The sequence below is a fragment of the Trachurus japonicus genome, chromosome 21 (assembly GCF_045865225.1).
Source record: "Trachurus japonicus isolate A0001 chromosome 21, Traja_1.0".
Classification (NCBI taxonomy): Eukaryota; Metazoa; Chordata; class Actinopteri; order Carangiformes; family Carangidae; genus Trachurus; species Trachurus japonicus.
The window spans coordinates 17,550,797-17,657,584 of NC_140927.1; the positions used below are offsets into that span (position 1 = coordinate 17,550,797).

The 106,788-nt window shown below is 40.8% G+C and overlaps 7 protein-coding genes and 2 long non-coding RNA genes across 13 annotated transcripts in view; 2 read left to right on the plus strand and 7 right to left on the minus strand.

Annotated features, from left to right (window-relative positions):
- LOC146965020 (uncharacterized) overlaps nucleotides 1-8,223 on the minus strand; it is an 8,448-nt gene extending 225 nt beyond the window's left edge. The window contains exons 1-5 of one of the 2 annotated variants that reach the window (XR_015034599.1): nucleotides 7,993-8,223; nucleotides 7,153-7,242; nucleotides 5,349-5,461; nucleotides 4,399-4,721; nucleotides 4,181-4,268 (exon numbers count right to left, since the gene is read on the minus strand). This is a non-coding gene — a long non-coding RNA (uncharacterized LOC146965020). The remainder of the gene's footprint in view (nucleotides 1-4,180; nucleotides 4,269-4,398; nucleotides 4,722-5,348; nucleotides 5,462-7,152; nucleotides 7,243-7,992) is intronic. The other variant, XR_015034600.1, reaches the window with a different exon arrangement.
- Nucleotides 8,224-8,699: 476 nt separating this feature from the next.
- On the minus strand, nucleotides 8,700-16,734 carry sp3a (sp3a transcription factor). 3 transcript variants are annotated; one of them, XM_085764881.1, is made up of 7 exons: nucleotides 16,538-16,734; nucleotides 16,056-16,159; nucleotides 15,594-15,689; nucleotides 12,993-14,220; nucleotides 11,446-11,632; nucleotides 11,161-11,357; nucleotides 8,700-10,367 (listed from the first exon to the last, which is right to left on the minus strand). In XM_085764881.1, exons 1-7 carry the CDS (start codon nucleotides 16,542-16,544, stop codon nucleotides 10,075-10,077), a joined length of 2,112 nt encoding a protein of 703 aa, XP_085621007.1. In that variant the 5' UTR covers nucleotides 16,545-16,734; the 3' UTR covers nucleotides 8,700-10,074. The 3 variants fall into 3 exon arrangements, with proteins under 3 accessions (XP_085621007.1, XP_085621006.1, XP_085621008.1); XM_085764880.1 differs by having other exon boundaries at nucleotides 15,594-15,698; XM_085764882.1 differs by lacking the exon at nucleotides 15,594-15,689.
- A 4,376-nt stretch (nucleotides 16,735-21,110) lies between these two features.
- LOC146965022 (obg-like ATPase 1) lies at nucleotides 21,111-63,810 on the minus strand. The gene is made up of 11 exons (XM_085766015.1): nucleotides 63,608-63,810; nucleotides 63,386-63,477; nucleotides 57,223-57,366; nucleotides 56,154-56,281; nucleotides 45,029-45,204; nucleotides 41,379-41,459; nucleotides 40,888-40,985; nucleotides 29,339-29,479; nucleotides 28,693-28,789; nucleotides 24,445-24,567; nucleotides 21,111-22,381 (listed from the first exon to the last, which is right to left on the minus strand). Exons 1-11 carry the CDS (start codon nucleotides 63,620-63,622, stop codon nucleotides 22,280-22,282), a joined length of 1,197 nt encoding a protein of 398 aa, XP_085622141.1. The 5' UTR covers nucleotides 63,623-63,810; the 3' UTR covers nucleotides 21,111-22,279.
- Nucleotides 63,811-66,399: 2,589 nt separating this feature from the next.
- Nucleotides 66,400-67,082, minus strand: LOC146965023 (uncharacterized). The gene is made up of 3 exons (XR_015034652.1): nucleotides 66,968-67,082; nucleotides 66,852-66,881; nucleotides 66,400-66,515 (listed from the first exon to the last, which is right to left on the minus strand). It is a non-coding gene; the product is annotated as an uncharacterized LOC146965023 (long non-coding RNA).
- Nucleotides 67,083-67,144: 62 nt separating this feature from the next.
- Nucleotides 67,145-69,882, plus strand: sp9 (sp9 transcription factor). Its single transcript, XM_085766013.1, has 2 exons — nucleotides 67,145-67,318; nucleotides 67,785-69,882. The coding sequence occupies exons 1-2, from the start codon at nucleotides 67,298-67,300 to the stop codon at nucleotides 69,081-69,083; spliced, it is 1,320 nt and encodes a 439-aa protein (XP_085622139.1). The 5' UTR covers nucleotides 67,145-67,297; the 3' UTR covers nucleotides 69,084-69,882.
- Nucleotides 69,883-71,282: 1,400 nt separating this feature from the next.
- Nucleotides 71,283-76,857, minus strand: cirsr (corepressor of RBPJ and splicing regulator). 2 transcript variants are annotated; one of them, XM_085766012.1, is made up of 10 exons: nucleotides 76,684-76,857; nucleotides 75,464-75,558; nucleotides 75,178-75,251; nucleotides 75,039-75,052; nucleotides 74,904-74,956; nucleotides 74,758-74,806; nucleotides 74,177-74,297; nucleotides 73,364-73,470; nucleotides 72,977-73,062; nucleotides 71,283-72,516 (listed from the first exon to the last, which is right to left on the minus strand). In XM_085766012.1, exons 1-10 carry the CDS (start codon nucleotides 76,753-76,755, stop codon nucleotides 71,817-71,819), a joined length of 1,371 nt encoding a protein of 456 aa, XP_085622138.1. In that variant the 5' UTR covers nucleotides 76,756-76,857; the 3' UTR covers nucleotides 71,283-71,816. The 2 variants fall into 2 exon arrangements, with proteins under 2 accessions (XP_085622138.1, XP_085622137.1); XM_085766011.1 differs by lacking the exon at nucleotides 75,039-75,052 and having other exon boundaries at nucleotides 74,904-74,953; nucleotides 75,161-75,251.
- A 779-nt stretch (nucleotides 76,858-77,636) lies between these two features.
- scrn3 (secernin 3) lies at nucleotides 77,637-80,757 on the plus strand. Its single transcript, XM_085764164.1, has 8 exons — nucleotides 77,637-77,706; nucleotides 77,952-78,124; nucleotides 78,254-78,435; nucleotides 78,653-78,852; nucleotides 79,631-79,843; nucleotides 79,944-80,106; nucleotides 80,218-80,398; nucleotides 80,482-80,757. The coding sequence occupies exons 2-8, from the start codon at nucleotides 77,969-77,971 to the stop codon at nucleotides 80,641-80,643; spliced, it is 1,257 nt and encodes a 418-aa protein (XP_085620290.1). The 5' UTR covers nucleotides 77,637-77,706; nucleotides 77,952-77,968; the 3' UTR covers nucleotides 80,644-80,757.
- Nucleotides 80,758-81,262: 505 nt separating this feature from the next.
- Nucleotides 81,263-92,225, minus strand: gpr155a (G protein-coupled receptor 155a). Its single transcript, XM_085764163.1, has 16 exons — nucleotides 92,005-92,225; nucleotides 91,266-91,795; nucleotides 90,367-90,766; nucleotides 89,865-90,033; nucleotides 89,612-89,767; nucleotides 86,316-86,399; nucleotides 86,060-86,180; nucleotides 85,860-85,944; nucleotides 85,461-85,551; nucleotides 85,164-85,362; nucleotides 83,998-84,087; nucleotides 83,733-83,863; nucleotides 83,270-83,365; nucleotides 83,122-83,186; nucleotides 82,849-82,989; nucleotides 81,263-82,676 (listed from the first exon to the last, which is right to left on the minus strand). Exons 2-16 carry the CDS (start codon nucleotides 91,702-91,704, stop codon nucleotides 82,481-82,483), a joined length of 2,463 nt encoding a protein of 820 aa, XP_085620289.1. The 5' UTR covers nucleotides 91,705-91,795; nucleotides 92,005-92,225; the 3' UTR covers nucleotides 81,263-82,480.
- Nucleotides 92,226-94,908: 2,683 nt separating this feature from the next.
- LOC146965028 (acetylcholine receptor subunit alpha-like) lies at nucleotides 94,909-101,885 on the minus strand. The gene is made up of 9 exons (XM_085764383.1): nucleotides 101,595-101,885; nucleotides 100,321-100,463; nucleotides 100,187-100,231; nucleotides 99,485-99,594; nucleotides 98,859-99,054; nucleotides 97,704-97,941; nucleotides 95,943-96,166; nucleotides 95,452-95,688; nucleotides 94,909-95,364 (listed from the first exon to the last, which is right to left on the minus strand). Exons 1-9 carry the CDS (start codon nucleotides 101,635-101,637, stop codon nucleotides 95,236-95,238), a joined length of 1,365 nt encoding a protein of 454 aa, XP_085620509.1. The 5' UTR covers nucleotides 101,638-101,885; the 3' UTR covers nucleotides 94,909-95,235.
- Nucleotides 101,886-106,788: the final 4,903 nt, after the last annotated feature.

Here is a 106,788-nt window from a genome sequence, read left to right on the forward strand (position 1 = left end):
AACAGTGTGTGAAGGATGTTAATACATATTAATGGTGACAGGAATATTTGCAAGTGAATACACTGGCAAAGGGGATTAAACATAACTCTCCATAGAAGGGGAGGTATCATCACTCCCATTCTGGCGTGGGACTCGGCCGTATCAGATTCATCCCCATGCACATTGCCAGCAAACACTAAGCCCTTATCTCTCCACTGGGCCTCTCCGGAGAGTTTACAATTTCTCGCTTCGCTGGAGCCTGAGCTGAGCTTGTTACTGGCACAAAGGCTGAGATGTGGCCTGGTTGAGAGCACAAAGCCGCCCTCACCTCTGGACGGACACATTTCCCTCAGATAACGGACGACTTGTTGGACAGCGGCACCCGACTGTCCCTATACGTTGGTATGACAGCCACACATCCTCCAAAGAGTGGGCACTCACAACAAAGTTAAAGTAAAAAAAACCATAAAACATGGCACACTGACACAGCCCCAGTAAAGGATCCTTATTAATGAATTGTATGCGAGGTGGCAGAGGGACATGAACCCAGCAGATGTGATCTGGCTCCTAGGAGACACTAACCCGTCCCACCGTGGACGCTATTCTCTGAGGGCACGAGCATCAGAGACAACGTCCCATTTGCTACTCCGCTGATCGCATTAACTCCCAAGGGGATTAATGGTGGGAACACAGACATAACACTTAGGGGCAAATGTGCCTTTTACACCACACCAACATCTTTGCTTGGTCATTTTTAGACAGATGAGCCCATTTAGTAGTTAGACTTGTCAGGGTACATTCATATACATTACCCTGCCTTACTGAAACCTGCTCTTTATCCAGCTGCAACATGAAAACAACACAAATAACATGCACCGCTATAAATATCAGTTGGTTTTACAGAAACAAGCGGAAAAAAAACAAGGTAATTATTTTCTGGCCGATCTTCTTGGCAGTTCAAACACTGTGTTTGAAAAATACTTGAAACGAAAAAGGCCAGTTTTGAAGAGTAAATTAATCAACCAACGACTCTGACTGGATTAAAACATAAAGTTGTAAATTACAGTTTCATTACAGGCTGATTTTAGTGATGCAAATTGATGCATCTTAAAGCAAAACATGCTTGCAAGTTTAATCAGGAGATGATTTGTTTTTTTTGTTTTTACAGAAACATTCTGGGATTAAATACGATTTCAGTACCTACACGTGGATCCTTTTACTAAAACATGACTGTATTCTTCCTCTGCATGAGTATTGTTTACATTAACTTCCATGCTAAATGAATTGATGTGAATAGTGCTTTATACATATACGTATAGGTGACCCCGATAACGCTGCCATCTTTTCAAGAAAACTATACAATTTCAAGTTTGTGCCTCATTCAAAAATAATTAACTCTTAATGGAGTTTCAAAAGTTGAAATATATTCTGTATACATGATCAGTCTCCTATTGCTTGAGATGTAATCCAAAGATCAATGACATCACAAGTTTAAATGTCATTTCAGACTTATTATATTTAATGTCCATGCAGCCTCAGAGCACAGAGCAGGTCACTTCTAAGGCTGAGTGATAGTAGATGGATACATGAAGGACAGGACAAACAGAGGCCCATTAAAAACAGGTTGGGTCGTATAACACAACAACGAGCACGTTGATAAAACTCCAAGTGCTTTGTTGAATAAAGATTTGCTGCAGAGAGGACAATGACAGCATGAAAAAAATACAAGTTATTTCGCTCTATTCTATAAAAGAAGTGAATGCCAATATGGTTTCAGTAGGTTTTAAGTTGACAAGTAATATTGGATTGCTGCTTGTCGTACAGTAGGTCTCCCAGTCACGGTAATTTCAGCAGACATGTTGCTGAGACAGCTCTGGCATTGTTTTCTGGGACACAGTGAAATTCTATTTTCAGTTTTACTTGGTGCAGTAATTATCTGCATTGTTGGTGAGAATAAAGAAAATAAAGTGCATGAATATGTGCCGGTCAATTGGATTCTGTCAGTTCAAGCAGAATTGGGTACACAAGCGAGCAGCTTGCCAGCTTGTAATAACGATGGTGTTTGCGTGGAACAATTTCCCCTCTAAAACAGCTCATCAACAGCAGAGAGAGTCTGTCACCCAGGGTACGGAGTGACAAGTCTTCTGCATCTCCGTCTGTTATTAACATGTCTCTTACGACAAGCTCAATTATCTGACACTGCCCGTAATTTCCATTCCTTTTTCTGGCACAATGTAAAGTTCCTCTCCTTCATTTTCAAAGCTGGTCGTTTTGGATCCGGCAAATACTGATATAAGACATGTGTGGGAGGAGGAAGTGAAAACTGAGGGAAAAACATCTGCAAGTCACAGCAAAGTTGCTACAGGCAGGCTTTGCCAAGGCCTTCATCATGTGTGATATTAGTCATTTAAAATGTCTGAATGCTGAACATTGTATCTGCACTAAAGGAAAAATATTCTTAATTAATAAAAAACAATATTGGATTATAATTATGAGAAGCTTTAATTTCAACTACCTGTATAGTTTATAACATAAACTGAGGTCAGACCTGAACGCAAAGTGCTCAAAAAAAGATGAAATCTGGAGATCAAAAAATTAAATGGCAAAACTCTGCTGATGAAACTCATATGATATGATGGAAAATATTAACACAGTTAACAAATGGAGCTGTGTTATGATTATTTTCTCATCAAAATCTGAACTGTGTCAGAAATCAGACGTCTTCTTCTAATTTTTTTTGTGCGTATAATGCTACTGAACGTCACCATTACTTCTGTTAATTCAACTGTTGTAGAACAAAAGACAAAAGATGGTGGATGTTGATTAGACCAGTTCTCAGATGGCTTTGTTATCAGTGAGATGTGTGTGTGTGACCTTCACAGTGCTGACTCCTGACCTGTGTGTAGGTGTGCTCATTGTTAAACAATTTTCTGAGGGAATGTGCTCATGTAAAGGAAAGATAGAAAATAAATATTACATTAAAGGTTCGTCCTAGTGGCACATCCTGATTAACTAACAAGAAGGAGCTTGTCCCTTAAAAAAAAAAATCAATTTTAATGAACCATTCAAACTTCATTTTTACAGAGCTGCATAACAATTATTTTCAGACTGCTCAATCTTGCGACCATTTTGAATAACTCCACTAAAATACAAGATAAATGCTCTTCAAATGACTGAACTCCCATTCTTCATATTTTGACACAGAGAAAATATGGGGAGACACCTTTTTAGGGAGTTTTTATCTGTAGGATTTCGGTCTTTTTGGCGAGCATGGTTCTCAATCTGAAAAGTTCAAGTCAGAATTATAGCTGGTAACTATGGGGCTATTTTAGAAACGTTATGCTTTAGGGCATGTTAGAGGTTACCCCACTGCTTCCAATCTCAGAGCTAGACTGCCTCCACTTGCGTACAGAGGGACGCGCAATAAAAAAAAAAAAGTGAAATGTTCCACCGAAGTGAAATATCGCTGTAAGTGGGAGTGTCTGGGTTGCTGCGGAGGAACGTTAGAGGAAGTGGTAATGATGACAGCTCTAACTCAGTGCAGGTGCAGTAAAGCATGGCAGGTTGGTCAATTGCCCAGAACCCATTACTTCTCCCCCGAGACCAACCTTGTAATGTGCTAGGTACCTTCTGTAAAGGATTGACCTATTGTCAACAGAGAAATCTCTCAGGTTTTACATAAAGACACAAGTGCACCTCACAAGGTTACACAGGCAGGTTAAGAGCACGTTAAATGTCTAACTGCTCTGTTTGTTAACATGACACGCAACGGAAGAAGAACGACAAAAACCTTGAAGGGACGGTTTTCTTGACCATTAAACTGAACACTGTCTTTGTCTTGAGAACAACAGAAAATCACCTGCTGCCTATTCTCTGGCTGTATTTCATGGGTGGTTGTGTTGGACAGGTTTAGTATTGGCCTATTGAGCTGTACTAGACACTTTGCATTTTCTAAGAGAGCACAAAACTGGTGAATGTAAAATTCATGATAGTGTTTCTGTTTCTCTCTTTGTGAGTGCCTTTACAGGAGCGCTAAACATTCGCCACTGTGCGAGAAGATGGGAATAGGACGACCTTGGGTGCCAGATACATCTCTGTTCCTGTGTCATCTTCAGACAGCCACTGTTTGACCACTATCTACCAGATGCATTCTATCCGACACTTGTAACAATAGTGTAAATGGGACGAAAATTGAGCTCACCTTAAAGGCGGACTTCAGTCCTCTTGAAGGCTGAAAGCCCTGGATGAGCCCAGTGCCCAGTGGCAGCTCAGAGTCCTTGTTTTGCTCCCTGAGACGTGTGTAATCAGAGAGAAAGTCCAGCACAGATTACAGTCTTCAATCAGTCAGGGAGGAAAATGATATGTACATCATTGTCTCTGCAGCACATCCCAGGCACTGTCAGCCTGCATGCATATTACCTGTGTCAAAGCTGCCAGCGACATGACGAGAGAAACTGAGAGCCATCACGGAGCCGCCACTCAGGGGGGTGTCGAGTCTCCGAGCGCGGCAGCCAGATTCAGTCTCCATGGGGACTCCAGTCTGACCTCCGGGATGTTGTTGACACCGTTTAATGTACATTTTCAGATACAAAACGTCTTCCTTTCAAATCTGAAATCGTTTTCAATGGGCTGAGTAATACTGGAGGCCAGCTCTTGTCACCAAAAGAAAATATTGTGCGAAGACTCAGTTTTTTTTCTCCCGACTTGAGTCCGAGGAAGTTGGAGCTGTTGTCACGTTTGACCTTGAGGTGCACAGGAAAGACAAAGAGTTATTTTGTACAGTGGGAAAACTACGACTGCTGTGAGGAATGGCTCCGGATGATGCATCCTAATCTTCTCCTACGTGTATATCATCATCTCACGCAATTGTCTCCTCACTTAAAAAGACAAATACATTCCTCGAGAACAAAAGACGACATAATGTGGAAAATTTGACAGCGGTGTCTCATTGTTGGTGATTCAATTTTGGCCTGGAGGGGGAACAGAAAAAAAAAAACTACATACAGACATGGTAAACAGTCTGAGAGAAAGGTTTACAGTAAAGATAGTAAAGATTGATTGCTCTTTAAAGAGTAAAGACCATAATCTCCCTGAAACAAGAGTGTTTAATTTGAAGCTGTGACTTTTGCTTTTGCATATAAAAGGATGATGGAAGACGATTTGCAGCCACATCGACACACATGCACCACACTTTTCTAATCAGGGTACAGCTCAGACTTTAACCACCCACCCTGACACCATCAAAGAACGACCGAAAACGCACGACAAACTAAACCCACAACTAGGCGACTGCCGGCCGTGGCTATCAGGTTTGCATAATAACCCCATCCCACCCCCACTCCCGCTCCCCCCACCAGGTATCTGTTCACCTTGAGAAGTCCAAACCTTAATGCAATGTCAACACAGGCACTTTGCAGCTCGACGATTCTGTTTGTCTCCTCTGGTCCTGCTGTGGCTCCAGAGGGAGGTCACCAAATTGTCTCTGGAATAAAAAAAAAAGGTGCTGACCTTTGCTAAATTGGCCCCATTCAGTAGACAGGGAATATCAGGTTATTGAGTTGATCCATGCTGTGTTTCCTTGCCTGGGGAAAATGATCTGCGCTATTGTCTGCCTTCTGCAGTTGATCAAGGGCAAGAATGTGTCAGGAATGTAGAGACACAGGACACTTTTTTAAATATACTTTCAAATGTCCTCTTGGTTTAAGAGAAAAACACCATTAGTACCCTGCTGTAAACAAAATACTGAGCAGGATGGTAAAGTGCTTCCCGCTTATGAAGAGGCTTGCAGTTTGTATCCAAAAAGAAATTAAATAAAGGCTTTATGCTCTAAATTGTGTGAGATGCCTCACAGAAACGACATATTGTAAATGAATGCAGCTGCAGAGACCCAACAATTCATTGCACTGTACTTTCAAGTTGTTGATTCCTTGAGAAAGGCAAATAATAGTCATTTTGCAAAATTGCAGGCCTATCCTTCAACAACTGAGGAAAACAGTTAAAATTGGGCAGGGATAGGGAAGAAGCAGCCCTCTCGCTGAAGTATTTTGTATATTTGGGAGAGTATAATGAAATAAGTCATTTCTGCCAGCAGTTCACATTACCTCCCAATGGTTAAGAACCATAATCCCAATAGCATTTTGAATTCTATCACACATACAGTCGGAAATGTTATTGCTTGATTATAGTGTTCCTCTCCCTCTGCAAAGTTATTGTATTTATGCATTTTGCACATGAATCGGAAGAGAAGTTGAGCACTATGTACAATTACACTGCTATTCAAACCCAGCTACAAGAACCAAAGCTATTTGCTACAATAAAAACACACAAACAACTCGGAGCACCGTTTGACGCGATACCTGTCTGTCACAAAAAAACACAATACTAAAGCAGCGTAATTGGAAAAGCTTTCCTTTTACTCTCCAAAATAAGACTCAAATAAGTGTCGAATTGTGTCTCGCTGTTCTTTTCCCAAAATTTGCTTCAAATAATCTTTAAACCACAAGTAACAACTCGTATTGAGCCTGTGCTGCAGAGATGTTTTTACCTCAGCAAATCAAAGCCACAAGAAGGCTTACTTTTTTGCATCAGTGTCTGTGTGTTTTTAATTTTCAAACTACAGACTGAAGCAATCTCTCCAGAGATCTCTCACTGAGAGAGCTGTCAAAGGTCCGGCTCTTTCTTCTACCAGCACCACAACAGTTTGTTGACAAAGTCGGCCTCATATCGAGGTGGTCAGTTGAAATGACATTGTGGACAGTGTCATTCATGCTCAGCAGCCACACCACCTCTCTCTCTCTCTCTCTCTCTCTCTCCCTCCTCTAACCTGCTGAGCTGCCGGGAGGATCGCCCACTGATGGCAGCTTTTATCTGCAACGGCCAGAAGATCCATGCCTCTTCCTGTTACGAGGCAATGGCACTTTGTCAAGCAAGACAAAGTTATCCTCCTGGCTCTGACACCAGACAGTCGCCCTCCGTTTCTCAATACATTTCCATCTGTGGTGCGATTTGCATCATAAAGGCTTAAGGCAAGTCATAAGAAAAAGAGAAGAAGAAGAAGAAGAAGAAAAAATCAACCAGGGAATAAATCCAGTAAAAAAAAAAAAAAAGTCCTGGTGCATACACATTCCTGAATCTCCACTAAAAGCTAAAAAAATAATAAATCAAGGAGCTCACATTTCTCAAATCTGCCACACTTCACAACTGGAAAAACCACGATTCTCGATGCAGATTGTCCCAGAGGTCTGTGTATCATAGATTTCATTCCTGCAGGGGAGCAAAGATTATTACAATATTCAGATTACCGAGCAGGGGAAATTAATTGGACTAATTAACATACAAGTAAATGATGATACCGTTAACACATTTCATTAACTCAAACTGTCATTCTATGTTCCTGGTGCACTTGGTATTGCATTACAATGAATTGGATTCATTAAATTATGCAAATGAAAGGAACGACAAAACGGACGAGTCCTTTTTAACGTTATAGGCCACATTTCCTGACTCGTTTTCAGTAAATGGACCAAGAGTCAAAAAGCATGTGCTTTTCACTCTGCCTCACCAGATAAATCTTTTCATAGACCCTCATTTTAATGATGTTCACAGGCTCTACAACCAGGTAGGCTATAATACATTTCAAATGCCTCATGCTGCCTTAAATTGCAGAAAAATAGCAACAATACCTAATTAGTAAAATGTCCCACTTGGCCTAAGAGGTACAGACACTGATTTAGCAAGCGTGTGTTGATAATATCAGCTTCATATATCAGAAATATTAAACAATTACTACTTTTTAACAAATGATAGTGCAAAAATGAAGACAGAGCAGCTTATTTAATAAGTTTCCCTTCTGTTTTACTCAAATATACATCTACCCTGATCATAAAGACAAGGAGCTTCCTCTTAGGTGGGGATTGTTCAAAGTCATGAGACTACTTTGTTCTCCGGCAGCAGCAAAATACGGTCCTGACATTTCTGTGTGACATTAACTTGTGGTTAATTGAGGGTCCACACCTCTTGTTGGCCTCAAGTGATTTCTGTCTTAATCTTAGCAACAGCTATAAGGGGAAGGTCAAGGGGTCAAACATACCTCTCATCCTGCTCCCTTGGCTGTAGTGACATCTACTGGACTACTAACCCAAAGTGTGAGCCCTGTGGGGGGACAGCAAGGCTCCTGGCTGCATGTCACGTCTTCAAATATGAAAGAAAACAAAATGTTTCAAGTGCATGGAAAAATGCAAACTTGTCTTACATTAAGTGGTTTTAGTTTGAAAATCTGGCTGGCTTTAAAAAAGCAGACATGGTTGCAACCAAGATATATTAAAGAAAATAATCTCAAAATAAAAAGAACCAAAAACCAAAGGAAATTCAAGTGTAACAGAAATGTTTATATTGATGTTATATTGACATACTTTTACAGAAGATTTGATTGAGGATAAAACTTCAGTGTTAAGTATATAATAAGAAGACGATGTTTGAGTGTTTGAGAAGCATCTTGTTATCTGACTTGAAGGCCTAAGTGTAATCTCCTGGAGAGGACCACATGGCAGAGGGGGGAAACAATTCTCCGTTCGGTGTGTATCCATGTAACGACTCAACATTTGAGGGGACGGGGGTAAAATAAAAAGGAACAAAACAAAAAATAAAAACAAAAGAAAAAACATAATTGACAAAGAAGAGGCAAATGCAGCATACGGTAAATTAAAAGAATCAACACAAAGACAGAAACAATGTACATTTACTGACAATGCATATAAAGCAGTGTCTCGGGAAGAATACAAAACATTTTTTTATACAAAAGGATCAACAACAAACATGATGAACATGATGAGAACAGTACTGTTAAAAGAGTACCGCTTTTGGTAATAGACACAGATTTTTCAACTGCATGACAGGACTGATGGAGCAAAATACTGGTGAATGATTCTGCAAAGCTGTTTCCACAACAGGGGTTTTCCTTATCTTAAAAAAAAAAAAAGACAAAAAGAAAAAATACAAGGTATGATTTCAACAAGCATAGGTAACATGGTGACAGCTTAATTTACCCCAGCTTTTGGTCCATCAAATTACATTTCTTCACAACACCCCGCCATGGTCCACGAAGCTACAGGGGTGATTCACTTCACTCATATGACACAGTCACAAGTCACCCTGAGTTTGTAGTCAAATTTGGCAATTACCTTCAAAAAAATGGCTTTTTCTCTTCATATTACAAGACAAGTTCGGTTTTGTTTAGGTTTTTTTTTGTTTTGAAGTCCTCCAAAACAGGTTTGACAAAAACACGTTTGAACCACATGTAATGGAGCCTTACGAAATATTTTGGACTTTTAATATCACAAATGCAATTTCTATGTAAAGTCTGATATAAATAGCAGTTCAGTCAAAATATTTAATAAGCAAATAATGTGTATCATATCAACAGTAAATGTCCAAGAGGAATTACAATACAAAAATTTGATTGTTTTTCATTTTCACCTGCAAAATGTAGTCGGTGTGAGCAAAGTTATTCTTAGAAATAAAGGGGAAGCAGGCCTTGCTAATCTGCAAAGTGACTGACTGACTGACTGCAAGTATAACAGTGAAAAATATATATAACATTAAAAAATTTGCATGGATATAAGCAATAACATCACTTCAGCTGGATAAAATGATCTCTGGCGAGAGATTTTGTCTTTGCTGACAGTAAATACGGATCAAACCTTGCTTACCATGGACATCATCAGAGAATACCATCAACAAAAGATGAGGAGAGAATCGCTCAACTTACCAATAATTTTTCCATGAGAAACACATTATTAACAAATAAGTAGATTCAAAACAAAATGGCATCCTACATTTTTCAACTACACAATATTGTACAAAATAAGGCATTTCCTTGTGTGTTTACTGCAATGTCTTTTTCTCCTTTATCTTCTTTCAGTCTCCAGCGCTAGCTGTTCCTCAGTGAAAACTGAGCACGGACATGGACTGACTATTTCTGTGTTAAAATATATATATATATTTATAATTTTAGTTTTTCTTCAAAACTTGAATAAAAATGCAGGTAGGAGTATACAGTATGAGAGAGTTTGCAGAAGTTCATAAGTGGAGTGTAAATCACTCCATGACTTCACTGGCCGCTACCGTGGTGACGAGCTGGAGAGGGATCTCTGCATTGGCCAGGATGTCCTGGGCGGCGCTGGAGCCCTGCTGGATGTTGGTGAGGATGAGGGTGGTCCCGCCTGCCGTGGTGATGATACTGTCTGAGGACCCCGCCGATTCCATCGAGGCCACCACTGAGCCGCCAGAGTTCACACCTTTTTTGTTCTGATGAGTTTTAATGTGCTTCGCCAGGTGGTCGCTCCGCATGAAGCGCTTGGAACATTCTGGGCAGACAAACTTCTTCTCTCCTGCCAGAGAGAAAATACAGTTTGAGAGATAGTTTGACGGTGAATACATCTGGGGCGGGTCAAAAACATGCCATCTATCTGGAGGATATGCTTCACAAGTAGGGAGATACGTTTAAGCCAGTGGCACAAGAGTTCAATGTGCTTGTTTCAAGAATAAAATGAAAGAAAATGAAGATGTAACGTAAAAAAAAAGAGGCAAAACTGTCACTTAAATCCAAGATATATATTTTTCATTTGTATCTGTGCGCTGTTGGTCACTGGTAACTGCTGTATGACCTACAGCCAAAGATGAATGCCGACCTTTCCCCTACAAAAACAATAGATGCGTTTAGAGCGTGTGTGAGCTCATGGTTAAAGACTGTAATTATTGAGGGATATTGTGTAAAATTTAAAACAAATCATGTGAGCTGAGAGATGGCTGTGTCCAGACTCAACAGAGAGCCATCAGATAAAAATAAAAGCAAAAAGCTACAGCTGACTCCAGTGATCTCTTGAAATGTTTTTGTTATATAATCTGATGTTAACAAATCTTGCAAATGACGGTGCAGAACAAACCGTTTTAAACAAACTCAACTGGAAAATTAGCACCAAGTCTGTGAAATCTGGATGTTTTTTGTCTTCAAACGTAACCTGACATTTTACATGGAAATCCAGGAGGGGGGTGGGAGAGAGGGGCAAATGCAGTTACTTCTTACATGACTCACACTTTGCGGGGCACAAATTAACACATTTTACTGATGTTTCCCTGATGTGCAAACACTGAGGGAGCAAAAAAAAAAAAAAAAAAGGGCACCTGTGTGTGTTCTCCTGTGTCTCTGCAGCTCATCGCTGCGTGTGAACCTCTTCCCACAGAACATCCAGCTGCAGACAAAAGGTCGCTCCCCTGAATGCCAGCGCAGGTGTGCTCGCAGGTGCGACGTCTTTCCGTATACTTTCCCACAGCCCGCAATGTGGCAGATGTGCTGCTTCTTTTTCCCCATGCTGGATCCTCTGATGAAGACATGCACCGATAGTTAGAGTTCCTCCGTAGGTACGAGTGAAGATTTTGAAGAGAAAACAATCAATAGCGCTCACTCACCTCCCTCCCGACTCTTTACAGTTGGGGCAAGTACACGCCACTCTGCGCAGCCTCTTGCCCTCCTGACCTAACTGATCGTCCTCGTCCACCAGCCGGACGCGAAGGTGGGACAGGTCGCTCGTGTTCAAGGTGGAGTCGGTGCTGAGCTGCCAGTCCCCTGTGTCTGGCTCTTCCTTTATCTGAATGTCTGAAAATGAAATGTGTACGTTAATAACAACACAAGCTTCAGGTAATTACACACCGAAAAGCCCGAACAGTGAGAGGTGTTTCATAATGGTGCGTGACTGACACATGGCAGCACAATTCACAGGTAAGACTCGTATTAAGCACAGTAATAAAATAATTAGCTGATTGACAGAAAACGTATCAGTGACAATTTTGATAATTAATTAAAAGTACCCTGCGCACCTGTGAGTCCACATGAGTGGCAGAGGGAGATGAATGGACTTTTTTTTTTTTTTATCAAAAACTTCATTATGATGTTTTGATAGGTATAATTACGCAAACATTCAACATGAAGTGGCTTTAAAGATACAAAAACCACAATGACAACTATAGACAAATAAGTCTGTGCTGTTAATAGGTTTTCCACGATCACGGCTTTGTTGTTCTTCTCCTATTCATGCAACTGTATATTCAAAAAACTGTGTTATTTGACGGCTGTACAGGCAAATTAAGCAACTGTTGATTTGCATTTGTCCTTTCTTTCTCGACTAAACTATGTGCCGTTTTCACCACGCTCCGACTTGTCAAAGTAGGAAAAGCACAGGTGTAATTAACAACATTAAGAGTGGCTCTGCTCTGTCCAAGTGTCTCATTAAGCCGTGACAGTGAGACTGTGAGCCGGCATGAACGATACCAGGACCCCCAAACTGAGGCAGATAAATGGAATTCAGGCATCATTTATTTTATTATTTACACTTGTGCTTTTCTCACTGTGACATGTTAAAATGTCATCTGTGAAATGGGTCTATTAGCTGATAAATTGAAAAAGGCTAAATTAATTTGCAATGAGAATAACTAAAAGTTTTAAGAAGACAAATAAATTTGATAGACTGACAGATAGACCTGATCAGGGGCCAGGGACGTCACGATGAAGTGGGCCCCTTTGAGCAGCACAGATTTCAATTCTCTTTCATCATATTAGTGCAATGATTAAGTATGAAAGAACATTTTTAAGATGCTAAACACAGACCCTACTCCAGCATGTCAAATTGGCATGATCTTTAAATGAAAACGTTAGAAAAAAAAGACCTATGTCCAAGTTAAAGATGACATAGAAAAAGCAGAAAAAACAAGGGTACTCGCAACCAATGTACGTCACTACAATAAATTGATACGCTGAGTCCTGCAGAGTTGCGAGTACCCTTGTTTTTTCTATTTTGCCTTTTTTGTACTCTGCACCTGCCCTCGCTGGTGTGATGTGCGTGTCTACTCTGGTTTGTACCAAGTTAAAGATGACCCCACACATTCACCGTGAGTGAAAACACCTGTGTGACTTTCAAGCTGTCTCCTGTGTGTATTCTGATGTTAAAAAACAGAGCTACCTCCAGGGTTGTCCGTGTTTCCTTCCTGCTGGCCCACCGAGTTGACCGTCACTGTCTGCAGGTTGGGGATCTGTCCTGTGGCGATGCTGACCGGATTGGATCCCAGCGACAGGGTCTGGACCGGAGCCAGGGTGATCTGCTGGGGCGGCGTGGTGGGCAGCTGGAGGTTCTGCAGGTTCTGCACTCCCTGCACCTGAAAGGTCTGCCACTGTATCTGCCCCGACGGCGTGACCGTCTGCGCTTGGATGATGAAGGTTCCCGGGTTGATCAGCTGCACGTTCTGCAGGCTCTGCCCCGACTGCATCACTTGGCCGTTGGTGGTTTGAACGGGCACCTGCTGCAGCTGGATGATGGGCTGGGCCGAGGACACCTGGATGCTCTGCTCCTGGTGTTGATGGATGAAGCCCTCGTGGAGACCGGAGCTGGAGTCGGCTTGTTCCGACGACAGCGAAGACTCTTGCGTGAGCAGACCTGATTCGTTTGTTGCAACATGCAGCTGAGAGGAAGACGTCGGCACAAAGATCTCAGGGTTTGCATTCGAGTCGTTGACCGATATTGTCTGTGAGAGGTGGTCGTCTGTCTTCACCTGACTCTCCGAGCCGTCGACTGGCTGACTGGCCATAATTAGCTGGCCGTCAGCGGTGACCCCTGTTGCTATAGTCTGAGCTCCGGAAAGGCCCAGCGAGTCCAAGTCCACACTGTTAATAGGAACAAACGTTATGTTCCCGGGCAAACCCACAGGCACATTAGTAACAACCTGACCCTGGTTGTTGAAGGTGGAGCTGCCGATAGAAACCCCCTGGATCTGCTGGACGTTACCAGTCTGTGACATGAGGTTCTGGTTGTTACTAAGGATGTTTGCAGATGTGACACTGAGACTCTGGCTACCGTCAGGCAAGATCTGAATCTGCCCCGTGGCGTCCTGAGTCAGAGTTGCTCCTTCCACGCCAGATGTGGAGAAGCTCAGCTGTCCATCTGCTGTCTGAATATGAGGGATTACTTGGTACTGAATGTTAGGCACTGTGTTGGCATTGGAGGCGGCCGTTCCCGACGTCACGAAGATCGGTTGACTTTGTAAGCTCTGCAGAGGAAGAACGTATTGTCCATTTGACGTCAATATTCCTTGACTTTGGATCTGTATCATCCCAGATTCATCCTTTGCTGCTGTTGTGGGTGTTAGCACTTCCCATTTATCAGTCCCAGTATAATGAGCAGATGGATCAGATGTCTGGAAAAGAAAATGAGTGACATAATAAAACCCACCTGTTGTTAAGGAAACAGATTAAGCAATCCAAAGCTGTTGCAAAGACATCTAGTTGCTGTAAAACCTGCTTTTTAAATTCACAGAACAGCTCACACAGTCAGCATTAGAAATATTCAGAGGCGAGAAGCAAAATGAGCAAAAGCTACTGGATCAGTAGAAGCTAAAGGGGAGAAGAAATGAAGAATTTAGTTTTATTTCCTGTGAACCTATGGTTACATTGTTTCTGTCTTTTAGTTCTAGTCTGCTTAAGGTTGACACTGATTTATTGTGAATCATAACAAATAAAGAGTTGTAAACCTCAAGTCACAACAGATGTCTGACAGCAACAGCTCAGTCAGCTGGCTGTCATCCGGCAGTGCATCACAAGTGCTACACAGATACACAGGGGAAATGTTATGGCCTGCAGCAGTTTATGTTATACCTAAATGCACATAAAGGTTTTATTTATCTACTTTTCAGGCATTTGCAGTGCATTTGTTTGATTTTGAAAGACAGTTTCTTATCAGTCAAAATTAACCACAGCATCTGGGTGAACACATCCCAGGAATAGCGTTGATAAACAGATGGAAACCTCTGAGTTTCTTCCTTGTAGAGATATTACTGCCATTCTACTACAATGTACAGCTGTAATTAAGTGTCTGTTAACTATCCAACACAAACTCAGCTCCACTATTCAAATTGAAAGCCTTAAAGTGGATCTCCTTGTTTAATTTCCAAAACAAAACACATACTGCAGTCTGAACATATGTGAAGAATACGTGTTGTTTTATTAAGAGCATCCTGTTGACAAAAACATGAATAACAAGATGTTAAAATCCTGATTCTGATTTGAGTTTGAGTTATGTATAAAACAACAACAGTCGGATTTCACCTTGCCCTACATCAACTTAACTTTCATTGTTGCAATTGTGGTTCATATTGTGGTAAATGTTGCAGTTTTATCAACATAACTCTAAGCATTAGAATACCAGCAGGGTAAAATACATCAACTATGGAAAGTCTCGCGCTACCCTGATTTTTTCCAGTGATAAATGTATACATAACATACATTTCATTCATAACCCTTACCCTAATTTAACATTTGATAGAGGCCACTATGTTGAAGGACTCGTCACATGGCCATAAAGGTACAGGCGCCTGAACTGGGTCTGTTTCAACATTTAAAATGTCAATATTATGTTCTGCTGTCGATGCCAAAATGCAGTGGCTGCAATTATACCACGAAAGCAAAAAGCAAGCTTAGCTTCACCCGCCACCACCAGTTTTGCCCAGCTGTGATTGAGGGCGTCACTTTTGCTGCAGCTGTGTGGGATCATCCAGCAGAGGTGCCGACTTACCACAGCAGCAGCAGCAGCAGCAGCACCTCTGTCCACCTCTGGTGCCGGTGACCCAACCTTAGTGCAGGTGGTTGCTAGCAGGTCGAGGGGGGATGGCTGGGTGTCCTACCCACAATGGGCAAATTTAAAAGGAAGAAAGTGGGTGGCCATTAGTCTGGGGCCACATATTGCAAAATAAAACTTAAGTGTTGAAGTGTGTAACTTTCTTGTCCTGTGTTGAACCCCACAGGCAGCACCTTATGATCTCATCCTGGTAGGAGTCTTACAGTCTGTCTGTCACATTAAAAACCCAGCAGAAAGAGGCGGGATTTTGGAAAGCAGCCTGGGAGGAAGTGTTTCCTGAGAGGTTCAAGTCAGGGTACAATACCCCCCCCTGCAAGTTTGAAATGTGTGCACTTCACCGAGCGCCACTCAGTTACTGAAAACGCAACAGCTCCGTTAAATGAGAGAGTGAAACCTCACCTGGCTGCCTCTGCCTTCCTCCTGCTGCTGCTGCAGAAAGTCTCTCTGACTGCTGTCCCCGTCCAAAGCAGCCATATCGTCTGGTTTCATTGGATGTTCTGGTGCTAAGAAGTCAAACAAACAACAAAAAAAAACAAAAAACATAATAGCTTTTACACAGTGTGGTAGGGTGCTGCTGCCGAGGCTAACGTTAGCTAAACAAACCAAGGTGCTCACATAACGTAAATATGTGTAAGTTAACGTCGCTGTAACGCCAGTAAACTTAAAGCTAACGACACAGTCACAACAACCACACGGAGACAAAAGCGACGTAGGCTGGATAATTAGTTAAAGGAGAGCTTTCACTATGGCTGGTGTGTCTTAAACAGGCTAATGCTAAGTTAGCCCGGCGCTAATTAGCATCATCACCGACAAGGCAGCCGTGTTAGCCTGTTAGCTCGTTAGCCTCCGAGAGTGAAGAGTAAAGACAGATGTTACGTTACCGGTCATTGCGTCACTTGTCGTGAAACGGGAGTCCTGATAGTCACAAGCCACCGGACATGATCGGCGGATTATAGTTATTGTATACGCGAAGCAATAAAGGTGATAACTGTCAGATTTCTTTTGTATTTTGATTGACGGGCGGTGGGAAACACAAAGGGTGGGGCCTGCACTGTTGACTAGTGGGAGTGTTTGCGTCACACACAGGAAATCCCGCCGATCGTCCTCGCAGCTGATTGGTCGATCGCTCCGCGCATCGCGTTCTAACTGGTCAGCCGACCTGTCAATCATCCTTTGTTGGACTCTTCCTGTTTATCATTATGCATTTTCAGTTTTTACAGTATTGGCGTTGATGGTTGATGGGGGGTTACCGTCCGTCCCCAGTGAATTTATTAGACCTGTGTAGAGAAAAGGCTGCTTGTTGTGAAGAATATATTGACACACAAAGATGCAGTCACATTAATTGATACCTGAAATACATGGTATTTATCCACAGCATTGAACCCAGGAGCAATGTGACAAACCATTAAATGTCCTCCTGTCAGATGTCACACAATGGTTTTTGTTTTGAGGTACAGTTTAAATGGCTCAGCACATTTTATGAAATTTGATGCTAAACTTGCAACTTCTAGACTGGTAAGTAAATAGGCTAGTTGTTAACGCTAATGTTGGATATATAGCAATACCAAACCATCTTCTCATATTTGGCACCATACACACCAGAAATTTCAAATATATATCTTCAAAATACATTTACCCCTCAGTTTTGCAATATGGATCAAAACAGGATGCTATAGCACCCAGTTTGAAACATTTTTGGATTAGACACATATGTCTAATTTAATTTTTAATTGTTAAATCTAAAATGTGTATATTTCACTATTCAGAAAGTCCTGTGATATATATATATATATATATATATTTTTTTTTTACATGTTATGCAAAGCATGTTGCTGTGGCTTTAAAAACTGAATCGGTGACCTGCTGTGCCTGAATGAAAGTAACCAACCACAGAATCTTATAATAACCAAAGACATTTAGTTTTTAATGTGGACCAGTTGAGTCCTGACTGATATCACTAAATTTGAGTAGATCAGTGTATTCCCTTTAAACAGATTCACTCTGCAATGATCTTTGCTTACATTGTGTTTGAAAACTACCAGCTGCATTGTCTTTTCTTGTGAATTATAAAGTGACCAGCAATTGAGTTTTAAGATGTCTTTTTCCATGATTGCTTGAACAAAAACACACTATCAAGACACAATCTAAGTTTGCATTTGACTGGATTTCTTCCCCTCCATCTGATTGTGCACATTACGACATTGTGAAAGTGCATTGAAATGAGAACCTGCATGCTATTGTACCTGCTCTGTGCCTCTGATGCTATCAGGACCCCACTTCTGAGTATTATTTGTGGTGTGTCAGTTCCTCATAGTGCGCGACCGCAGTGAGGCTATTTCTCTCAACCTTCAATTCAAACTTGGCCCATTACAGCCAGACTACAAAAGCACTTTCCGTGCACTCAGGAGCTCACGGCAGTGAATGGTGGATATTTCCAATCACTCTGCTGTCAATCCAAGTGTCAGGTAAACACAGGCCAATGGAAACAGCTTTAGAAAAACCTTGCAGCTGTGTCTGTCTTACTCCAGGAGTCCTTGGAAACATATCAACAATTTCTACAAAGACCTCCAAGTTAAAGGGAAAAGTCAAATATCCTAAAAGCAACACAAATGCAACACCCTAGAGGACACAGTGGCCTAAACGGCAGATATAAATGCCACGGCGTTTGTCTTCGGACCTGTGAGTGTTGTCTTGAGCAAGAGCTGCAAACAAAGGAAATGAGACTATATTGACAGACCTTGTATTCACCTCATGAGAGGAATCGCTGATAGTCTGCGGAGCAATTACCCAGTGGGAGTTTCAGTACAACTATAAGGAATTCAGTGTGATAGATATGACTGTAAATAGGGGCATCTATGACCTTTCACTGCATGTACACAGACTGTTCAACTTTCAGTACTCTTTTCATTATGGTGGTGGGGAAATGTGATACACATTTATTATAAAACTATATCTATTAATAGATCTGCATGAAATTATGGTTGAGGCTTTTTAAACAAAACAGTGTTATTCAATGCAAGAGTCACTTCTCAATATCCTCAAGGAACGGACGTTGTTGTTGTGGCAGAAATGTGAATGATAAGAGGAGTAACTGAGCGAGTCCACAATGGCTCTGAGTGTTTCAGATTAACATACTGACAGTTGTTTTCATGAAGGCCAGTCCAAGAGAGTGACCCCACGGAGAGAAAGTGCCCTGCTGGAGGCACCTTGTGGGACACTGTAAATGGGACCTGAAAGAGAAAATTGAAACTGGTGCTGCATGGGGAAGTGTGGATGGAATATCAAATGTGTGTTATAGACAACTCTGAGGCACTCGAGACAGGAACGATCACACTGCTCTTTGTCTGAGGCACCAAGAATTAACTGTTGGACAAACAAGTGGAAGTCAAAGCCAGGTGCATGGGAGTTTTTATTGTATTTTCAACATCAATATAGGGATGCACATCATAAAACAGATTTATATGTACACGCACACTAATAGACAAAAAATATACAGTCTCCACAGAATGAAAAGAAATAGCTTGTGGTCTGGTTTGTAGGGTGTAGTATGGTATGTGCATAGCAGTGAATACACATTGCAAATAATAAATAAAGCATTTGTGTCTACACAATGTGTATGCTGTCCTCTATGCTTTATATAACATGTGCAGTATGCATAGGATGAGTTTGTATTGGTGTTATTGGGTTATTGTATAGTTGTGTGAAGGAACATTCAGAAACATTTAAACGCTGGAAACATGTTTTGCAAATTAAAACTTTTAAATACTGTGCCTGTTTGAACAAATATTGTCTGTAACAGCACATAAAAGTTTTTTTTTTTTCTTTTTTTCAGAAATAGCACTTGTTAAAGCTATATTTGTCAGCCTTGACTCAGCCTTAAATCAAGTTATGATGAGTTTTTTCAGGCATTTCTTCTTCCAACAACAACAACACAACTGATGGAGACAGCAACAAATCAAAGTGCAAAGCTATGTCATTATAGCATGACACAAATGAGGAGGAAACTGTTGCATAAACCGTCACACGTGAACATGAAGTGTTATTTTAGTCAAAGCATGATTCTATATTGATTTCATGTCTGTTCTGTGTATAGTATAGCACAAGTGTCAGACAGAGAAGTCACACAATGGCAATAATTACAGCATGGCAACACTTTTATTGTCATCCAAAATAGAGATAATTTCCTCTCTGTAATAATATGATACAGTACATTTATAATAACCATTGAATTTCCCAACACAATCCCTTGTGCATATTTACTGCGCTGAAAAAATGCAGTAGTTATTTATATGTTTATTTGTTATAATTCAAATGTTCTTTTTTTGTGTGATTCTTCAAAGGCCTTTGGTGTGTATGTGATTTACGACAGCAGGCCGTGGTCTGTTTTGCTGTGTGTGTGTGTGTGTATTTTAAAGCGAGCTTTCCACTCTGTGCCCTCCTTGGTTTGATGCTGCTGTGGTTTGCCTCGGGGCATGGTGGCACCGCTTGATTGATGGTGCTGACAGAACATATACCAACAGAGAGAATCTGCCACATTCCTAGACTCGTTTTGTTCCTCAAAGAGTTTCTACCAGTTGGACCGTCTTGACAGTCAACCTACGTCACATGATAATGTTTATGGATACTTTTATGCTAATTTCTTTTCATCAGTAAAACAACCGGTTGTGTTCGAATGTATGCTCTGAAATGTGTTTTCTGATGTCTGGACAGGAAGGACATGCGATGAGTTTATAAGTCATCCACTCTTGTTTCTTCTGTGACAGAAAAATTATTGGTATCAAAGCCTTAAACAGCCTGTTTGTGGAAAAGAGACTTTTGTTATGGTGTTTTGTTCCTTCCTATACAGCATCTGCGTGATTCTAAAACGCCTTATTACTCACTCCGAGAAGATTTATTGTCACTTTATGAAAAACAAAATACTCCACAGCCCAGACCACTGGGAACAACTCGTCAATCTCTGAGCCTAAAGACTACAGCAGATAAATAATTTTCTATGTGGGGTTTAGGTTGGCCAACGCCACCACCACCCCGAGAAGAATGCAAAAACAGTTTGGTCCCAAGCCCCCATTGTGCTCTCAGAGGATTTGTATGGTTTCACTTAGAAAACAGTCACCAGAAAACAGACTGTTGTTGTACACAGGACAGTGTATGGGTGTAAACTTTGGTAGCGATGACTTGATCTGCTGGATGAAATTTGTCTGAGTGATTAAAATCAGTGCTTCATGCTAAAGCTACCAAGCAACGTAAGCTTAATGTTATTTGATGCACACGTCGTCCGTCTTTCGTTCCATCTAACCACAATAAACACTATCCTATATTTTGCCACTGATCTCAAACCTTAAAGACTATAATCCATCTTATTTCCATGACAAACACTGTGCTTTGTAGTGCTAGCACAGGCTCGGCTCCATAAAACATCCTATCCAAAACTTGGATATGCAATACTATCTCTGTAAAATGACCATTTTTATTCAATTTTTTTGTTCCCATCAAAAGGCCATTTTGTTCTCTGCAGTCTTAATGGTTACAAGATATTCAGCAAAGCACTGCTGATCTACAGCTCTTTGTTGGGACTCCCACGGAGAACACAATCTTACTTTGGAGCACTGCGGCTGCAGCCATACAATTCCATCAGCATAAACGCTTCACAAACACTTACACACAAAGTATAGGGGCGAGAAAAACACTACTTCTGACAACAGGAATCGTTTTCTGGTTGTGCCGCTGGATTGTGTCAACTTCTATTTTCATACTATACAGAATATCATAAAATGTCAACTTTTTTTTGTAAAAATATGGTTTGAATGAATATTTCTTTTCATTTTGGGGGTGTAGGTGTGTGTTTGCCCTCATTGTTCATGGATGGGAAACTGTAAACATAACAAATATGCTATTTTATGTCAATATTCAAAGATTATAGAGGCACTGGAGGAGAGGATGCACATATTCATTAATCATAAATGAAATACAAATTGTAAATGAAAGGTTAACTTAGTCACTTTGCAAACAATAATTTAAACTGACCAGTTCTTTTGGTCGAAACACCTGCATCCTGCATGTGCCCTTCTAAAAATCATCATCACTTAACAGATTTAATTATAATTGTCCCCTCTCTGCTACAGTCAGTGTCAGCTGTGTCTTTTAATTCTCTAATCAGTGGTCGGCAGGACCGCTATCACCATCACCATGCAGCTTCCCACTCAATACAGACATCCCAAAACACACACAGACTGTTTTTTTTTTCAAATGTTTTATTGAGTGTAGACATCTGGGCTACTGTAAAACATGCATTATCTGTAGAAGGGGGAGAGGAGCAGGTGGCATTGTCCCCGCTGTCAGCTGTGTCAGTGCTGGCACCCGTGATGGAGATTAATGAAGTATCTGGAGAGTAATATGCTCCTTCAAATGCTGCTACAATTTGGAGTGGGGGCCGATCCTGATCTTAAATAGCAAAGCTGTCAGAGTTTACTGAACCTGCGCTTTGGCACATGAAGTGGGGGGGGGGAGTTCGATCATTCAGGATGGAAAACAAAAAGTGAGAAAGTGGCAGTGTGTATTTGCCAAAAAAAAAGGGGGAGAGAAAAGAAAGGGGTAACAATACAGTCATTTATGTAAACAGATTGTCACTTTTTCTTTGGTGCATTTGGTGTGTTAAATTTGAAAAAGATGATGTCTCCGTCCTCAACAACGTAGTTTCGTCCCTGTTGTCTGTATTTCCCGGCTGCCTGTAATGCGACAAAAGAGAAAGAAAAAAAGAGTTAGAATAAAAAAATAAGAATCAAAAAACAAACCAAACATTATAATGCTCAGGACTGTTGCACATTTTAGATATCCATGAATTAGCATAATAGACAATAGTAAATTATATAGTGTAAATAAAAATAGAAAATAACGATTAGTATCCAATTCCTTCACTAACTTTATTTGCAAATGTCACTCTTTCTCTCTCTTTCTCTCTACACACATACACACACAGACACAGACACACAGAGACATACACACCAATGTTTTGTTCAAGGGGTGCCTGAATTCCCACTGAGAGAATAATCCTCTCTTCTGCCCATTTCAGTTTCATGTACACAAGCACAAAATGTTAATAAGTCTTTGATTACAGCACTATCAAACTTGTCAAGGAAACAAAATAAGTTCTAACATTTCTTTTGTATACAGTAAGTGTTTGTTCTCCTTCCCGGCAAACTCAAAATAATTGACTTGAAGTGCTAATACGGACAGGTTTATGCATTCTGGTTCTGCACAGCGCACAATTAATTAGAAGAATCAATGTCCCTTTAAAGGCTCAGGAGACCATTTAATCCAAGCTCAATACCACCAGAAACACTGGATGGAGAGGGAGACAGGGGAGAAAAAAAAAATCAATGGCTATTTGTGATTCCTGAGTATGTATTAAACCAGACATGTCTAACTGGTTCATTTGCACTTGAAAGCAGCCATCTGGAGCAGCAAGCTTGGCTTAAGCAGATATGATTACTAATAATGTGATATCCTCGTACACTGGCCCTATTCAGACAGCCTATTCCCACAACTGGCATTAAATAGCATGGACCTTAATGCCACAGTCAGAAACGCTCCATGTTCTTATGAGGCTCAAAAAGGGATTAGTAAAAGAGCATGCAGTAAGGACCTGACACTCAGATCTCAACCTCGGATAACAATGGTGAAGCCCCCCAGAGACCGACACATTTCACCCTCTGTTTGCAGCTTATGAGGGGTGTGGACAATACACTGCTGCTGCATTAAATATTAAATGCTTATTAAAAAAAAGGGACCTGAATAGTAACGAGATTTGAATGTTTTCACAGTGTTTCCTTTCCACGCTGCATGGTCCCCGCAGGTCCCTGTGTGTCACCGTGATTGCATTAGTTGAGTCTGTAAGTGGGCACATGGAGTTGATGGTGGTGATATTGGGATTGTAACAGCATGGCTTACAGCTGCTGCTCACAAATGTCACACATAGCAAGGCTGATTTCTACTTTAATTCAGCTAATTGAAAATTAACTTTAAAAAATGCGTCTACACAGAAAATACATTCCCATTAATAATAAGGGATTATTAACTCTGTACCTTTAATTGCAGGTTATTGATACGACACTGAATTGATGTCAAACCTGAAACAATTGCTTGTAACGGGGGAAGAAAAGCAATTTGAAGCATTTTGCAAAGTACCTGCTGTAGCTGGGGCCCAGTTATTGTCTTCACAAATTTACCATGAAATCAGTTATTACATTTGACAGGAGTGTGCACATGAACAACCCCCAGCCCAGTTAAAAGGTCAAAACAAACACTGGCCATCATAAAAATAAGATATGCAAGTCACATTTGTGCGCTACCCATCCATGAAACAGTCCTTATTTGAGGAATTTCACACTTTATTTAACTTGCCGCTTTATATCACTGTCACATGCCTGCAGTGGCTTGGGGATTTGGCAACAGAGAGCTCTAAGCTAACAGCACACTCTATAGATCTGATAAATGCCTGGTGAGGTGAAGAAGTGCTACCTCGAAGCGACTGCGCTGCTAAGCCACGAGCAAGAACTACCGTCAGCCAGTTAAGACACATTGTGATAAAGATATGCACAGCTGGAGCAGAATGGCAGTGTTTAGAGCCAGAATCAGCTGGCTTGTCAGGAGTAGTGCTGGAGTGTGTGCAGTAATTTCTTCCCCCGAGTAAAGGTGAAGAGCAGTTTGCAGTAGGAGCTGTGTGGTGACTGTCAGCTCCACTGATCACAGGAGACTTCCCCTCATCTCCTCTGGCACCCTGACTGCTCACCTTGACAGCGTTCTCGCTGCCTTCCTCTTTAAAATCCTGGAATTTCATTACTTCCGCCATAATGAAGCCCTTCTCAAAGTCTGTGTGGATCTTCCCCGCGGCCTGTGGAGCCTTAGTTCCTTTCTGTCACAAGGAAGGAAAAGAGAGGACAAATGAATTGTTTTGGAGAAGATGGATTACAGCATGCGAGCGACATGGTGTTTGATAGGGTGATAGCGTTGTGAGCATCACTCTGGGGTGTTTTCAGCTGGGGGTATTCTTGCCTCAGTCCTGATTTCTGGATAGCTTTCCACTCGGCTGTGCCCTGCTAGGGCGGCCTGGACACCGATAAGGAGCCAGCACTGCTATCAATGCCTTCTGATTCCCATTCCGCGGGGGTATTGATTTCTGTCCAAGCAATCTTGCCTCATTGTGGGTCGCTGCTCAGCTCTCTGGTCATGACAGCAAGAAGACCTGGTGTTGCAGTGAGAGGCCGTGGTGGTGCAGACCTCGCTGCATCAGGCCTCGCTCCTGTGCTACTCCAGAGTTTGGTAATTCAAATCCAAACATTTAATAATATTTGACAACTGCAGATGCGCGGCTGGGAAACTGCTTTTGATGGTTTTCAAATTGACTTGAAATAGACGGTGATGATTTTATCTTCAAAACATACATTAAAATATGCCCCTGTTGTTATTTCAATCCAATTTGAAAAATAAAAGCACAAAATAACAATTTAATAGTTTTATAAATTCTTTGTGCCCCGAATTCTCTTTAACACTCCAAGACACAACTGGTGACTGATAAAATGTGCAATTTATATGCGCTGAAATAATGCTGGGCGGAAATGACAAATGACCCAAATAAGTGACGTGGCTGCTGTGTATCATTATGACTCCTGCCTGTCGACCTGCTCGCTCTCTCTATGCTCCGCAGCTCTGTGCTCAGGAACTGTTGAGCAGTTTTAATTATGTATATAATCAGGTTGGGGTCAACATATTTCATGCCAAAAGAATGATGCGTATTTAATGACTCTAATACATTACCATCTCTTTGCAATCTCATTGACGGAGTGCTTGTGAGTTTAACTACCATTAATCAGCATCAAGGTTTGTCTATCTGGAGAAAAATAGATTAAGGGAGGGATTTTTTTCATATGGTGCATTACAAGAGATCCACATTGTCCCAGTTAAGAGCTATGCAGAGCAGCCTGATAGATAATGGTCACCTCGAGGCTGCCTAATAAAGCATGTTAAAGGACTTAGGAACACGACATTACTGAGTGTAGTTTTTACAATGCAAGATGTATTGGCTTAATATAGTTACCCACTGATGCTTACCTGACTAAATGCCCCTCACACACAATCAAGGCTGGCTGTAATCAGTTATGCCGAGGAGGACAGGCGTGTTTTTGAGGATGCCTTTGAAGTGTTTGGAGACTTTTTTTTTTGTAAACAGCGAGGACATCAGTCATGCTGAGACCAGTGTGCGTCTCAACACGGTGATGTCATCCGACTTAACTGTAATATGTCCTGTGTTAAAGCAGACGGAGTGAGCTCACTTCCCCTGTGGCCTGTAAAAATATTTACCAACGTCTGTGTTTGCATGTGTTTCATATCATTTAAACAATACATTTAACATTAATATTAAATCATGGATAATTAGACTTACCCTTATTTAGAGATGTATTACTTTTTCATGCTTCAGCCTTACTTTGTTTTCTAAAGAATTTGGACATTTACTGGAATTGATTAAATTTGAATTTGTGATCAAAATGTGAATATTTGTCTAAAGCTTCAGCACTGGGCCTCCTGTTCACAGGCGGTCTGAGCCTCATACTGTAGATAACTGCCATGCTTTGTGTTCATACCCGACCAGGGGGTTTGTTGCATGTTATTTCCTTGGCTTTCACTTCCTTAACTTGCTGTTTTTTTCCCCCCTTTTTGTCAGACCACCTTATAAAAGCAAAACACCCTGAAATCCTCTTCAAAAAGAAGCACACAGCATGGGTTACTGAGTTCTTATGTGCTGCAAAACAACACAGAAATATCAGAAGCTGTGTATCATCTTTACATATCCTCCTGTGAGCTAACTTGTTAAGTCATGACTGCATATACTGCAACTCAATGGGATTTATAAGGGAAAAATATTTTTGATTAATGCTTTGTTTAGTTTTTTTGTCAGAAATCCACAGATCTCTAGTTGTGTTCATAGCCTCCTTTAAACAACAGCACTTCAAGAAACTGAAATGAATCATTGAGCATGAGGTTTGTTTTAATAATGAATTGTTAACAGTTTCTGACTGAACACCAAGACCAGAATGAGGACACTCAATTTACTGCTAATGCTATTTATTTCACTCTGCATACACTTAACTACAGCCAAGCTAAAAATTGAAAATCCCATGTAAGGAAACATCTTGAAAGGTTTGTAAATGTGCTTCATTTTATATTACTGATTTTTTTTTTTTTTTTAAGTTTAAACTCTTTTGTGGACTGATGTGAAATCAATGTCCTATTATGTAGCATTTATTATTTGCTGCTGTACAGAAATTGAAATAGATTGAATTAGAAATATCAGTCTTAATTCTGTTTATCCACAATGCACATTCTCGGTCCGTCACGTTGATTTATCAAGAAGAATAAACATCTTACACCTCTAGAAATTTTAAAATGTACTTGTTCTTCAGAGAAGAATACAAAGACAAGACCTTAAAAACATAATAGGAGGCTTTTATAACCTCTTGAAAATGAAAACTGTTGTGTCATGTCAGTCATCTATCATGGACAGACACACACACACACACACACACACACACACACACACACACACACACACACACACACACACACACACACACACACACACACACACACACACACACACACACACACACACTCTCTCTTATGTGCACTCAGTAGGCAGATTATTAGGTACATCTAACAAATGTAGTCTAATAGAAAATCCTCCATCAGGAAGTTTATGATGTTCAGTTCAGAGGTGTTGATAATGATTTTGGAGGATCATCTCTGTGGTGCACTTCAGCTCAACAGCTACATGAACTGCAGTCTATACAGTACAATGATAACACAGTATAAACACAAAGGTTTAGCTGAGTGTACCTAATAAACTGACAACTGTGTGTATGTCCTCTGCATCAATTTTGGAGCGTTTTAAAAGTGAGTCTGATTGTTGCTCCTCCGCTGAGTTGTATGTATCAATATTGCCTCAATAATAAGAAACATAATTTATAGCAGTCTATTCAACACAGATATTGAACATATCTTATGAGTGAATTTGGAAAAACTTTTCACTATTTGTCCCTGAAGAGGCTTACATTCAGGGAATAAAATCTTATTGATCTTCGAAGTGAAAATGTCTTTGAAAATTGCTTTTTGAAAATGTTCCTCCAAGTTATGTTTATGGGACTGAAAGCTTTCTGCGCTGTAACAGTTTGATTTAGAAATTGAAAACCCTTGAAAAATGTGATGGGATGGAAGAAGAGATATGATTAAGTACAGGATGCAACCAAAAATATTTAGTTTCTCTAAATGTTACTTTGCAGTATTAAACCAACTACATGGGGTGTAATATGAAGCTCCCAACGGCTCAAACACCTTATTATATCTGCACTTAATTCTGAGGTTTGCATCTGAAAAACAAGGGGGAAAAAAACAACAAAAACAAACACACAACAACAGGATGCAAAGCCAACATCTGTATTGATGTAAGTCCTGTGATCCCGTTGCACAAAGCTCTTGGCGGGCCGGGCTCAGTAAACTGAGACACACAGGGAGGGAGGAGCCCCCAGCAAGGCCCACAAACAGTCGAATGAAAAGCGACATCAATTTTGGCACAGACAACCTCCGTCACACAGATTAGGCAGGCACAATGCACAGGCTCCTTATCTCCAGCGGCAGGAGGAGGGCAGGCAGATCTGCACAGGATGGAAACATTCTCATGGACGTAATGGGCAAAATCAATTGTTGCCCTCCTCAATCAATGTAGCCCCCACTTTCACTGTTCAGCAGCTCACCAGTAATTGAAGTTATCCTTGGCCTGTAATGACTAGCTAAGGCACAACCATGACAAGTTGAAACCAAGTTGAAAGTGTGTGATATCAGTGAGGGTGCCAGCAGAGTGGAACGTGGGGCACTGTGTGTATTTCTTTGTGTGTGCGTATGTGTGTGTCTGTGTGTGTGTGTGGACATGTGGTACACACCCTCACACTCTCTGCATGTATGTGCACAGCAGGCAGCTGGCTCTTACCCGCATGGTCCATGCACGGACCTCATCTGGTCCAGCAGTGAAGAAGTACTCCAGCTGCAGGCCGGCGTAGCCTGTCTTGATGATCTTGCTCAGGGAGCTGGCGGAGAGAAATTTCAGCCTGAATCAGGGGGTCTGAACTGTTTAAGTATTCTTTATCACCACTGATGCCTCGACAAAGTTCACTTCAGTGGCGGCAAGGCCCCATTCATTCCAATATAAACTCATTAAGTGAATAAGATGGGTCACTTCGTTTCACATAAGACATTCAACTCTCCAATGGTTTCTTTGATTAATTAGAAGCCCGTAGACTCATTTAGCATTTTTAAGAATTCAACCCGATGCCTCTTTCGGCGCTGAGAGAAAAAAAAAATCTGCTGTCACAATTTTTCTCTCCATAGAGGTTTTCACACGAGAACAATAAACCCAAAATGCCCAAGTTATAATTATACCTACAGATGACAGATGACAGTTAAAAACTTAATTTAGAGGAAAACCCTTTGACTGAGTTGTTCAGTAAGAAGAGGGATCCTTTGCTTTATAATGGTAATTACTCTGCCATTTATTATTCTATCAGCACATGCAATTAAAGGAGTGCATGGAGGACACAGCTGATAATAAAGTGTGGGGAGACTGAATGCTAATTAACCTCTGCGTCTTGTGCTCCGTGCAGTACTTCTGCCTCTCCTCTTCACTCATGTCCTGTAGCTGGCTCTCCAGGCCGCCGCTGAAGGGGATGACCAAGGCTCCGGGGTCGTGACTGTCCACCCACTCTTTGATTTTCACCAGCCTGGTAAAAAAAAAAAAAGAGAGGAAAAAGAGCAGGGACAAAACTAGTTGGAGGACTTGATTAAAACAAAAGTATTTGTTATCTGCTGGTCTATGCATATTCATGAGAGCAGCTGAACATATGAGTGTTTGCAGGAGACTGCACTCCAAAGGTGGCAGAGTTTGACTTTCTTTCCACAGAAGTTTCCAACTGAACGTTTGATTTGACATCAAAGAGCAGATTCACATTTTTAATATGGCCTTCAAAAGTTGTGGTGCAAAAAGTATGTTTTACTGAAGTAATAGTTGCAATATAACAATGTGGAAATACTAACATTCCACATTGTTATACTGCTTACTTTTAAACCTCAGTAAATGTACAGTAATTTTATCAAAATGTAGTAAATGTATCTAAAGTAAAAGTGCTCATCATGCATCATAAGAGTTATATACATATTATAGGCTCATAATTACTGAGGCATTAATGGGTAAGTAGCATTTTACTGGATGATGGAAGCAATTTTAACCACTCAATGTACTGCTGGACGGTTTAATCTGCAAGAATTATATTTTTAAAGCCATTTCGGTGATTTGAAGAAAAATCTGCCACTGCAGTAAAAATATCTGAAGCTGTTTTTAGTTTAAATCACCTTGTCTGATAAATATTAAGGAAAGAATAACATGCTTCTTGAAACAAAAAACAACAAGGCGGATTGCTATAAAAAATGAAAAGCAACTTGAAAAACAAAATTGTTAGTGCACCTGTGGAAAAATAAGGCTTTAAGGAGTGAATCATGAAGTAGCATTAAATAGGAAACAGTAAGTATTAGTAACTACACCCATTTTTACCAAAGCAAACTTAGTTGCACACACACACACACACACAGCTGCTATGCCTAATTTTGACTATAAAAGACAAAGGAAGCCGTGCACCTGCTGAGTGTCCAACATTTACGGTAAAGCCAGGAGGGAGCCACTAACCACTAAGTCTTACCTCACTTATAAATGTCATTCTCTTAACCACGTGAGTTTTTTTTTTTTTTTTTTTCCCTGTTTTTCTCTTTTTGTCTTCCAGTACAGCAGGACACCTGACATTGCAGGACAAAGATATCCTTACACTTAATGGTAACTCTCAGTCAGAACAATATAAGGGGGTTATGGGCAATTATGAGATTAGCCCCACAAGCTCTCAGGCCGGGATTGGACAGATCTCAAAGAACAGCATCACACAAATCCATTTTCACACGGCAGCCCTGACAGAGCTCCTAGGCTGGATTGATTCTAAGGGGTCCCCGTCATTATCTGTAATCCTAGTTTCCTGTTTAAAGCCCATAACAATCAAAGACTGGGAGGGACCCGACCACCTCAATACCACATCTATTCCAATAACAATGTCACTGCTTTATCACCTGCAGCACCATATCACTGCTGCTACCTAATGATTATCAATATACAATATATGACAGAGTAGGAAGAGCACAGTTTTGCTTTGATTGGATGTTTTTCTACCCCCAACAAGCTGCAAATAACACTACAGGGTAAATTTGAAATGCCTCATATGCCAGTTTGTCTGTCTATTCAGATGCACATCTATTAAGAGCCGTAACCTCATATTTCCTTTTCTGTTCATACTATATGTGCCGAGTTGATGTTTGACTGCCACCGCAATAAGGTGGTAGCCGATGTCTTTCCAACAAAGGACAGAAAAATAAAACACATTTAGTCAAAGCCAAAAAACCCCCCCTGAAAACAGTGGAGATGGCAGGCGCTCCAAGAGGGGAAAAAATCCAATCTGAGATAATAACAGCTGTAGTTTGTCACTTTTAGCAGCACAGCTGTCTATTTGGTGGCACGTTATTTGCATTCCTCAGGTATTGCGTTCCCTACAGGCGGCTGAATAATGATTCACAAATCACTCTCTCCACACCAGTCAAGGGCTGTGATCCTTTGAATAGACCATTGTACCTGAGACTGTAATTGGTGAAGACTTGACAGAGCTGAGCCAAGCCAGCCAAGTAACAAAGAGGCTCTTGGTGGAAGGCTGAGGGATGATTTTAATAATGTGAAGCCGAGACGGAGAACGTGAGCTGCAAATGAGCACGGGGGTCCCCGGGTCCTTGCACTGAGTGACACAGGACCAGACAAACACCTTGCCACAGGAACATGAAACACCCCCTTCTCTCAACTCCAGAAACAAAGCACTGTCAATTAAGAGCTTTGATGCTCCATCAACATGACTCCCAAAACCAATTCTGTCAACTTCACCGCTGCCAACGTGCAATTTGTATTTATGTCCTTTCCAATTATTTGTGTGAAATTTTTGTTGTAAATTGGGGGAAATGTTTATGTAAAACACACTGCGGATGTGTCTTTTTTTTGTCTTGCTGTTATCTTTCTGTCATTCATGAACATCGACATTATGACATCTATTCATATGACTCTGTGTCTGAGAGGAAATAAAAGTGTTGTTTTCTGTACATCAATGGCTGTTCACAATTAACTCTGCTCAATGTCAGAAACAAGCTCGACTCATATTTTAATGGCTGTGTACTGGCTGTTTTCCTCTCTGCTTATTAGCTACATCTTATAAGAGAAAGCTGGAATTCAATAGTAAAACATTAAATAAAAAGTATATTTTCATGTTTCACAAGTCTTCGCTACACACTCACACACACAAAAAAAATGTGTGTGTGTGTCTGTGTCTTGTCAGTCTCCCATTATGTCTCAGCATTGAATGCCATCTCTCAGTGCTCGGTTAATAGAAAGATTCAGCACTTTCTGGTCTTGATATCCCTCTCTGAACAAATGATGCCTGAAATTTTTATTCTTTTTATAATGGAATTCCAATGGCCTTTGCTGCAAATCAAGTGGAAATTTTTGCATATCAAGTGGGAAAAATTAAATGTTAACCACGTTTTAATGTGATTAAGGGTGACAGGGACATTATTTCTGCTAATCATTCACCAGCTTGAAGGCTCAAACAAGGCTAAGGAACAAACCATGTTTGTGCTTTTCCTGCTGCTCTCGATTCAAAGTAAGAAAAATAGCTTTCTTGTGATTTTAACAAATATAAAAAAGGTATGTTTTATTTATTCTAGTTTATGTTGAAAAACACGTCAATATCTGTATTAGAATTATCTTACACCTAGAAAAAACACCTGTCATGTTATTTCTTATAATCTTTAGATTCGCTGCCTGTTGTATTTACAATACATCTAATTTAAAGCATAATGTAAAAAAAAGATATATAAAAAAACAAGTGGAGCTTCCACAACAGACTGACTCTGAATGGAGATATCCCTCAGGGGGGCCACCCTCCGGAGCTAGTCTATTTGTCTTTTTGTGTGGGAATCCTGAGGGGGGGATAATTCCTGTGTTTCCACATGCCTGGGGCTTCCCTGGGCTTTGTCAGAGCTTTGATCTGCTTAAATGGCTCAGGAGGGGAAAACAATGGGAGCTTCTAAAATACAGGGGCAGCTACCTGAGACAATGACCTGAGCCTTGCGTCTGACATACATTCATACAGGTTGGCTTTATTATGAGTGCTTAGCCAGTTAAGCCTGTAAAAGGTGGGCCAACACCTCCAGTTTGAGCGTCGCCTTTCAGATGCAATTGAACGCTGACGGACCTGAAGAGTAAATCCACTACACCTACATCTTCTGACACACCCACAGGTGGAGCAGCCAGCACCTGAACCCGGGTGTAACAGCCATGCGTGTCACCGAGCCAGTTCACAAATCTTGGCAGCTGCCGGCTTGCACGCCAGGCGCAGACTCATCAAGTAATAAACCCGGGGTCTCTCCTCTGTATCGCTGGTCCCAGGTTGCAGGGACGAGCATCCTAGGGGGTGAGGATGCTGTGGCACACGGCGTGCGCAAACCCCCCCCGCCCCCTCCTCCTCCTCCTCCCTTCCTCTGTGAGAGAGACAGAAATGAGAGGTATGAGCTCATGTTGGCTTTTGAGGCTGGGAAGTCGGGGGCTCTGTGGGAAGCTTTTCATCCTCCCAGTGGTGAGCTCCTGAGCAACAAGAGTGCAGACGCTCTCTGCTCCCTGCGGCCGTGGCCGGATGGAAAGGCATTACACATCAGTCTCTGAGAAGGAGGGAGATCTGACACACACACACACACACACACACACACACACACACACACACACACACACACACACACACACACACAGACACACAGACAGACACACACACACACACACACACACACACACACACACACACACACACACACACACACACACACTATCGCCAATATTGTCAACTTCTTTCAGCCTTCAAAGCAATCATGAGCTGAAGGAAACAGAACATGGTGCAGGCACAATGGGAGCAGCTTTAATTAAGGGCATCATCTCACATCATACCTCAAACAAACCTCGAGGGTGAGCTGGTAACAAGCTTTTTTGAACAACTTTCTTTTCTTTGATAACTACACCCATTAAATTTTTTAAAGACAAATCTTGTGACTTTAAATGTTTGCACATGATAGATAAAACCCCCCTAACAAACCATCATTCTTTACGATGGAAGTCGAGAACACACTATCAAAGCTATGAAAGCTGTGGCCTTGTTTAAGCCTATTTGTTGGGGGGGGGGTATGGTGGGGTTTTTTTCTTCTTTTTTTTGTGGGAGGGGGGCAAACATCAGAAATTCAAACTGTAACCCAGAGGAGTACGTTCTACATCACCCAAAATAATTCTCTATATGGGGTATCCATGCTGTCATTCACGGCAGTTGACTGGGCGAGAGAAAATAAGGGGGCTGAGGGGGGGAGAGTGGGGGGAGTCATCACGATGTGACAATTGTGACAAGAGCAGGCAAAGTGTAGCGCCAAAGAACGCCACACGGATTTCTCCATCTCTTCTTTTTTTCCAGGATGACAGCTTAATGTCTACCACATGCAATATTTATTCTCATCGTGTGTCAGACTGTCTAGCTGTCCTAGGGAGTACAAAGAATGCCACTTATTAGAATAAAAGCAGAAGGAAGGTAATCAAGGACATATGTAACATCAGCCAATCATGCCCCCTTCCAATCCGGCATCGTTTTTTCCCCCCTTCTTCTTCTTCTTCTTCTTTTTCTCCTTCATTCACAACAATTCAATAATAATCCTGATAATAAGCATTCAGGAGCTGTATGTGGTAACACTAAATTCATTTATTTGTCTCATTAGAGCTGCCAAGGCTGCAGGCTACTTACTATGACATGTGTGCTCACTCTTAACCTTATCACAAAGATAATAAAAAGCACAGCTCAACAAAGCCAGAGCTTTCAAAAATGTATCATTAGACAGACTTGAGACTTGCAGATATTTCTTTATGTCTGCAATGCCAAAGCAACAGGTTTGGCCCCCCAGAAGAAAGCGAGGTGTATCCATACGTTATGAGCTGCAGGAGACTCACTCAGCGTCAATGTCCTTGGGTTCGGGTCTGATAAATGAGAAGTACCAACTTGTACTGGATTTTGTGGAGCAAACTGATTTCTCACAGTGTCATTAAAAGAGTCCCCGTTAGTCTGAAGTTTAGGGTCTGTCTCATTATTTACAGCAACAGTGTTGCATTTTCACCACCAGGACACAACAAAGACAACTGGGTGACATGTGACATGTTAACAGTGGCCTTTCATTACCAGGACTGGGGACAGTCAATAACCAGACTAACTGTACCGACAGGACTTTATTAGCACCATCTGTTTCCGTTTTACCATACAACCTCTCCTGTTGTTTTCTCTCATTGAAAGCTCGCTAAAGGCATCCATTAGGACTGACTGCAGGCAGTAGCGTACACATCTTACCATGGGAAAGTGTTTCCCAGGATCTCACACTGCAAGAGCAGAGAGTGGACGACCGTGCATGAAATAAAAAGGAGCGAGTCATCATATATCTCCCACACGGCTTTGAAAAGTCAACTCTAACTCCCCAGATAGTAGTTTCTAAAAACTTGGATGGAGCCAGTGGTTTTGCACTCAATAAAGTTTCAGTTGTGTTTATGGGAATTATGGTTTGGAGTAGCTGAAGTGGGCTGCAGTGACTGCTTTCATGGAGTGGCTTTCAGTGAATCATAATAGTCACCCCCTCCTCCCTCCTTCATCTCAGTTTTTTCTTCTGTCTGTAACTCTTGACGGATGCTCAGCAATAGCTGGCTGTTTATCAAAAATGATCCCAAAAAAAGAAAAAAAAAAAAAGAAACACAAAATGCATGCTTTACTTATTAGAGATATTCTTCAGAACCGAAAAAGAAGAATGAATTTAACAAAATAAAAGTCTGTGTATATGAAAAAGCCTTTCCTCCATATGTTCTGTCTGAAGAAAGCCTGGGAAAAATAGGTGTAAACTCTCAAAACAGAGCGTCCACTTAGTGGCATGCTGCTGCTCCCGTCAGGGCTGCCTTTACTTTAATTGTCAAAGCTCCTCCTACAGGCCAACTACAGCAACTAACAGGCATTTTCCTGCCTTTCTCTTTCTTAAAGGGATAGTTCACCCTAGAATGATATTTCGCTCATTATCTACTCACCCTCATGTTGACTAAGGGCTGGAAGAAGTTTCAGAGTCCTCCGTCCCTTCTCTGAGTTACAGGGGGTCTTAGCGTAGCAGTGCATTTCAAAGCAACGGTTGTAAAGGGACACCAGAGCTCTTCGTAAAAAAACACACACAAAAAAACATCCAAATACCTCCATGCTGCTCGTATGTAATGTCCGTCTTGTGCTGAAGCCCCAAATTGCGTAATTGTCCCGAAAAAAATGAAATAAGTCCACATTCCAAGCATGTTTGTAGCATTAGCTCTGTGTCTGTTGTCCGGTCTTCCGCTGCCAGCGCGCATGCGCAACCAGACTGAGACTCGAGTCGGTCTCAGTGCGAACTTTGCGCATGCGCGCTGGCAGCGGAAGACCGGACAACAGACACAGAGCTAATGCTACAAACATGCTTGGAATGTGGACTTATTTCATTTTTTTCGGGACAATTACGCAATTTGGGGCTTCAGCACAAGACGGACATTACATACGAGCATCATGGAGGTATTTGGATGTTTTTTTGTGTGTGTTTTTTTACGAAGAGCTCTGGTGTCCCTTTACAACCGTTGCTTTGAAATGCACTGCTACGCTAAGACCCCCTGTAACTCAGAGAAGGGACGGAGGACTCTGGAACTTCTTCCAGCCCTTAGTCAACATGAGGGTGAGTAGATAATGAGCGAAATATCATTCTAGGGTGAACTATCCCTTTAAACTGTGGTTGGATTTCTCTTTTACTTAGCGTCGAAGATGCCACCTCATGTTTTCACTGCATTAGTCTCTGCAGTCAGACTTGGACGGTTGATTTTCTTTTACATTTTACATCAAATATATTCTGTATATAAACTCCAGCTTGTGTTAATCTCTTAATACTCCCCTCCCACCTGTTCATGGATGTAAATCTAAAAATAAATAAATACAAATACATGGTTTAATTTTCTTTTTAAAGTGTGAATGATTTCCTAAAGCAAACACTACAAGAGAGCATTTGTCAGGGGACTATTTTCCTCTGCAGATTGATACACATTATGTCTGTGAGTGAGTATTTATGGCAGCAAGGCAGAGTATGTGGGATTGCCTCAAAATAAAGTACAGCGTCCATGTTCACTGTGATAAAGGCACAAGCCGCTCAGTGCATCTGCGTGGCTGACTGATGTGTTTTTACTAGTTTTCCGACAACAATGGATCTCAGAGGCACAGAGGAATAAACTACATCAGGCTCTGGGTGCACAAACAATAATGTAGAATCAATGCATTGTTGGATTTGATGTTGTTACGGATCTGTCAACAATGGGAAAAATACTGAGTACTCCCGGTTTTATCCTTTTACTTGTAACAAATGAAGAGACAGTGATTCAGTTTCTTGATCAACACCACTTCAATAAAGCTGTTTGCTGAGATCAGACTGGGACTTGTTAAACAAAGATAAGTCTGCTGAGGCACTGAGACAGACCACTTGGTGTCCATACACAGGCGACCTTTTCAACTTTATGGTTATATGAAATGGCTGATAAGAGCATGGCGTATATTTCTTTTGTTTCTTTTTTTTTCTTTATTACACATCATCTGACAATTATGTAAAGTAGAGGTCAGTTCATATGGCAGGACATAAAGATTAAAAATGTTGACCTGTGGAGCAACTGTACGGGAGAGACGGAGAAACCTAATGTAACACAGGCTAGTGGAAATAATGTTCAAAGAGACAAAGTACTGAACAAGTCTGAATTGAGGTAATAACACTCAAGGAAATTCAGTGTAGTTCAAGTATACACACACACACACACACACACACACACACACGTATAGGCCTATACAGGCAGACAGAAAAATAAACCAAGACACGCACATGCACACGCACATGCACACGCACACGCATATATATACACATATGTGTATGTATATGGACTTGCATATATGTCTATATATATATATATATATATATATATACACACACACACAGTTAATAAAAGCTTCAAGCGATAGTACCCTGCAGTTCTTACGCTTACCAGGAGAACCCACACCACAGCGGCACTCACAGACAGGTCACACTTGCTAGTTTCCTTAAAGGTCAACTCATCTACTTAAGAGGCACCAATTTACTTTAATGCACATTGGCCAAAAAAAAGAAGATGAAAAAATATTCAAGAAAGAAAATCATCGTTGCATATCTGGAGTGTTGTCTGTGTCGTTTGCCTTTATACAATGTGACTGCTCTTAGTGTGCTGAGGTGCATACAACTGATATCTGATAACAAATCTATTACAAGAAATATAGACTGATAAAGACGATGATGGTGCTTAATAAAGAATATCTTAACCGCCAAGTGAATACACACCAATACTGGGCCGGCCGCACTACCACATCACATCATCAACAGTGCTCTAATGACCCTCTCTAAACACACAAACTACGGTATGTGATGCGGAGAAATAGTCTTCCAGGCAGCTCACTGACGCCGGGGAAAGAGGAGAAAGCCTCTTGATAGACTCTTGTAGATGCCATTCCCTATCACGCAATGCCTCTCAGTCATAAACACATGACAAATGCGGCCTTAATCATTTTTTACGAGCGGGGATGTGCAGGGGGCAGTGCATGGCTAGAGGGGAGAGGGGAGCGGCGAGCAGCAGGCGGCCCCCTCTGCACAGAGGAGAGGGCTGTGTGGTAAAGTCTCCTTTGGAACATCACTCGGCCAGCGAGCCTTTGATCTCCACACCGCAATTACGCCAGCATCCAAATGAGCATGGAGTCGCCTCTGAAACAGACTTCAAACATGCACATGTACGCATTCTCATACACATACACTGTATAGGATTGGAGCCATGTGCTCCTCTCAACAGTAAATGATGTACTGTCTCCAGCAGAGAACCTGGGGATGAAAGGAGGCCTTGCTCCTCGTCTGATCCCTCCATTAATGATGGCTTGCTAAAGCTAATACTGTGTATTCTTGTCTAAACAAGGGCAGCTTGGTATGTGGTTCCCATACTCCAAACAGGATGATCTTGGTTAACAATGAACTGTTTGTGGAGGCTCAAAAGGTCTGATAAAACTCCTGTAATTGCCCATGTGTGCTGGAATAAAAATGGTGCAGTATTCAATAGTATTCTCCTAACTGTCTCTACAAGTGTCTACGATTTAATAATGTGTGGTGGAGCATGTTGCTAAAATAAATAAAATCAAGCTAAAGCCTGACTGGCGGCTTGCACACAACAAAACACGGCAAATATAAAACAGTGTTTTAGAAATGGCAGGTACTGAACTTGTGAAATGGCCTGAATGGGTGTCCTGAGAGACACTGATAAAATTGGCTTATTTGCCTCATTCTGGGAGTCGCCTTCTTTTCCTCCACACATTAAAGCTGAGATTGCAATTTGTCTTGCTGTTTGCTTTGAATAGTCCTTAACCATATCATCATCTCAACTGTGCTGCTGGAAAAACACGGGAGCATGGCGACAGCCAAATGGCAGTCTGGCGTCTCTGCTGCAGACTAGCTGCCATTAGGGCTGAGAGCAGCATTTATTGTACAATTAGGGCCAACTAGATCTACCTGTAATCATCTCCATACAGGTGTGAGCTCCTCTCTGGACAAGGGAAGTGACTCATCACTTGTCAAACATCAACACTTTGATGTCGGCATTGTTCACCGTGGAGCCCTCAGGACACCTGAGCACTACAGTTTGCCTGTTTAAAACACATGAAGATTTATTGCGTTTCAAAAGACACACACACTCACATATACACACACGCAACGTGAAAAAAAAGCTCTCTTCCTACTGATGACGGATGTTCCACATACCATGAATCATTTGATTTATGAGTTCTCCTCCTCCTCCTCCTCCTCCCCCCACCGTCTGACAGTCATACTTTCGTGTCAGGAACATTTTAACAAACAGTCACAGGTAAACAACTTCCCTTGTAATACAATGCTGCCAACTAAAGCACTAAAAACAAAAATTTAAGAAGAACTGACACCACAAGCCTTGAGGGCAATTGGAAAAGTGCGATAACAATCCACAAGTTGGTGTTATTGACAAAACGGCTGTAGTGTGGAAAAGTAGCCCTTTCAGCTATAATGGATGTCTAACACCAGCCGTCTAGATCATCTCTCACTGTGGCCAGATGACAACATTACTATAAAAAGTGTTTTGTAACAGAGCAGAGGATCGTAGTGCTGCAAACACACTGAAGAAGTTTATATTAGTGCATTAAAGGTCATCCTCAGTCAGTTCACATTATAAAAAGAGTTGCACCTGCAAAGTAAAAAGTACAAATACCTTTGTATTAGCATTAAAAACACACACACACACGCATACCTAACACACAAAAACCCTCAGCCTTGAAGTGATCTGTGGGAATTTCATGCCTGTAAACTGAAGCTTGTAATGCTACTTGGGAAACAAAAGTGATGACAAATATTTGAAGCAAAGTTATTCGCTGCCTCCAGATGATATTAATCATTGTTTGGCTACGACTGTACACATGTTTTTTTTGTTGTCACTCTCTTTGATAGTGTATGGAAATGAGATATTTTGATGGATAATTAAGACCATATGCTAGTATGTGCTTAATGAAGTGGAGTGGTGGTTGGGACGGGGGGGGGTTTGCAGAGCTGGATGTCGTGTTTGAGCTTACTTAGTGTCACCTCCAGGCAGATCCTCTCAAAAAAAAAGAGATATGACCGCTTCTGTCAGCAGGACACCACAGTCAGTGGAAGGTAACACACACACATACACACCCCAGCACATGCCGACCCATGCACACATACTTTTTTTTTTTTTCTTTTTTTTTATAGCTGAAATGCAGTTTCAATTGAGGTTACTATAAGTCATCACTGCCCTTTGCATGAGTAGAAGAAAAGCTCTTTGGTGATGACTCATTAGTGCAACGAGTCAACTCCAGCCCATCCTAGAAGCACTTACCATTTGTTCTTTCTCCTGATGTAGTCTTTCTCCGAGAGGTTAACAAGGTAAATCATAGGTTTGGATGTCAAAAACAAGTATTTGTTCAACACTTCGATCTGTGATGAAGACAGACAAGGCAAGTATTGAGAACCCAAACTTTTTCCAAAGCAGCAGCAGCAGCAGCAGCAGAGGCACAGACAGAGATGAGTCAAGCTAAAAACAACATTGGAGTCTGGTGTATACAGCCTCAGTGGGAAGTAACTATAAAGCCTTTACATTGTGATCAGCTTGGCCAGATGTCATTAGCTTTTGCAAAAGTACAGTTGAAATACAACCGACAACAGACAGTGTGTTATATTAACTTGTGATTTGGACAAAAGACGTTCTGCTCGAGAGGGAGAAAAAAAACTAAAGAGAAAGAAACTGCAGTTGTACTTTTGGATCAGATAAAAAAAAGATTCAAAAGATAAATCACGTTAATATATTGGACTGTCACATCAAAGGCTTACCTCCTTGTCGTTCCAATCATGATAGTAGCGGACATGTTTCTTTTCATCCACTACCCAGCTCTTGATTTTGCACATAACGTCCTGTTTGGGGTTAAAAGAGAATGAACAAGAAGCCATTAAAGGAGATGAAAAAGAATATAAACCCAGCAGGGTATGGGGTAATTATTTCCTAAATGCATGGCATCCTGATGCCAAAATGAACAATGGCTGTGCTCGCATTCAGGCAGGAGTGGCCTGGCTTTGACGGGGATGGCATGCACAAGACCCCCTTCCCTCCTTTAAATCATGACAAAATGCCTTCTGGGGTGTCTCGCTCAGAGTCGCAGTTTTATACATCAATATTCCACCGGGACTGTTTAATGAGAAGGATAGAGAGAGGAGACAAAATTGGAAAGAGCAGGAAACTAATTGGAAGTTGGTTAGTTAGGTGTAAATTATTGGTCCTTCTTCAGGCACTTTGCAGAACGTAGTCACACTGAATAAGTGCTCGCGAGGTACAGAACAAATTATTAACTGTTTCCTCTGGAGAAAATATTGAGCATTTGCAGCTATGCATGCCACATTCATTACTGAGGTACTTGTGGGTTGAGACCACAGGCAAGACTGGGTCTTGACAGGATCTGGAAGCGGAAAAGGGTGGGAAAATGGGAGGGAGGTAGTTATAAAATTTGTAATAAAGAAATTGAGCCTATTATTGTTGATCCAGCCCCACAGAAATTAGCGGAACACATTCTTTTTGTTCCTGTCAACTTGACCTCCCCCTTCATATAAAAACTCCCCCACCCCCTGCAACACTCCCCCTACCTCCTTTTCCCTCCCCAAACCCTTGCAGCACTTCACAATCACACTCCCTTTTGAAAGAACTGAGGAAAAAATCCTGCCAGAGCCTCAATTACACAATGGCAGAAAAAGCTCCACACACTGACCCCCAGCCAGCTGCATTCACTCTCTGCACATCTCTCTCCACAGGAATTCTAAAGGCCTTTTAGTCAGGCAGCCAGAGTGCAGCCAGCGGGAGAGAGCGCAGGAAGAGCTGCATACACTCCGCCCGCGCCGGCCCAAGTCTTCACAGAGAGATTAATCATCTGTGAAATGGAAACAGCAAACGGCCGGTGACACAGGCTGAACCCGCTCCAGGTTTCCCTCATCAGCTCGCAGCCGCCGTGCAGTGTTCCTCTAACAGGCAGGTGTTAATAAAAGGCATATAGGTCCCACAGGGGTCAAACACATACGCCTGCCACCATGAAGCGCCACTGGTGGCCCGGCTTCTTATTATTGTTTTGTAAGGATAGGGATTTTGAGGATTCATATGAACAAAAGGCGATGAAACATTGTTCTTGTAAACATAGCACCGGCAAAATGGATTTAAATGTTTATAACAATGCATACATTTGAGCATTGTGCTCCTGCATGCAAATGCATTCAGCTCAAAGGCACAATGAAATTATATTAAGCAACTCTTCAGGGCTGATTTTACAACAATAACCTGTTTTACAGTAAATTCTTTTTTTTTTCATATTTTCTTTACTGCAATCTCTGCAGCAGCAAATGCATGGAAATTCTAACTAATATCATTATCATTATCAAAGTTTTTTTCTTTTGCATTTATTTGCTCCTTACCTATCAGATAACCTCTGATATCTATATTCTTAGCTGACAATGTTAATCCTCTCCTTATGTATTGTGTCTCACCCCAAGGTCCTGTTTCAGCAAGTACATTAAATCAAGCGTCTCGTCAAAACACTTCATGTTTCATTGCCGTCACAAGCCACATATATTCAACACAATGTATGAGACTATACTGCATAATCACAGACAAATACACACAGCAGTGTTCCATAATAACTATGTAATACTGTTTCTTTGTCTTGCATAACAAGTCAAAGTGCCCACTTCTCTCTCTGCACTTTAATTTCAAAATACAAAAGTACATTAACTGAGGGGTTCATTTAATCAAGCTGCATTTATATATTCATTATGAACAATATTTTTTTGAGTCACAGTGACTTGTGGGATATTTTCATGACAGTTTTAGATGTATTATTTTCAGGCAACATACGTGATACATACATGAATCTGATTTCTGTGTGTATGTGTTTTGTCACCTTGAATCATATCAGATCAACTAAAGTGACAGATATCTAAAATCTGGTTAAATAAGTTACTGTTTCATTTCAGTGCCTTTTTTAAAATCTACAACAAGCTGATTAAAAGCACTTTTTGCTCACGAAAGTTCAGTTTCACATAAAAAAAACCCCCCTGTAAAACTTATCCGTGTGACAATGGAAATTAGATCTTATTTCAAATCACTCAGTAGATCAATCTAAATAGTTGCACCGAATTTTGCTTTTATTTCACAGCATCTTGTGGCTCCACAAAAGAAAGTACAGACACAGTTGTTTCCTTTAAACTGTGTTTTGAGATGCACATGGTCTGCATATAGATGCTGACATAAACGTGCGCATATGTGTGCACACAGCTGAGCGTGTCAAACGCCAGACTCAGTCTGTGAGACAATCACACAACCTCCCCCCCCACCACCGCCATCTAAAAGCTTGGTACAGCCTTTGAGAAGCACCATTCTTTGCCATCTAAAGAGGTCTTCTATAGATTGTCACTTGCCGACGTGTGCGCAACCTTTGACAAGTAATGTAGATCATTTTTATTCATTGCCTAAAATTGTTAGCAATTATGTGCGTAAGCGGCCACCTGCCTAGCCTGAATGGCTCCTGTCTGTGGGGCTACAGGGGTGTGGGGAAGTGCTGTTGGCTGCAAGGATGGGGTGGGGTGTGGAGGGTGTTTGAGGAGAAGGAAGGAAGGGGGGGGGGGGCGGGTTGAGTCTGAGGGGAACCAACCAGACAAGAGGCCTCGGCAGCAGGTGAAATAGCCCCTCTCGTTAGCGTAATGAGTGGTCAGAGCCTCGGTGTGTTGGGGCCTGAAATTGGGCACACGGCTCCAAGTGAAAGGCCAGATCTCCTCGCGTGCTGGGCCCCATCTTATCCCTCTCCCATGATGGAGGGGGCATCGTGAGACATTTACAGCCAAATCGTTGCTAAAGTTGGGTGCTAAGCCTCATTACCTTAACAAAATGACCACCTGAACGTGTGCGCATCCACATGCATTTTGATCTGACATCGAGGATATGGATTTTCTTTTTCTGATCTCACCCTGCGTTTTTGCCCTGCACCTCGTTGCATATAACCGAGAGTCCTCTGTCAGGGAATATTCTAAACATTTACGGTATTCATAGCGAGGTGCATGGCACATGTGTCACCCGCTGTATGGCCTCATACAATTTCCACGCTGCTGTAGGTGTATAAGCATGAGCAAGAGCTGTGCCATGATTTGAGTATTACTTTAGATGAAAAGAGCTGTGTGGAAACACTTTCATTAGCCCAGTGCTGTGACCCAGGGTCAGCAGCTGAATAAGTAACTCTCTATTAATGATTTCTACAGCAGAAAACCCCTGACCCCTGATCACTTTCAATCTCAGAAAGGGAAAAAAATGGGGGCAGGGGGAGGGGTGAGACCTATTGGAGGGAGATTAAAAAAAACATACTTTTTTTTCTTCCTGGCCATGTGTGTGGGAGGGTTATTATTTGTGCCTTGCTGTGAGGGAGAGCAAAGGGCCTGCTGGGACATTGACTCACATATTCTGGTTTGAGTTTCTTGTCACCACCTCTAATGGCCGTCTTCTCCAGCTTGTCAATAACAGGGCCGATCATCTCCTCATCCTTCAGCCTCAGCTCCTCGTGGATGATCTCAATATCCCTCACTGGGTCCACTGTACCCTCAACATGGATGATATCCTCATCCTCAAAAACACCTGCGGTGATGGGACACAGACACAAAGAGAAAATATCAGTATAGAATTTTTTCTTCTACTCGAACAAAAAACACTGCTTTACATGAACATATATATGGTACAAGCAACAGAATCAATGTCATTGACTTCTTGAGATCGACTGTGAAATGGTGATTAGATTTATCCCAGAAAATCGTTAGCTTTTGCAGAGAACGTGGGAAAAATAAACATCCATGTGAAAAATCACAGTGGGAGTCACAGAAAAATCAAAAGAAAAATGATAAAATAATTAGAAACCATCTCACAGAGTTGCAACAACCTACATGAAGCAGATAGCTTCATGTTGTGTATTTAATACTGCCTTAAAACTATTAGCTATTAATGCAAAAATATGGGTAATAAAAAGGGTCTGAAAAATATCAACAATTTTAAAAGAAAGAGGACAGTCTTCTCCTAATCACGCGTCATAGCCGTGGCGGTGCTTGTGATTAGGTAATGAGGCTCTCAGACCATTTAGCCAGCAGCAGCTCTCAGGACTCCCTCTGATTCTCCAGCAGCGCTCAGGGTTAAGGGAGGAGAGGGCAGTAGGGGGGGTCGGGTGTGTGTGTGTGTGTATGGGGGAGGAGGGGGGGTGTACATCTGTCACATGAGAGTGACAGCCATTCACATTACCACTGGCAACTGTAGTGGACTGTTCTCCTGAATGTTCCTATACATTCAATATGATACATACAATTTAAAAAGCAGCAGTGCTACAATATAAAATACAGACTTTAAGTACACACCCTGCAATAAATATGTCACTTAAGCTGAAGCACTGTTACGGAAATGTGTCAGCTGTAAAAGTATTATTACTCATTACACTGCTATATATTACTATTACATATAATTGGGTGATTATTCCTGATGCAAATAACTTACTACCTTCTTCTAACAGACAAACAGAGCTATAGTTTGAAATGTTTACTGGGGAAAAAAGAGATAAAAAAGCTATTACTGCACATTATTGTTTATTCAAGAGGATAAAATATATACATTCTTCTAAACTTTAGGTGTAAAATGTCTCATAACTAAATCTGTAAAATTAATTTGGAGTACAAAGTAGTAACACCCCCCTTCAAAGTAAAGAGGAGTCGAGCTTTGTGAAATTGTGCAAAACAAGCAAGCAAAAACAAATACCTCAGATATGAGCTTAGAGGTTCAGTTTTTAGGTATATTTGCTAAGTATAGTCAGATTTTGAATATACCTACAAACTCTTTGGTAAATCAGTCATCAACAGTAACTCTTGGAGTATCAGACAGTGGCATAATGGGAATGCCACGTCATTCAACAGGGAAACGGATGTCTAAGCAAATGATGACTTGGCGTTAAGTATTGCTGTGTTGAGGGACACTATGTTTGGAATGTGCATGGTTGAGCCACTAAACGTTATCAACAATCCATATTCATGTGCTGACACCCGAGTGTGAGACCCGTTGACAGGTGAGGCCCCATGAGATAATAACGTCACCGCAGTGATTAACATTACTCATCACGACGCTGTCACGTCATCCCTCAACAAGTCCAGACAGTGATACATGTAGAAAATGTTGATGATTCATGTGTTTGTGCGTAGTTGTCATGATGGGGAGCATAGTCATATTCCTGTATTGTTTCTACAGAACTGATCCTGTATGAAGTAAAGTCTGCTGAGGAGAAGTTTCCTTGGCTCTGAAGTTATCTTCTGCTTCATTAATCAGATCGGTGTCCTTGTTGTGTACACAGATCTCATCTCAGAAACAATAGTAAGTTGGTTTTAAGACTGGTAATCCTGGTCCACCAGATATAGCCTGTGACCTTTCCTCTAGTGGCAGCCCAGTTTTTGCTTTTGTGATTTCCAGTGAAACACGTCGACAGGTTTGAATGGTTACCAAATACTTGAATTTGGGGTGCGGTCCTGTACTGTTTGCACATTTTCTATATGCCATGAAATCTGGCACATTTGTGTTGCCAGAGGATAAATTATGACTATGACTACATTTATTAGCATTACACCTGCTCAACATCTGTGTTTGTGAGCTTGTTGTCGTGCTGGCATGTGCATTCAGCACAAGACAGTCTGGTGGAGCTGCTAACATGTATGCAGCCCTTTAATCTCATTCAGAGACCAGCTCTGAGTGTTTTTCAGTAGTAAGGAACACAAAAACAGTAAACTGATTCAATACCCACTCCCTGGTGATCTCCCACATGCACAGAATATCATATTATGTTGCACTACTGGGTTAAGGGGGGATAAGTGTCTGATTTTCCATAGAAGTAAACTACAGGGCTTTTACAATCAAGCATCACTCTTGTAAAACAGATACAGCTCAACAGCTATATGACAGGCCACCGAAAACCCTACACCAGTGGCTTTATTACACATGCAAGTCGACAGAAGCCGTAGACTTTTGTGTAAGCTGTCATCCTGTGCGTTGTCCTCATGGTGAAATGAACTTATCCAATTACTCTTTGCCTAATCAGGCTGTTTTGGTTCCTCTCCTCTTGCAGAGGTACTCCACAGTATAAACAGTTCACTTACGCCACACAGAAAGGGGCTAATCAGTGGAATTATTGTTTTGCTGCTCCAATTTACCAGCTCCCTGTTCAGCACTGATTGGAATGAAAATTTGCCATTGTGTCTGCATGAACTCAGAAAATATAATGCAATGTTAGCTGCAAGAATATACATACATTATAAACAATTACAATGTACAGTTTTGATACACTGTGGAAAAATGCTTAGCAGTCTGTTGCTCAATTTAGTACTTATTAATTAGGAGCAGAGAGCTTTAAAAAGAGTTCGCATGGTTAATAAATCACTCATGATTGGTGTAAATCACTGTTAATGAAAGCATTAGAAACAGCTATATGGACAATCATTTAAAAAAAAAACATTTCTTACTTTGTCAAATAAGTAATCAACAGTTGCTGATCATTCTTATATGTCCTAATAATAACAAAAGCTGTTAAATGAAAGAAAAAAATTCAAAGAGTCTTTGAAAGAGCAGGAGCAGCTGATCACTCACTATTTAGTCATCAGCTGACACTCTCCTCTGACGACCACATATTCCAAAGTAATTTGCTTTAATTAATTTCGCCTAATTTAACATTCACATCTACTTTACCGCCGTCCCATTCAGGGCTTAGAGCTGGAGAACAAATGCACGAGGTGAAAGAGAGGAGAGAAATCTGAGGGGGCAATCTCCACAATTAGTCCTCCAACAACTGGGCCTGGGTAGGGCTCTGTGAAGACAGCTCTTATGAGGCTGCAGCGCCACACAAAGCCACATGCAAGACAGTAAAAACACATAATAAAATGAAGAAGAAAGAGGTTGGAAAGACTCAGTCTCAGGAGTCAGGTCCGTCTCTCAATTTAAATGTTACTGCTTCATTTCAAATAGTGTATGTTTTGAGGACATTATTAACAGGTGCTCCTTTATTGACGGAACAAAAGGATTAGTCTCCAGAGGGTGAGTGGTGTTTAATGGCCTGATTAGGGATCAGGCTAATCTCTGCAAAATTAAGGATTTACAGCAGCACTACAGGCTGGCATATCCTGAAGAGACAAACTCCATGAACTGACATTTAAAAATGAAAAACACTTTAAGAAAAATATATATTTAACAGAATGTGTATGATTTACTTTCTTAATTTTTTTTTTCACATTAACCTCACCCCTGCACCACAGGTAAGAATGAACAGTATAAACAAAGGAACAAAAGGTGACTTTTAATTAGCTCCCTATTTTCAGTTAGCACGGTTGTAACACCTTAAAGCAGCGTGCAGACTCATGCTAGCTTATACCATTACTTTTCTGTCAGGTACACAGACAAGGCAGTCATCTGAGTCAAGCCAAGATCAATACTGATTGAGCTGCTTCCTCTGATGTTGCTACCTGGGAGGATATGTGGTCAACATAATTCAGTTAAATTACAGTATTCATTGACTTCTAACTTCCTGTGCATGTTTTCACATGCAAGATGGGTAAGAGCACATCTAAAGAACTTGCATTCCTCGCACTGCTTTTAAAATGTTCATGCAAACTCAGTGCCGCAATTCTCCTGGTATTCAGAGCAGTAAAAGCTATTTTATGAGTCTGTCAGGAAAAGCACATTATGGATGTCTCCACAGCATAAAAACACTGGCAATGCACACAAGGGTATTTATGTTCATTCAGGAGAAATCTTCTTGACATTCATTTTAAGATACGTGAAATTAACAGCTATTTGTAGTATGCTGCTTGTGTAACAGAGTTTGCGGCACATTCAGCCTTGTTTCTTTGCATGTGTCAATTATGGCAAATACACTGTGTGCTAAAAAGCAGTTTCACACCAGAAAATGGTGGGTTTGAGCCCTTCACAGATACACTCATGTTTTCTACATGATCCCATCTTTCATAATAGATCACAGTGAAATCACAGTGCTCGATAGTATGAATCAGTACCTCACAAAGTGTCTCCAATTCCTATGTATTCTACTGTCAGATGTAGTATCTCACACCAAAAGGTGGTATTAAAGGTGCATCTTTCCACCATGTCTGATATCACTGACTGGAAGAAAAAAAAACATGTAGTACAGGAAAGCCGTTCAGACAAGCCTGCTCTGTGTGCTGTTGAAAAGTGATTGCATGGGGGAGGTTTCCGTTTTCATGAACTCTGACTGAAAACAACAGTGTTAATTCCCTTATCATTAGCTTAACCTCTGTCATTCCATTTATTTTGTTAAACCACGGAGCATGAGAGTGCCTTGATTGAAAGGAACCGTCATATGCACACCACTGTTGTCCCACATCATTCAGCGAACAAACCTTTTTAGATCCTTAACTACTATAGTGCTGCTGATTGCACAGGCACCAGCAATTTCCTAACCAACCGCCACCTGAACAATGATGTGTTCAGCTTTCAGGCCCTCCAGCCTTTCAAAGGTGAATCATTTCACAGTTTGGAACGAGATCTCCATAGCAACTCCTCTTTGAAGGGTTTAGAATCACCATCCAATAATTCTATGATCATCGGGCCTTGCCATTCCCAGTGGTTCTTTTCACAGTGGACAGGCAAGGGGGGCACGAGGAGGAAGCAGGAAGATTCATACAGTCTATTTCAGGCAATTCATCTTGCAGCCCCATTAGAATTCAAAATATTGCGACCTTCAATCACCGAGCATGTTATCTGGAGCTGTGGCGATCTCCAGTCAAGATGGGTAGACATTTTGCTCTAATCATCCACGATGAGTGGAGGCTGACAAAAACGCTTCATTCTCGCTGAAGCAAAATGCTCATTTAAATGCTGTGACAGCACCTCGGCTCAGCCCGAAAACACACAAAAGAAGGATGATCCCTACAGCTCAATGAGCTAGATGTAGAATGGATGGCAGTATTGGTTAAAACAACAACTAGCATAAACAAAGAGCGGCATACAACAAAGGGCAGATTATTTTATCTGGCTAATGTACCGTGCCATATTAGTATTTTGTTTTCTCATAAATACAGTTGTAGGACAGAACAGGTGTTAGGACCCAGCTGACCGTCATACAACGAAGTGTCTTTTTGTGTAAGTATGGGGAGCAAAGTGTGTCCCTTGCTCCTTATAAACCAGTTCATTTTGGAAACAATAGAGATCATAGTAGAGTACATCATAACTCAACATAAAGATATATAAACAATATGATGACACCTGATGCTATAGTACACCCAGTATCTATGAAAATATCAAAACAATACTAAGAGTAGTTACTCACACTCATTTTAAACACATAAACAGACCATACAAACAAATTGATTGAGCTAAACTTGGGAAAATGTTCAGTATACCATTGATGTTTGCTCATCAAGAGATGCTAATTCATCCAATAAACATCCATGGAGGGAGCTAAGCTGAATTAATTATGTGTTGTTTGTGTAGTAGCTTTTACAACCTGACCTGAAACTGGAGCAGTAATTTTGATGGAGGCAAAGGATAAAGTCACATGATTTTGTATGGAGCAAACGATTATACAGCCTTAACTGTACAGTATGTTTTAGTGTCACCATGGAAATGAAAGTTTGATACTCCTGCTGTTTGTACAAACATATGGATTGTATTTAAAGGCAACCTAAATGTTGGACACCTTAATGCTTTGGTCAGCATTGAGGCTAGCTCTGTTAAGTTTCTATATATTTTCCATTATCAATAAATCCCATGAAAACAATGAAGACAACAATGGCCTGAACCTTTTAACAAGTATTGACTTTGATCCTAAAAGCTGATGTAGCGCGTTCCTCTGTTCCGCACACCTCCATTAATGTCTAACAACTATTGAAGAAACATCAGTGAATGACACTGTTGCACAAGATGACATGTTTCTTCATTGCAATGAACAGGCCCGTCGTCGTTTACTGCGAGTCAATGCCGCATACATGGAGGAAAATGAGCAATTTACTCCTGTTTGAATAACAAGCCTGAAACTACATTGTCCGGTTGTTTTAGAAAACTTCTCTTCTTCTTCTCTACAAAATCTGTGTAAGGCAAAGATGAAAGTCTGTGAAGTCTGAAAGAATTCAGAAGTGAGAATATTAAATTAAAAGACATGAATTTGTTGAGAATAAAAACCAAACAACACTATCCCTCATATCCTTTAAACTGCATTTGGAGACATTAGAAAGGTGATGTTAGTAAAAAAAAACAACAAAAAAAAAACATGCAGATATCACCATTAAGAAGGATAACAATATGCAAAATACTTTCAGCACAAGTCAAATGTTGTTAACTAGCATTGCTGGTGAAATTAATTTATCAATGCCACAACCAGTTGCGCAACTGAATTTCTCCCTTTACTCACTGCGTGATCTGTTTAGACAGTCACCCATGAGGAAGTCAGTGGGCTGGCTGAGGTGTTTTGGATGTTTGTCAAGTTTGAAAATGTGTGACTTGCTGAGTGATACGGCAGAGTTTCTGGATAACAGCCACTCCCGCCTTCAGAGAGGAGACAGTTTGGTCATAAATCTTTAGCTCTGTCTGAGCAGTCAATGCAGTTCGCTCTTTAAAGCCTGTAGCTTAACAATCACTCTGATTTGATCGCCGTAAGCAATTAGTGGTGTGTGGGCTGACGCCTGACTGACGTAGACAAATAAAATATCTCAAAAGTGATAGCAGGGATTTAACAAAGACTCACATGCAGGGCACTGAAGACCTGGGAGATGTTTAGAAGTTTTCAAGGGGAATAAATAGAGCCAACTACTTGATTTGAGCCACCACCAAGAACTGAAACAGAATGTCTGAAAGGTCTTTCAATACACAAACTAACACCAGACAGCTACTAAATCTAAGTATTTTCATTTAAAATGGGAATGCCAAAATACTTAGGATGACATTATCTTTAGTAGCTCCTGTAAAAAAAAAGACAATACATCAACACTGATGCCATGTGGTTGACCCATGATGGAAACCAGTGCATAATACATGACAACTGTTTGCTTGAAAATAGTGAAAACTGCTAATCTAAAACCAAAAGGTGTTCATATCAAAATGATATGTAAGAAAGAGAAATCACAAAATATTCGGTACATTTGCTGGAAAATGCCTCAATAATTAATTTGTAATGCTGCCAATTAAATAATCAATTGACAGACTAATGGATCAGCTCTACAAAAGGAAACAGTTAGGTAACATCTGTCCTACACTATTGCTAAAATCTCATGAGACTAATCAACTTCCTTCCCCTTAAAAACAATGAGGGGACTTTCTTGTGTCTAAGTGAGGCAGCAGGGGGTGGGGGGCCTCAACTTAACCAGGAGTTCAGGTGCTGAAAGCATGAATATCACAGTGAGAGAAGAGTCTGCGCCAAAAATAACAGCTACTTTCCAGTCGGCTGCCCACAACCACAGTTGGTCCCTTAAGATTAAATGCGCTATACCACAGTATCTTAAGGCTAGAATCTCGCAACCGTAAATAAGCCTTCATTAGAAGTGAGCTAGAGGTTTCCTACGATGACGTGGGGGACACTGTGTGAGCATTCAAACATCTAATTGCTGGAAACCAAACATCTGGGAATAAGGCCAGGTGAGCTGGCAGTGTTGCTAGCGGGGAACAGAGGAGTAGATGAAGTAGAACATGTCTGTGTCTGGTCTCAGACAGCGAGGATCCAGCCATGTTCCAGTCACTGCAGAGGCACTGGGAACACTTAGCCTGCAAACCATTTGGTCATGAGACCAGGGAACACCAGCCAATCAACAGAATCAGCTTTCAGGATGTCATCATGGGCCCAAGTAGGTTTTGGAAAGTATCGTTGAAACAGATCCACTGTTTACGCAGGTTTTCAAAGACATAAAGGGCTGAAAATTAATCAGAACATGCACACCACTGAGGTAATTTTGTGAGCAGACATCATGAGGAAAATCCAATCAGTATACTCCTCTGAAAAAGTTGAATCTGTTCACAGAAAAAAATGGTAAAAACTCTTCTGCCTTCATGTCTTTGTAAAACTATTTCTCAAATTCCCCTAGCCTACTTCTTCACAAAGGTCTGTAAAACAGATATAGAAAAATAAACAATAAAATTATTTTATAGACAGAACCGGCAGAAAGTTAGGAGCCGATCTTTAAAGTTTAACAAGACTTTAAACTCAGTTTCAACAGATTCAGGTCAACTGCTTGTGTTCTCAGTGAGCACTAACAATCGCATTGAGCTGTTTCATGTTACCAACGCTGTTCATCTCTCTGTAGTATCTTTATAGACCCCTCTACTAATTACCAGACAAAAAAAAGTACCACTCCAGACACGGAAAAGTGTGATCCCCCCACAACCATATAATCAAGCTATATAAAAGTAGCGGCTACAGCATTGCAGTCTCCCTGCTACCAGATAGATATAATTACGAAACAAACCAGCTATGTTTAATGGTTAACTTGTGAAACATACCACATTGTTTCCAGGGACTTCACGAGAGTGGAAACAATGGCTTGCCAGAGAAGACAGATGTAAACACACACACAGAAGAAGCTTTCGATCATCCTATTTCTGATTGCTGTGGATGTTTGTCCTCTTTGTGTGAGCAGAAACAAAAGAGTTGGTTTTGGATGAGGATCTGTAATATACATCTGGTACATACTGAGGAAAAAAAAAACTGTGTGGCATTTCTAACCATCTAGAATAGATAATAATGTAAATGAATGCACACATAGACTGCAGAAGTAGAAGTGTTATGTTGAATTATTACCTAAAGTATTTAGCCCTTGTTTTTACCACAAACACCCAGTTACCAGTTTATTAGGCACCTAGTTGTTATAGATTTAGTCTAATACAAAAGCCCCAAAATAAATTACACCCTTATGAAGATTATTTTGTCCAGTTCTTATCAAAAAATATTTCAGAGATGTGTTGATCCAACTGTATGACCATTTTCCAGGCTATCGTATGTTGTGCTGTTGAATGGTACAGCATTCGAATCCTAACAGGTGTAGCCGACTGTATGTGATGTTTTGCCCTCTCTATTTATAACATTGACAATAAATGCTAAATAACCGAAGCATCTCACTTTATAATAAATTGCAGTTTCACAGCATCATAAACTACATCCGCAAACAACATAATAACTATCATGAACGTAGCATTGATTTCATTTATTTAAGTGTATCTGCGATCTGTTATTAAATATTTCCATCTGCAGTGGGGATGAATCAGCTTGAGACTGAGCGACAGACTGGAGTTGAAAGGTAAGTATGCAGAGTTGAACTGATGCATTGTTTGGGTGTTTTCATGGGAATTGTTCACAACAAAAAAATACATAGAATAACACCAACCTTTATGCTTTCGACTTGGGTTTGGGTCTGATAACAACGGAGCCGTTTATCGTATCTTGACGTATACTCAGTAAATCATTGCAAAGTCTGGGTGGCGTTATACTTCTCCCAAACTACAGTCATCATGCAGAAAGGCTATTTGAAAACTGCAGTGGAACAAAAGTAGTGCACTTGTCAGTGATACAGAGGCACAACTTTGGAACAATACAGGAAAATGGCCATAATCTTAACCCTTTCTATCTGGTTGTTCTATGCCTGCCACCGCCGACTCCCTAATCAGAGCTCCTTTCACACTGAGGGAAAGTCAATAACAGCACACAATCAGTAAACAAATTCAGCTATTTTTAAAAAGAGGGCCTGTGCATTCATTTCAGTTGCTGCATGTAATTTGAATTATTCTACCGTGTAACACTTTAATTGTGTAAGACAACCACCATGTCAGAGACACAGGAGAACCTGAGGCAGAGGGAAAGTGATTTTAAGGCTGCCTTGCTGAGGGATATGGGGTTTGATGGGAATTATTTGTTGAGCCAACCACAGTACCAGAAGGCAGTGTTTCTAATCATTCCACATATATATACACACGATTCATTATACTATTACTACAATTACTGTCATCAGCACAGTTATTTGAATTAAAGTTGTTAAAAAGAAAAACAAAATAGAAGGGGAAAGAAAAAGAGAGCTTCATTCTATATTAACTTACTTACCTCCATGGTTTTCACGCTTAATCAAAAGTGGCATTAGGAATCATGTTACAATACCGTGTGGTGGTCCTCCTAAACTGTCCTGTAATGTTTCCAAGCCTCAGGACATGATGCTGAGTGTGTGAAGCCTTAAATCAGACGCAGGCAGTTTCACTTCCCACTTCTGTGATTCTCATTCGGGGAGCACCCCAGTAAGAACGTATGGTTTGGTCTGAGTTTATTAATCCTGACTGCTCTGTTGATCTTGGCGCCAATGTCACTAGATTTCCCACTGGTGAAGCTAAGCTACGGCACAACTAAGGCCTCATGGTGGAGTCTTTTACTGTGATCAAATGTTTTCAATGGCAATGCTTTCACTGTAGTATAAGATGTTTGATACAACTGCTACTACATGCAGTAGCCTATGCAAACTGTGGATGATCTGGGAATGCTATGGGTGAAAATCAACCCCCCACCTGTGACTCACGTGTCATGTGGAAGATGCCGTCACAGGCACTGATATGGGACAGGAAGGCATTTCCCAAGCCTTGGCCAGCATGAGCACCTTTCACCAGGCCAGCAATGTCCACAACATTAAGGAAGGCTGGCACTTTGCTGCAAGACATTAAGTAAAAGGAAAAGAGGTATAAATTTTTTTTTAAATAAAACAAACAGATTGCATCAGTTTGTACTGCAATTCAAAACAGTCCTGTTAAAAATAGTCAAAAATGTTCCATAGTGTGGAGTCAACAATTCTTTTTTTTTTAAACCACATAAAAAGACGTAAAATCAATGGCAGATTAGTCTGTTTCTCAACTTTACCGCCCTACTCTGCTCTGTGCTCATTCCATGCACAAATGCATGTTTATTTACAGGTTGCACTGGCTGAAAACAACAGCAGTGCACATGTTCGCTGTAATGGAGGAGCAAGTCATCCAATACAGCAGCATTCCCCAATGACGCACGATTAACACATTTTGATGTATGTATACAATACACACATAAATAAGCTCTGTGATGCTTTGAATATTCTGTTTGTAGGAACAATGAGTTGCTTTTTTGTCATTTTCCTGTGATTCCTTTTGTACAATAAGAAATATGTTGGAATCTGTGCATGGAATCTGTTTTGCATGTGTTAAACTTTCAGTGTAGCTCAGGCAGAACTACAAGCATGTTAGTGAGACTCATGCTGTTCTTTGGAAACCATGGATCTTATTTCTGGTCACTAAAATCCATGCACTGAAATGTCTTGTGGTATTCAGTGAGCATATTCTTGTCAGTCAAAAATGTCTTGCCAGTAATTTGTCAGTGTGGCACAGCAAATCTGAATTCGACCCACTTTAACAGCCTCTATAAATGTGTATGACAACCAGGTGTTGGAGGTTCAGCTTTTTCTTTAACAGAAAACCCTGGAAGAGAGCGGCAATCATACATCATACTGATCTGGCAGCTACATGTCAACAACATTGTTATGTGTTTTCTCATACCTATAGCAAGAAGGCCGTCAGAGACTACATCTGAAGTGTGAATAATATGTGAACGATGAGACCCCATACCTGGCAGGTTTGTGGAATTGGCAGAGGAAATCATAGCGTTCATCTGGAATGGGCACTCTGCTTTCATTTGGGTCAATAGTGCAGAAGGGGAAATTTTCAGCTGCAGCCTGACTCTTTGTCAGCACGTTGAAAAAGGTTGACTTCCTGGAAATAAAAAACAGCAGTGAGGTCAATCCAACTAAAAGTGCCAGTGTGCAGAGCCTGATGGTTTGGCAAAATGATCCTGAAACACTTCAGTAAATTATGCAAGTTTTTCTTGTTTTGATTTTCTGTGCAAGAAGGAAAAGGTTATTCTAATGGACTGAATATCTGAGCACTTGAAACAAAACCTAAAAAAAATACTATATACCCAATTACAAGGTCAGATAATCCCATAATAGATCAATTGTACATGGAATCAAGGGGCAAATTACACTTCTGATAGATCTCAGCTGTTGAACTGGATCGGCCAAACGCTGCCCCATGTTGTGATCACAGAGAGATTTATTTTCTACGGCACAAGCAGCTCAAGTGTACTTCAAAATTTACAGACAATGGCAAGTGTCTAAGAGTAATAATGGCATGGCAGTCAACTATAATCCAGGACTTTCCGTCTTTATCCCCTCACTCGGTGCTTCACATTGAAATGATTGTTTGCTAAGTCCCATAGGCATGAAATTGCTTGAGATTGCTAAAGTGCATGCATTAATTCCTTATATAAAGCTAGATTGTTTCTCTAACACACTTGAAGGCTTTCCTTGGGTCACCTTGGGGAAAGAAAGAAAGAAAAACATCCACGGCAAAACTACAACCACTGTCATATGTTACAACGTAATTATGTTATGTTATAACATAAGTTCAAATGAAACAAGTGCAATATCCTGATAAGCATCAGGAGATTTAATTGTAATGGGAAGTTCACTGAAGTAAAATGGACCAATGTTTTTCCACTGATGGCTGAAAATGTCTTCTTATACAGATGGATTAAACATATTTTTAGGCTCACTATGCCTGACAACAAGATGTATAACAGATCAAAATTTTTTATCATACCCATATACACCACATGACCATAGTTCTATACTTAAATCACAACGACAACTGTACAAACTCCAGATGCTGAGTTTGTTAAATCTCCAAAAGAGATGCAAATGGATTTATTATTATTATAATAAAATGTCATGGTGATCAAAGTCTTCGTGGTCAAAAGTTAAGACACAACTTAATTTTCAACTTTAATTATTACAAGATTTAGTACCATAAACTCAAACTCAACTACTTTGAATTTCTGATTTTCCTTAACTTAAAAGCATACTTGCGACTAAGAGGGTTTTAAATGTCACATTTTGTTCTTGGTTGGTGCTCAGTTCTTTGTCAGAGCCTGCTATGGCTTTTTACCTTGATTACAATATACCACATTACTTAATCAGAGTCAACCCACCAATGTGTTGTTTGACCCATGTGTCCTGGGGGAAGCTGCGGTTAACAAAAAACAAACAAATTTGTTGATATAACTTGGTAATATTTGTAATTCCAGCATCAACTACGTTTAGAAATCAGGTTCTCTTGATTAATGCAGGTTAGTCACTGCATGGCAATTCCTTAAGTGTGCAGTTATTGTTGGTGGTCAATAATAAATGGCTGTGGCATAAAATAAAATCTGTCTCGTACAGGTGAATGGAGGATAAACACCAAGTGAAACTAAAACAGCAGCAGGAGGACAAAGAAGAAAACAACATAGTTTGTGATTTTTGACAATCCTTATACACAAACGCATACATTTTCTTGTGTAAATTATTGGCTTTTAAGTGGTGCAGCCTGTAACTCAATGACAATTCATGTTAGTCACTTTATGTTTAACATGTCAAATTTCAGTGTCTCAAATGCTTCTATGCTGACGATTACACTTGTTATAACCATAGGCGGCCTTACCTATGTTTCAACCGTTTCAATTGAAACGGGCCCCAGCCACCAGGGGGGCCCCCAGCTGCCAGCCACCAAGTAAAAGACAGTACAATAATTCATAGGTTTCACCTTATCATACACACACACACACACACAGGCCTACATCCACCACACACACAAACAGCTCTGTCCACCGCGCGGTCATACACTCGACCCCTGATCCGCTCTACAACCACTGATGCGTGTATAATGCCACACCGCGACTGTAGCCTACTAGTCGCACTCGCTCCTAATTAATAATACGGCAGGAAATATCAATAACAACGTAGGCTATTACCTTTGAAAACGGCCCGCAAACTACAATAGACCCTCGTTTTCCTTCTCCCAGTATTATTCCTTTTCTCTTAGTGTTTGTTTTTCCTGCTTTCCTCCCAGTTGCGTAACCTGATGATCGACGTCTGTCAATCACTTTCCTCCTCTTTCCTTTTTGCCTCCAAACAGGCGATCTGAGTACGTCCTAACTTCACAGAGAAATAAAACACAGCGAGAGCACAAAATGTGATATTATTGGCAGCTTATTTACAGATTTTAATAATGAAGGAGACAGCTGTCTGTCTGCTGCTCCAGCACCGCAGCACCTGTAGACGTCTGTCTGTCCGCATGTCTCGTCCTTTCCTTGTCCGTGGTCGTGGTGCTGAAATAACGCGGAGCACTTTGCTCTCATTACTTTTGTTGCCAATTTAAATTCAGAATATTGTTAAAGCCTGTAGTTTGTCTGAAAATGTACATAATGATGTTGCTTTTTGATGAAAACCAACTTCAGTCCTCGTTTTTTCTGCGAAGTCCTGGTTTCTTGCCCTGATGGTGATTTTAACACTTAATGTGTTGTGTGTACCTGGGATGCATGGATAGTGCGTTTACTGCGTCCTTTCAGGGTTTAAAGCATCAGCGACACATGGGCACATAGCTGGCAAATAATTTTATGTTTAACAGGGTAGGGCCTCATATGAAATATTGAAACGGGCCCCCAGATGTCTAAGGCCGCCACTGGTTATAACAACAGAGAAATAACAGACTCCCCTGCTAGTTTGCTCTGTGCCCTGTTAATCTATTAATGATCTTATTTATCCTCATGCAAGATGCCAACTTGGATTCATGGATAGTTTATGACAGCTACAATAGTACATACATAATGTTGTTAAACCAGCTGTTTTTTTTTCTTATTTTACTTTCTTGTGTTTAGTAGTATCAGCTATCAATAAATAAAAATAATAACTGCTGATATTCAGATATAGACAAAGGAACCATTTTAATCTTCAGGGACTGAGTGAAACATGATGCATTAACTAATGGGATATTAGTTTATAATGCACAAAAAGGATCTATTAAAAGTAATTTTGGTCAAAGTATGAGATTTGGGGAAAACTTAAAGAAAGACTTGACTGGAGACAGTAAAGCCATATCCTTTGTATACTATAAACCCCTTTATGTCCCAATAAGGGGTTAAACAGAGTGAATACTGGACTTTTTTGTGTCTATGAGCAGGAGAATAACAGTAAATAGAACCTGCCCTGGTTTAAGTGTAGAAATAGCTGCAAAGTTGGATGAATCACACTCTCAAGTTTCCCATGTGTGTGGAGAATGGTCAGTTACGCCCAACTAACAGCAGGCTGGCATGTGAAGCACATTCATGAAGAAACCATGAGAGGGTTGACAAGTTGTGCTTTGACACAAATGTGGTATGGCAGCCCACAACCTCAATGAGTTCTACGTCTTATACCAGGAAGAAATTGTGGTTTCTCTGCGGTGGAGAATGAAAACACGGGACACTAGAGAGATCTTTGTGGAATAAGCTGCAAGATCTGGCAGAGCAGCTAAAACAAACTACGAGTGAAGAAGCACAAACTGAATCTATACATCATGGGCCTTTCAATGTTATTTCAAAAAACTTTCTCTGGCTGCTTGAAAACAACAGGTCTCTTAAAAAGAAATTTAAGGAGCTCGAAAAAAAGATGAAAACCTGTCAGATGAACAGAAGATGACCCATCATCGTAACCCTTCCCTGCAGCGCTAAGGTGAGGAACAAATCCTACACGGAAGTCCTGTTGGATCTGCCCGGTGATTATGCCCTGTCAGTGATGTTGCTGAAGGTCTTGGTAGATGCTGACAAAGTGGATTTTTCTGGCCGGATCCGACATGCAGACAGTATGTCAGTACACACACACACACACACACAGGCCCTGCGACACATGACTGCAGTACTGACTCTTGTCAAGTTGTCTCCACATCATCAATAAGAATCTCAATCACCATGTGTCCCTTCTGCCAATAAATCCTCTCCTAACTCCCTCACCATCATGCGCTAGGTTTGGTTACCTACACCTTTTGACCAACAAGAACTTGAGAACATCTCAAATAGACACTCCCACACACTCCTCTTGGTTAAGTACCACCTTTATAATTTTACCACTAGTTTCTCATTGTAAACTTAATTTACATAAATTCCTCAAACACACCCTCTCCACTTACATAATACAAGCGCCCGTTCTCTGCCCGCCTATAATAACACCTTATAACTGGGGAGTCACATCTTGTGACTTGAAAACAAACAGACCATGCAAGAATCTCACTGGGTTTTATCTTGTGTGCTTCTGATTCATTCAGCTGCAGATGTTTGGGCTGAGCCACAAAAGGTTCCTTCATAATTGCAAGACACTGAAACACATTTTGCGCATCCTGAAACCCTGCTCTTCTTAGAATATAACAATAATCATAATTACTATACATATATGTATGTAGGGACATGAAATGAGATGGCTCTCCCCTCCCCTTAGAGGAAAAGATACACAAAGAACACATAATTACACATCAGGGTACGATGATGTCTGTGTCCATGCTGGACTCGAAGTCAGTGTCATTCAGTTAGTTGGATTTTTTCAGCAGTTTACAGTTTCATTGAACTAAACTAACTAACAAATACACGTGTTCAATTCCCAATCCCTTCAAGCAGGAGTAACAGTGTAAAACTGAAAGTTGTTCTGCTTTGAGGGCAGTGGTGACCCTAACAGTTTCCTGAAAATTCACAAAATGAATCGTATTAGAGGTACTGTCTGTGTCAATATTAAGAGTCATATAATTTGTTAAATGATATGACTATGCAGGGTCCTGGCCTGCGTGACAGGTCAGTGGTACAGTGAGCGCTGAAAGTCCTGTGTTTACGTGTTCGCTCTGTGATGTGGGTCACCTCTGGTTTCAAAGATTCTCCTCCACGGTTCAAAGACGGAGGCTACAGGTTAGGTGAACTGGAAACTCTAAATTGCCTGACATATGAATGTAATAGGGACTGTGTTGTAAGTCTGCAGTATGTGTTTTTTTTTTCTTCCTGTGACTGACTGGAGAGCTGTCTAGGATGTACCCTCACCTTTGACCATGTGCATGCTCTGACCAGTGATAAGTGGGTATTTAACATGAATAGGCGGCAGGGCTTGTTAATGTTTTTCAGTCATTAAATGTTCTTTTCCACATCCACAGCTGAGTGGTAGGAAGAATATAGGTTCATTGTTGTTTGCTGTCATACAGTGTCATTCAGATGTAGATGGATCATGACAAACTCATCAATAAGATGTCACAGAAAATGAAAGTGCCATTTCCTCCAACTGAAAACACACTGCTGTGACAATAAAACGTACATGTATAAACGGGATACAGAATACAGATTAAATACTCATATTATATATGATCAGAATTTAGTATTTCATGCATACCATTTATTTTTGTGTTTTACCCACAATTATAACACTAACCTGTTATTACACAAAAAATAAGCAATGTTTGAAGCATTTTGTAAAAGTAACTCACATGAAAGATAGATAGTCAAGACATGGAGGGCGAGACACAGGATCTGATCCTTAGGGAGTGGGGCACACATGGTCCCAGACACTCAACAGCCATAGGAGCACTATCCATCTTTTAAGGAACAATGTAAAAAAAAACTCCATGGATGATATAAGGAGCAGCTTATTATTTACATCTAAAATCATGTGCACCATGCTCTATACTATTTTGAAGCATCTCACAAATGAACTCACATATTTCTTTATATTTAATTTGGACTCATGGTCATGCATTTGACTGCGCTCGGTTTACATCCTGCCTTACGGAGGCTAAGTATAGTTCATGCGAAGCAAGTGCAGTTTGAATGTGAACAGAGCACATGTTGGTGCATGGAGTGCACAGTAAGAAGGCCGTAGTAGTATTTATGCAAAAAGCGTTTACTTACCCAACGTTGGGCAGACCGACAATTCCTATTTTCAATGAGGTGCCAAACCTTCCAATCAGCGGTGGTGGCTTTGGTGCATCATCTCCTTTCCCCTAATAAAGACAATGTGGAGACGTGTGCAGTCAGAACAAGCACTTGCCATTACATAATCTACTGTGCTGTCTCTCTCTCTCTCTCCCTCTTCTTTTTTTTTTGAATGAGCTATTCTTCAACAAAGCGCACCTTCTTCGGAGCCATTTCTCACTCTTAAGTTTGTGCTGACTTCCACACCAACTCAGAGAGAAAAAAAAACACTCATTGACAGCAAATGGGCTAAGCTAAGTCCTCAAATGTAACCAGTCGACTGCACTTCAACTGGCTCGCTCCCCACGCTCAAAATAGAACGTGCAGCCTCTGGAAATGGAAGTTGACACTGTAAACTGGCAAGCTGACCTGTGCTTCCAGATTTAGAAGTTGATACTATCAATGCGGGCGGATGAGCTGCTCTGAGATCAGCCTCACAGACAACAGTTTCTTGAAAAGTGGAGTTAATCTTTATCAGAGGCTTGACAACAGCTGTGTACTTTCTATTAACATTTGAATTGTCTGCCTGACAGTTGTCTAACTGAAGACATCCACCGGTTGAATCTCTATACTGACAAGTCGGAGCAATTTTGCCACGTACCCTTTTTTGCTGCCTTATTCAATTCCTATAGCATTAAATCCTTATTCTCTCTTTCACATTACACTTTCACTTGTGTCAATTAAATTTCCTTCCTGTGGCCTCTGAACAATAAAACAAATTCACAGGAAAAAGCAGATAAGACAAGGACATTTTCATTTAAAACTATCAATAACAAAACATATAAGAATAAATACTGCTTTTTAGCATCATAAGTCTGATCGCAACCCCAAATTATCTGTGAGAAAAGTAAGATGTTGACTAATTCTACATACTTGTGGCCACTTTTTTTTTCTCTTTTTTTTTGTATGTTTGTCCTCTGATCAAGTAGCCAACAATATACAGCCTCAGCACCAGAGAGATAAAGTAAAGCATCATTGCACTCATAGTTTCCTCCAGCCCCCTTTGGGAGGAACAGGTGTAGCCACATGAACACACGAAATCACTACAATTAGTTAAATGTCCTCAAATAAACTTCCTGCAGTAGAAATACAAATTAAAACACACAGGGGCACAAGCAGCAAAAAAGAAAAAAAAAAAACCCAAATCACCCAATCCAATAGCCTGTCTAGTTTAACATGCAGAAAATGAGGCTCTAATAATCTGGATTTGAGGCAAGTGGGGTTGGCTTTGTAGAAAGAATTTAAATGAATAGGTCTGAATTAATCATTTATCTTTTGTTGATGGATGCACCCCCACTTAGACTCATCACAATAGGTGCAGAGCGTTTTGTTCGACCATATAAATCATTCCCATTGTTTAAGGTACATTGATCAATCTAATGGCTTGTAATAGGCTCCTAATTGCCACAGAGAAGTGCCCACGAATGGAGTCCAGAATTACAGATTCAACTCAAAATTCTCACTTGAATCACAAGGTAAGATCATGTTCTCCCCTTTTGTCTCAGGTAAACATCCTCTGAAAAAAGCTCTATTATTTTATTATTCTGGGTTAATGTGACAAATACATTTCCCTCCAAATAAATCTGAGGCATGGGGGATATAATAAGACAAATGTGTGTATTGTTGCATAAAGATTCTGTGATGTCTGTGCAGTTTTCTTTGTTAGGACTAAGGGGCATCATTATTCCAAGCAGAGCAGCTCACACTGCTCCTTATTAAGATGTAAAAGTACACAAATAATCAGAAAATGAACATCTGAATAGACGGGAGGGAAAGGCTGTAATATCATTCTAAAATTAATTTCAAAGTAAAATGATGAAATTGTGTTTTTATTCAGGAAAAAAAAACTTTATTGGGGAATACATTTATTTTCCGTTTTCTCATAATGGAAATATACTGAATAGAAATCTACGTTAATTTTCATTTAACGCTCGAATTAATTGAACTTCTTTCAGCAACAATCAACTTTGTTTATGTAGAGCAGGCATTTAATACTGTTAACAGCACTCTGCCAAATTGTCATGATTGCAAAAAATTATTCCATTTTCTTGGCAGCGCTCTGTATTTGATGAGACTGATTTTTATTCACCCTTCCAAAGGTGGGGTTTTAAAGCAAAAAGAAAAGGGAAAAAAAGAAAAGGAGTATTTGAACAAATTGCGCCTGTGTTGACTGGCAGCATTCATACTCTATAATGGAGCATTATTTGCCCGTTTTGAATACTGTAATGCACATCTTTCGGTCAAGCCTTTCTCTGGAAAATTGCTTTAACTTTTAAAGGGATGATGATTCACATCAGAGCAGGTCAATTTTACATTGTGCCATTATCCCTGAGCATTTTAACAAGATATATGGAATATTATGCTGGATTATTGAATCGGTATGATAAAAGACAAAAAAAATGGGTGAAAAAAAGAAATAAAATACAGAATAAGAGTTTCCAGTTTCGGGGGAATTTTGTGATACACGGCATCCTCTTAATTGTCCACAGTTTAATTAAATGTGCTGGCATTACATTTTATTCCTCAGCTACAGGACAGGCATCGTCCCTCGTGTTAAATCATTTTAATGGAGTTGACTGGCGGCCTTACAGCAGGTATACCCCCCTCTACCCCACCCCCCACACCCCCTGGATGCTGAAACTTTCCCCCCCCCGCCTATAAAATACTTGTCTTTTAAAAGAGACCTACAACACGCGCTGATCAAGCAAGCTGTCATTTTTAATTAACCCCTCACCTGCATCCTCCCTCACCCCCCCACCCCAAACAAGTAAGCAAAGGGGGGAGGGAGGGGATGGAGGGGGTGGTGGATGGGATGGAGAGGTTGGGGAGGGAGGGGGGACTGCTTGAGGCACCGCCGCGCGCGAACACGAGCACGCGCAAGGGTTTTGGAAATAAACAAACTGTTAGTTTATCTATCACAATGTGTGTGTGTGTTTTTTTTTTCCTTCATGCCTTCAGAGGGAAGTCGTTTTATTCTGACAGCTCGTAAATAATCAAACCGCGGCGACAGAAGTGAAGTCTGCGCTGTCAGGCCTCCTCGGGGACTTCATCACCAAACTTAATCCATCTGTGATTTCTTTTTTTCCCCCCCAAATTGTAGAAACGCGAGCACTTTACACATTTAAGATGCAGCATATGACATCGCTTATCTAACATGCAGCATGCACTGGCTACGAGCTGGTTAGATAAAGTCATCATCATCATCGGCAGCAGCAGCAGCATCAGCAGCAGCGGCAGCAGCGTCGCTCACATTGTTCAAGACACTCTGGACTCACAACAATTTCTCTATGACGTGTTGCGCATGGTCTGAATATTGAAAAATCACAAGGGAAATCTGGCAGTGCACGGAGGAGAAGAGTGTCACCACAATCCACAAACGCTTTGAAATGAGTGAAAAGCTTACCTCGAGGAGAACTGACTTGTGAACTCAATTCTGCAATGAAAAGGAGACATTGAGCCTTCGTGTGAGAATACATAAAAATAACTGTATGCATTGAGGGGAGGAAAAAAAAAACATACCAAATCGTGTCTTGTATGACAGTCTGAGCAGAAGCTGCACAACAGATGATTGACGGCGGGGTTTTTGGTGTTTCTGTCTGCGGTCGACTCTCTCATTGGCTGACTTCATCCCCCCAGCCATGAATGCGGCCATTAGATTGGCTGCGCGTCCTCGCCAGCTGTACTTCAAAGAACACGCTCTCTACAACTAGGTAGTGTTGAGAGCTGCGAGCCAAGAGAGAGAAACCGTGTGACCCGAGTCAAACACGGTGAGTCTGAATCAAACTGGAGCCGTAGGCTACTTACTGCAGTGAAATCGCGACCGCTCTCACCACAGCACAGACCCTGGATATGGCTACGTCTATACTTGGGGTGAGTCTTTACTCGGTTTTTGTGCGCAAAAGTTGTGCGTAAAGTTATTGTAGCCTGCTGGCCACAACTAAAACAGTGCGGCTGCTTTCATAAACAAGCATGCGTTAAAGTTTGGACTTCACGTGTATCCTGTTATGGTGTCGTTTACCGTTGCATGACGTCTTTAGGTTGATATTTATCAGTAAAATGTGAAATGTCTATAATGCTTAGCGGCTTCTTATCCAAATCAGACCTGGTCAAACTGCAGTGTTTTAGTATTTCCCACTCCATTTCAGAAAGTTTCTAAAAAAAATAATCTTAGACTATGTTGTATTTTCTATTGTTTTACGTGGGGTAGAACAGAAAAATAAATCAACAAATCAATCTTTAAACAAATGTCACCTCTAAATACACTTTTGTGAATTGCAGTTACTTTAATTCATTTGTGTCTGTGTGTAAAGTCCAACTTTTCTGTGTGCTTTTTCAGGAAGAGCCACGGTTTGGAACTACACCTCTAGCTATGCTGGCTGCAACTTGCAACAAAATCGGTAACACCAGTCCTCTTACAACTTTACCTGACTCGAGCGCTTTCTCAAAAGGTGGATTTCACCCGTGGAAAAGATCCTCCTCCAGCTGCAACTTGGGATCCAGTCTGCCCGGTTTCACAGTAGCAACGAGCCGCGCGTCGACAGGACTAACACCCACCAGTGGCACGGGGAACAGCGCCTTCTGCTTAGCCTCCACCTCCCCGACCTCGTCTGCGTTTTCCACAGAGTACAGCGGTCTGTTCTCCAACTCCGCCAGCGTCACATCCCAAGAGTCTGGACAGTCGGCTTTTATCTCCAAGGTCCACACATCAGCAGAGACTCTGTACCCGCGGGTGGGGATGGCGCATCCGTACGAGTCGTGGTACAAGTCCGGTTTCCACTCGACCATCTCTGGCGATGTCGCCAACGGCGCGTCTTCGTGGTGGGATGTCCACACTAACCCCGGCTCGTGGCTCGATGTCCAAAACCCTGCAGGCACCCTCCAGACCTCGCTTCACTCCGGGACGCCGCAGGCCATCCACTCCCAGCTGAGTGGCTACAACCCGGACTTCTCCTCGCTGACCCACTCGGCGTTTAGCTCCACTGGGATCAGCCCCTCCGCGTCGCATCTACTGTCCACCAGTCAGCACCTGTTAACGCAGGACGGTTTCAAAACAGTCATCCCCACTTACACAGACGCTTCTGCCGCCAACGCCATGATATCTGGGGGCAGCTCAGGAATAAGCAGCTCCTCCAGGTCGTCCAGGCGGTACTCCGGCAGAGCAACATGTGACTGTCCGAACTGCCAGGAGGCTGAGCGGCTCGGTCCCGCCGGGGCCAGCCTGCGCAGAAAGGGACTCCACAGCTGCCACATTCCCGGCTGCGGTAAAGTGTATGGAAAGACGTCTCACCTCAAGGCGCATTTGAGATGGCACACCGGCGAGCGGCCTTTTGTCTGCAACTGGCTTTTCTGTGGCAAAAGGTTCACTCGGTCCGATGAGCTCCAGAGACACCTACGCACGCACACCGGCGAGAAACGGTTTGCTTGCCCGGTGTGTAACAAGCGCTTTATGCGGAGTGACCATTTGAGCAAGCACATCAAAACGCACACGGCCGGTGGAGGAGGCAAAAAGGGCAGCGACAGTGACACCGACACCAGTAACCTGGAGACCCCGAGGTCCGAGTCCCCAGAACTTATTATGGAGGGGGTAAACCCCAGAATCACTGTTAAGGATCCGTCTCCTCACGACGAGCCCTAATCAGGCTAAACTACCCCTCATCCCCCACCCCCAAATCAAATCAGATTCATAACTGCACAGCGTTGAAAACGGGTCTTATCTGACAGACAATAAAAGGAGAAAATATTTCAAGAAGCGATTGCCAAGTCTCAAAAAATATATTCTCCACGGGCGTAACGAGTATTTCATCCGTAAAAAACCCATCTAAAGAAACCACAGAGAGATTTAAACTGTAGGCCTTTGGGGGAAAAAAACAAAAAACATTTTAGGGACAACTTGAAAATGAAATGGATGTTTGCTTAAAGGGCGCGCGAAACCTGTTGAACTTTGGTTGGACAGTGTGAGTCACATCTTGTATATTGACCACTAAACTATGTGTTATTTTCATGTAAATGTTAGGCTATGATTGTTTTATTCGTGTTGGTATCCTGGAAATCAGGGAGTTTACTTTCGACGCACTTTGTGGATATGTATGTACACAGCTTTTTCCAACTTTGGTTAACCATTTTATTTCTTTGCTAAAAAAGTATATATATAAATATAAATGTTTACCTGTATAAAGTCACACGTATAAGACTTTCATTTTATCGTAATTAAAACATCTTAAAAAAGGCTGTTATTGTGTGATGTAGATTTTATATTTTTTGTTTATTTATTATAGGTTTTAATTTTGGGGGGGAAAAAAAATTTAATGCAGAAAATTATTTGTGCTGTTCATGGACTTTTTTTTCTCTTCTTCTTAAAATTCACCTATAGCCCAATACCTAGACTTTCACCATTTCCCCTATGGAATAAATCAATGTTTAATGCCCCGGAAAAGACATTTCATGCCTAAATGAAAATCTTGTTAAATGGTATTAATTATGACTTGGAGCACATCGCAGCCCCATGTGTCTTGTATTTGCGATTAGGGATTCGTGTCTTATCAAATATCTAATTAATCTCCGAGACATCTTTTGTTCAGTTTCACTTTATCGGGGGGTTTCCAAGGGGGTTTGATGACAAAGGTCCCTGAATATTTATTCTAATTGTCCAAATTAACTGCTTTCATTTGCATACCAATCGATGGAGCGAGAATAAGGATATGGTTTCCCCTCTCTCTTCGCCAGAAACCACATAGATGTTATGGGAACAGTTTTTTAAACTTTAGAAAAAAAGAAGGGGCAAAGAGTCACATGCAAATGTTGAATTTGAAATGGTCCTTGCTCAGCGCAAACAAATGGTGCCTGCATGTTATTTGAATATCAGTGGCCCCGTATTGAAAGGGTTCAAGGATGCTCTCTGACTTCTTTGTGCTTACCCAGTGCAGCGTCCGACTCTCAAAGAAAAAGCCGGGGAATAATTACAGCGTGAGTCCAGGATTTGGAATACGTCAGGGAAAAGCATCTCATCCAGACACCCTCCTTTTTTTTTGAAGAGGATGTTAAATTGACCAGAAGGCAATAGAAGGGAAATTATTTTCATTTCCTTTTGTGCAACAGCGGCTTGAAGGAAAGTGAAAACTATCAAATTAGATTGCAAAAACACATAGCAGCAACACTTAAAGAAAAAAAAAATATTGAAATTTAAGCTTTTATACAACACATTTAGCAATTCACATACATTTGTTTATTTTTTTCCATTTTAGATTTAAAAAAAAAATAATTGCAACAGTCTGTTGGTTTTTTTTTCTAAATTGTTTTTGCTGACTGAATGTTTCAAATGAAGTATTTACGATATTGGACCCAAAAATGTAAATATTTGGAGGGAAACCGTTCTATGTGGGTGGTATAAAATATAAACATTACATATACATTTTACCCATATCCGAATATAAAATACTGGTCAGCATTTATTTAAAAAAAAAATCATCTCCACGCTGTCACTGCGTGCTTCTGATTCCTTTCTAATATATTATGTGTTTAATTTAATATTAATAATGATAATAATAATAGTCACAGTTATTTTGTTTAAATTTAACACCCGCAAAAAACAGAGGGGCGTATATCGGCTTCAGGGCCAGCGCCCATCATGTCATGTCATTTTGGGAGAGGGCGGGATTGCTTCAAGAAATATTTGAAAAAAATACTGTGCGCTAAAGTGTAAATAATTCGTGTCTAAAACTTTAAAGACAATACAGTTGGAGTACACTGAAGAATGAACTGAGAAATCCAGATTTTCTTTTTCCATCCGCTCTATGACGCTGATTTATTTCATCCATGGCAAATAAACGTGTCAAACTGAGAGGATTAAACATTTAATCAGAGAATAAAAGTCCTGATTTTGCAGACGTCAACAGCCGAGAAGCGTTAGACTACAACAATGTCGACCCCCCCACCCCCACCCCCCCAAAAAAGACGAATAACGAAAGGAGGATTAAAAAAAACTGCAGCAACAGAGATAGTCTTTGTAGCAGCCAACTGACCATGAAAATGAGTCCGACATTTCCCCATCAACAGATCATAGCTGCAAATTGCCTCCAATGGTAATCAATTAATTTAGAGCCTTTCATACAGTACAAGACAACACAAGAGTGCAATGAGCTGCATCTTGATATTTTCTGTCCACTGCTTCCCTCTACTGGAAGAAAAGAGAAGAGGACTCCTACACACAACATCTGCAGTTGGATGTTTAAATACAGGGGGTCTGTGTGGTTACTAAGAGGACTACTTAACTTAACAGTAACTGCAAAAATGAAAAATTTTAAAATTCAGGACCCTTTCACGTTTTCTTTGTTGTTACTGTAGGAGGGCAAAAGACGACTGAACAGAAAAGTCAGCGCTGTCTTTTGCCTCTGTCTTGACTTCTCTCTCTTCTCTCCCTACTCCTACTTCTCCCTCTGCCCTCCCTTTCTTTCCCCCTTTCCCTGCTTCTGCTCCTCCCATCTGCTGTTCTCCCTCTCCTTCCATCTGTGCTACTTCTGTTCCTCTCACCATCTCCACTGCGACGCCCGTCTTTACCTCTGTCCTCCCTGCCTCTCTCGCGGCTCCTACTTCTGTCCAAGCCAGACTTGGAGCTGCTAGGTCTCTGCCTGTCCCTGCTGGTGTGTCTCTTTCTCTCTTGACCTCCCTCTGACTTGATCTTGTTCTCCGGGCTGCGATCTCGACTCCTGCTCCTTCCCCTCTCTGTCCGTGTTTGTCTATAATCTCGGGGCTCCTCTTCAGGCCGCCTCTGTCCTGTGTGGGGGCTCGGTGACCTGCTCCTGTGAGAAGAGGCCTTTCTCTGACTCTTGACTCGGCGCTTGCTCTTAGAGCTGTTATCCCGACAGGAATCTTTTTTCTTATTCTTCTTTTTCTTTTGGCTCTTGAACTTGCAATGACTGTCTGAATCTGAGTCACTATCACTGCTGCTGCTAGAGGAGTCACTGGAGCTGCTGCTACTTTCATGCTTTTTTGTGTGTTTTCTTTTGCTTTTCTTCTTCTGTTTCTTGCTCTTCTTTTTCTTGGCCGCCTTCCTCTCCTGGCGATCCAGTTTTCTGTAAAACAGCAACAGAAACTCTCTGTTTAATCAACATTTTCCAACAAGGCAGCTGATAGATGTCTAATATTAGTTAAAAAAGGTATATGAATCACAATAAGGATTAAGGTGAATGCTGAAGGACACACAGGTTTAACAAATAGAACTACAAAATGGAGGAAAAAAAATGATATCACATTACATATATATCATATTTTTAACACTTGATACATGATATATATATACACACACAGTAAAAACACACAAGCTTTTCAAAGTTTAAAAATATCACAGAAACCTTGTAATTCATAAGATCATTTATAAGGGATTTCAATCCAGACTATCGTGTCAGAATGAATCTTAAAAATATTCAAACCGTTATAATAAAATGCTTTTTAATTTGAAGGTTGATAATCACAATGCAGTTCAGTTCCTTTAACCTTCAGCTAGACAAAGAGTTGCTATATATTTTTTTTTACCTGAGGAGCTTCTGTTTTTCCTTGGTGGATAATGACTTCAGAAATTCCACCTCAGGATCTTCCTCTTCCTCACTGGCAACAAATTCCTATAAAAACAGTAGACAAATAAGTCATTCTGCATTTATATATATAAAAAAAAAACTATGTACAGATAAATACTGCAGATCTATATTTGATCTCATCAAGGGAGGAAATTTGTACAATCTAATCCGTTCACTTGACACCAATGACTTTTGTTGCTCTTAAAACTGGTCACTGCAGCATTTGTACATTTGTACATATAGATATAGTTAGTCCTTCCTCTCTGAAGGGTAGAATATATGTGTGTGTGTATGTTCGTATATCGTCCTATGTGTGCAATGATGGGGGTGCGAGACAGACAATTACCTGCGATGGATCACAAACAGTAGCATTCCTACCAAGGACACATTTTTTCAGGGCAAACCCACTGTTTCGCATCTCCGCCATTAACTCTGAGGGGTGCATCGACGGACCTGTTAGCACAAATCACAGCCTCAGAGTCCCATTGATGTCAAACCCATGCCAACCACTATCTCCACAGTGGGAATTTCAGGGGCGGCTTTGTTAACAGAATGGGACATCAAATCAACTCACTCCACTTCCGGCTGAGCAAATCATACAATATCATTCTCTGCCAAAGCAGCAGTTAGGGGAATCAGAATACACAATAATTACATTTTTTTCTTCAGGCACAGGAGGGGGACCATTACAGCACTCCACCATCAACACCATGCATTGACTGGACTCTCCCAGGGTAAACATTATTACTTTACAACTCAACTCTCTGATTGCAGAACTCCGAATCAGCTCAAGACTGGGAGCTGCAGCTGGAACCTGAGGAGAGGTACAGTAGGTGTACCTGCTGTAGTCGCACAGCCACAGACGACAGCTAAACCACAGACCAAAAATATAGAGCAGCAGATATTCTGCAATCCCTTCTCATTGTACATATGAAATGATTACCTTTTTAAAATGAACGACTAACTGCAAACACATTTAACTGAAAACAACAAAACCAAAGTCTGTATATAAAATCAGTGGTTTTTTCCCCCACTCTTTTTTAACGTACATATCAAAGCATATTAAGGTTTAATTATATTGACTGCCACACATAAAACAAAGGAACTGCAGGAGACCATGTTTACAATTACATTTCTACAATTATTGTATGTTCCCTACCTGCTGCCTCCTCTGAGGCCACAGAGCTGGCGTTGATTCCCGACAGCCCATAGAGAGGACACTCTCTGTCTGTGTTCACGTGGCCCCATTTGTGGCATTTGATGCATCTCACGTTGCGAACCTATGAATTTAACAACAACAGACGTTACTGACAATTGTCTCAAAACTGGGGATGCATGAATAGTAATTCATGCAAAAGCATGCACTATATACCGCTTTTTTTTCTATAGACGACGATGCCTAATTAAAAGGCAAAATGCATTCCACTTTGAATTCATGTCAAGCCCTGGGTTTTTTTTATAAATATGTCTTATGTGTCATTTCTACACGTACAAATCACTGTCTACATGCCAATCCTCGTCACAAGATTTGGCTTGAGAGGCAACATGTGTTGCAAACACTGCAAATAAACTGGGACTTTTTAACCGTTTCATCTATAGGATCAGGAGGACACCGAAGTCACATGAAAATAAAATTGATTGTGTTAATGGACATGACTCATTTTGTTTCTTTCATCAACCTCAGGTTTAGAGTGACGGCGCAGTATTGTATTTCTCAAATAAGTACAAAACATCATGTACCTGGATGCCAAATGGCTGATCCCTAATATTCATGTCATCCTTTGCATATCTGCATAAGAAAGGGAGAGATAAATATAGCATGTATGACATATGAACATTGGAAAAAATGCGAGAAAATCTTATTGCATATAAAATCAACCACTTACTTCTCTCGAGGAGCCCCCTTCTGCCACTCAAATTTGTATTCTTCTTCCCCCTCCTGACAAATACACATTATGAATTTTTGTAAGTTTACATTTCATGGTATAAATGATGATAAGTGTATTATATTCTCTTTTTACCTCTTTCGTTTCCTCTTCAGAGGAGAAGACATCATGAAAAAAAGAACAGGCATTGAAATGTTAAAACATTTTCTTACTTGGCAAATGTATGGAAGTGTAAAGAGTATCAGTGGGGTCCTAACCCCGGTGATTATTTTACCTTTGGATGCTCCAGGTGGAGCCTCATACATGAAGTTGAGGCCATTTTTAACACGATCATCACCCATCAACAACCTAGAGGATAGAAAACAATGTGAAGTGATGAACTTTATCGACTCTTTTTTTTTTTTACAATATGTGAATTCAGAGGATGTCTCCAGACACTGGCTTTCTCCACAGACAGCAGCCTACATTCAATATGCATTCATCAGGCAACTAAAAATACATTTGTTGCTTGCATTGAGACAAAAGGTTTCATAAGATATCATCCTGTATATTTATCTAACCTGTTGTTGTAAGTGTCCTGTTCTTTTAGGTATGCCTGCATAAGGTCTTCTTGCTTTTTCTTCTCGAATGTCAGCTTCTGCTCTGCAATCCATACCTGTAAGATCAAAGGAGGGTTATAGCATACATTTGCTCAAATTCTTCATGCATATCCAATTCATCTTTTGAGCCAGCTTACTTACCCAACACACAAAAACAAACATTACTAACTCAATTCAATTTTATGTATAAAGCGCATTTCATGCACAGGGCAAACTCAATGTGCTTTACAATAGTTAAACAATTATAATACAGAGCAAATTTAAAACAAGACAAAATCAAAACAGTATCACATACACGTCTACTACATACATGCTCGGGGGGACACATTGGTACACACACACACCCACACACACCCACACACACACACACACACACACACACACACCTACTGAAAACTGGCAGTAACTTTTGAGGGTTTCAGCTTTGACTTGCTCCTTGAGGTCTTACAAACTGCAGTGGACATTTTAATTTTTCTAAATATATTTCATAGAGAAAACAATCATTAAAGAGATACATTTGAATGAAGTGTAACAAAGTGCTTGAACAATAACTATTTTGATGTAACAGAGTGCACAGATTTTCACCTACAGATCCTTGACTGTGCACATGGTAAAAAAAAACAAAAAAAAACACTACCTCTCACACAACACTTGTTTTTAAAATCACATTAATAAGTGGATTGTGTAGCGCAAACACATCAAGAAACATGGCCATTTAATTATGGTATCTTCAGTTATTCTTGCCATTTACTAAATATCACAGCTCACTCATTTAAAATCTCTGCACAATGACAACACGGTTGATTGAATGTGGCTGGTCAGCTTTAGTTTATGAGTAAAAAGAATTAAATTCATGGATTAAAACTAATACACTTTTCAGGAGAGGTGAACTTAAAGTTATAATGAATGTTGTAAATTTCACGTAGCTACGCCAGACAGCGGGCCAGCTTTAATCAGCTACGCCGCTACATGTGTCCCCTCTTAAACAGCAGGCCTACACTCATGATTAATAAAGAATAGACAATAAAATAGGTTGAATTCAGGGTTTTCTGTCGAACAACTACAACACGCATCATGTTAGCTCTTGCTAGCTAGCAGCTAGGCTAGCGGAAGCAATACAAACAGTGTTAGCTAGTAGGCTAATCTGCTGTATAGTAGTCTCAGCTGTGACTAGTACTTACTTTTTTGATATTTGACTTGGACGCAGGGTGAAAGTCTTTCTTGCACATGAAATTTGCAAACGATTTCCCCATGGCTGACGCCGGTTTATGTCGGTGTCTGAACTGAAAACGTAGCGTCAACGTTAGCTAGCGGAGCCGTTAGCACCACAGCTACAGCTTCCACCGCTTGTAAACAAACGGACCCGTGTGAAGCTCGTTCTACATTGGCAACGAAGCGTCAACCGGTCAACTGATTTTTTTTTCACTTTTTTTTTTTTTTACATTATACAAACCAAGACATAAACCAAAAACAAAACAGTGTAATTAACAATATAGTTTTTAATTATCAATAATAGTGTAGGCGTGGGGCGCGAGTGTGACGTCTTCAAGAGGCGACATTGTTGTTGTTACAGAGTTGGCCGGTGAGAGAAGAAAAATAAACGAGTTTGTTGTTTAGCTCCAAAGAAACAGTAACGTTATGTTCTTCAGTTTTTGTCAGCAAAAAAAGAGTGACTTTAGAAGACTTTTACACTTCGCAACGCTACAATAGTAATTAACGATAACAATTTTGTGCATGTCCTTAAAGAAGACAAACTTACTTCACAAACATATTAATATTGAAAGTCAGTGATTACTTATGTAAAATTAAAATCTGATCATAGAAATTATAGAAAATAAGAACGACCATAGAAATGTTGGAGTTGGAGTCAAATGGTAAAGTTGCAAGAATACCAGCAGTCTTTTATTTATTTATTATTTAAAATAAATATAAGTCATACAATTTCCCCATCGTGAGACTAATAAATGATCATCTTATTTTCTAATAGAATAATCTAGAATTAAGTCAAGGGGTTTAAAAATAGCATTTAATAAAAATGTAAGCCTGCAACTCGCTTTGCTACGAATATAAAACTGACTTCATCTCGGTCACGTGACCGCAGTGTTTCCGTGTCAGAGAGTGAACTGCATGAATCATATGGAAACAGCTGAGAATAGAAACTTAACGCTGACAGTGGCAGCCCTCAACAAGACTGGTGAACACAGGTAAGGCTATTGATCATTCCATAACATTACATGACACTGCTTACTGGCTAATTGACATCAAACATCACACGGGACACTAACATTCAGCTCTAAATCTGAATTTAGATCACTTAGGTGTTCAGGTTAGTGTGAGTAGCTAACTAATGTTTATGTGTGGAAAGGTAAGGATGGTCCCTAATCTAATCATTATATACAGGCCTGTGTATTTGCTACCTAACCAAACTGTTTTATCTGTTTACTCTCAGCAAGTGTGTGGTTCGACATGCACCCATCTTCCTGTGACACATTTGTGGCTTTGCCCCCCTCCACTGTGGGACAACGCATCATCTTTGGCAAAAACTCTGACAGGCCATGCGATGAAGTCCAGGAAGTGGTGTATTTTCCTGCCAAAGACTATGGAGCAGAGGAGAAGCTTGAGGTAGGCCACACAGGCAGCTTGTTATTGCCCTCCAATTTTCAGTCTCCCACATTGTTTCTGCTCCTCTGCGAATGAGCCATTAGATAACCATTAACAGACTTTGCCCCTGTGTCTTGTTTGTCCTGGAAGTGTACCTACATAGAGATTGAGCAGGTTTCCCACACATATGCGGTGGTGTTGAGCAAACCAGCATGGCTGTGGGGGGCAGAGATGGGCGCAAATGAGCATCAAGTGTGCATTGGAAATGAGGCAGTGTGGGGCAGAGACAGTGCGGATGAAGAGGAGGCTCTTCTGGGCATGGATCTTGTCAGGTAAACTCCCTGCAAACAGAGTTGTCTGTATTTCCAAGCCCTCGTGATTTGCCCAACTATGCTCATCTTGTGATGCAAAAGGAAATTTAATGACATAGTAGCAGCCAGAAACAATTTTGTGTAATTTTTTCTTCAGCTGGCTTTTGTCAGTTCTGAATAAATTTATGAGAAACAGTCATAGACAAAACATGAAATCTGTTACCCTGCAATTTCACAGGCTCGGACTCGAGAGAGCAGACACAGCTGAGAAAGCGGTGAGTGTTATTACTGAGCTGTTGCAGAAATACGGACAGGGAGGCTCTTGCATGGAGGATGAGTGTGGCTTCACCTACCACAACAGTTTCCTAATCTCGGACAGAAAGGAGGCGTGGCTGCTGGAAACATCAGGGAAGTACTGGGCTGCAGAAAGAGTGGAAGGTAAGAGTGACCTATGGAAAAAGAAAACATTAAGGAATGGGCACCTATTTGTTCTGCCCATGCAGTGAAATGGGTTTTCATTGTGTAGCCTCAATTTTGCATCATAAACAGGTCTTTACCTTTATGTAGAGTCCATGGTCAAAAGTATAAAGGAAGAAACCAGTCAGTGCTGAAACATGAGAAAATAAAAACTGCTCTATTTGTGTTATAACTTAACTATAAAAGCAATGCTGGGGTGCTCAAAGCTTCACACTTCCTGAGGAAAAGATTGTGAGTTTAGATTACATTGCAAATACAGCCCACTATATAAATCATCTTACTAGAGATGAACTGTGTATGTAACATCTATTACAAAGCTGATGCAGTATAAAATGATAAGTGTACTGTATGTTTGAGGCAGTTCAGAAAGTGTCTTTATAACATAGTTTGACCACCAGAGAGCGCTGTTAAGTTTATTTTTCAAAATTAATCATGAATGAAATGTCCCATTAGTTCATAGGGTGGTTATGATACTTTAATAAACTAAATTTAAGACTCATTAACGGTAGGCCTATGTGCATTAAAAGACAGTCAGTCAGGCCACAGTAGTATTTTTGGTTTTTCACCTTTTGCACCTTTCATTTGTTTTTACGGTACTGCAGTCATACCTTAAGACAGCTTGTATCAGCTCCTGCAAGACAAGAAATAGTAGCAGTTTTCTTACAACACACAGGACTGTTTCAAGGTTGATGTTGAATCGTACTGGTACGTGCATAATTACATTTTTACCTTTCTCTAGATGGGTATCGCAACATCTCCAACCAGTATGGAATAACAACGAAGATAGACAAGGAACACCCAGAGATGAGGGAATATGCACGGAGCCAGGGCTGGTGGGACGGAAAGTCTGAGTTCAACTTTGCTACAGTCTACTCCTTTATGACTACGGCCAGGATTGAATCCTCTGGGAGCAGATATTGTGAGGGGAAGACGATGTTGGAAAAGAGCAATGGTTAGTTAATGCACACCTCACTAACGTAGGTCTGCAGCAGAAGAAACCATTACATGACGACTGCCACTGTTTACACATGTGTTGATTGTGTTTACCGAAGGTCAGATCACTGGGGAGACGATGATGGACATCCTGAGAGATAAAGATAGTGGTATCAACATGGAGGGCATGTTCATGACTACAGGAAGTATGGTGTCTGTTATTCCAACAAACCCTGAACTGCCAGGAGTTCACTATTTTACAGCAACTCCAGATCCAGAAAGGTGAAGAACTCTATCTCACTCAACTTTTTTAACCACTCTGGTTAAATATCATTTTAAATCCATTCACCACCGCAGGTTATGATGATTTACAGTTATTCTTCGGTGCAACAGGTCTATGTTCAAGCCGTTCATTTTCGTGAAGCACAGTAAGGAGCTGAAGGAGACGACCTCTCCTAGTTACGGCCCTGACGACCCAGTGAAGAAGAAACCCCGCTTCCAGAGCAAGCCTGACCGCAAACACGAGTTGTTTGTCAAGCATGAAGTGGTGGCTGCCATCATTGACACTAACAAGGCAAGACAAATCAGATCAAACATATGCCTACATTTGTCATTCCTACAGAAAATGTGCTAATAAATAATACATTTTCTTTTCAGGAGAGAGGAAAGAAGATCACAGAAAGCATGAGGCAGTTAGAAAAGGAGAAGATGGCAGAGATGGAGAAGCTTCTTTCAGAGGGCATTGAGGAGCCTGACTTTTTGGTCAATCTGTTCTCGACCTCTGTCCACGAGGAGCTGGCTGCGTACAGCAAAAAATGAGAAGGGTGAAGCTTGTTGGAGCCACACATCAGCTCTCCAAGTTAAATTAGCAGTAAATGTTTCAGTAGCTTGTTTACCTTTCAGTCAGTGACAAGTACACAAACATGCCTGCATCATAAACCAGTTAATCAGGACACAGCTAAACATTAATTATCATCACTGTGTAAAACACAAAGCAGGATACTCAGGTAGTAAAATCTTTTAGAGGATGGACGAGATCTTCTGGTTTCATTTATGTGTGGAATCCTTTATCAGAAATACAGGACAGAACGCATCGATTGTGTGATACATGATTTTAGGGTTCAGTTGTAAGATGTGATATGCAGCCTTGTGTGTTACGCATTGCATTAAAGTATTTTTATTTAAAAATAAAAAATAAAGACAGTTATTTTTACACATGTTTTTATTACACAAATAAACAAATCTATGCATTTAAAAAAAAGAAAACACTTTCTACCTGAGACAAATTTATAATTTACAGCAGCTTCTACCTTGAGGCTTTCAGGTTCATTACCTTTATGTGCAGGATACCATGTGATGAAACACTTCTCGGTAAGCATGTGCATTAATACTTGCTTCTGACATCTGATCAGGTATTCAGTCCTCTGGGCCTTGTCACCATTTTATGGCCGGGATTTATTAATGATGATGGCTATTTTTTCCCAACAGACAGTTTTGTTTTGTTGTAATAAAAAAAAAAAATCATAAAAATGGCAATGGAGATAATAAGATAAAAACTTTTTTCAAATTTTTTTGCGCTCATATAGTCCTGTTAAACAGTACTGGTCTACATCTGTTTCGAGTCCCACTCAGCTGCAGGTTAATGAAACACCACTATTTATGCAACGTGCTGAAGCATACAGTAAGTGTAGTTGGCAAAAATAACTTAATTATTAATTAAACTGGCAACAAACAAACCAAAACCAATGGCTTAGATTTAGATGCATCTTCCCTTCTTTTCTTTGGTAAGTAGCTTTGACATTAGAGTGAAAATACAACCCCATCAACACAATAGTTTTTGCTTGCACATCTACTTAGATATATCACGGCAGATTTTTGTGAATACTGCCATCATTGCACAAAATAAATCTACCTGAAGCTTATGTGCACATATTTACTGCATAACAAATCATGCAAGTCTCGTACCAACCCTAAAGATTTGAATTGCCTGTATGTGTTAAAAACATACTAAAAGAAAATGTTTCAAGTCTTATTTTTGTAGCTCTGGAATTAGTCATATCAGTTATATTAACATTTCATTGAACAGCTGCATTACAAAATAAAGTTAAGTTACTATTAAAATGTCTGTAATATACGTTTGTTGCAATTTGAAAACCAAATTGATTAAACGCTAATACACTGAATCCACCATGCATCTATGAACATCTGACAGCTTCTTGTTCCTGCCCTGATTGACTGTTTAACAACTGTCTCACTATCCCTTATGTCCGGAATTAAACTAGTGAGCGAAATGTTAAATATGAAACTGCAAAAATAAGACAGGGTAATTTCACAAAAAAAATCCCTTGCATTGCTATACATGTTGTCCATGTACATAGCCAATTCCCTATTAGACCAACTGCATGACATGCATAGTACCCTCACTTTTTAGTTTGGAGATTTCAAGTCTGTTGTGCTTCTGAACACATCTAACACTACAGTCAGGTGTGGTCTGATGCACAATAGAGCACTGTAAAGTGTTCTTCACAGGGTGTGGAGAAGAGCACGGCAGTGCAAACAGATTTTTTTAATCTGGTGTCAGTACTCGTTCCTCCTGTTACACCACATCAAGATGTACGTATGGGATCAAACAACTGTCATCTTTGACCTGTTTGTCTTAGGCCATGAAGCGATAATAAAGGAGACCGTCTTGGAAGCTGTGCTCCTGCTTGATATGCTGGAGCACACCGCCCTGCTGCAACCGCGTCCCATAGAGCACCGCCTCACCACGGTCCTGAGCCAAGCCCACCTGCTGGAGCCAGTCCACAAGTTCAGAGCCAAGAAAACAGTCCACCACAGTCCTCTTCCCACACCTGAAAGTCAAAAGAAGCATTCACCCAAAAGTAAATTTTCATTTGCAGTAACAAGAAGCAGGGGACAAGCAGACAAAGCCCACAGAGAGAATGATTTTGTTAAGCACTGCAATTTGTGAATTACTCTTAACTTCCAACCAGAGGAGCAGTGAGAACGACTCTGTGATCTCACCTTCTCTTTTTAACAATGTCACTAAAACACTGGTCTTTGTGGTATTTGGTGAACTGGGTGCAGGTCATTCTGATATCCTCTGGCAAATCACTCTGCTGCTGCTGCTCTTCTTGTTTCCTTCCATGCCACAAACTGTATAACCTAAAAACCATTCACAAAAAACAAAATTAAAACAAATACACAGTGAACTATTTAGTGCAGTTTTAACTATACACAGGAAAAACCTTCAGATGTGCTTTTCAGCATCAGTTTCAGAACATAAATGTTGTTTACCTTTTCTTGAACGGTATCAGAATCAAATGCTTGTCCAACCCAAACAGAGCAAAGGAGAGTAAACCCTGGCAACAGACATTACACATTACACTGATGTGTTGTGACAACACACACTAAAAATCTTAGTACAACATTATTTGAGCCTTACCTGCCCATAGTTGGCCACGGCACAGAAGAACTGCAGCTCCAAGTAAAGTCTCCCAGGAACTCGGGTAAAGAGCAACCACAAGCAGCTCGATAAATTCTGTTATAACATCAAGTTAGAGGGATTTTAGATTTGAGAATAACAGGTTCTGTTGACAGGACCAGTTTAGTGAAAACCGAAGTGCCTTAAAAGTTGTGAGTATTTTTTTCAACATTATTTAGATTTATAGAATCGTAAAACCCCACGCCACAAGATGTAATGGTATTTCTATTTAACCATATCTGTGTTTTGTAATGGATTCCCTGAACAGGAATCTTTGGAGAAGTCTTACTGTGACACTGACAGGAGGTAGAAATTACACAGCTCAGCCATTTGTGTCTGATCTGGTTTGCGATGCACTAAATATAATAACGTAGGCAGAAAGGCTGACTTCATGTGAACAAGTGAAAGGTGGTGGTTTACTCACAGCAAGCAAGCTGACAGTCAGAAGCAGACATAAGAGCACATGACGGGCCACTTGTCTATCCGCAACCTGTTGGAGCTCTTCCACTTGGACAAGCAGGCAGTCTGTTGACTCACACCTATTGTCACACTGACCTGTGGGAGGATGGAGATTGGAGAACAAAGATTTCAGCTATTGAATTCGTTTTAGAAAAATTGGTTCAATTATTGTGATTGTCATGTGCAAATATGAATTAAAATTCATGTAATGTGCTCATCAATACATTTACCTGGGAGAGTGGTTGGTGTGTTGTTCATATTTGTGCTCATGATCATGTCGGGCATGGGCTGGGGTTGGCCACAGTCACATATGAGGCATTCTAGGAACAATGTGAAACTGATTACAACACCACCCTCCTTCACACAGAAACAACGAGCAGACAGTGTTCATGCAACTTCATTTGTGACCTACTTTCTATTTGTACTTTTTTTTTGGTTATTGGGCAGCTCCTACTATATTCTGTTCACTGTTTCCCCCAGAAAATTTGTTAGTTAAGGTGGTGTCTGACCTGTCGACGGGGGGGGACGCACCGCGCCGTATTAAGTTTCGCTTTCAACACGCGCTGCTGTTGTTATGCATGCGCGCTTCTCTGTGGTGTGTATGTGTGTGAGAGGATGCGGCCATCGTCCGACGGGGGGGGGGGGCGAATATCGCTACATTTTTTTTTTTTTAAGACGTTAGTTTAGGCGGCAGCTCTTTGTTGTTAAGGCGGCTGCCTTAACAGGAAAGCGCTGCGGGAAACCCTGCTGTTTGTCATTTACTTTTATCAATATGTTTTACACACATGTGCTATATAATATTGGAATCATTGAGCATTGTGCAACTAATTATACTACAAATCACATTAATTTCTATAAAACAATGGCCCAACTGGTTTGCACAATTGCACTGATTAGCAACTGTAACTCGTGCAGTTACTGTCACAAGTTCACCACTTATTTGCTGATATCTAACAAACTTAAGAAATGGCGGCTCATGTGACATGTTTTCAACAACTTCATTTCTGGGAGATCATAACTAATGCATTGTTCATTCTAAACAGGGAACTAAACTTATCAGGACTTGGGTGTTTCCTCCTGATAATGACATTTAACAAACCCTCTTCCTACTTTAAACACTTCAGTGTATGATTAGCAATTTTGCAAAAGCTTCTTCCAACTCATATAAATGAAAATGATCTGAGGCAGAGTGGATATCAAACTTGTAGATAAGGGTAAGTCCTCATTTTGTTTTATTGATTGTTCACTTTCTTTCCCCTCTAACTTGGATTGACTGACATTACCAAACTATTATACTAAGTAACTTTGAATTATCAGTGTCATCAAAATGTAAACTTCAAAACAGATGGTAAATAACTAAATTTGAATTTTCAAATTCCCAATTTATCGTAATTACCTCTGTTTAGATCTCCTGATGTTGTGACTGGCTCAATCAGAGTCTGGTCTTCTGGTTCAACTTCAGTTACAAGATCTTCTCTGGGGCCAAATGAAGAGTCTCCCTCTTGAATATGGTCATTCTCTTCTCTACTGAGACATACGAGCGAACCCCCTCCCAGCAGTATGCTGAAGGTGACTACAACCGTGGTGCAGATTATCTGTCAATACACACACACACACAGTATTCAGACAGATTCAAACAGATCCTATCCACCAGAGGACAGGTATACAGTATAATTGTCATTCGTGTTGTTACCTGTGGTCTGCCGTAAAAGAATGATGAGTCAATTGTGCCAGATGTTTTTTCCCCGAACATGAGCAACACAGCTGTTACTAAACCTGATATCCTGTTAATAAAGAGACAAACAGTTTAATTCAAATTACTGGCAGTATCAAACAGGTAAAACCAGAACCAGCTCAGTGACACTGAATTATCCATGAAATTTTCAGAAATGTTTGTTTTATAATTCAACTGATATGTCAGCACCCACAAGTAAAACAACCCACAATATTCTTGACCGAAAATCTTTAGATAACATGTCCCAATATGTGAATTCTGTTTCAGGTGCATACTGTGGTTTTAGCTCCACCTTTCAGTGAGCTAGAAAAACAAGTATAGTTTCATTTCTGCTCATTGTTCCAGAATACGACTCACCCCCAGGCTGCAATAACCAACATGCCCGGTGAGACTTTCAGATCCTCAAACCTTTTCAAGAGCACAAGTGAGAGTGCTATCAAACCTACAACAACAAAACATGCATTGCAACATTAGCAATCAAACGTCATGTCAGAACCCACCCGGGCCACTTAATACAGTTTAGTGTAAAGTTAATGTGATATCAGCGCACAACATACCTGGCCACAAAAAACTACTGTAGAGTGAGGCACTTATTAATGTGAACGTCAGGACCTGCCCAATGAAGTTGTCTCCTTGCACCACAAAGTTCCACAGGATCATCCCAATGCAAGTTAGAAACTAGAGACCATAACAAAACATATATCGGCATTTAGTGATGTGAAGTTGCACCTACTTTCAGATAGTTAGATGTCTCTCTGTCAGTTTAAGTGACAGTAATTAAACCAGTTTAGAGTAGCCTATACATGTGCTCACCTGCGCCAAGAAAAGGTTCACAGTAAACAGATGAGGTAGCTTCTTGAATTTCTTGCTCAAGAACATGACAACAATCGTCCATACCTGTCAGAGAAAACACAGAGATTTCAAATTAAGCATATTTACAAACACACAAAGGTTTGCACAGTTGATTAAAACAACTAATTTTTGACTTTGCTGGCTGGTGGCGCAATTCTATCTAAAAAGAAAGAATAAGTTACGCCACAGTGACTGAAAGACACTGCTCACCAGATCTGGAGTTTGTTACCCTGAGATGCCGACCATTTTACTTGCCACGTGAGTTTACTGTTGTTTTTGTCTTGGCAGTCTATATTCCACCAAGCGCAAATGCCAGCGCAGCTCTGAGCATTCTGCTAAAAACTATTGGAGATCTTCAGTCTGCACACCCGGATGGGATTTTTATTGTGGCAGGAGACTTTAATCATGTAAACATGCGGTCCGTCCTCCCCAATTTCCATCAGCACGTTACATGTCCAACTAGGGAGGGCAAAACACTGGACCATGTGTACAGCAATGTTAAAGGAGCATATAAAGTCTCTGCCCTGCCCCACCTCGGCCAGTCTGACCACCTCTCTCTCCTGCTTACCCCGGCTTACAGGCCTGTCATCAAAACATCTGTGCCTACAGTGAGAACCATAAAGTCCTGGCCTACTGATGCCATCCTACAACTGCAGGACTGCTTTGAGCTCACTGACTGGACACTGTTCTCACAGCAGGATCTTGAAGGCTACACATCCACTGTACTGCATTACATATCTTTCTGTATTGATAATGTTACTGTTGAGAAGCAGACCAGGCATTATCAAAACAACAAAGTGTGGATGAACAGAGATGTCAAGCTGCTGCTGAGGGAGCGAGATACTGCCTTCCGCTCTGGCAACAGGGAGCTATACAATGTTGCTAGATCCAACTTAAAGAAGGGAATTAAAGAGGCAAAAGCAGCATACAGGAGGAAGATTGAAGGACACTTCAACGAGGGGGACCCCCGGCGTGTCTGGCAGGGCATTCAACAAATAACAAACTACAGGGGAACAAGGGATCATGACATCAGCACCAGCAGCAACCTGGCTGAGGAGCTCAACCGCTACTTCACACATTATGAGGTGAGCAGGAATGAGACTGATCCCACACCACCCCCACCCACAAACACCCCGACACTCTCTGTCAGCACAGAGGAGGTGAGGCAGGTGTTCTGCAGGGTAAATCCCAGGAAAGCAGCTGGCCCGGACGGGATTCCAGGGAGAGTACTGAGAGACTGCGCTAACCAGCTGGCAGACGCTCTTACCCCCATCTTTAACCTCTCCCTCTCCACCTGCACTGTCCCAAAATGCCTGAAATCTGCCACCATAGTCCCAGTCCCCAAGAAAACAGTTATGAGCAGCCTAAATGACTACAGACCTGTGGTGCTCACTTCCACTGTGATGAAGTGTTTTGAAAGACTGTTGCTAAAAAACATCAAAGCCCCTCTCCCCCCCAGCCTTGACCAGCACCAGTTTGTGTACAGGGCTAACAGATCCAACGCAGATGCCATCAACATAGCCCTCCACAGCATACTGACACACCTTGAACACCCTGGCACCTACGCAAGACTGCTGTTTCTGGACTTCAGCTCTGCATTCAACTGCATCATCCCCAGCCAGCTGGTGTCCAAGTTACTCAGCCTGGGCATCAACCAGAACATCTGCAGCTGGATCAGAGACTTTCGGACAGACCGCCCTCAGTCAGTGCGGATGGGCCCTCACCACTCATCAGTCCTCACACTCAGCACAGGGGCCCCCCAGGGCTGTGTGCTGAGTCCGCTACTGTACACACTGTACACTTACGACTGTACACCGTCACACAACAACAACATCTTTGTCAAATTTGGTGACGACACTACAGTAGTGGGGCTCATCCACAACAACGATGAGTCTGCCTACAGAGACGACATCCATAAACTCATCACCTGGTGCTCCACTAACAACCTGGCCCTCAACTCCTCCAAAGCCAAGGAAATGCTGATTGATTTCCGTAGGAAAAGAACAGACCCTGCCCCTGTCCACATCAGAGGAGATGTAGTGGAGCGGGTCAGTGACTTTAAGTTCCTCGGAACACACATTTCCTGTGACCTCACCTGGTCCACCAACACCTCTGCCCTGGTGAAGAAAGGACAACAGCGCCTGTACTTTTTAAGAACAATGAGGAAAGCCAATCTGCCTCAGAAACTGCTCCAGACATTTTACACCTGTGCCATACAAAGCATCATTACATACAACATCATAGTGTGGTTCAACAGTTGTACTGCAGCTGACAGAAAAGCCCTGGACAGAGTCAGGAAGTCAGCCCAGAAAATTACACACACACAACTGCCGTCACTCTCTGACATACACCACACCAGATGCCAACAACGAGCACAAAACATTATCCAGGACAGTTTCCATCCAGGCCACTCTTTGTTCTCACTGCTGCCCTCCGGGAGGCGTCAACACGGTCCCACACATCCAGACTGACCAACAGCTTCTACCCCAGCGCCATCAGGCAACTGAACTCTTGCACATAGACTGCCACATGCTCCCACACTGACACTGACAACACTGACTGCACTTTAAAAATTGACTGCTGCACTTTAGAAACTGTGCAATATTGAATTTTATTGTCCTATTGTTGTTGATTGTGTGTATGTCTTTTTTATCTTTATTGATGTTTTTAACCACATGGAGGTTTGCATTTAAATTTTGTTTATACCTTGGTATGAATGACAATAAAGGAATTCAATTCAAGGAATTCAATTCAATTCAAGTTGAAACAGAAAATTAGTAAGCAGAAACAAAAAGTAAGAGGAATTAAACCATAAGACAATGCAGAATACAAATGTGTTTCATTGCTGCATTGATTATATATAGATTTCTTAAAAGATAGAAAGTGAGAATAAAATAAGGAAGTAAGGCAAAAAGGAATTTGCTCACACATCTTCTAAGTAACAGAGTTTTTTAAAGTTATGCAAAGTTTCACAAATCCAAGAGTTAGCCATTTGTATTTTCCTTTTGCTTGTCTGAAATGACGCAACAACAGAAACTAGCAACAGAGACTTGTGTCAGCAGTGAATTGTCTGACTGAAGTCACGACCACCCTTTCAGAAAAGAAGTGAAACATGCTTTGTGGAGCCATTTTAAACTCAGTGATTACTTCAGTGTCCAAATACTGAAATGAAAAAAAATAAGCAAAATAATCTGCATATAAATTAATAAGAAAATAGATGTCTATAGGGCACAATGAAGTGTCTCGGTGCAACTCACCAGTGCAACTAAGCTCACAATGCTTATGTTGAAGCTGATATTCTGCAGTGCATTCACCAAAAATTGAGGATCCTTCCAGCGCATTGAAAGTAACCAGGCAGAAACATACATTATCGGAGCTGAGAGAAAGGTGCTGATCACCATCCCAGATGTTACCTGTTGGGGAGTAGAGTAGATAATTATGTACAGTAAGTTACAAAGAAAAAACTCAGTGGTATAGTGTCTAAATGGCAGGTAGATGTAAACAACTCACCACTTCTAACTCAGCATTATAATAGACAGCATAAATAGCCACACTTGGTGCAGTAGGGAACACTCCATAAAGAAAGGCATAATTGGAAAGGCTTGAGTGGTTCGAGGTGCTGGTGTTACCGTGGTCCAGCAGTTCCACCATGTCCTTACAAATCAGGGGCATTAGCAACCTGAAAGTCACAAGAAAGAAAATTTGCCATTATTTGAGGGGTCAGTTGACACTATGCTGTGGAATTCAGCAATGTTAAATAAATATTTACATACACTAGCCGTTATCGTGCTACACTCTCCTGACACCTCTTAACATGTCATAAATTTGGTAATAGACTTGTGGTCAGCTGTGACTCATCCAAAGCATCAGCACAAAACACACACTGGGAGTACTTCACAAAGCTCCAAGTTGCTGACTCTCTACATTGCTAGAGTCTCATTTTAGAAATGCAAAGTCATCTGATTACACAAAGTCGCCATTTGTATGAAATTACCCTCAGTATTCCACTTACAGTTTTGCGGTGATGAGTAGTATCAGTGTAACAACTGTGGATTTCGTCAGTTTCCTTAACTGCCCCACCATGGACAGACCCAAATAGAACAGAGCTGCTCCCCCGAAAGAGTTGGCCAAGCCATCAACGAATTCAGCCATGAAGGCAGGAATTGTCTGATGCAGGGCAAAGTGGGCGATGATGCCGATAACAACCATGAAAACAATAGGGTTCTTTAAAACTTGTAGAACTACGAGTCCCACGATCAGAAGTTTGCTCTGCTGATGGTTTCCCTCATCCTTCCACTTCTGGATCTCACAGAAGGCAAAGCCGATGGGATTTAGAAGCATCAAGGACACAGGTGCAACCAGGTAGATGTACTGTAGGTACTCTGGGTATGTGCTCTGGTACAGGGCTTCGACTGTGGAGAGAGATGGAGGCAAATGTTTGGGTACATTGTAATATGGTCAACTGTAGTAAAGGGAGTTGAACATATGCAAAACTGCACAAGCATGTACACTCAGGAAATACTTTTGTTTACACATGCACTGGCTTTACACAACAAGTGCTCATTCACCAATACACAAAAATTCCCCAAACCACTCCCACAAAAAAATAAATATTTACATGATTACAACATACCTGCCTTGATGAACCTCAGCATAAAAACTACCATGCTAGTGTACACATGTAAACAAATGGCTCCAGGGTCTGTAAATGTTTTATATTTAAGTAACTCTGCACTTGAGTCTGATGAGTTATGTAACTGAGAAGTTGAGGTTGTTTACACTGTTACAAATGCATAGTCATACTTCTGTTTTGGAGGATAGACCGGCATTAAGACAGCATAATGATTGATTGCAGTTGCAGCAGACCATGAAAGCCGCTGTGGGTGGTGGGATTTAAGGCATCACACTTACCTATCGGATATCCCAGAGCGAAGTCATTGCTCTGTGTGGCAAATATTGCAAAGAGTCCAGCTTTACTGTAGCGACTCTGAGGACTGGCGACAATCAGTGTGAGCACGCAGACTAAGACGAACACCGACACTTTGGCAATAAGGACGCTCCAGAGAAACGACCAGACGACATTACCAAAGTCCAACAGCACCATGTTCTTGAAGAGCAAGGCGGGGAGGGCAAACTTTGACACAAAATTACCCAGTCCTTTGGCCTGGGTGGGGGTGATTATGTTTGCCCTCCCGGCGATGTATCCACACAGAATTATCCCAAAGCACTCCAGGAGAGCCGGGAAGAGCTTGTCGATGGACATTGATGGAGACAGAGCCACAGAGTCCGGGCTCTCCTCCCCCTCCTCATAGGAGAAGTTGAAGCTGGTGGTTCCGCCCGGTGTCTCCATCCTGCGGGTCCTCTCTTCCTTCTGGTGACAGTTTATCGAGCCTGGCTTGTTTTCATGTTAATGCAGAGAGGGCGTCACTGCTCGGCGCCGCCTAATACAACAAGAGGGAAGGGAAGAGGCGCATTAGTTCAGTTTACACCCGCCGGGCTGGTTCAAAGGTAGCAACAAGATAACAGAGAACTTCTCGAGAAGGCACCCACCACACGAGTGGAAACTGCTGCTTTCAGAGCGGTTGTTAACTTGCTATCATGCAGCTGATAAGCACGGCCATTTTAATACAGTTATTAAAGTCACCCTCACCTCTCTGTCTGTGTGTGTCTGACAGCGGATGTGCCCTCTGAGGAAACATGTGCCGTGAACTCCTAGCAGCAGCCGGTGGGAGAAGCTAACAGTTAGCCACTTTAGCTAACGTTGAGCCGCCGCGGTCGTTGCAGAAAAAACGGTTGATGAAACAACTTCACCGACAGTCTGTGTCGTGTCAGTGTGCCGTGGGATACTCCCGTAACGCTGCCTGTTTGTTGTCTCTGTGTCTGAAAGGTGCTCATTAGTTCCCACCCTCGCAACTTTCGTAATCCGCGATTTGTCAATACAACTTCACCAATCATGTTTTGAACGCGGCGGTGGAGGGGCGGGGCTTATCGCGGTGCCCGCCCCCCTTCAACTGACAGGCCGCTCGGCATGCAAATATAGCCACTTTATGTGATGAGCCTGGATCAGTTACATCAGTTATCAGCTGGACTGGATAGATAGATAGATAGATAGATAGATAGATAGATAGATAGATAGATAGATAGATAGATAGATAGATAGATAGATAGATAGATAGATAGATAGATAGATAGATAGATAGATAGATAGATAGATAGATAGATAGATAGATAGATAGATAGATAGATAGATAAGATAGATAGATAGATAGATAGATAGATAGATAGATAGATAGATAGATAGATAGATAGATAGATAGATAGATAGATAGATAGATAGATAGATAGGCTATTACATAGCCATAGCCTATTATTATATAAATAATAATGAGGCTACTAGATAGATAGATAGATAGATAGATAGATAGATAGATAGATAGATAGATAGATAGATAGATAGATAGATAGATAGATAGATAGATAGATAGATATAGCCTAATAATGAGAATAACAGTGAAATTACAGCAAATATTTGGCTTATTTTACTGCAATTAAAATATTAATATAGCACCCATTGACAATTTAAATAATATGACCTAAAATAGCATCAATTTGTTTTTTGTTTTTTTAACCTACTGACAGTCTCCCACAAAATATTTTACTTTTTAACTGCATTACAAAGTAAGTAAACATGCAGCTCCCTATAGACCATATAGGCTGTCATCGAACCCTGAGGGTCTATTTGTTATTAATGCAAAACACAAATTACTGGTGCGAATAAACCTTCATTATCATCAGAAAAGCTTAATAACTTAGAGTAAGTTGTATTTTAACATTGCTGTTCAAAAAGCAAGGGAATTTATAATCCTGTGTTTTCAGATATTTGTCACAACAGGGTCACTCTCACTGGGGATAGGGTCTACAGAACGGTTTGCACGGTTCACTTCTATCTGTTTTAAACAAAATTAATATTACGTACATACACCTATGTATAGGCTATGTGTAGCATTTCACTCAATTAATTTTCCCTGAAAACTGAGAAACAACCTTTTTATAAACTCGTTCCCTATATAGCCTCCAGAAAGTAGGGTTCTTTTAGTATTATCATCAACCAATTATAGACTAATTAAGCACGCTCAGCTCAATGAGGCTGCCTGCAAACATACTGTATGTGCCAATAAGATACACAGCCAGGAAGACAGACCTGTAATATGAGTCAACACCATTGCTACAAACTTTCACTCCTCTGGATGTATGAATAGTATTATATTACAGAAACAAGAAATGTGCTCAAATTTCAGTTGTGCTGTTAAAGCTAGCTGCAATAATCAATATCTTTACTTTAATAACAGATCATGTAACTCTGTGATATAGGGCCTAAATGGAGTCAGTCAGCTCAAGAACAATGAATATGTTGAAACTCTTCTTCTGGCAATTTATAATTACAGGAAAGTGACAGTATGTGAAGTATTTGCAGTTTGTTGCATGAGTATCTATTGGGTTTCAAGGAATGCCGGAAATACTGAGTCTTTTAAAGGACAAAACTGAGTCACAGTGCATCCCAAGAGTTGTCCACATTATGTTCAAGGCACTGCGTCTCAGAATCTGTCAGCTATCAAAAATAAGGAATGCTTGGGGCATCATATACGTAGTTCAGTTGATAGAGCAGGTGCCCCATGAACAGCAGCTACAGTCCTCGCTGCGGTGGCCCCGGCTGCGTGTCATTCCACTTCTCTCACTCTGCATTTCCTGTCTCTCTCTGACCGTCCTATCACAATAAAAAGCCCCAAAAAGCCCCAAAAAGTAGAAAAGCCGGGAATGCTTCATCATAAACCTTTGTAATGTATGTCTGTAAAGTAACAGGAACCAAATGCATTATTGTGGTGGAAAAGCATTTCATTTTAAACAGTGTCTAGCCACCATCATGCATGTAAAGTTGACCCAGGTTGTAAAACCCCACATTCCACGAAGACTGGTATAGCTACCCGTCTTGCCTTGGTTAGATAAGATAATGCTGGCCCTTGTCACATCAGAGCAACTAGACTGATTGGGGCTCTGAATCCTTCCAAAAAAGATGAGGAAGTAACGAGGCAAAAACATATTTCAAGTTTAACATGCAAAGGCAGGTATTTGCCTTTGCATTTGAATCTCAAACAGAGAGTTGGTAGAAACATTTACATAAGCAGTGCAATGGAAAACAGTCAGAAATCTGTGAAGAAAGGCATTATTGGAGACGCTTCAGTTCAGCGAATCACTATTGCCCATCAAGTACAAATCAACCACAGCTTTTAAGAGTATTGGAGTCAGAACTTCAGCCTGTTGTTAACTCATTTTATTGTTAAGATTCATATATGACAAAACAGATAATTAAAAGTCTACATTTCTTATTACCTTTTTATGATACCATATTCTACATAACTGGCCAATTGACCAAAATTTCATACAGTAAGTCAGCAAAGAGGTCATACAGGATTTGATAACGTATAATAATAATATAAAATAATTATAATAATTATTATTATAATAAAATACCATGTTCCAGCCAAATCATTCATCCTGAAAATGGACAAAAACCTTTTTATTAATTTGTTCCCTATAAACTGCACAATATCCAAAAAAGTATGATTTATTTTGGATCAATTCAACATTAAAATTGCACACATAAAAACAACAAGGCTTTCATATGGAAGTACACTGCATACAACATGTTTGTGTAAAAGAAAAAAATCTTCAAACACGAAAAAGCAAGCAAACAAACAAACAAACAGAGGTTCCTATTTCCTTAGAACGGACAGTGAATGCTGCAGGGCAGGATACTGCAGATTCAAACACAAAGATAACACATTTCATATTGAGCAACAGATAAAACATAAGGCAGAGGCCTTCAGAGCATACTCAGCTCAATGAGGCGGCCTGCAAACACACCCAGTGTGCCGATAAGACACACAGCCATAAAGACACACAGCAGAATATGATCCAACACCATGGCCACGAACTTCCACTCTTCAGCAGCCTGGGGAGAAAGAGGGACAATGTGTCACACACACATGAAATCGAGACAGAACCATATTAGAGACACTTTCTGAGAGGGACAGATTACATTGTTGGATTCCTCATCTGATTTCATGGTTTCTGCGATGTACTTGACTCCTTCAATGGCACTGCGGACGTCAGGATTCTTGGTGATGGGCGAGTGATAGGGAACACTAGACACCTGGTTGCCAGAGATGTCTGAGATGTCAAAATCACCACCATAGTTGCTTTTGATTGGTTTTTCTTTCCCAGGACGCTTCATTGTCGAAAAGAACATGATGTTGGGAATGGTTTCAATGAAAATCTGCCATAAAAAGAGGATAAAAAGGATAAGCACTGTGTAATGGAGTATACAGCATGGGAGCGATTTAATTACAAACACACAACCATTCTGTCTCTGTACCACTAGATGGCAACGTAATGCAGAGAAAAAAAAGGTTCAGAATAGTTTTCAAGCCTGCCAAGCTTGGCAATTTGATGTATTTAATTCTAGCCATTCAACTAATCAATCAAAATGATATACGCCATCTCTGTGTTCCCCTCTGCTCCTGTCCTCACCGTGCGGACCCAGTCTGGCATCGTGTGAGTGCTCGGGGAGCGGTGGTGGGTGTTGATGACGATGACAGTAATGATGATAGAGGCAATGACGAAGACCATAGTGAAGAGCATGTACTTCCCGATGAGTGGCACAGCACTGGAGGTGGAGGGGATCAGCTCCACAATGACCAGCAGGAACACAGTCAGAGACAGCAAGACAGAGATGCTGAGAGTCATCTTCTCACCTGGGAGACACAGCACACCATCGTCACTAGTAGTGGCTTTTTAGTCTGAAGGAAAAAGGTCCATTTAGTAGAATACAAAAGCTTCAAAAGAGTTCAAAGGACATGGATGTGACATTCTTCTATGTTGGTGCTGTTTCCAGTACTACTAAAGAACCAAATTCAAATAATCTATAAATACACAGTTTAAGAGCCTGCTTTAGTTTTTCTTTTTTTAGTTCTGAATAATAGACTCTAAAAATCCTTCAAACATCCTCCCAATTAAACAGGTGGCACCATTTTGGACAAATTACTCTAATGCTCAGTTAAACGGCGCACAATTTAATTTTGAGGGGCCATAGGACTGAGATGTTCCTTACTAATAAGATCTGAAATTGTGTTTCCACATACAATGACATATTCTATGTTTCTGAAAGATATCTTAATTCTAAAGGACATGTTGAGGTAATTGTAAAAATAGTGCTGAAAATGTGAAACAGCCAAATTAAACTATATGAGCTTATGATATGTCAACATGCGGTCCTATTAGATTGCCACAAGGGAGAGCTGTTTCTATGAGCCTGGTCTCTATGAGTCTAATACATAAGCCCTTTCGCAGTCAACCAATAAAGAGTCCATGTCGAGTGTTTATACAGCATCACAATAACTACACTGTTCACCCACACAAGCATATTTGAAGAGCGAGAGGCAGCTTTTTTTTCTAAGACCAACAATAGAAGAAGTAAACAGACTCTGACTCCATTTCACACACGTAAAAAGCAAGACATGTTGTTTTTGTCGCTCAGTAAGAGCAGTTATCCCTGAGAGAGCGTATTTTGGCACCAGCTTCTTCGTCAGCTTCACACTATCCTGTCAGCAGCCATATCAGAAACAGGGATCAAGTGATGTATTATACATTAAAGCAAAGGCCTGCTTTCAGACTTGACAGCACAGAGGGACCCTGGGTAATGAGGCAGACCTACACACTGGGAACACAGCCAGATGTGCACACAGGCAGTGCAGTTCCTGGAGCTGCCAGTGTACGGACACAAGAGTGACAGCCAGGCAGGATTAAAGACAGGATTTGTCCAACATGGTGTTAATTTTATGAAAACATTGATAATGAGAAAAATTGCTCTTCTAATCCACAGTGTCTGTGTACTTTCAGGTGGGTGTATCAGTTATTTACCTAGATTTTAAAGTGTAATCAGAGACAAGGCTGCACCACACAGCAGCATATCTATCCACTGTAGAGTTTCCAGGGAAGAGCTTTTGTAGTACGGATGCTTAGATGGCTTTGGTAACCTGGGCAGGCTAGCAGTTTTGCTATCTTTGGTCTTTGTGCTGCTGGCGTTTGCATAAATACATGGAGTGGTATTAATCTAATCATTTTATTCTAGTAACTTTAGATGTGCAGACTCTCCTCAGCCCAGCAACAACCGTGTAAGTATAACCAAAGCAAAGACAACCTAACCCTAATCCAACGTCATCTTTAATGTTTCAATTCACTGATAACTTAACCTCATGTGCCTGTGATGAAAGGAAAGGTTCATCAACATACCAGAGTCTGTGGGAAGGTAGAAGACCAGGCCAGTCAGGAAGGAGAAGAGCATGCAGGGGATGATGACGTTGACGATGAAGTACAGTGGGAGCCGCAGCATGAGGAAGTGGTAGGTGATGTCCAGGTAAGGGGTGTCTGGGCAGCACGAGTAATACACCCAGTGCTTCCAACTGCGGGATTCCTTCATCACCCACTCCCCACTTTCCATAAAGTGACTCAGATCAGGACGGTCGCTGTCCTGGTGAAGAGAGCTCAGAGTCAAGAAGATGATGGAAGAAAAATTTCTACTAAACATGAAATCTCTCACTTTTATTTTCCATGCACATCAGTCTCATGTTTTAGTCCCTATGTTTAAACAGTTTAATTATTAGCTTAGCATCCATAAAACACTTTAAATCACACCTATCTGCATGTAAAGTTCTGAACACATTACAGTGGTTTAATATTTTTCTCTGTTTTGGTTTTGTCTGCTGATGGGCCAAAGTGATCTTGGGTTAGGGTTAGATCTTTGGGTTCAAAAGAGTGTTATATAGGAATGAAATGTGTGTATAGGTTGTATGGCTACATCTGAATTCTGTAGAATAAACTTCATGAGGTGAGAATTCATGTTATCATATCTAGTGAGCATTGTGGAAGACTTCTCATTGCTTAAAAGGTGATGAAGGTGAAAATAAAGAAAGGTGACATACGCTCTCTGATGGTGATCTGATGAAGGCCTGTTATTGTTTGTTTAGAAGGATTTGCACTATATATATGGTTCGAGATCTTAGGAAATTACCTATTCAGTTTTTTTTCCTGATAGCCTAGTGACAAGGAGATTGTTCTCACTCATACTTGTAGGGTAAACATGAAACCACAGACAGTTCGTGGTTAAGATTAGCAAAAACACTGAAATCCGAGATGAGGGATTAACGTGGCTCTACCATTAGTTTAATCAGTACTTCTGAGGTAGTAGTAGGTTGATTTATTTATTTATTTTTAATCTTTGGCTAGAGCCAGGCTGGCTGCAACATGCTGAGCTAAGCTAATGGGCTGCTGTTTTTAGCTTACAGTAATATCTAACCGACAGATATCAGACTGATATCAATCTTCTCGTGTATTTCAATGAAATTATAAGCACCATCCCTTTCAAGTAAAAGGTCTGAATGGAATTACAGGAATGATGACGACCAAGTTCCCGTCATAGGTCCAGGTGCCCAGCTTCATGCTGCAGTTCTGTAGGTCAAAGGGGAAATGCAGCACAATGATCTCACAGTAGCTCTTGAAAATGGCAGGTGGGTTCCATGTGATCAGCCCCGTGTACTCCAGCAGCACTTTGGTCTCATGAACGATGGCAAAGTCACCGTCAGCACTGCGGGCAAAGACAAGCACAGGAGGCATCAACATGGGGGGATAATAAGTTAAATGTTAACGTAGGAGGACATCAGTGCCTGAGGACGGGCTGCTGCTGCTGTTGCACAGCACCAGCCAACCGGCACTCTGGTTGGCACAAGATGTTGTGGTCGGTGTGGGGTTGTCAGGGAGGGATGCAGCATATGGTGCGGGGAGGGAGGAGGGGCACGAGGGCTGCGAGGGCCAGATTTAGCCTGATGAAATTTGAGCTTTCAAAGAACCAATACTGGAGCATAGGAAAATGTAATTCAAACCATCGCTGACAGGTGTGCTGATTGTTTCTAGAGGTCTGGATGCTTCAGGTCAGGTAAAGCCCATTGTAATGAAAAATAAACGGATTTTAGAGAGAAAAGGCCACAGCATAGATCAAATACAGCCCGATGACATACTTGTTGTAGAGAACCAGATCAGGTCGCCAAATGTCAGTGGAGGGGACTCTGATCTTTTTGATGCCGCCGTAATCCTCTGGGTTCCACTGCAAGTTCACATCTTTCCATTGCTGTGAATCAGATAACATAAACCAGAATAATGGGAAGTGTGGCAATAGTGATCGTGTAGACTGTGAAGGATCATTTTCAAAGTAGTGATTTGTTTGAATGTGATAGATTCATTCTGAATTTCGTTTTGAAAATGTATTTGTGAATTTTTCAAATTCAAGAATAGTATCTTTTACTGAACCCATGCTGATCTTAATACTCTGTAATTTTGTCTGAACATGTGTCGGTGTTGTCAGCAGATTCAGTCAAAGAGAGACTCTCTGGTCCAAAGACCTTTGTGCAGTGCACATGGTGTAAAAGTGCACAAGTGAAGTCAGTAATCAGAATTGTCTTCTGCTGATGTGAATGTGACGAATGTTTTTCAACAAACCTTAAATTAAAAAAAAGTGTGGTTTAATTTAATTTATTGGCATGGATGTGTTTTTCATGTATAGTTTATAGCCACCAGTAGGATCATTATGTATTTTGTCCCTTTCTTATTAGCAGTGGACTATTATTGAAGCTCTTTCAATATGATGGTTGGTTCACTGTCTTTTTTCTTTTATATCAAAAAAAAGGGGAAAAAAAAAAGGGAGCATATTTATCTGATCTAACCTGTTTCAGTCTCACGTTGCTGTTGACGATCTGGTTGACCTCATCCTGTGGAGATACAGATAAATGTGTTTAGACAGCTGATGACGTTGAATCTTAATGCAGACTGGGTGGTAGTGTGTGACATGGGATCTCACCACACTGATCAGCTGGATGAGCTGGAGGCCTACGGTCACAACCACGGGGTCTTTGAAGTGGTTGACAGGACGGACGACCTTATTGTAGCCGGTAAAAAGAGTTTTAACTAGATTTGTCTCATCAGTAGAGGCCCAAGCAGCACCTAGAATAAACAATACACTATGAGTACAGGCATAGACTCTCTCACTGTAGTGGATTACTTGAAATTCATATTTTTGGCAGAGGGGTAACGGGGTGGGGAGGTTGGTGTGACTTTTAGCCCCTCAAGGTGCCTCCTCAGTGTGTTGGAAAATGTTCATACTGTGCCAAAGTAGAATATTCCTTTAAGAACATATGATACTTGAGATGAGTTCACTTAATATGAGCTGAAAATAGATGTGACAAGTGCCATACTATAGGTGTAAGATGTTTTTGAATATGCATGTACATAGACCTAGTTTACTCTAAAAAAAAAAAAAAAAATGGCTGGCATGGTGAATAGTGTGTTGTCAAGGTTTGAAAATTGTAGGTATTAAATAGATAAATATTGGCGACTTTGAAAAGTTTATACATTTAAAAGGACATGTTGAATTATATAAATATATTTTTGAAGTTCCTTAGAGATAATTACAAACCATATTCAAGCACATGTTCTGTTCCCAAACATATAGGCCTCCGATGAAAATGTATCATATAGCCTATAGCTCTATGTATGTGTGTCTCTTTCTTGACTGTGTTGGATTTGGGGTCTAAATTTGGCAATACAGCCTTTAAACATGACGGCGCCCATGTAAGGGGGGCGTTAATAGAGATATTCTCACGCTATTTCCGCAGCATATCTGTCACAAGCCAGAACCAGATCCTCTTTCATTTTTTCCGCCAACCTTGAAACGAAGGTCATTTTACAGCAACATGTTATCTGTATAGTTGAATGATTCTGGAGACATTCAACTTAGTAAACTGAGGAATCACCTACACATAATTAATCCTGCAGGTGACTTTGTGTGGTGACAAAAATAGAAAAGGTTGAATGGATGAATGAAAACAGTGCATGCACTCATTTAAATGTTCTCATCAGTTTTGTTGTATTGCATCAGCTAGCACTGACCTGGGAGTATAGTTTCATTCAACATAATTAAAAAGGAGAGTATTTTGTACTTGAATTATAACTTAAAAAAAACAAACTTTGCTTGAAACTAAAGCTGAAGCTAATTCAAATGAAAACAGACAGATTTCCACAGATAACAAGCATGCATTTCCTTAAACTAAGTTCTTCCTAATGGTAAGTTCTTACCTGCTAGGATGACTGCATAAAAAATGGAAAACACAGTATTCATCCTTGCCAGTAAAGCCAGGCATCCAAAACCAAGATCCAACTTCAACACGCTGTCCGTTGACCACTTGAGAATTGAATAGGTTCGATCCAGCTAAAACATTCTTTTAGCACCAGCAGTTGACTTAGTGTACAACCCCCAGGCTCTCCACTGGCACCCTTGTTGTTATTGTCTGACAGCGGATGTGTGTGTGACCGGCTGCCAATGCTTGTCATTTGGGAGGGCCACATTCTTCGTCATCTGTTATAAGATCAACATGCCAGAGTAATCCGCCACTGAAATATCTCATCTTGAACTTGGCCACACACTAACACGTGTCCTCTAGGCTCAGTTTTGTTTTTGCTTTTTTTTTTTAATGTATCAGCAATAAACTATTAATGCTGCAGTGAACTCGTATGTGCAGGTTCTGCGTGATAATGTCTGTTTGGTATGTGAAGAAAACAGAAAAGGTCTGATCCAGCGTTTCAGAAACAGAAACTGCAGCTGGACCTCTGAGGCAGCACAAGCATAACCCTAACCCATATATTGCACATATAAATGAGAATTGCCTTCAGCACTTAAGGTTTTATCTGATAAGGAAAATCTTGTGGTAGCAGTATGCCAGTGGCTCTTGTCATATTGAGATACTGTATGGCTAGCACTAGATTAAAAGAGTTTCTGGGGAATAAATATTAATTTGTTGAAGCTTTATGAATTTCCTGTAAATATGAGATGTATATACTGTATATATGAATGTATAAGTATTCATATCTCTGCGTATTTATTTCATATAATTATGTATTTACAAAGGTTTCCCTGGAACATGAATCTCTAAATGCTGAAATTAGATTTGATGTGATGAAGTGGGATGAAATAAATTGAATGCATATTGATAAGAGTTTCACTGGAAGTGAGTGCAGATCTTAACAAGTCAAAAGAGGGTAAGAGAGGGGAACAGGAGAGCATATTTTGAGGTCTTGTATTAGATAGATAGGTTTTATTTGTTATTCTTATGCGTCACATAAAAACGAAATTATGTTTCACACATCCACCGTTCGAGATCAAGATCAGTGCATTAATTTCAACAATAAATAAGTAAAACATGTATAATTAAAAACAACATATAAAATGAATGATCATAAATAAAAGAGAATAAAAGTTATCATTAGATAAACACTCTAAAAAATCAGTTAATTCACATTCTTTTGTTAAGGAGTCTGATCACTGTCGGGAAGAAGCTGTTCAACGGGCGAGTGGTTCTTAGTTAGATATACGTTATTCTACATACTGTATGTAATATTTTTGTTCGACAGTTTTTGTCAGCAATTATAGTTTTCTCTTTTGAATATATATTTGAGATACGATAATGTATCATCAATCAGTTTCATTCAGTTTATAAAGAACACCAAATTTCAGGTGGGGCTGCTTACTAAAAACGGTAATGTTTATGAAGGGACAAAATAAATATTTACCAGAAAATGTAATGCAGCTATATATTAGTAGACTTTGAATGTTGAATACTTTATTTTTTGAAATTATTCACACAGTGCCTCTCAAATCAAGTTGCCACCCTAAAAATAAACAATAAAATGATGTTAGATAACAAACAGCTTTTTGTGTTTCTTGGAGGCCAGGTGTTTCAGCCACGCGTCCTTTCTTTGCTCTGCTCTACTCTACCCTGTCAGGCCTGTGATGGGTCAGGCAACTCAATTTCCTCACATCCCCAATCCGTTCAATCAGCCAGTCACTCAACCACAAGCCTCATTCATCTCACTTAGAGACAAATGACCATTTTGGCAATGTCTGAATTAAGAGAGATTTGTCTCAACCCCACCTCCTCTTCCCAATCACTCAGGCCACCTGAATTTACACCATGCTAGTACCGCTTCGCCTTCCTTCAAGTCTGTCTTGTAACATGTGACAGCAGCATTGTATCTGCTCGGTCGACCTCATCTCAAGCGGACACTTTTTGTGCTCTGCCCAGTGCTCATTACAGCACTTTGAGGGCTCAGTGCGATTCCGGCCCCTAGAGGACGTAAAGCTGTATGTTTTGTATCTGCTCTGTTAGTGATTAAATGTTCATTGAATCTGAATAAAAGTGTCTTGCGTGTAATATCTGCAGGGGTTGGATGAAAACTGGACAACATACTGGATGTTTATGCATCAATGAAGATTAAGAGGATTAGAGTTTCCATAGAGAAGATTAGGATGCGTGTTGAATTATATATTTCTCCAACATAGAAACACAGGCTGTTCTTTAGATGAATAAATCTTATAAATTCATCATTTTTATTTTTTCAGAATAAATCTGATGGTTTGTTAAAACACACCGTTTACAGATAATGTAGGCTACAGTGAATTGATACAAACTCAAAAAGAACAACATTAATGATTTGCCTTTTAAAACAATTACAGCTGAGAATGTTTAATGTGAAATATAAGAATTGTGTTCATATCAAGCCTTAAACACAATCAACGTTTTCATTTCCAATGCCTCACCTGACTGTATTAAATGTTTTCTTTATCTTTCAATATTTCAGAACGTATTCAGGTCAACTGTTCGCAGCGAGGGAAGCATTAACATCCAGTCAACAGAGAAAGGTCAGTTATCTCACGGATCAGAGCCTTTCAAATTTAGTCTCATTAATGTGAATAAGGCGCGTTCACCACACAATACATTTTGAGGACATTACTCCAGCGTGGTGTTATCATGGCGTGTGACGGAGAGATATAAAGCTTGATAGCATTATTGGTATGGTTTACCTCCTTTCACAGTCAATACATAATGTAGATGAAGGTATGATATATTTAAAATTGCTGATAATGGCAGGGGAGGCTAAACGGTTGGATGAAAATCCAATTTTGCCACACAATCACCGCAGACGAGACTGAATTCGGCTTATATTAACTCAGTGTGATGTGGTCACAAAACCCAAGTGATTGAGTGTCAAGCAGTGATTGCTTCTAAGATGCTTTGTGGGAGGAGATTGAGGCACAAAAACATAAACGTGGCGGTGGCTGAATGTGAAGCTGTCCATAATAATCCAGTTTAAATGCTCATATGTCCACATTCACTGCTGACAAAAAATATGATTTAACATAAAAAATATGGTATATGATAAACATACAACCCAAACAACTTAAATTGACCTTAAACAGCATTGTGTAATAAGGAACCGATGGCTGTGCATGGCTGGTTCTTGGAAATTGCTTGGAAATACATGACCATTGGGTAATTAAACCTAGAGTGCATAAATTTCATGTGACATTGTTTACACATATATCCAGTAATTAACAGCCTCCCCCTGTGCAAGAGTGTTGTGGCCTTAGGTATTGTGTGATCAGTTTTAATCTCACAGTGAATCAGGGTGACTGATGTGTTGTTAGAGGGGCTTTATGTACAGTCACATGACGTGTGGCTTTTAGGCACAACCTGTCATTCTGAATATGCAGAATGAAGGACCATCAGTATATGTCATAGTTATTTTGGAGCCCCAAACTAAATGTTGCTCTATTTTACTTATAGTAAAAATAAAAGACCAAAAGCTACAGTTTACATTTCGGTTTTAGAGCTCTCCCACACTGAAGACAAAAATCTTTAAAAGTGGGTCACAAATGTAGCCTAATATAATTTTTTCACCTGGGTATAGTAGCTTGTAGCAAACATTACTCAAACAGGAGCAGGAGGGTGCATTTGTTGAAGACTATTTTTAGTGGTGGATTAACACATATTTGCTCTGTTGAGTATTTATGGCAGGAGGGCAGTGTATGTGGGGCTAACCCAAAATAAACTACTACGGGGAAGTTGATGGTAATTATGGAACATGTCACCTGGTGCATTGTGCAGTTGTACAGTGATAGCTCAGGCTGCAGTCAAAAGGATTGATTGATTTTGGTCTTTTCATGGTTTACAAAATAGCAAATGTCTAAATAAATATTGCCAGACGCAAAGGAATAAATATTTGCTGGACAACACTATGTCATTCAAGGGACAAAGCTCTTTTTTCAAAATAGGAACAGTGACTGAAAATATCTGAAATGTGAAGCTGCTTTTTAAAGTCTTTAAGCTCATTGTAGCTATTGTTTGTTTGGCTGGTAGCTTTATACTGTTTTGGTTCATTCTCACATTTGTTTCCAGATGCAGATGTTCACAGGAAAATACAAGATATCTAGTGTTGTGCTCAAAATAATTAATGTTTCATTGAACTAAATTAGGCTTCCTGGGAAGATCCATTCATTTCTCAGCTCAGGTGCGCTCTCAGTCACAAATGAACGTAAACAAATCCAATTCAGTTGCAGGATCATTTGTTCATTCACAGGGATACACTCACATTGGGGCCATGTTTGCTGGTGTTGATATGACCAAATAATCAATCAAGAACAAACACATAATTAAATCGGTAGGGTTGGTTTGCATGATAGTGAAATGTAGAGACCCACCGCTGCTGCTGCCGCTATGATGGCATTACACAATCTGCAGTAACCAGGTTCAGCGATTTCCAGAGTGAAGCCAAACAGTAGATCAGTTAAAAGCAAAGGGGTGCAGACGTAACTCACAGGCAGCCATCTTGAATCGGTCCACCTGGTCTGACTCTGGCTGCACTAAATTGGGTGATCCAGTCATCTGCCAAAACTACTCATAACTCATTGAAATCTTGACCGTATATTATCTATTACATTAACTATTTGCATAATACTTTTATAGAAAATTACATGATTAAAATCAATCGTAATTTTTAGTATGCAGTATATAGTATTAGTAGTAGTAGTAGTAGTAGTAGTAGTAGTAACTGCATTTCTGACGTTCATAACAAACTTAACCGTTTAAAAAAATGTCAAAAAACTGAGAAAGTTCTACCTATGGGCAAAATGCTTTGAGGGAGCGAGCGGACCGACGCAAGATGGCGGCCATGTGGCGACACCGTGTCATTTGGCAGCAGCATTGGGTGAGTCATAGTCTTCTTATATCTATGGTTAAAAGGCTTATATTGCCGGTAACGGTGTAACAGTGGTAAACGGGAAACCTTTGAAATACCTAGATTTATAAATGGAGTCTAGTGTATGTCAACAGCCCTTCCGGTGCAAGGAGGCACTAGAGACCCATTTGGGCCATTTTTGGTGCAGTGAGTGAGACCATGCAGCTGGAGCTCCGGCTGAGTGAGTGAATCATGACTT

Coding starts and splice junctions, on each gene's coding strand:
- sp3a (XM_085764880.1), bottom strand. Junction 15,699..16,055: donor AGGAAGGCAGAGGCAGCCAG/GTGAGGTTTCAC, acceptor CATTGTGGGTAG/GACACCCAGCCATCCCCCCT. Junction 11,633..12,992: donor AAACACGGACAACCCTGGAG/GTAGCTCTGTTT, acceptor TTTCATTTTCAG/ACATTCAGATAAAGGAAGAG.
- LOC146965022 (XM_085766015.1), bottom strand. Junction 45,205..56,153: donor CGGCATCTTCCACATGACAC/GTGAGTCACAGG, acceptor CCATCACCGCAG/GTGTTTTTGAGGATGAGGAT. Junction 28,790..29,338: donor ACGGAGCACAAGACGCAGAG/GTTAATTAGCAT, acceptor TCTCTCCGCCAG/CTCCCTGAGCAAGATCATCA.
- sp9 (XM_085766013.1), top strand. CDS start 67,298: ATGGCTACGTCTATACTTGGG. Junction 67,319..67,784: donor TGGCTACGTCTATACTTGGG/GTGAGTCTTTAC, acceptor GTGCTTTTTCAG/GAAGAGCCACGGTTTGGAAC.
- cirsr (XM_085766012.1), bottom strand. CDS start 76,755: ATGGGGAAATCGTTTGCAAATTTCATGTGCAAGAAAGACTTTCACCCT. Junction 75,252..75,463: donor CAGGACACTTACAACAACAG/GTTAGATAAATA, acceptor TCTATCCTCTAG/GTTGTTGATGGGTGATGATC. Junction 73,063..73,363: donor CTGTTTGTGATCCATCGCAG/GTAATTGTCTGT, acceptor CTGTTTTTATAG/GAATTTGTTGCCAGTGAGGA.
- scrn3 (XM_085764164.1), top strand. CDS start 77,969: ATGCACCCATCTTCCTGTGACACATTTGTGGCTTTGCCCCCCTCCACT. Junction 78,436..78,652: donor CTGGGCATGGATCTTGTCAG/GTAAACTCCCTG, acceptor GCAATTTCACAG/GCTCGGACTCGAGAGAGCAG. Junction 79,844..79,943: donor GATGTTGGAAAAGAGCAATG/GTTAGTTAATGC, acceptor TGTTTACCGAAG/GTCAGATCACTGGGGAGACG.
- gpr155a (XM_085764163.1), bottom strand. CDS start 91,704: ATGGAGACACCGGGCGGAACCACCAGCTTCAACTTCTCCTATGAGGAG. Junction 86,181..86,315: donor TGAACCTTTTCTTGGCGCAG/GTGAGCACATGT, acceptor TATGGTCTCTAG/TTTCTAACTTGCATTGGGAT. Junction 82,990..83,121: donor CTGATACCGTTCAAGAAAAG/GTAAACAACATT, acceptor AATGGTTTTTAG/GTTATACAGTTTGTGGCATG.
- LOC146965028 (XM_085764383.1), bottom strand. CDS start 101,637: ATGAATACTGTGTTTTCCATTTTTTATGCAGTCATCCTAGCAG. Junction 100,232..100,320: donor TCATCCAGCTGATCAGTGTG/GTGAGATCCCAT, acceptor GTATCTCCACAG/GATGAGGTCAACCAGATCGT. Junction 95,365..95,451: donor CAGATGAGGAATCCAACAAT/GTAATCTGTCCC, acceptor CTTTCTCCCCAG/GCTGCTGAAGAGTGGAAGTT.